The 109,814-nt window shown below is 42.0% G+C and overlaps 3 protein-coding genes, 1 non-coding gene and 6 pseudogenes across 8 annotated transcripts; 8 read left to right on the top strand and 2 right to left on the bottom strand.

Moving 5' to 3' along the window:
• LOC148417593 (5S ribosomal RNA) overlaps positions 1 to 78 on the top strand; it is a 119-nt pseudogene extending 41 nt beyond the window's left edge.
• Positions 79 to 191: 113 nt separating this feature from the next.
• On the top strand, positions 192 to 310 carry LOC148417592 (5S ribosomal RNA; annotated as a pseudogene).
• A 214-nt stretch (positions 311 to 524) lies between these two features.
• On the top strand, positions 525 to 643 carry LOC148417591 (5S ribosomal RNA; annotated as a pseudogene).
• A 113-nt stretch (positions 644 to 756) lies between these two features.
• Positions 757 to 875, top strand: LOC148417590 (5S ribosomal RNA; annotated as a pseudogene).
• An 82-nt stretch (positions 876 to 957) lies between these two features.
• LOC148417589 (5S ribosomal RNA) lies at positions 958 to 1,076 on the top strand (annotated as a pseudogene).
• A 113-nt stretch (positions 1,077 to 1,189) lies between these two features.
• Positions 1,190 to 1,308, top strand: LOC148417588 (5S ribosomal RNA; annotated as a pseudogene).
• A 113-nt stretch (positions 1,309 to 1,421) lies between these two features.
• LOC148417587 (5S ribosomal RNA) lies at positions 1,422 to 1,540 on the top strand. The gene has a single exon (XR_015866831.1). It is a non-coding gene; the product is annotated as a 5S ribosomal RNA (ribosomal RNA).
• A 38,057-nt stretch (positions 1,541 to 39,597) lies between these two features.
• Positions 39,598 to 57,076, bottom strand: ephx1 (epoxide hydrolase 1, microsomal (xenobiotic)). Of its 4 annotated transcripts, none has more exons than XM_088423534.1 (9): positions 56,953 to 57,076; positions 55,398 to 55,585; positions 55,112 to 55,292; positions 54,802 to 55,020; positions 53,828 to 53,957; positions 51,481 to 51,695; positions 51,203 to 51,311; positions 49,584 to 49,703; positions 39,598 to 40,686 (listed from the first exon to the last, which is right to left on the bottom strand). In XM_088423534.1, exons 2-9 carry the CDS (start codon positions 55,578 to 55,580, stop codon positions 40,476 to 40,478), a joined length of 1,368 nt encoding a protein of 455 aa, XP_088279660.1. In that variant the 5' UTR covers positions 55,581 to 55,585; positions 56,953 to 57,076; the 3' UTR covers positions 39,598 to 40,475. The 4 variants fall into 4 exon arrangements, with proteins under 4 accessions (XP_088279660.1, XP_088279661.1, XP_088279663.1 ...); XM_088423536.1 differs by lacking the exon at positions 39,598 to 40,686 and adding an exon at positions 40,693 to 43,288; XM_088423535.1 differs by lacking the exon at positions 49,584 to 49,703.
• Positions 57,077 to 59,499: 2,423 nt separating this feature from the next.
• On the top strand, positions 59,500 to 72,816 carry LOC148417585 (uncharacterized). Its single transcript, XM_088422532.1, is given in 4 exon segments — positions 59,500 to 59,642; positions 62,431 to 63,619; positions 69,694 to 71,424; positions 71,427 to 72,816. Coding segments are annotated over 2 exon segments (2,040 nt in total). The 5' UTR covers positions 59,500 to 59,642; positions 62,431 to 63,619; positions 69,694 to 70,001; the 3' UTR covers positions 72,044 to 72,816.
• Positions 72,817 to 102,378: 29,562 nt separating this feature from the next.
• On the bottom strand, positions 102,379 to 106,919 carry elf3 (E74-like factor 3 (ets domain transcription factor, epithelial-specific)). 2 transcript variants are annotated; one of them, XM_088424440.1, is made up of 9 exons: positions 106,796 to 106,919; positions 106,510 to 106,655; positions 105,728 to 105,961; positions 105,490 to 105,615; positions 105,252 to 105,395; positions 105,088 to 105,174; positions 104,881 to 104,997; positions 104,556 to 104,751; positions 102,379 to 104,354 (listed from the first exon to the last, which is right to left on the bottom strand). In XM_088424440.1, the coding sequence occupies exons 2-9, from the start codon at positions 106,643 to 106,645 to the stop codon at positions 104,243 to 104,245; spliced, it is 1,152 nt and encodes a 383-aa protein (XP_088280566.1). In that variant the 5' UTR covers positions 106,646 to 106,655; positions 106,796 to 106,919; the 3' UTR covers positions 102,379 to 104,242. The 2 variants fall into 2 exon arrangements, with proteins under 2 accessions (XP_088280566.1, XP_088280567.1); XM_088424441.1 differs by lacking the exon at positions 106,796 to 106,919 and having other exon boundaries at positions 106,510 to 106,673.
• Positions 106,920 to 109,814: the final 2,895 nt, after the last annotated feature.

Here is a 109,814-nt window from a genome sequence, read left to right as displayed (position 1 = left end):
ATCATGGAAGCTTAATAAGGTCGGCCCTGGTTAGTACTTGGATGGGAGACCGCCTGGGAATACCAGGTGCTGTAAGCTTTTACACATTTTCCAATTAGGACCTGAGATATCTCTTACAAATTGGTTTGTTTTAAATGGTTCACACCCTTCTTTTGCCTCTTATAAAGCATGCATTTTTAGCTTTTAAAAGCGCTTACGGCCATACTAACCTGAGAACGCCCGATCTCGTCCGATCTCGGAAGCTTAGCAAGTTCCGGCCTGATTAGTACTTGGATGGGAGACCGCCTGGGAATACCAGGTGCTGTAAGCTTTTACACATTTTCCAACTAGGACCAGAGATATCCAATTAGCACGATCTCTCCTGATTTCGGAAGCTTAGCAAGGTCTGGCCTGGTTAGTACTTGGATGGGAGACCGCCTGGGAATACCAGGTGCTGTAAGCTTTTACACATTTTCCAATTAGGACCAGAGATGTCTCTTACAAATTTGTTTGTTTTAAATGGTTCACACCCTTGTTTTATAACCGCTTACGGCCATACTACCCTGAGAACGCCCGATCTCGTCTGATCTCGGAAGCCTAGCAACGTCGGGCCTGGTTAGTACTTGGATGGGAGACCGCCTGGGAATACCAGGTGCTGTAAGCATTTACATATTTTCCAATTAGGACCTGAGATATCTCTTACAAATTGGTTTGTTTTAAATGGTTCACACCATTCTTTTGCCTCTTATAAAGCATGCATTTTTAGCTTTTGAAAGCGCTTACGGCCATACTAACCTGAGAACGCCCAATCTCGTCCGATCTTGGAAGCTTAGCAAGTTCCGGCCTGATTAGTACTTGGATGGGAGACCGCCTGGGAATACCAGGTGCTGTAAGCTTTTACACATTTTCCAATTAGGACCAGAGATGTCTCTTACAAATTTGTTTGTTTTAAATGGTTCACACCCTTGTTTTATAACCGCTTACGGCCATACTACCCTGAGAACGCCCGATCTCGTCTGATCTTGGAAGCCTAGCAACGTCGGGCCTGGTTAGTACTTGGATGGGAGCCCGCCTGGGAATACCAGGTGCTGTAAGCATTTACATATTTTCCAATTAGGACCTGAGATATCTCTTACAAATTGGTTTGTTTTAAATGGTTCACACCATTCTTTTGCCTCTTATAAAGCATGCATTTTTAGCTTTTGAAAGAGCTTACGGCCATACTAACCTGAGAACGCCCGATCTCGTCCGATCTCGGAAGCTTAGCAAGTTCCGGCCTGATTAGTACTTGGATGGGAGACCGCCTGGGAATACCAGGTGCTGTAAGCTTTTACACATTTTCGAATTAGGACCAGAGATATCTCTTACAAATTGGTTTGTTTTAAATGGTTCACACCCTTCTTTTGCCTCTTATAAAGCATGAATTTTTAGTTTCTGTAACAGCTTACGGCCATACTACCCTGAGAACGCCCGATCTCGTCTGATCTCGGAAGCTTAGCAAGGTTGGGCCTGGTTAGTACTTGGATGGCAGACCGCCTGGGAATACCAGGTGCTGTAAGCTTTTACACATTTTCGAATTAGGACCAGAGATATCTCTTACAAATTGGTTTGTTTTAAATGGTTCACACCCTTTTTTGCCTCTTATAAAGCAAGACTTTTTAGTTTTTGTGACAGCTTACGGCCATACTACCTTGAGAACGCCCGATGTCGACTGATCTCGGAAGCTTAGCAAGGTCTGGCCTGTTTAGTACTTGAATGGGCGGGATTGTGATGGTCAAAAACCAGGTTGTCGGTCGGATCTAGAGTGGGCATAACGTGAAGGAGCGGCATCACGTGGTCCAAGGACGCGTCCGTTATCTCGGCTAGAGCGGCCATTATTTCTGGGTTGGTGTGGATCCTTCTCTCGTCCATATGCAGCACACGGAGCCCTCGTAGAGACGTCACTCGGCTCAGGGCGACGTACGCCATGCCGTGCTCAAAGATGCCTTCCAGTGACACCACCGCTTCGGATGTGGTCATTCCTTGGACTTTGTGGATCGTGCAGGCGAACACGAGCTTAATGGGGAACTGCAAACGCACCACTCCTGGCCGTTTTAACTTCTCCTCTTGCCTGGCGATGTAAACGGTGTTATCAGCAGCACCAACATTTTTCGCAGCTTCAAGCTCCAGCCCAAGTTTCTGAACGCGTGCACCGTCGGCATAATGCACCAATTTGACAACTCTCGCAAAGGAACCGTTGCACAAACCCGCCTGCACATCGATATTGCGGGTTACCATAACCCGGGCGCCGACGGCCACCTTTATCGAGTCCGGCAACTCGTTCTTTGCCCCTTGGACGGGGGCGGCTTGTCTCGCCATTCTGCCAGTCCTTTGGTCTTTCTTGTAGTCGTCTGCGTCGATGGTCACAATTTCCTCGTGAAGCAGATTCAGCATCTGACTGTTATGTTCATTGACCTGCTTGTTGGTGGCGAAAACATGCAGAACATCCTTCGGGCAGTTCTCCAGAGCAGCGTAGGTCGTAGCCAGCAAAGCTCTGTCCACTTCCGACAGCTCGTGGGACTTCTACTTGACGCGAAGTCGGTTCAACAGTTCGGCGAACGGAACGTCATCCTTCTGCCTCATGATTTCGGTCAGCATTATCATTTCGAAGCTGTCGCGCCAAAGGTCCAGCCTGGTGGGATCGTAAACACACAAAGGTTTGGGCTGTCTCACCGGAGGGAGCTGATAGAAATCCCCGACGGCGATAACGGACATGCCGCCAAATGGTAAATTGATTCCTTTGATTTGCTTCAACCTGGCGTCGACATACGCAAAGAGGTCTTTCGACACCATGGAGATCTCGTCGATGATGAGGATTTCGGCGAGCGATAGCTCCGCTCTCACTTCGTCCAGTTTGTTGCCCAGGCCGCGATACGGGGGTTTGAGGCTTCTCGGCAGTTTCAGTAGGCAGTGCAAAGTCGTACCTGAAATATTGAAGGCCGCGGTGCCGGTGAAGGCTGCGAGAATTACCATCTGTTTGGAAATGTCCGCTTCCTCAGCAAGGCGCGGCAGTCTGCGCAGTATTTTTGTAGCCTCTGCGTGAATGCATTTAATTAAATGTGACTTCCCCGTTCCGGCGCCGCCGTTGACGTAATAGAAGAACTGACGCGGTTTTAAGCCAGAAACGCATCGTATGCACCAATCTCTGACCAGGTAGAAGGCACACGCTTGCTTCCGGTTAAGGTTCCGATACATGTCTCGCAATACGGCCGGATCGATGAGAGCGGCTTCCATCGCGATGGACATTTCCGGTACCTTGGACCTGACGTTGTAGTCTGGTACGTTTTCTTCCACAGCGTCGCCGGGATCATCTCTTGCGGCGAGTTCCTCGATGCACTCGAGTCTTTGCAGTTCGCTTTCCGGCGCTAGCTGACACCACTCGTTCAAGATGATGCCGCCTTCCTCCACCTCTCGGATGGCGTTGTCAACATCTCTGCTGTGCTTCTCATACTTCTCTCTGTTCCGGTCGACAATTTGCACAACGGCCTCTGGGTGCTCAGCGGCCGGCAACTGTACAAAGGCATGGTCGTGAAACAACTTGTACGTGGGATAGTGGCTAGACTTCAACTGGCAGTCGGCACGATGGGGCAGGTAGAGCTTGAGCAATGTGCAGTAAAATTCCTCTGGATTTTTTTCCTGTGAGAATTTACAGTATTTGATGACGGCGTGTTTACCTATCCTTTTTTGGACAATACCCCATGTCGTTCAGCAGGGGGAAAACATTTGTGCCTTTCGCTTGTTTGCCGTACACGATTCTGCAGGTCGAGGCAAAATCGGCCAAGCACATTGCTTCGAATTCCTCCGTTTGAGGTCTGCATTTATACTTTTCCGGCAAGCCGGTCATCCACACTTCGACGGACTCATGCGTTTTGCCCTCGAGGTATGAGAGGGGATAACTCATTTTCAGCGCATTGTCACTGGTTTGTACAAAAATCACACTGCGGGACGCTTGCTTCATGTGTAGGGCGCATACGCGCGTGACGCACTCTTGCGCGCTCACCTCTCTTTTCTTGGAGTACGCTTGCATGATTTGTTTCATCTTGTCGCTCTCGTTGACATTTTCGTAGCGGGAGTTCTCGATCACCGATTTCAGGTACTGGCTCAGGCCGTGTTCAGCTTTGCTGATGTAGCTGCAGATGTAGGTAACACAGGAATAAGCGTTCAGAATGTACGGAATGTCCATATTCGCGTCCCAAGCAAGAAGCAGATGTCGATTGTAGTTGTTTACCCAGCAGTCTTTGGGCTCTCGCTTGAGCACGACAGAGGTCTTTGCGGCAATCGAGTACAAACCTTCCATGTACTCGTCATCGGTGAGCTGGCACTTAGCCAGTAGCTGCGGCAAAGTCAGAGAGGCCGTTTCCGGTTCGTTCAGCAAATTTTGCAAATCTGCAAGCTTGGGGTTTGGCGCCGACCGCTTCTCCTTCTCTGGATTTTCTCCATCGCACTCTTCACGTCTCATGATCATGGTTCTCTCGCACGGCAGCTTGGGGAAACCGAAACGGCACTGCGCGCCGGGTGCTTTGACGCACGTCTTTGAATGAGACTTACTGTGCATCTGAACCTCTGTGACTTTCCGATGGAGTTCGGGTTCCTTTTCTGGATCGGGCAGCTCGGAGGAAATGTAGCGCGACACGAAATCGCAGATCTCTTGGTCTGAGGCCTCCTCAAAAACGGGGGCGCCTTCAACCCAAATGAGGCAATGGATGTGCGGACTTCCAATGTGCTGAAACTCCAATCTGTAAAAGTAATCGACCACTTTTCCGACAGGTCGCGCCGGAGAAAGGAGCAAGTCTCTAAACAGAGCTTCCACACGTTTGTCAAACATGCGCATCGTCGTCACCGGATTGCTTTGCGGCCCAGTCGAGGTCGGCGAAAATCACCCGTTCACCTTGTTGCGCTTTGATGGCGGTGATGACTTCTTCCCAACGCATTTCGGCAGCCGAAAACGTGCAGAATAGTGCAGAAAAAGTGGGTGTGCCTAGCTGCTGAATAATGGCAAAAAGGTCCTTGAGACATTTCTCCCAATAGGCCGGGGTGCCCCTTAACGGCACCATGAAGCAGACGACGTCTTTGCTGTGTATCAATTTTTCAACTTCCCGTTTATCCTGCAACATAGCATTGTTTATTCGTCGACCGTCTCTTGTAAAAGGTTTACCTTTGCGTAGCTGTATTCTTATCCTGGTGGATTTCAGTCACAAACTGAGCAAAGAACAAGTAGTTAGCATCTCTGGCAAAACGTTCATCCACGCAGGACAGTCGGGCTTTGAAATACTTGCTCGGCGTGAGTTTAATCTCCCTCTCTTCATCGAGAGTGTTTTCCCCGGTAGGGAACTGGACCGGAAAAGCCATGGCCTCAAGTTTGGGAGTCTTGAAAAAGCTTACCGGGCTATTTCTTTCTGCGGGAGCAACGGAGTAAATTCCCTCAGTGAAACTCATAATTTCCTCCGATACATCGTTAGGTTGGAGACATGATTAAAATATTACGCCACCACTGGGTTCATCTCCTTCTTGGACATTTTGGGCACGCTGCTGCGGTTCGTCACACTCACCATTGTCTTTGTCATCGTTTGTTTTGCGGAGAGCATCACTCTCAAATTTGATTATCTGGACAAGATCTTCCTCATCAAAGTCACTCGTATTCATTCCGTCTTCAGAAGAGCTAGTTTCATCGTCGGTGAGCGTCGGGTCACAAAAGTCTGGGTCGTCGCGAATGATTATGTCGCGGTACTATGGATGGACCTGCTTCAGTTTAATCAGAGCATGTATTAGGTTAGGCCAAGTGACAGTTTGAAATACCTGGTGACCTTTGTAGCAAAGCCGTCGCTTCAGCTTCACTCGCAAAACTTGGGATTCTCTCCTGGGTCGTGGCAAGACGTTGACTGTCTCTTGTACTTCCGATGGAACACACACAACATTTCCACGAATGGCTCGTTGCTGACCTTTTGGAAGAGGAAAACTCTTGGCGAAAACTACATATTTTGATATGAGCTGCCTCTCCAATATGTTCAACCCGCAAAGTTCATTCGGAATATCTGCCAGTTGGAGATTGTTAGCGACTGCTAGCACTGGCATTTTGCCACTTTTGAGATGTGTGAAGCAAGTGTGACAAATCCACTCTTGTTTTCTTTCCTCTGGTACTTTGCACGATGGATCACATTCACGGTGACAAATATGAACAAATTTTCCTGTGAGGCAGCTTTCAACAACATGTTTGTTTTTCTCAAAAGAGCGACGCCGACAAATTCACCGGCTAATTCACCGGACTCGCCTGCTACCCCTCCCCCGGAAAGGAGGCGTCGGAAGCGGTGCGCCAGGTTGAGGAAGCGGGGCAAGCGCGGAGGTATTCGAGCTAGGCTAGAGGTTAACCCAACTCGCCCGGCCATACCATCTATCCTTTTGGCGAACGTTCGTTCACTGGACAACAAAATGGACGATATCCGACTTCTGAGATCAGCAAACCGAAAAGTGAGTGACTGTTGTGTATTAGTTTTCACGGAAACCTGGCTAAATAGTAACATTCCGGACTCCGCTATACATCTAGAGCAGCTAACATGCTACAGATCCGACAGGGCTCTTGCAGAGGGAGGGAAGTCGCACGGTGGCGGCGTGTGTGTTTACATCCGCGAAGCGTGGTGCCGGGATGCCACTGTAGTATACAAACACTGCTCACCTCTGGCGGAATTCATGATCGTGAAGTGTCGCCCCTTCTACTTGCCAAGGGAGATAAGTTCAATACTGCTGGTCGCTACTTATATCACCCCAACTAACAACAGCAACAGAAGTGCGGCGCTGAATGAACTGTACCAGGCCATCAGTGAACAACAAACAGCGCAACCAGACGGCTTCATCATCCTCGCAGGGGATTTCAACCATGCTGATCTCAAAACTGTTCTCCCGATGTTTCATCAACAAATCCACTTTGCAACAAGAGGACATAACATTTTGGACTGTGTTTACACTCAGCACAAAGGAGCATACAAAGCCACCCCCCTCCCCCACATCGGCGCCTCTGACCACCTCACTATTATGCTAATGCCGGCATACAGACCAAGAGTGAAAGCCATCAAACCTGCACTGAAAGAAGTAAGGGTGTGGCCACAGGAGGCGACCTCAGCCCTACAGGACTGCTTTGAGTCAACAGACTGGGAAATTTTTAAGGAAGCAGCCACCTACAACGGCATCACAGACATTGAGGAGTACACAGACACGGTGACCTCCTACATCACCAAATGCATGGACGACGTGACCCACATCAAGAGGATCACCACACGGGCCAACCAGAAGCCATGGCTAACAGGAGATGTCCACAGGCTGTTGAGGGCCAGAGACAAGGCCTTCAAAGCTGGGGAGAAATCAGCCCTGAGAACAGCGAGAGCCAACCTGTCCCGTGGCATCAGGAAAGCCAAACAAGAATACACAAACAAGATAACTTCTCACTTCAAGGACAGCAAGAATGCACACAGCCTATGGCAGGGCATTCAGGCTATCACAGACTACAAACCTGCACCACAAAGCTGTGAGAGCGACATCACTCTGCTCAACAACCTAAACAGTTTCTTTGCACGCTTTGAGGAACAGAACATCACCTTCCCACAGAAAACACCACCACCTTCGCACGACCAGCCTCTGTGCCTGTCTGCTGCCAGCGTGAGGAGGACACTCTCCGCCATCAACACCCGGAAAGCAGCAGGTCCAGACAACATCCCTGGCAGGGTGCTGAAAGACTGTGCAGAGGAGCTGAAAGATGTTTTTACAGACATCTTTAACACCTCCCTGAGGCAAGCCATTGTGCCATCAGGCTTCAAAGCTGCCACCATCATACCTGTGCCAAAGAAATCCTCCCCATGACTGAACGACTTTGAACGACTAGTTCTGTCACACATAAAATCCATCCTGCCCCCCAGCCTGGACCCGTATCAGTTCGCCTACAGGGCAAAGCGGTCCACAGACGACGCAATCTGCTCTGCCCTCCACCCGGCACTCACCCACCTGGACAAAAAAAGACTCATATGTGAGAATGCTGTTCATAGACTTCAGCTCAGCGTTCAACACCATAATACCCCAACAGCTCACCTGCAAACTGGACAAACTGGGCCTCAGCACCTCACTCTGCAACTGGCTGCTGGATTTCCTCAGCCAGAGGCCTCAGGCGGTGCGAGTTGGCAACAACATCTCAGGCAGGATCACCCTGAGCACGGGGGCCCCACAAGGCTGTGTGCTCAGCCCCCTCCTCTTCACCCTACTAACACACGACTGCACAGCAACCCACAGCTCCAACCACCTCGTGAAGTTTGCTGACGACACAACACTGGTGGGTCTCATCTCCAACGGCGACGAGACCCACTACAGGAAAGAAGTGGAGCTTCTGACCGGATGGTGTAAAGACAACAACCTCCTGCTAAACATCAGCAAGACCAAAGAGATGGTCGTCAGCTTCCAGAGAGGCCGCACCCAACACCCCCCGTTGACCATCGATGGTGCTGCAGTGGAGAGGGTGAGCAGCACCAAGGACCTGGGGGTGCACATCAGCGATGACCTCTCCTGGACCACCAACACTGCATCTCTGGCCAAGAAAGCACAGCGGCGTCTCTACTTCCTGCGCAAACTGAAGCGGGCAAGTGCCGCGCCGCCCATCGTGACCACATTCTACAGAGGAACCATCGAAAGCATCCTCACCAGCTGCATCACTGTGTGGGGCGGGAGCTGCACCGACTACAACAGGAAGGCTCTACAACGCATCGTGAGGACAGCTGAGAGGATTATTGGTACTCCGCTCCCCTCCCTGCAAGACCTGTACACCACCCACCTTGGCCGCAAAGCCGTCACGATTGTCACCGATACAAGCCACCCTGCACACAGTCTCTTCAGCCTCCTGCCCTCCGGAAAGAGGTACAGGAGCCTCCGCTCCCGCACCACCCGACTCAGGAACAGCTTCATCCACCAGGCCGTGAGACTGCTGAACTCCCCCCCTCCCCCCCTCCCATCCGTGAAACTGCTGAACTCTCTCTCTCTCTCTCTCTCTCCACTCCTCTCTCTCACATTCAGCCCCAGCCAGAAGAAACACCTAGCTGCCCCCCCCCCCCCCCGCCTAAACTCAAACTTTACTCATGCACTTGCAAAATTTGCACAGACTTGATGCTGCCATGTTTATTTATAATTATACTTCTATTGCACTAGCGATTACACTTAGAACTATAACAACTACCTCAAATGCACACAACTGGGACAACCACAGCCGGAGTTGTCCTGCTTTGTCTCGTACTGTTGGATTGTCCTGTCATATGCTGCTACTTATGTCTTGTCTTGGGATACTCTTGCCATACCTGTTTTTTTGTATTCAGTTTTCAGTTTTAGTTGTTAGTTGTTTAGTAGTTTAGCAACACTAGGCAAAGTAGATCAAACATACTGCACTTTACATTACGATAGATAAGTATCTAGTTTTTAGGTTTGTCTCATCTTGCGCACCTGCACTTTGTTATTGTACATGTAAAACGCAGAGGATAGTGAGAAACGCTATTTCGATTCCTTTGTATGATAAGCACATGTGAAGAAATTGACAATAAACTTGACTTGACTTGACTTGAAAATGCGCACTTGGTTCGCAAATAATGCTCGGTGACAAACAGTGCAGACAAAAGTGGGTCCAAATGTAATTTGCGTTTTGAAGAGTTCCACAGCTTTAGTGATTTCACAATTGATTCTGTCATTTGATAGTTGCTTTAACACTTTGTATTTTTTCAAAATTTTAATTGCGCAACGCAACACATTTGTTCTCGATGAGTCGTACTTTGTTTTCATTGCCCATCTCATGATTTCCTTATGTTTGGATCTGAATCCAGGATCATTTCGGTAACGGTTTGTGATGTAGAAGCACTGTCGGGCTTTAAAGCCGATGTCGTTCCGACACCTTTGCTTAATGTAAAAGCGCTGTCTAGCTCAAAACTTGAGGTCACCCCGATACTTTTTTGCAATGTAAGAGCGCTGTCGGTCTCGAAACTCGAGGTCATCCCGATACTTTTTTGCAATGTAAAAGCGCTGTCGATCTCGAATCTCGAGGTCATCCCGATACTTTTTTGCAACGTAAGAGCGCTGTTGGTCTCGAAACTTTGTTTTCTTTGTTTGACATAAGAGCGCTGCCGAGCTTGAAACTCTGGATTCCCTCGATATCTTCGTTTCACGTAAAAGCGCTGTTTATCCTGAAAAGCAAAATCATTCTATCGCTTTGTCATGTAGGAGCGCTGTCTCAACTTAAAGCTATCATCTGTCTTGTAGAGATGTGATAAACGGGAAAGGGTTTTCCTCTTAAAGCCCTCACCGACCAAGTAACGATTTATAACATAGGACCTTTGTTTCAAACGAAAACCTATGTCTTGTCTGTAACGAGTAGTTATATAGTACGTTTTTGCGTATTCGCTTCAGTTCCTTTTTGCTGGGTTTGTCTCCGGAATCAACGGCCATCTTTTCTTGTGCCTGCATCCGTCTTTTAAATTTTCTTCTTCTCGCTTTGCTCATTTTTGACAAGTCTGGCAGAGGTTTAGACATTGGGAAAATCAACCCATCAGTGTTATCCGTCAGATCATGATGGCGTTTTGCGACGTGTGGCACAGATTCGTTTGAACGTGAACTTGTCGTGGACTCAGCAACCGCTCGGCTTGTGTCGACGCGTTCAAACTGCAACGTCAATGGAGGACGCTCTGCACATGGCACCATCTCATGGTCATCAGCAGTAACATCTACAGATGCAAAGCTAAGGGGTATCATCTCATACTGAGAATCACAATTGGCGTTCGACATAGTGAAAGATTTAATCAATGTATTTGTCAGGTCATTCAAGCATGTAAAAAGCAATACAACGGCTGTGCCGTTTTGAACAGGTAGTCCGTCACGTCCTCGGCTGTGAGGATCAAAAAACCCAAATCTGCCATCACGGTATCGAAAAACAGCTATGCACAGTGATTGCATAATCAAAAGAGCAAAGTTTACACCTGAAGTCAAGCACTGAAGTCTATCTCGAACATTCAGATAATACACTTCACCAAGGAAAGAGGTCAACATACCACACGAAGGAAGACCCTTTATCAACATGTGCTGCTTTGCAAACCCGCTTACAATGCCTGGAACCTCATCAATTGTCAGGAAACGGTGAACAAAGCGCCCTTCTGCTTGCAACGTAGTTATAATACTTACATATAGTTCATGGCCTTGTTTGAGAACAAGATCAAGCTGAAAGCTGGTCAGGTGATCTAACTCCTGCAGGAATGCCAGAAATATAACAGAGTTGGTCACACACTGGCTGTTTTTCCATTTGCCATATCTCCAATGCGCTTGGCTGTGAGAAGCCAACACATACGTTACCATATGTTGCACGGGAGCCATTCCGCCACCACGCTCACCGTGTGCTTCATCGGCACAGTGGTCATCAATCTTGAACACGGGTGCCTCAGTCGGGCATGTTGCCATCTCTGATATGGGTGCCTCATTTGGGCAGATGACAATCTCTGATATGGGTGACACACCCAGGCATGTATCAATCTCTGAAATTGCCTCTTTCAGGCAGGTATTGATCTCTGATATGGGTGACACACCCAGGCATGTATCAATCTCTGAAATGGGTGAAACACCCAGGCATGAATCAATCTCTGATATTGGTGCCTCATTAGAACAAAAATCATCAGAGCGTGCAAGAGTTGCTTGGGAGCCACGGTGTCGCTGCCAGCAAGACTTTGCCGCCAAAGATTTTTTGTTCTTCCTCGGCATGCTTTTAAACTGACGGGATTAGGTAGAAAATAGGAAGAGACAAAAAGGTAGATCAGCAAAAAAGAGGGGTGTTTGGGGTGAGGTAAAGAAGGTCTTCTGAAAATAAAATACACATGTTTTAATAATATTGAAGGCAAGTTTATGTGCATAGTGCATTTCATTTACGAGACAATTTAAAGTGCCGGAATAATGAAACCCAAACAACTAGGTAAAACATTCAAAGTGAAGCGTTCTAAATCAGGCGTGGACTTTTATTCCAGGCCGCCAAACTTTAAGAAATTAACAGTCAGGAGATGGATGAGTTTAATATCCTGAAAGATGGCAGAACTATCAGAACATTAAAACAGTAACAGTCAGATTTACAAAAATAAAAAATAATGACAAAACTTTATCTTGTTCATTTGTCAATTCTCGTGATTTAAATAAACAGTTAAGTGCATGGGACTTGGATAACGGTTGTAACTATTTTTGTTGAATTTTCTATTGAAATATCCCACATTTTTTTTCTTGTAGTCATGTTTTTCAATTATATACTATTGCTATTATTTCTTTGTATATTTATTTTCTATTATTTGTATTACTATTACGTTTGCTTCAAAAATGTATTAAACTATTTGGGTTGCATTTACAAAATCAGACACTGCCAGAGACCATGCGATCTTCTTCACGATTGGCAGCAGGCGAAAGAGGCTTTGGGAAAGGTAGGAGGGGAAGGGCAATACCCCCTAACGGGGAACCCCCCCCCCATCCTAACATCTTCGGGTGAGACGTGTGTTGTGGATGTCCAGAGAGAGAGACACACACACACATCGATGATCCCTTCAGCCGTTTTCACAATGCGCTGCAGAGTGTGACAACAGGACATAAGGCAGGCACCGAACCACACGGTGATGCAGCTGATAATAGTAGCGCTAGTAGGCATGGGCCAAACACCATGTTGACAGGTTTACTGCGGTGTTAAAAAGTTGAGGTTTCAATAATGGCAAATGCAATCTATTACCAATAATTAGCGTTGGTTTATTTTTACCCAAACAGTGCAGTATACGATTGGCTTTTTGCAGAGTTGTCTCAACACGTCGCCTTTGATGGCAATCAACAGTTTTTGTTTGACCTTGTTTACAAGCACTGAAGATAACGAAGAAACAAACAGCACGTTGGAGGTCATGGCACATTTCGTGTGTAATCAAAAAATATGCTGAATTTTGAACTTTTACGCAATTTAGGTAGTTTGGGCGTCTTATTCAGATGCCTCCCAAACTCAAACAGAAATGATCACATTTGATCCAAACCACAAATTTATGATCAAGACAATAAAACAAAATGGCATTCTGTATAATTTGAAGTGTTATAGGTAACAACAAATTTTTTGGGAAAACAAATCTCATTTTACGGATTGATTTTTTAACTAGTGTGCCTTCGAGTGGACATTAATGGCAGTGTGGTGCAACTTACCGTTGATGGGAAACTGTGAACAAACACAACTATGTTAAAATGTTTATGCATTTATTTTTGTGTATTAAACATGGTACACATTTCTCAATGTACTGAATATACAATACACTTTTGGGAAAATCAAATACGATTGGCATACAATGGAAAACTTACAGCCGTAATTTCGATACTGTGATATTTTTGCGCAAGGTTATCAAAGACTCATAGAGATTTTAATTGTCTCATGTATACATACCCTCAGAATCTATTGTCAGCACGTGCTGGGCACAAACTCATTGGTGGGATATTAATATGCATTGTTTCAAGTGTCCAACACTCATGAGGATAAGAAGCTACAGAAATGGATAGAAGTTTCAAGTGTGTGAACACTGATTGTTATTGCAAGGCATTTGAACAGTGAATAAAGTGGAGTAATAGAATTGCACTTTCTACACCAAATGTTGCTCATTCCAAACTATGTTCAGTGAGTACATTCATAACTCTCATTTGAGATGACCAATGTCTTTTTTGAATACCGCTGGTCCTTTTTATGGCACGTCACCATAGTTACCACAATTCTTCCAAATGACATGCGCCTATTTTGAAAATGTGTAAGTAATTTTCACACACCTCAAGTTTGTAGAGATGCGGGATTCAACAACAGGATCTGTAGGCACAAAAAGCAACAGCAAAATTAAGTGAACATTTCAACTCAAAACCCAAATGTAAATTTTTTTACTCGGGTCTAGGAGTGAAAAATATATGTCACAATGTCCTCAATGCATACAGTTTCATATGTACAATTGTATGCTTTTATTATCATGAAAACATTAAACTAGGCAGCTAACAACAAATAACAAAATGTACACGTTGATATAGTTTTTTGCCGGTAATTTGTATCCTGTAAAATGTGAGGGGGAGTTGGGAGCTACGGTATTGCTCAAGCATGCTTCATCATAATCACCATGATAAGGAAACACTGCGCCGTTCCACCCTCTAATTGATCTTGTCCAAATAAAGATGATGCATGATGCACCAAACTTTCAAACCATGCTTGGCTTCCTATTTCTCCAATAGTTTTATATGTACTCCAGGATTACATGAAGGATGAGAGTTAAAAAAAAAATTGAAAGTGGCAGTACATATACATATATATACATACAGTGGTACCTCGGTACTCGACCGCCTCTATACTCGACCAAATCGGTGCTCGACCAAAAAATTCAAGTAGGTAATGCATCGGACCTCGAACAGATTTTCGGTTCTCGACTAGTCGAGCCGAGCCGAGCCGACCCGAACGCGCTCCTCGGCCCTTCTCGGCCAGCGGGTAAGCGCCAGTTCAACTCAGACCGCCAGCGGAGTAAGACGTTTGTTCGAGTATTTCTTCCCGGATTTAAACTTTTTCGTGTTGCTCTAGCCCTTAATAATGGGTCCAAAGAAAGACAGTGATAAGGGGAAGGCAAAGAGGAAAACAATGAGGACCACTATTGAACCGAAGAAGGAAATTATAGCAAAATATGAACGTGGTGTACGAGTGTCCGACCTCGCGTCGCAGTTAGCTAGCGTCATCATGGAAGGAGTAACTACCTCCCGTCCTCTCCACATCCATTCCTGTATGCCATCAACCACTCTCCAAAACGTAAGTAAATTATACAAAATGGTTTATAATGCTTTATTTATCTTTATCTTTATCATGTACTGCTTGTGCACATTTACTTGTGCACACATACTTTCCATTATTTCTTATGGGAAAATTGGTTTCGGTGTTCGAACAAATCGGTGCTCGACCACCACCTCAGAACGGATTATGGTCGAGTACCGAGGTACCACTGTATATATATATATATATATATATATATATATATATATATATATATATATATATATGTACATACATACATACATACATACATACATACATACATACATATATATACATACATACATACATATATGTACATATATATATATGTATGTACATATATATATATATAATGTACATACATATATATATATATATATATATATATATATATATATATGTATATGTACACACACACACGTATATATATATATATATATATATATATATATATATATATATATATATATATATATACAGTCGGCCCCCGGCTTACGAGCACCCTGATTTACGAACAATTCGCCTTACGAGCGTGGATCAGGTTCTCGCTTAACTGCGTCAACAAATTCAGCAGTTGCGTCATTTTAAATCATTAGTACATACTTGTGGCGGTAACGTAAACGCTATTGCTCTTACAATGTCACACTGACTGTCTCACTCACGGTGTCTAAATATATTACCATTTAAGTGTAGTGTTTGTACAGCTAAAGGGAAAAACAGCTGACATGAAATTAAATGTGCCGATTGCAGGACAAAGAATTGTCATTGGTTTAAATGTGTGTTTTTTTTTAATTAATTGTCAATACATTCCAACCGTTTAAAAAAAAGTGCGAATAATTATCAGTCAGTCAAGGAGACGCCAATATGCTATTGGTCGAGTAAGGTCACCCGGTCTCACTCACGGAGATGCTATTGGCCGGCGTCACACGTCAATCACAGAAATGCCGATATGCTATTGGCCGAACGCCTTTATCTAGCTTGATGGGACAGGATGGAAGGAAGTAGAGAAAAACGGAATGTTTTGAAGACTTTGCTAACTTTATCTGTTAGACATAGCTTCTAAAATTACTAGCAGCGGTAAAGGAAGAAATAAGAGGATGATGTTTTAGTATCTCCGTGATTTGCACCCTGACTGAAAGAGTTACTGTAACACTGTAAGACCAATAGCCTATTTACGTTGCCGTGTTGGCATTGAGCGTTAATCTCTGCATCCTTTTACGGGTGGAACATCACTGCTGTTTAATGGTCGTTCTACATAACTGCATGTCATGTTAGACGGCAACCTCCTGACATGCTTTGGGACAGCGCCCTTGTTGCAATACTGTGAGTTGAAACCAAGAGTGAACTAATGTTTGAATAAGCTATAAGTATGGTGCCTAATTAATACAACACACACAACCTCCCCTCCGCCTCCACCCGGCTCAATTCACGTCGGGAAAAACAGCTGACATGAAATTAAATGTGCCGATTGCAGGACAAAGAATCGTCACAGGTTTAAATGTGTTTTAATCAATTAGATGTCAATACATTCCAACCGTTTAAAAAAACGTGCCAATAAGTATCAGTCAGTATCAGTCAGACGCCAATATGCTATTGGTCAATTAAGGTCACCTGGTCTCACTCACGGAGATGCTATTGGCCGGCATCACACGTCAATCACAGAAGTGCCGATATGCTATTGGCCGAACGCCTTTATCTAGCTTGATGGCACAGCTGGTTGGGATGGAAGGAAGTAGAGAAAACCCTGACTGAAAAAGTTACTGTGACACTGTAAGACCAATAGCATGTCTGGTTTATAGTGTTGACTTCTGCTTATCTCAGCTCAAGTCACATCTTACCAAAGGAAAAAGTTGTTATCCCTTTGTATTTGTTATATAATGAAACTGTACAGTAGATTATGTGACTCAATATTAATATATGTATACAGCGTGATGTTCTCACCTAAGGCTTCTGCGCGCGTTGCACGCATTCACGAATTAACATGACGAGCAATCCGAGATACGAGAGCAATCCGAGATACGAGCGTAGCCGCTGAACGGATTAAGTTCGTAACCCGGGGGCCCACTGTATATATATATACATGAAGGTTTCACCTTCACACAATAATCCTGTGGTTTATTTGAACTTTAGATTTTGTAAAACATCCATCCATCCGACTTTCATTTCCGGGAGTTGGCTAATGCTGGAAGCCTAAACTTTCTTCTCCTTAGCCACTTGGTTCAACTCCAACTCCAAGTGTCAAAGGATGCCCAATGCACCTTATCTGGCTCCTCTCGGAGGAGCATCCGAGCTTCAGGTTAGGGTGTCAAGGGCACCTGGTTTGCCACATCATTTTATGTGGACCTTGAAAGCAAATCATGTCAGTTCCCTTCATCCCTATCGCAGATTCGCCACATCACAGATTTTTTTCTCCACTACGCGACTTATAGTAGATGATTTTTATTTTCATTACGTATGGATAAGAAAAATATTTTGCTTCAGAGATCCGTAGCTGTGGCTGTGGCCCACCATTTGGGAGTGAACGAATCCACTGTTAGCTACATTAAGAAGGACGAATCTTTTATAACAGTTTAACTCCATCCATTTTCTATAGCCACTTATCCTCACAAGGGTCACATGCGCCTCACATGCCTCTCAGCAGGCTTCAGGCAGTATGCAGGGGACACCCTAAACTGGTTGCCTGCCAATTGCAGGGCACAGAGATGAACAGCCTTTCACACACCCAATCACACTTAAGGACAATTAAGTATGTCCAATTCACCTGCCATGCATGTTTTTGGAATGTGGGAGTCGCTAGAGAGAACCCACGCGGAAGGCCCGAGTCAGGTGGATTTGAACCAGGTCCTTTTGAACTGTGAGGCAGACGTGCTATTCACTGCGCCACAGAGCTGCCCAAAATTTTAACTCATTTATAGTAAATAATAAACGGCGATTCCGCAATATGTTTTAGTTAGTTTTGTTACAGTAACCTCAACAATAAATCAACACACTCTCATCCTTTTCAAAACTACTTAGTCAGGGGTGTCAAACTATTATCATCGGCCACGTCATAGTTTCTGTCAGAGGGCTGTTGCGACTGATGTCAAATATATGTAAGTATAATTGTCACACATTTACACATTTAGAAATTTGATGCTGCTAAAAACTTCAAAAGTGATAAAAGTGTTTTTTTTTTACTTGAGAAGTCTTCATTATCATCCTTAAATCTGTAATGATTACACCTTATTCACTGTACAGTAAGTGAACCATTACCCTTTTCCTTTGAAGTCTCGCACAGTTGGGGTCATATTAGCAGCAGCCCGAATTAAATTCTAATCTGTACATGATCATGATCTGTACATTGGAGAGTATTGTAATCAAATTTGATCATGTACTGATTAGACTTTAATTCAACGTCCGGGCCGCTACTAATATGACCAAAGCTGCGCAAGACTTCAAAGGAAAGGGGTTGACTATGTTCTCCTTACAGCAGTCAGCAATCTAGATTGCTAAAGCAGTCAGCAATCCAGATTGCTATAGCACCTTCCATACGGACGATTGTTTTATTATGAGCCGTAACAACTGGCTTCGCTGAATTGCCAAAGGTGATGGCAGCTGTCTTCCTAATGTTCGCTTCGTCCTTCTTAATGTAGCTAATGGTGGATTCGTTCACTCCCAAATGGTGGGCCACAGCCACAGCTTCGGATCGCTGAAGCGAAATATTTTTCCTATACATACGTAATGAAAATAAAAATCATCTAAGTCGCGTAGTGGAGAGAAAAAATCTGATGTGGCGAATCTGCGATAGTGGAATCACGAAGTAGCGAGGGTTCACTGACAGTAATCCCTCACTGTATCGCGGTTCATCTTTCAAAGGTTCGCTGCTTCATGGATTTTTTACAGTGTGAATATTCTTTACAGCGCATTGTGCTTTGAATCCTGATTGACTCAGGGGCTTTATTGTTGTCTCGAAATAAAATATTGACGCTGTACTCTTTTGGTTTTTCACTTGTCAATTTATATCAAAAGGCAAGAGGATCCAAAAGCTTGCTTTCGTCTCTCCTGTGTCCTGTGGGCTCAGCTCAGTACACAGGTTGCAAACGTGCTAGTAAGCACATTGATTGACAACTTGGTCTTTGGGAGCCGATCACGTGACTCGTAGGCGTGCCGAGAGCAAACACACACACCCGGTCTGTGTGCCTAAATAGAGAGCAACGGAGAAATGCAGAGCTTTGGAAATCTGACTTTTACCTAGGTTTATTTTGTAGTAAATTGAAATTTCAAGTGTATTGTTATGATATAAGAGGCTTTACTTAAATTCGATGTCCGGGCATATCTGTTTATAAAAATCTTCTTGCTCAGAAAAAGAAAGAGGTACAAGACTTCTCATAACAATATGCGGGTTCAGGACGAAGAGGCACACCTGGGACTGTGAAATGCGCGAGTGACAGTTTCCAACTTTGTACTACTGTATTAAAATGATTGTCTTAAACGAATTTGGGGCGTTAAAACAGGTTTTGATTTTTGGTTTTATTCTATAGTTTAGTATTGCATTGTAAAATAATAAAGAAAAATAAAGCTAGCTACTTCACGGATTTCACTTTGCGCGTGTTATTTTTGGAACTTAACCCCCACGATAAACGAGGGAGTTTATTGCGGGGGTTAAACTACCCCGTTTATATATATATATATATATATATATATATATATATAGTGAACCCCCTGTTACAAAGTCCCTGATTTACATTATTTTCATGTTGCGATGTGGAATACTGTGTTTTTTCATCCCTTCTTTATGACATTTTCCCCGTTGTGCAACTGTCATGACCCTAGGGGCTTGCCTGTATTTGTGTTGTTTCGTCTCCATCTGCAGGCGTTTTTAGGTAATTACACTTATTTTCAGTTGCTGTCCCTGCAACCTGCAACCTGCACTACAATTCTGCTATTGGTCGGCGTCTCCTCACGGAGATGGCGGTCTGCTATTAGTTGGCCTCACTCTTTCAAAATGGCAGAACGGTAAAGCTTTGTTCGATTGTGAGTGGTTACAAAAACATATTTATAGTGCATTTTACTGCTTAATTTAAAGTTGAAAGGGTTAGCCATGGGTCCCAAGATTACCAGTGATGTTAAAGAGAAAAGTAAGAAGATGATTTATATGGATTCCCTTATTCCCTTATTAGGGAATATGGGCATAACAAGCGGCACTCAAAGGTAAATAAATCCTTTATATAATTTTAATTCATGATATTTTCTGATTGTATACACATAGCGTTTACTAAACTACTTTGGTACCAATTTTTAAAATGTATGTACAATGTAGATGTTTTTACTTGGGGTTCGAAACACATTAGCTATTTAACATAGGTTTGGATTGCTTATCATACGGCGAATTCGCCTTATGACTCCAACCGCGGAACGGATTAATGTCGTAACACGGGGTCCACTGTGTGTGTGTATATACAGTGGGCCCCCGGGTTACGAACTTAATCCGTTCAGCGGCTACGCTCGTATCTCGAATTGCTCGTATAGCGGGCAATCCAAACCCATGTTAATTCGTGAATGCGTGCAACGCGCGCCGAGGCCTTAGGTAAAAACGACACACTGTATACATATATTAAAATTGAGTGACATAATCTGCTGTACACTTGCATTATATAATAAATACAATGGATAAATAGCTTTTACCTTTGAAACGACGAGACTCGAGCTGGGTGTAAGCAGAGGGAGGCAGAGTCCAACGCTCAAAATTAACACGGCGATAGATATGCTATTGGTCTTACAGTGTTACAGTAACTCTTTCAGTCAGGGTGCAAATCACGCAGATACTAAAACATCATCCTCTTATTTCTTTCTTTACCGCTGCTAGTAATTTTAGAAGCTATGTCTAACAGATAAAGTTTGCAAAGTCTTCACAACATTCCGTTTTTCACTAATTTTCTCTCCTTCCTTCCATCCTGTCCCATCAAGCTAGATAAAGGCGTTCGGCCAATAGCATATCGGCATTTCTGTGATTGACGTGTGACGCCGGCCAATAGCATCTCCGTGAGTGAGACCGGGTGACCTTAATCGACCAATAGCATATTGGCATCTCCGTGACTGACTGATAATTATTCACACTTTTTTTTTTAAACGGTTGGAATGTATTGACAATTAATTTTAAAAAAAACACACATTTAAACCAATGACAATTCTTTGTCCTGCAATCGGCACATTTAATTTCATGTCAGCTGTTTTTCCCTTTAGCTGTACAAACACTACACTTAAATGGTAATATATTTACACACCGTGAGTGAGACAGTCAGTGTGACGTTGTAAGACCAATAGCGTTCACGTTACTGCCACAAGTATCTACTGATGATTAATGATGTCGCTACTGTTGATTTTATTGACGCAGTTAAACGAGAACATTTCTACATACTCAATGGCCGGCATGTCGAATTGCTCGTGAGGCGAGAGGTTTGTTCGTAAGCGGAGGACAAAAATCTCCCTGATCCACGCTCGTAAGGCGAATTGTTCGTAAATCAGGGTGCTCGTAAGCCGGGGGCCGACTGTATATATATATATATATATATATATATATATATATATATATATAAGAACCACAATCAATGCTAATAAAGAAACAACGATGCTACAGCAGGGGGGAGCCAGGATGACAGGTCAGCGGGGCGGATCATCATCATCATCCTCCCCACAATCAGAGAGATTGGGTACCAAGCCCCAACAGCCTCAACACAAGAGCTGCTGACCTGAGAAGGAAGATCGTGACCCAACTGGAAACCTGGAGCCATCGACGGATACCGAAGCTGAGAAGCCAAGTGCCTTCAGAAGATCTACTATTGGATGTGAGTGCTGCTCTGAACACAATCTCCCCAAGAACCATCACTGAGACCAACAAGCTGATACAGTAACAGTCATCAACAGTAATCGTGGGGATGCTTGGATACAAGGTGGGCTTGGAACATAACAACCAAGGACATAACCCACCATAGAAGAGACGATTAGAGACCAAGATAGAAGCAGCACAGAGAGAAGTGAGCCAGCTAGCTGACCTGAACCTGGTGAATGGATACTGGAAATGTTTAAGACCTCTAGAGGCCTAATAACTCTAGAGCAGTGTTTTTCAACCACTTATTATCCAATTTGTGTGCTTGTGTGGTTTAGCGCCTGGTAGCGTACTCATGTAGTACTCTTCCGTACCATGGACAGCAAGCTCGCTCTACTGTGAAGGGAATCATATATTAGGTTGTTATTATTATGTGCTTAGTTCATTGTTACCCATTTATGCAATCCTAGTTCATCTTGAACCTGTCCTTAGATAGAGCTGTTGACGCACGAAAGTGTGAGCCGGGACCTTGGCCCAGCTGCCGGTGGCGCCCGGCTGGCTCTTTTGTTGTGTCTTGTAATCTGCTATGCTTTTGCTCAATAAAAGCCAGGGGGGGACGGCAGGGCAGTGAAACTAGCGTTGGACGACCCACGAGTTACATTTGCCCAAGCTTTTTTCCCTATGCCCGGCATAGAAAAGTCAATCTTGGCTGGTCTGTTACTCTTTTTGCTGTTTAAGCAGCTAGGCTTGTCCTAGTCTTCTTTTCTGAGATTTTTCTGACATCTACTGCCCTGCCCTCTCCTTGCGCGATTAAAAAAAAATGGACAAAAACGCTCCGCAGTCTAACTTTAAGGCGTTGACCGTGCCGCGGTGATCAGAAGGTTGGGAAACATTTCTCTAGAGGCCAGTTCAAAGCCTATTGTCACATCAAGCTGTATGCCAGGGATACAAGGATATTAAAGACAGCTACAAGTATGGCATCCCACAGACTAATGGGAACCATGAAGAGGACACAAGCAAGTCAACTACAGCCAAATACCTCCAGAGTAAGGCAGGTCCTGAAAATCCAGTTAAATTGTAAGTACAATGTCCAAGCCATCAACATGTAAGCACTACCAGTCATCGGATTCCCGGCTAGCATCATAATCTGGTCAAAGGAGGGGATAGAAGCCACAGATATCAAGACAAGAAAGCTCCTCACCATGCATGGAGGGTTCCGCCCCAAGTCCAGCACCCTGAGATTATACTCTAAGCAGAAAGAAGGAGGCCGAGGACTAGTGAGTATCAAGGCCCCGTTCCAGGATGAAACGTTGAAAATACAAAAGAACATCAGAAAGATGGCCCTGAAGGATGAACTGCAAAGTACGTGTATCAGGCAGCAGAATCCTGAAGAGGGAGCAGAGGAGGAGGAACAGGCAACATGGAGGAACAAACCCCACATGGCATCTACTACCATCAGACAGAGGAAGTGGCTGATATCAAGAAATCCTACTAGTGGCTGGATAATGCAGGACTGACAGACAGCACAGAGGATATTGTTACTAATCATAGCAGCACAAGAACAGGCCATAAGCACAAGAGTCATAGAGGCCAGGATCTACCAAAGTAGGCCAGACCCAAGATGCAGACTGTATAAAGAAGCCCCTGAGACAGTCCAGCACATAGTAGCAGGGTGTAAGATGCTCACTGGATCAGCTTACATGGAGAGGCACAACCATGTGGCTGGGATAGTACACAAGAACATCTGCAACCAGTATGGAATAGAAGTACCTAAATCCCAATCATACCACAGAAGGTGGCTGAGAACAAGAAGGCCAAGGTGCTGTGGGACTTCAGGTTCCAGACTGATAAACAGGTCCTAGCTAACCAACCAGACATAGTGGTGGTGTACAAAGAGCAGAATAGGGTAGTGGTGCTAAAATGGTAAAATGGCAAATGGACTTTCACTTATACTGTACAGTGATTCCTTGTTTATCGCGGGGGTTGCATTCAAAAAATAACACGCACAAAGTGAAATCCATGTAGTCAGCTTTATTTTTCTAAATATTTTACAATACTGAACTATAGAATAAAACCAAAAATCAAAACCAGATTTAAAGCCCAAAATTTGTTTAAAACAATAATTTAAATATACAGGGTTGGAAATATTGTCACTTGCGTATTTCACAGTCCCCGCTGTGCCTCTTCGTCCTGACTCCGCTCGGCGTTCGTGTCTGTTTCTACTGAAGGCGCAGGAGTCTTTCTCAGAGAGAAGAAAATTGTTTTGGGTAGTTGTTGGTGCTCTTTCTTTTTTTGAGCAAGAAGATTTTTATTAACGGATATGCCCGGACATCGAATTAAAGTGAAGCCTCTGGTATTGTAACAATATATTTGAAATTTCAATTCATTACAAAAGAAATTAGGTAAAAGTCAGGTTTCCAAAGCTGTGCACACAGACGTGTGAGTTTGCTCTCGGCATGCATACAAGTCACGTGATCGGCTCCCAGAGACAAAGTTCTCAATCAATGTGCTTACTAGCACATCTGTAACCTGTGCGTGTGTGCTGAGCAGTGTACACGGTTGGTTACAGGAGAGACACAGGAGAGATGAAAGCAAGCTTTTGGCTCCTCTTGCCTTTTTGCAATAAATTGACAAGTGAAAAACCAAAATAGTAAAGCGTCAATATTTTATTTCTAGACAACAGTAAAGCCCCTGAGCCAATCAGGATTCAGAGCACAACGCACTGTAAAAAATATTCACGCTGTAAAAAATCCGTGAAGCAGCGAAGCCGTGAATATAGCGAGGGATCACTGTATAGCACTTTTCTCAAAGCGCTTAACACTAACAAGTCATTTACCTACTGATGACGCAGCATCAGGAGCAACTGGGGGTTGATTGTCTTGCTCTGTGGCGATCCCAGCTGACGGCAACTTCAGAAAGAAGGAACATGAAAAACCAGAGAAGTATTAAGGGTTGATCAGCTGAAACAGATGTGGAAGGTCAAGGGTTGCGTGATCCCTGTGGTAGTGGGGGCACCTGGGCTAGTAACTCTCAAACTGGGTGGCACCAGCAAATTAACATCTAAAGCCTCAGTCCAGAAGAGTGCAGTCTTACGAACATCAAAGATACTGCGCAGAACCCTCAAACTGCCACCAGGCCTCTGGTAGCCACCAGGCCTCTGGTAGAGAACCCGAGCTCGAGGATGACACAGATACAACCCTGCCCCACCTCTCTCTCTCTAGAGAGAGTTATTTTTACAACATATAGTTAGTTACATTTTGTCTCAGGACAATTTGAAAATGACCTATATTCCCAGAACAAGCAACTTAGCATTTTTCAATGATATTCTAATGTTAAGCATCCAGCGATCCATTTCCAATATACTTGACAGGTACAATACAAAACAATGGGGGAGGTAATTTTATTAATTATATTCCAGATAAACATTCATATCATTTTAGTCTAAGTGATAAATTTTCTTATTTGTTGAGTTCCATTTTTTTTAATATGAATGTACAACCTTTGCAAATACTCAATATATACACCAACTCTCAAATCAGGCAAACAAGCATTGGGTAAAAAAAAAAAAAAAATACAGTACATCAAAAATAAATAAGCTCTTTGAAAAGATGAGCTTGAATCTACAAATTTACTAGTTAAAAGTCGCCGTAGTTCAGTTAAAAGCTTGAAAGGTGACAATGTCAGTATAATATGTTCTGAATGGCAATTATTAGTTGCGCGACATGTGATGCTTATGAGCCTAATGGGATATCAGTTGGAGGAATGCCTTGTGCCTTCTCTATGCTATCAACACAATAACACAAAGTGCCTGCTGACCTTCCATCTGCAGCTGCCGGCCCACAAGACTGATGGGAGGCGCAGAGGAAGGTAGAAACCATAAACACCAGCAGGGGGATAATAAACACATGCTGGACCTTTTCACTTTCCAGCCATTAAAATTCATTCACATAGAATTTTGTCATAAGGGGTTAACACAAAATATTGCTCTGTGAAGCACAGTGCAAAAAGTTGGAAGTTGAGTTTTGTTTGCCACTGTGTGGTTTATCTCAGTAAACCCTGGCATCAGTGTGAAGTTAAGGGATATTTTGCCAAGTCAAACAATGTAAAGCAAACTGAACCAAATTGATGGAAATTGTGGGTAGTATATTTTTTAACAGTGTTGGGAGTAATGCATTACAAATGTAATGTAATTACTGTAATGCATTACTTTTTACTGTAACGCAGTAATGTAATATTTTACACAGAAAAAAAGAGTAATATTGTACTCATTACAAATGAGAGTAAAGTAATGCATTACAATACCTTTTTAGCCTGAAAGTGGTGTTTTCACCCCCCCAAATTCGCCGAAAACCACCGCGAGATCAGAGGAGAAAAGTTTAAGGCTAAATGTTTACTTGTTGATCTATTACAGCTGAGATGAAATGGCAGGTTGAATATGGACAATATGTACAATACAAGATGGACATCCGGCCATTACTTTCAGTTCGTCAGAGATAAAGACAAGAAGAATATCATCGTTAGGTGAACTTTGGGCACACATAAAAAGCTGTCCACGTCATGAAATAGCACCAGTAATTTCTTAAACCATTTAGAGCATAGTCACATGAAGTTAGCAAAAGAAAACTTATGGAGGATTGCACTCTGACATTGCATTCCGGAGAGATGACACGTCGACATCAAGCGGTTAGAAGATTCATAAGCTACCTTTTCAGCACGTTCCCTGTCGCAACTAGCAAGAAATGACTTCACATCATTGCATCAATCTCTGATCTTTTGCATTCAATTTTTGTGTGTTACATTTTCAGTGTTTTCTGTGTTCATTTCTCACTTTTTTAGAAATACAAGTTTCTAATCCAAATATTGCATAAATTTGCAACCAAGGCTATAATGTAAAATATCTATTCTAAAATAATTACATGGTCTATGATATAGGACTAGATGTTGATATCCCTCTATCTAATAAGGCATCGATGGGACTGTGGGATTCAGGTGAGCGATGGCATCCTTCGGGTTTTCAAGTGATCGCCCTCTTTCACTGGTGTTCGCTCTTTAGCCCACAACACCTCCAGAGGGTTCAGCAGTGAAAACCAGTGCCCCAGGTTCACTCCCTAGATGCCACCGCTTCACCTGAATACCCAGATTTGATCTTTTCTCTTCACCCCCAGGCATTGGCTCCCCTAAATTATTAGACTGTCTGCTTTGATCACATCCATCTCATTGCTTTCAAATACTTGGTAAGCATGAAAATGTTCAATGATATGGTCCACCACAAGCTTGCTCACAAGAAAATAAACAATGCTATTGTCAAACAGTATTTTATTTATCCTGCAAAACACAGGTATTTCATATTCAATTACTGCAAATGGCTAATCTTGTCCTTTATTAGAAAACCAAGAATTGTAGCGAATATATTGTACTATGAAAGGGGGGGGGGGGGGGGGGGGGGCTGATATGTGTGGTTATTGTGGGGTCTCTAAACCAACTCCAGAGCTATTGATCAATATATTGGTAATTATTGTTCAATAAGCATAAAAAATCCTTAATATTAGGCGAGGGGATTTATTAGAAAACCAGTGGTTGTAGCATGAAGGGAGGGATGTGCCAGATATGTGTGGTGACTTTGGGATGTCTAACTCAACCAACCACAGAGCTACTCATAAATATATTCATAAATTATGATCAATTGGCATTAGAAAATCCCCCAATTTTAGGCAAAGGTATTCATTAGAGAACCAGAGGTTGTAGCATGAAGGGGGGGATGGGACTGATGTGTGTTGTGATATTAAGGTATCTAACAATCAACCTCCGAGTTATTGATCAATATATTGGTAATTGTTGATCAATGAGCATATAATCATCATTAATATTAGGCAAAGTGATTTTTTTTTTATAAAACCAGAAATTGTAGAAATGGGGGGATGTGAATGATGCTTGTAGCGATTTTTGGGGTATCCAAGCCAATCAACATTTAAGCTATTGATCAATGTATATGTAAATATTGATCAAAAACCATTAAATAAATCATTAAAATTAGGAAAACTATTTATGAGAAAAATAGAGGTTGTAGCATGATATGGAGCTTGGGATTTATGTGTGTAGTTATTTTGGAGTCTCTTACCCAACCAGCAGCTGAGCTATTGATTAATTATAATAATGATAAATAATCATTAATACTATATCAAAAATATGCAATGTGAATCATTATTAAACCAGCTGCTTTTGCATGATTGAGCTGTGACTGATGTGTTTTTTTCGAGTTTTTATACTTCACAACAGTCGAGTTACAGTAATACATTTTGTACAGCCAATGCCTTTAAGCTGGACAGCAGGGCAACTGGGTAAACGGTTTGTTAGGACGCGTGCGTCGATCAAATAATTTCAATAGTCTTTTGCGTTGCGTTGGATATGCCGATCCGTTTATTTCGTCAACATTCCTTTCAATCAATATCTTGATCAAACAATAATTCGGGTTACAAACCAAACTGAAAATCTACCTTAAAGACCATGCACGTTCGCAGGTCGAAAACTGTTTGCATCTTGCCCTGTCGCACCTGCGTGCAATCACCAACCAGCACGTATTTATGTAACCATGGCAACCATGGTTCCACCCACCATAATAGATTGGCATGTCTTCAGGCAATTCGTTTAATTCTCTTAATATAAACAAATTAGAATACACAAAAAGCTTTTTGGCTCCAACACACCGGCCCCTAATTGAGAACGGCAGGAGACCGTGAACAATTCAAACCAATATTAACATAAATGGACTCAACAAGTCATGTAAACGAAAACAAAACAAACCTCTTAGAAGCTTAAGTGTCTGCTTCTTGAATCAAGCAAAGCTTGGTTATTGGTCTGTCCAGTGTGCTGGTTTTTGTTTTAACTCGTGCAGAACGCACTAGTCCCTTCTTGTCAGCATAGATCTCTAAGACCCTTCCCAGCAGCCAGGATCCACATGGGGCTGTTGCATCCGCGATCAATACAATGTCCCCTGGGACAAGACTTCTCCTCTCCTTGTTCCACCTCTGCCGCTCCTGTAGCAAAGGCAGGTACACCCGAAGCCACCATTTCCAGAAAAGGTCGGAGATGTACTGGACCTGTTTCCATCTCCTTTGGAGGTAGAGGTCAGACTTCTCAAATAGTCCAGGTGGTAGAATTGGCGTTCTTTTCATGGTTAGAATGTGGTTGGGAGTGAGAGCTTCCAGATGCCAATACAGCCAATTCTTCTGGGAACCTTTGCTGTTGAGTGAAGCGAATGATGGCAGATTCAGCTGTAGAAAGATCGTCTGGTGTTAGATACTGGTTTCCTAGTGCAGCTTTAAGGTGTTTCATTTCCTGTGCAACTTTTTCTCTATTTTCCTGTCTTAGCTGGTTTCTTTTTTGACTCAATTCCAATAGAGTCATCCTTAATTTCAGGATCCAAGCAACTGACCTCTTCAGTTTTCTTCAGTCGGAAAAGTAGGTGATTAATTGGTCTGTAGAACTCGGGGCATCGATCATTAACGAATTGCTGGTGAGCTCCTTCTTGATCTCAGGGTCATCAGCAGCAATGTTATACTGCAAGGTACAATCTGCATCTAGCTGCTCATCCTCTGGTTTCCATAGAAACTCTGGGCCTTCAAGCCAGCCTCTACCCGTCAGCAAATCGGCAACCTTGACTCCTCTTGAGGCTTTGTCTGCAGGATTCTGGCTGGTATGAATGTACTTCCACTGCGTGAGATCCGATATTCTTCGAATGGCAGAAATCCTGTTCGCCACAAAGGTGTGAAATCTCTTGTCTTCATTTCTGATGTATTTTATAACTGAAGTGCTGTCAGTCCAGAAACAAGATTTCTTAAGGCATAGCTGAATTTCTGCTCTCAACATAGTGTCAACACGAACTGCAAGAACAGCTGCAGTGAGTTCTAAGCGTGGAATGGTGACTTGCTTTAGGGGTACCACTCTGGCTTTGCCGAGTATGAAGGAGACATGAGACCTATTGTTGTTGTTCCATATCTTCAGATAGGTTACACAGCCATATCCACGTTCACTGGCATCAGAAAAGTGATGAAATTGGCCACAGGTGGTTTTTCCGAAGGCTGCAGGCTTGAGGCACCTTCCAACTTCAAATGCCCTCACCCTTTCCAGTTCCCCCAACCACTTTGTCCACTGCTGCTGGAAAATTGGGTGAATTTCATCATCCCATCCATACTTTCTCCTGCACATATCTTGCAGCATGAGCTTGGCGGGAAGAGTGAGTGGGGCAAGGAAACCCAATGGGTCGTAGATGGAGCTGACCATAGATAAAATCCCACGCCGAGTAGGAGGCTGTTTTTTGAGGGCTAATTTGAATTTGAAAGTGTCTGTCTCAACACACCAATGAAGTCCAAGGGCCCTCTCAACTGGTAGTTGGGCTCTGTCAAGGTCCAATTCATACAAATTCTTGGATCTATCTTCCTCTGGACTGGATAGTAGCACTCCACGGTGGTTGCTAATCCATGTTGTCAAATGGAAGCCTCCTTTTTGACAAAGATCCATCAAGTTCCTGACCATTTTAACAGCCTCTTTCTCTGATGGAAAGCTCTTGAGACAGTCATCCATGTAGAAATTTCTGTTGACCGTGTCCATTACATCTGCAGGGAAACTGTGCACAGCTAGGAGATGACACTGCCCCGAAAAAATGCACAGTCATCCTATATTCTATTAGTTCTTTGGACACATTGCCGTCAGGCCACCACAAGAACCGAAGAAAGTTTCTGTCCTTCTGTGCCACATTAACTTGATGGAACATTGCCTTGACATCAGTCATTAAAGCTACAGGTTCTTGCCGGAATCGGGTGAGGACTCCTAATAAATTGCTGGTGAGGTATGGACCTTGTAGAAGCTCTTTGTTCAGAGACTTTCCTCTGTACTCTGCTCCACAGTGAAATACCACACGCAGATTTCCTTTCTTGAGATGGTACACTCCATGGTTTGGAATGTACCACACCTTTCCATCTAAACATTCCAATTCGTGTTCAGCAACACGTTTGGCATATCCTTTGCTGATTACATCATTCATAAAGTTTGTGTATTCTCTGTGGAACTTCTCATCTCTCCCAAACCTCCTCTTCAATCCAAATGTGCGTTGCCTAGCAACACACTGATTGTTTGGCAGACTGACTTCCTTTTTTCTGAAATGGAGTTCCAGGGTGTAATGTCCATCTTGAAGCTTACAAGAATCAGTCATGATTTTCATGAACTTCTTATCATCCTGTGACATTTCCTCTTTGTCCTCCGATGTTGTTTCATTAAAATCATGGTTATACTGATTGTGCAGCAATTCCTCCAAATGTGTTATGGAGGTCCAGTTGACAGTAACGCACTCAGCCTGCTCGCTGTAGCCGAAAAGGGGACCATTAACAACCCACCCCAATAGGGTCTTAATGGCATATGGCCCATTACCACGACTGTTCACAACTTCCCACGGTTCAAGTAGTTTCGAGGCATTGGTACCAATCAATAGCTCAACATCAGCTTGAATGTGTGGAAGAACAACCCCATTTAAATATGGCCACTTAGCCAGCTCCTCTTCTTTAATGATGTTACTGGTTGTAGCAGGCATTTTCTTTTGAGTGTAGACCTTGGGCAGGTCAAAGAACTCTTCTCCAGTGAGGCTTGAGATTTCTAAATCTGTCAACATGTAACTGGATACAGATGCCTTTGGGCCCATGGTCAGAAGGCTGATTTTGGCTTTTCTTCCATTCAAATTCAACTTCCTCATGAGGGCTTCTGAACAAAAGGTATCTGTGCTGCCGGGATCGGGGAATGCATAGGTTTTAATTACTTTATGTCCCTTGCTGGACTTCACCTGCACAGGTAGGATTGACAAAACGCCATTACTGTCACCGGCCCCTGTTTGTCCACAAGTTTGCAAGGAGACCTGTGCGTTGCTCACTGAAGGCTTATTTGGCTGACTTGCGTTGCCTGACCTCTGCCTTTGGTCAAAGTAAATATGAAGAATACTGGGATGCTTTTTATTGCACACCTTGCAAATCAAACGGTCAGCACAATATTTGCTTAAATGGCCTTTGCGAAGGCAGCCAAAACAGACTCCATTTTGTTTTATAAAAGCAAGTTTGTCTCTGTGTGACTTCTTCTCCATTGTTGGACACTGATCCAGAGTGTGGTCTTTAGAACAGCATATACAAGAGGCGGTGTTGTGAGCAGTATTACTTTGCTTGGGACTAGGTGGAAATCTTGCTTGCTCTTCTTCAGGCGGAGGGGTTTCGATAGTAGTTGCAAAGCTGTCTCCTATAAACCTGGGTTTGCCTTGGGACTTCAATTTGTTCATTGGCTTTCCTGTGCCCGGTGTGTTATTCTGAATGTCACCAAAGACTGGATCTGATATTATCTTTACCTGGCGCTCTATAAAGGTGACGATGTCTGTGAACTGGGGTCTGCGGTGGTGTCTTTCCATTATGCCGCATGCAGAGACTCTCCAAATCTCTCTTAGCTTATATGGAAGCTTTGAAATGACGACTTTCATGTTGGCTGACATGTCAAGTTCTCTCATATACTGTACCGTTTCCATGGCATTACAACACTGACGAAGGAAGAGTCAATATGCTCGAAGGGATTTTGGATCCTCAGATTTCAGCAGCGGCCAGTTGTGCACCTTCTCCATATATGCTGGTGTAATTTTATATTCATCTCCAAAGTTTTGGTCAAGAAGATATTTTGCCATGTCATACCCTCTGTCTGGTGCCATGTGTTGACAGCTCTGTACAAGCTCGTTCGGCTGACCCTTGGTGTACCTTTCCAGATAGTACAGACAATCCCCTTTGTTGCTTGCGTTTCTCTCAACGCAGTGTACAAAGGCTCTAACAAAGGTTCTATATTGTAGAGGATCCACATCAAAACATGGTATCTCCCTGGGTGGCAGTAAATGAGAGGTTTGCTGTTCCATTAGCATGGCTGTGATTTCATTTTGTTTTTGGAGCAAGTTGCACACCGTTGAAGTGTCATTGAATTGAGAAGCATTCTGTTCCACAGGGGGGTTTCTGTGGGTAGTATGGCCATTGTCCCATGCTGCATTCATAGGTATGTGTGATTGTGAAAAGGGTGGTGGTTTTGTTTGAATATACGTTTGCTGCTGTGGTGGTTGTGGTCCTCCATCTCCTCAAGCGCATGCTTCTCCTTTAATGCTGCTGCACGAATTACAAGGGCAGCTCTGTCTGCCTCTACCTGCTTGCGAGCTCGCAACGAAGAGGTGCTGGACCTACTCGCTTCACTCCAGGTGTGACCTTTAGTGGATTTTGTGCTTTCAACATTAGAGATGCTGTTGTTGGGATTGATTTCATTTTCCACATCATCATCGCCACTTTGCACAGCTTGGGTCCTTTTTGTCCAATCATTAACCTCCTCAATAAATTGATCGATATTGATCATTTTGGCCTTGAACCAAATGTCATGTTTGTATTGTTCTTCTTGAGGTATTAGTGGTAGAAGAGCACACTGTGCCTCTCTGGCATCTTTGCATAGGTCAAGATATTTCACAAGTGCACTTTGCACCTACTGTTTGCATCCTCCATTTTCCATTAATTCTCCAATTGTTTTCTGCATGTTGGATGCCCTTTTTAATTTAGAATTTCTCTCCTTTTGCAATGAATCAATTTTCTCCATTAAGGCCCTTGGTGTTAGTTTCACCTTGCGTTTGGAGCCAACCTGTGACCCAACTTGAGATTTAACCTGTGAAATTTCACTGCGAGCACTTTGACCTGTGGTGGTCACATTAGACCGTTTTTCACCCTCTGAAGGTTCATCCATTATTTGCATTGCATCACCATTTGAGCGCATAACATGCGCAACACCTTTACCTGAATCCATTTTTGCAATACAAAACCCAACCAGCAGTGTGAAATGTAAAACAGTACCTTGTTATTTCAGTCAAACCCCACAGAAATTCATCACATTACAATCAAGACCTTGTAAAACGTAACGGAGATGAAACCATAAAACCACCAATGCATTGGATTTTACCAGAGCGCTTGTATTGACACCTTTTTTTTTTTCCTCAAAGTCCCCTTTGTGTGCACACAGTATTTTAAATGGCCATATATTGTTAACCAACTGGTAGCGCACTACATACCTTTATGTGCACAGTGTACCTGTCCAATTCAAGTTTGGAAAAGTGCCCCAATGCCAAGTTCAAGCACCGGGCCGTTGTCCTGGTCGATGTGATGCGACACGATGCGAGGTGGCTGAGCAGCGCGGCCGTCCGCTCACCGTGGATGTTCTGGCTGGCTGCCTTGCTGGTCCCAACGTTCGTGGTGCCTCCGCTGACCGTGGATGTTCTGGCTGGCTGCCTTGCTGGTCCCAACGTTCGCGGTGCCTCCGCTGAGCCAAGCCAATGGCCCGCACGCCGTGTCTCCCCTGGCGTAGTCTTGTGGTCCATCCAAGCTTCGCAACAACACAGCGAAACAGCGCTTATTTGTCCTTTCATGCAACGATCGGATGCCATCCAAACCGAGCAGCCGTCACGTTGCGTTTCCTCTCAGTTTCCAATATACTTTAAACTGGTAGTCCGTCTCAAACTAAGACTACAGTTTTCGACATTGTACAGCCTTTGCCTTTAAGCTGGACAGCAGGGCAACTGGGTAAGGGTTTGTTAGGACGCGTGCGTCGATCAAATAATTTCAATAGTCTTTTGCGTTGCGTTGGATATGCCGATCCGTTTATTTCGTCAACATTCCTTTCAATCAATATCTTGATAAAACAATAATTCGGGTTACAAACCAAACTGAAAATCTACCTTAAAGACCACGCACGTTCGCACGGTCGAAAACTGTTTGCGTCTTGCCCTGTCGCACCTGCGTGCAATCACCAACCAGCACGTATTTATGTAACCATGGCAACCATGGTTCCACCCATCATAATAGATTGGCATGTCTTCAGGCAATTCGTTTAATTCTCTTAATATAAACAAATTAGAATACACATAAAGCTTTTTGGCTCCAACACATTTTTTTTTTCTTTTCAGCGCTTTGCACTTTGTTGACGGTCCCTGCGCATTCGCTCCGTTGCCGCCTGGCCAAGCGATCAACATTATCCGTCTCGCTCGAAGGGCGGCTTGTTTTTAATATTTATCAATATTTTTGCCATTGTAGCTAGTACTCCGTGTTATGATAGAGGCACAAAGGCATCTTCGGTGTTTATACAACGTTTTGGCTGAGAGGTATTGATCGCGAAAGTCTGAATCTGCTAATGTCTTGCCAACTTTATTTAACTTGGCAATATAACTAAATGTCACCTCTATGCATAGTGAAATAAGTTGAGAGGAGGAAGGAACAGGACCCAAAAAAATGCAGGAAAACTGAAATATTTGTGGCTCAAAAAGGACGTTTTACCAAGGAAATGAGGCAGGACCGAACGAGTGCAAAACTAGATGGACAAAGTGTAAGCACTAGATAGGAGGGTGATGTCGGGGAGTGATGACGTCAGAGAGGAGGCGACAAGGGAGAGTTTTTGGAGGGAAGAGTAAAATAAAGGAGGGCGATTCTTCCGCTCCGGAAGGAGTATCTTGTTCTGCGTTTTCTCTTCCCGACATCACCCTCCTATCTAGCGGTTACAAAAGTATCATCAGACAGGTGGATCAAATCAAGCTGATAAGAACGCAGACAACAAAGGCAGACGCGAGTGGAACAGAAACATGAACAAAACCTCACAACAACAAAAGCCAAGCCAACATGACAGTTGAATATAGCAGGGGTGTCAAATTCATTTTTATCGTGGGCCGCATTGTGGCTATAGTTCTATGGAAGGGCCGTTTTGACGAAGAAGTTAAAAATTTTCAGTAGAATATGATCTTTGAACATTTACCAAATCAGAGGCCAGAGAAAAACTATTGGTTGTTGGGGTGGGTGGGTTATATTTTTTAGGTTTTTTTTTTTAATCATTTTTTTTCTGTATGTTTTTTTATTGTAATTTATATATTATTAATGTTTTTTATTTATTTTATCATGTTTATTTTTTATTTCACCTTTAAAATTTTGGCAAATTTGGTATTTTAGCCAGAAACTTGAAGTCGTCATTAGTGTTTTGCGGGCCACATTAAATGATGTACTCTGGCCCCCGGGCCTTGAGTTTGACACCTGTGGAATATAGGGTTTTCACGGCGCATCATCAGCCGCGTCATAAACCCGGAAGCCAACTGCATGGGCACTACGTATAACTGCAATATTGTCAAGAAAAATGGTCAATTATTGCCGTGTTTCGGGTTGTACAAATTGGGCAGACGGAGAAAAACATTTGGACTAGGCATGTCCAAAGTCCAGCCCGGGGGCCAAATGCGGCCCGTGGTCAATTCCCATCCGGCCCGCAGCCTCCGTCATAAAATCAATAACGTCTGGCCCGCATGGAGAATGAATACATGTGTCTGTTTGCTCTGTGCCTAGGCAGTGTTCAATTGTGCCACGAGGGGGCGGGGTCACCAGCCTTGCACACCTGTTCCCCATCACCCATCAGGGTCTTTTTAAGGCTGGTCTCTACAGGAGAGCGACGATGGGTTATTCCTTCGCCATACTCCCTGCGCCCAGTGAACTCTCCTGCCTCGCGTCCTTCTCGCTTGCGATCTTTTTGTTAATACTTTTCCCTGGTCATATTTTTGCTCGCTTAATGTTTTCTGTTGTTACTTTGTTCCTAGTCGTTCTCCTGTAGCCTCCGCCCCCTCGTTACCTTACTCCTCAGTTGGACTGATCCCACCTAGACGTTCTCGTCTCTCCCTTATTTCGTACTTTGTGACTTTTGTTTGTTCTTTTCCGTTCCCCTTTTTGGACACCCTTATTTTCCACGCCTGACGTGCGCCTTCTGTTGTAATAAACTCTTTGAACCCAATCCCTCGGTTGTCGGTCGTATCCTGTTCGGGCATGGAGAATGAATACATTGGGCAGCAGCGCTGTCACATGCGTGTGCTAATTGCTGCTATCTATTGGCTCAATTAGGAACAGCAAATTAGTATATGAGTAATTGACTGTATTGACTGTACTTTCTAAAATGGTGAAAATCAACATGAGGAACGTGGACTGCAAGGGCCGATGGTTCAAGGATGAGTGGAAATGGGACAATTTCTTCACTGAAATACGTAACACCTGTGTCTGCTTCATTTGTAAAGAGACAGTGGCTGTTTTTAAAGAGTTCAATGTGAAGCGACATTACCAAACAAAATATGCTGAAGTATATGGCAAGGTCACATGTAATGAACACAGTGAGAAATTGAAACATCTTGAAGCTAGTTCAATCTAACAGCAGCAATAGAGTATTTTACAACTTTTACCGACAGCTGGATGAGGACAAGTTCAGAGAGATTCGAGCATTTGGTAAGAAAATGCTAAGCTTGTTCGGGTCAACGTATTTGTGTGAGAAGACATTTCGGTTATGAACTTGAATAAGAGCAATGTGAGGACACGGCTATCGGACTCTCACTCACAAAACATCTTGCGCATCCATACTCCTACCATAGAGCCACACCTGGCCTTTGTCCTGCACCCCAGATCTCAGTTTCACCCATCACACTAATTTGGACAAGTTACAGTATTTTTTATTTACGTTAAGTCTGAAATTGTTTTTTTTCTTTTTTTTTCTTTTAAGTTTTCACTCCAGAATAATAACCTTTTAAAAATCCAATCAACATTTATAGTTACCAATGTCATAATTTGTCACGGGGGTGCGCGGCGGGTAGGAGTGCTGGCGTGGTTGCGGAGGAGGAGGACCCAAAAGCAGGAGGGCGTCGAGACAGGGGCTTCATGAAATCCATATTTATTAACAACGAACGGGAACAAAAACTCGAACTAAGGGCGCAGGCAGGCTGACAGAACAGAAAACAAACACTACGGGCAGGCTGTCAGGAAAACACGGAGCTGAGGGACGATGAGCAAGACGGGACTACAATACGACTACGAAAATGCGAGACAATGACAATGATCCGACACGAGCTGAAACAAAAACTCTGCTTAAAAACACAAACTAATCAGACTAACGCACGGCAGCTGGGCAGGGAACAATAGGCTAAGGGAGTGGATTGGAGGACACACGAGGGGCAGGTAACATGGACAGGTGGACTAAATCAAAACTAACGCAGGGAGACACGAGAGGAGCAGGAGCACATATGAAAACAGAAAGGAACAGAACCCCTCAAAATAAACCCACAACCCCAAATCCAACAAACCATGACATATTATAAATGAGCCCTGCACTTGTTGATATGACTATTACTTGTTCATTTCTCTGTTATTGTGTTTATTTTTTTTTTATAAATATTAAACTGCCATGGTGAGATATTTTTTTATGTTTCAAATGTAATTTGCACCCAAGAGTACAATTTACTTTTAAAGTGTTAAAATACAGTGAAGTGAATATTCAATATTTAATATCAATTCAATTTTGATATGCATGTTTCAAATTAACCAAAACACATGCTTAAGATAGCTGAAATTAAAATAAAAGAGCAAATGTGAAACACAGAACGGCTCACTGAAATGTATTTAAATTAATTGCTGTTATATGCAATTAGCACACGCATGTAACAGCGCTGCTGCCCAATGTATTTATTCTCCATGCGGGCCAGACGTTATTGATTTTATGTTCGCTAATCGCTACCAAGCACCTAGTTTGGTAGCTAGCTAGCTAGCAGATTCAAACCTAATAAAGTTTACTCTGTAGGTGTGCTAGCAAGCACATTGTTTCAGTTAGCTTGCAGGTTCAACACGAGCGAAACTCGTAGGTTTAATGTTGTACATGCCTTTTCTGCGTAAACTCATTTAAAATAATGACAATTCAAATCTACATGCTTTCATACACCTTGACCTTAACCTTGTAAAACTGAAGAATTCAAACAGGCTGCGGGGTTTCCTACCTTTCGGTAGAAGTCCGAGGAAAAAGCGTGAGACTATAACACAGGGAGAAAAGAGCCCGGATGTACAATACAACTCAGAAGGGAATGAATGTGAATGACTCGCTGAATTAGCACCACCCCTAGAGCTTTTTGTGTACTGCAAATAACGACAGTCAGGTGCACAGTACACATTTCAGCAGACGCTGCACCGATAAGCCTGTCGATCTCACGTTCCATCGAACCCTCACGCGTGAACAAGACCCCAAGATACTTAAACTCCTCCACTTGAACCATGGTCTCAGATTTGGAGGCGCTGTTCTTCATCACAACTGCTTCACACTCGGTTGCGAACCATTCCAGTGAGAGTTGGAGGTCACGATCTGAGAAAGCCAACAGCACCACATTGTCTGCAAATAGCAGAGATGCATTGCTGAGACTCCCAAACCGGACCCCCTAATGCTTCGGCTGCGCCTAGAAATTCTGTTTATAAAGGTAATGAACAGAATCTGTTATAAAGGGCAGCCTTGCCGAAGACCAACCCTCACTGGAAACTGATTCGACATAATGCCGGCAATGCGGAGCAAACTCTGACATCAGTGGTACAGGCTTTCGGTACCCCGCACTCCTGAAGCACCCCACACAGAACTCCTAGGGGGACACTGTCGAATGCCTTCTGCAAGTCCACAAAACACATGTAGACTGGATGGGCGAACTCCCATGCACCCAGGAGGATCCTGCAAAGGGTGTAGAGCTGGTCCACCGTTCCTCCCAATCACACCCCTCCAGTCACACTGTCACTGCCTACGTAAGCAATGAAGTCCCCCAACAGAACGAGGGTGGGTAAAGGGTGAGTACTTTGAACTGGACCCGTCCCCCCACCTGAAGGCAGAGGGAGGCTATCCTCTCGTCCACTGGGGTAAACTCCAATATACAGGCACTGAGCTTGGGGGCAATAAGTATGCCCACACCTGCTCTGCGCCTCTCACCACAGGGAACTCCAGAGTGGAAGAGAGTCCAACCCCTCTCGAGAGGAATGGTACCAGAGCCCAAGCTGTGTGTGGAGGCGAGCACAACAAGAAATAAATGAACAATAAATCATATGAAAATCTTTATTTGTTGTTAATTAACCTTTATTTCATAATAAGATTCCACTTCAGGGTTCCTGAGAGCAGTTCAAAGGACAGGGTTTTTCCCAAATCGACTGTAGTGCATGTTTGTGCCAGTAGCGATCAGCAGTTGTTACAGAAGATTCCCAACATGATGCCATTTTCCAATAAATTGGCCCTAAATGGCCACAAAAGCAGCATTTGAGCATTAGTAAAAATGTGCATACATCATCCTTAAAATTGAAGCCTGGGTATCTATAGTAAGCTTTTGTTTGGCGTTCAGTTTGCGTTCAATTTGGCCATTTTTTCTGCTTTACGCATGCGCGGCACAAATGATACACAGATTGACTGACGTTGCCTGGTAGCTTGGTATGACGTCATCTTAATTTGCATATCCAGATGCACGAATGCAAAGGATCAGTGCCATGAACCCAAAGGAGAGATTGGCGAATCCAAAGGAGATATTCATGCAATGACATGAAGTGGTGTCTCGTGAGTTGTACTCATACGAATGGTGAATCACACATGCGTATTTTTTACATCAATGTTACTCCATAGAATACAACACAATCTGAAATTGCACCGATAGTTAGGGTTTAGCATTTTGCCTTTTTACACCACCACAATGGATTAAAACACACACACACACACACAAAACACAAAGTGTAGGAAGATATAAAATTTCTGAAAATTTAGATCAAATTTCTGTACTCTGTAATTATCTTTTTTTTGTGAAAGAAAGCAAAGTTGAGAATCTACATTCTAATTGTATACAGTATGGTATTACCAAAGTATTGTGAAAGTGTAATAAGATAAAAAAATACAACCATAAAATCCTTCATGTTGACCTCATTGTTAGAGTAACGTCTAGTGTGCTTTCATCTTCTCCACTTTCTTGATGAAGTTGTTTATGTCCTCAACCATCAGCTGAGGTTCTTCCATTGCTGCAAAATGACCCCCACGAGCCATGTGTGTGTATGTGAGGAGATTATGAAATTTCTGTTGGAGCCACAGCTTTGGGGTGTGCATCAGCTCGTTGGGAAAGCATGCAAATCCAGTGGGCACCGTCACTGGTATCCTGGGCAGAATGGATCATGGGTTACACCAGCAGTTATATTCCAAATGGACGAGCTTCACAAGGCACCAGTATGTAGTCGGCTTCAGATTTTTCATTGGTTTGCACTCAGCAATTAAGTTAGCAGAGTTGCCCTGTGTGCAAAGTTTTTGCCATAATTATTATTGACTTAATTTTAGTTTATTATTATCATTTTTCAGTATCAAATATTGAAACTATGTTTATATATACTGCTTGTTTTAAAAAAGTGCAATAAATAGACATGTTTGACCAAACATGATGAATAATCGTGATTAATAATCGTGATTGCAATATTGACCAAAATAATAGTGATTATTATTTTGGCCAAAATTGTGCAGCCCTAATCCATGGACTATGATGTTTGCAGATGACACTGTGATCTGTAGTTAGAGTAGATAACAGGTGAAGGAGTAGCAAGAGTGGTGGAGGTTGGCCCTGGAAAAGAGAGGAGTGAAGGTTAGCTGCAGCAAGACATGTATATGTGTGTGAATGAGTGGAAGTGAATGAGTGAAGATACAAGGAGAAGAGCTAAAGAAGGTGGAGGATTTTAGGTAAAGAGATGAAGAAGGGTGGCCAGCTAGGCTGAAACGGGTGGAAAAAATGTCAGGTGTAATGTGTGATAGAAGAGTTTCAGATAAAAAGAAAGATGTACAAAACTATGAGCCAGCAATGTTATTTGGCCTGGAGACAGTGCCGTTGAGGAAAAGACAGGAAGCAGAGCTGGAGGCAGCAGAGATGAAGATGCTGAGGTTCTCTCTGGGTGTGATCAAGATGGATAGGGTCAGGAATCAATTTATCAGAAGGACAACCATGTTAGAGTTTGGAGAGATAAAGCCAGAGAGGCCAGACTGAGATGGATTGAACATGTCCAGGTACGAGATAGTGAATATATAGGCAGAAGGATCCTGCATTTTGAAAGAGAGTGTTTATAGATGTAATCAAATAGGACATGAAAGTAGGGGCGCAGGAGACATGCTTAGATGGAGGCAGTTGATTTGCTGTGGCAACCCCTGAAAACAAAAGTCGAAAGGAGAAGAAGATTTTCTGTTTGAACTAGATTAATCCTTGATGTATCAGTTGTCAGACAGTTGCTCGGGTAATTTAGTTTCCTTTATCATATCAATCAAGCTTGAACTCTGAAAGTGCTTGGTTCTCAGTGACATGTCAGAACATCAAGTCATGCTTTCAAATTGTTATGTCAAGCTGTCTTTCTTGTCTGGTTGTCCATGTCCACAATTTTAAGTCTAGATCCAAGTCTAGTTTCCGAGTCTAATTCTAATTTCTGCTGCTCACTCTGGTTATGTTGGATTTTTGTGTATAAAGACTTCACTTCCATGTCCTTCTGGTTCCAAATGTTCACGTACCGTATTTTCAGCACTATAAGGTGCATCTAAAAGCCTTAATTTTTTTAAAAAGCTGATGGTGCACCTTATAATCAGGTCCACCTTATATATGGATCAATATTGAGATTGGGATTCGTAGATGGGGAATGAACTGATAAAGTAAGCTTTACCTGTTTCTTTTGTGTGTTTACAGTTGAACAAGGTTGGTCATATTGACATTGAGTTATTATGCTATTGAAAGTTTAGGGTTATTATTGTTATTATTTTTAGTATTACTGTATTGTGATTAAAATAGTTTTAAACTATGTAATTGATTGAAGGTGCACCTTATAATCCGGTGCGCCTTATATAGGGAAAAGTTTTAAAATGTCATTAATTGAGGGTGCGCCTTATGGAAAATACGATAATAAGTGTAATAAGTAATAGGTGTAAAGTGTAATCATGCATTGATTTATGTTATGTGTGTTATGTGTGAAAGCAAAAGCCTTCACACGTTGTTCCTCTTTTTTATACCTAACCCTGTTATAAATGACCTCAGAACCTGAGCGGATTCAGCCAGCCCCATGGGGAAGTGGATTGACAATGAGAGTGAATTAACTGAAAACACACGCCAGGCAAGGAAACAAAAACAGTCCCAAAAGGTATAGTATCAAATCAAAATCACAAAGTACAAACCCAAAGTGTCTCGACAAAGAAGAGAGCCGGATGAGAAAACAAGAGACAACAACAGTACCCCCCCCAAACGGAAGCTCCTTGGCGGACCACAAGGCTTATCAGGGTGAGCCCAATGAAAATCGACCAACAACCCCGGATCCAAGCCCCATGACCGCAGGACCCACAAGCGCTCTTCCAGTCCATACCAGACAATCGGCATGCCCGGATCCGACCGCCTGCTGGACTCGTTCCGCAAGCTCCCACCGGAGGGCCCCAACAATTTGCTTGCCTGAAATGATGGTCTCTGGGAGTTCTCACCGGTTTCGTCCTTGTATACCCGAGACAGAGCATCTGGTTTGCCATTCTTGGAGTCTGGTCTGAAAGTGATGGCATTGTTGAACAGAGTGAGGAACAAAGCCCAACTGGCTTGTCGTGGATTTAGATGGCGTGATGTTCAGAGGTAGGCGAGATTCTTGTGGTCTGAGTAGATGGTGAAGGGTTGCAGTGTGCCCTCTAGCCAGTGCCTACATTCCTCCAACGCCAAGACGACGCCAGGAGTTCAGGGTTGCCCACATCATAGTTTCGTTCTGCAGACGGGAGACAACGTGAGAAGAATGAACATGGATATAACTTGCCATCCTCGGGCGATGGCTGGGACAAAATCATGCCAACTCCCGAGTCGGACGCGTCAACCGTGACCGAAAGTTTAGGATTCCGGTGCAAGAGAACAGGAGAGCTCGTGAATCTAGTCTTAAGGTGACGAAAAGTGTCCTCGGCCCTGGAGCCCCACGTGAAGGGTACTTTGCTTGAAGTTAGTTTTGTCAGTGGTTCAGCCAGCATACTATAGTTGCGAATGAAGCACCTATAGAAATTGGCAAACCCCAGGAATCTTTGGAGTTGTTTCCTTGATGTAGGAGAAGGCCATTCAACCGCAGCGTGGATTTTGGCCGGATCGGCTCACAGCTGTCCCTTCTCCACAATAAAACCAAGGAACGGGACCGAGGACAAACAACCGATTCTCATTGCTGCCGATGATCTGCCGATGGTTTTGGAGAAGGTCATTATGTCGTCTAAATACACGAAGCAGAACAGGTTGATCATGTTGCGCAAGATGCCGTTAACCATGTTGCGTTGGTGACTCCGAACAGCATGACTCGAAGTGCCTGAGTGGTGTGTTGAACGCGGTTTTCCACTCATCTCCCTCTCTGATGCGAGCAAGGTGGTAAGTGCTGCGAAAGTTCAATTTGGTGAATATGTGGGCCTGATGCAGTCCCGAGAACGCATTGTGAAGCAAGGGCAGTGGATACTTGTTTTTTACTGTAATCTCATTGAGAGAGAGTTTTGTCCTTGTCGGTAAAAAAGAACCCTGCTCCGAACAGTGAGGTAGAGGGATGCATATGCCCAGCGGATAGTGAGGTGGAAATGTAATTGCGGCGCGACTCCTGCTTTAGCGCCAGGTAGGTGGAACCCGGCACGATATCGATGGTGCAGTCATATGGACGGTGTGGTAGGAAGAGTGTCTGGTCTTTACTAAAAAACTTCCCATAAATCATGGTAATTGTCTGGCACCCGTTCCAAATTGATTTCCTCACATTTTGGAACGGCGCACGGGACACTGGCAAACTCCGCGGCAGTTCTCATGACAGAACCGACTCAAACCAATGATAACCGGCTTGATCCAATTGATACTCAGGTTATGTAACACTAACCACGGTAAGCCAAGAACGACTGACACGCAGCGGGTGACGAACAGCTTAATTAGCTCGAAACTGAACCCGTCTGATGGGTCACTACTGACAGCGGGCGCCCATATAGGTCATTAACCTGTTTAGGACTATCTAGTGGTCAGGAAACACCCTAAAGCTTTAGCCTACAGTACAGTCAATGAAGTTGTCATCAGCCCCCGAGCCAACCAAGGCAGTGATTGTTTGCCGATTGTTAGCGTATACCACCTCCCTGACCAGCTGCAACCCCCAACGTGGTGTATTGTCCGCTATGCCGCTGACCAATTCACCATCTTTGTTATGCTCATAGTTCTCGGATGTAGCCCAGTGTGCAGGCGGGGATCACGTGACCAGGTTTACCACAATAGAGGCAAAGGCGTGAGCGCATCCGATGCTCCCTCTCACTGGGAGTTAGACGACCCCCTCCAATTTGCATGGATTTGCTGAAGTCCACTCCGGAGCCGCCGCAGGAGCGGTGGCAGTCAGTTCTCGTTCCTTCACCCCTTCCTGGGAAGGCGCAGTGAAAGGCACCTGTTCGGCGTGTCTCTCGCTCTGCCGCATTCTCGTAGTAGATTGTCGAGCTGAATGGCCAGCGCAATTAGCTCTTCCAAGGTGATGGTTTCATCTCGAGTAGCGAGCTCATCCTTTAACTTAGGGTGGACCCCCTGCGAAAGATTCCATGTAGCGCTGTCTCATCGAAGCCGCTCTCCGCGCCTAAGATGCGGAACTTTACTGAATAGTCAGCCACGCTGCTGTTGCCTTGTCTAGTAGCTAATCTCCGGCCTCGCGACCCCATACTAGGGGGTCAAACATGTTCCGACATTCTTGTGTGAACGTTGCCAGAGAGTCTCTAAGTGCGGGATTTGCTGCACTTGCGGCCATAGCCCAGGCGGCTGCCTTGTCAGTGAGGAGACTCAGTATAAATGCAGTCTTGGACTGGTCGTTTCGGTAAGTCAACGGTTGCTGGTCAAACACAAGGGAACATTGATGGATGAATTGACCACAGGTGCTCGCCATGTCTCTTGTTTTCTCATCCCGTGCTCGTCTTCGTTGAGACACTTTGGTTGATTCAATACTTTACCTTTTGGAACTGTTTTTGTTTCCATGCCTGGCGTGCGTTTTCAGTTAATAAACTCTCATAGTCAATCCATTTCCTCGTGTAGTTGACTGGGGTTCTGAATCAGCTCAGGTTCCGAGGTAGTTCATAACAGAATAACATGGCAACAAGCTCTCCTGCGCCGGCCAATTATATAGCCTTCGTGGCGGCCTATGAAGTGAGCCTACACAAAATGCACAACTTATAAGCAGAAAACACAACACAGAAAACACAACTCATTCCCACACAACAAATTCCCAGTTCATCCGATTCACACTATTCCAATTTCATTTTGTTCCAATTATTGTGCAGTGACTGCTTCCATTTTTCTCAATCCAAATATTTACAAATTTCCCACAATTCCGTTTTCCAAGCCAAAAATCCCATTGACTTAACATTAGGTTATTTTACATTTCATATTGATAGCTTTCACATTTCATATTTTCAATATTTAGCTCAATCATCTCACCTAAAGGATCATTGCCATCATTCCAGTAATTCATATATTCCAATATTTTCCCATAATTCCTATTTTTCACCCTTTAGTATTTCACAATTCATTTTCAATGGGAGGATTCCCCATTCATTCCCAATGGGAGATTTAACATTTCACTTTCATAATATTTAACTCTTTCATCTCACCCCCATGGATCATTCCCTTCATTCCAGTAATTCATACGTTTTAAAATTTAACGTAATTGAGTATTTTCACATCACTATTCCAATATTCATATCTAATGGGAGATTTAACATTTCACATTTTGAGCTTTCCCATTACACATTAACAACATTTAACTCATTCATTTGCCTTAAGGACCATTTCCATCATTCCAATAATTTATAAATATTAATACTTTCTATAATAATTCCAATTTCATTCCCAATGGCATATTTAACATTTCACATTTGAAGTTTCCCCATTTCACATATACTTCATTCAATTAATTCCTTTTACATTTTCATCATTACAAATACTCACACATTCCAATCATTCATAACTAATTTAATATTATAACCATAATTCCTCATTCATTCCCACTGATCTCACCAAAACTTTGTAACCTTCCTTCTTTGCCATTACTCATCCGATTTACACCATTCCAACTTTAATCAGTTCCCAATGATTAAATCCATTTTCCTCTTCCCACAATTCAAAATTTTACCACAATTCCACTTTTTACAGTTTTTCCCTTGTATCTTCGACGTTATTTGGCCTATTCAAACCGTTCCAACTTTGTAATATTCAGAGTACTTCACAGATTCAAGCCATTCAAACATTCCACATCATTCTACCATTCAATGCCTCTCCCTTCAGCCTTTTCGCTTTCACACACAATTTCTGCAAGAATTGCATATTTTCCGTATTTTCCACACTATAAGACGCACCGGATTATAAGGCGCACCATCAATGAATGGCCGAGTTTCTTAAAAAATGTCATATATAAGGCGCACCGGATTATAAGGCGCACATAGAGTTGAAACCAAAGTACTGGCTGGGCGTACATTATGCATCCACTAGATAGAGTTGCGTGCAGCCACTAAAGGGACTAAGTACTAATGCCACTTAACTGCTTCACTAAAGGGATTGTATTAAAAACAATCCGCAAAGTCATCAAACTTTATTAATAGAATATAAACTTTATTCATACGATATAAGCATTGTATGGATATTATACGACGAAAATATTTGTTATAATTTGTTATTGTTATTTAAAAAAAAATCAGATAAAACAGAGAATGAGTTATTGGTAATTGCTATTTAACTACTAAACAGGAGCTGCAGAGTGCAGAATAGATCCAGATCAAGCCATGCACTAGTGAACGCGCGGTGCCGCAATCCTTTTGATTTTCTCCTCGGCATGCATTATACAGTATATTTTTGAACAGCACAAAGAAGTTATGAATAAATGAAAGTCAAAGAAATTTCAACGAGAAACATGCAACGATATGAGTGAGGAGCCAAGTGCAGGTGAAGGCGTGGCGTCGCCCTTTTTTCATTTTTTCCTTGGCATGTATTATGTATTTTTGACCAGCTATTTAGATATGGAGCACAAAGAAGTTATGAATAATTGAATGTCAGGTAAATTTAAACGACAAACATGCAACGTTATGAGTGTGGTGCCGTTGTCTTTCTAATTTTTTCCTCGGCATGCATGATATATTTTAACCCGCTATTTCGTTACGGAGCACAAAGAAGTTACGAATAAACGAAAGTCAGGGAAATTTAAACGAGAAACATGCAAGGTATGAGTGAGGAGCCAAGCACGGGTTAAGGCGTGGCGCTGTTGTCTTTTTAAATTTTTCCTCGGCATGCATTATATATTTTTGACTCGCTATTTCGATATGGAGCACAAAGAAGTTATGAATAAAAGAAAGTCAGGGAAATTTAAATGACAAACATGAGTGTGGTGCCACACCCTCTTAAATCCTCTTAAATCCCTCTTAAGTCCCTCTTAAATCTCTCTTAATCTGGTTGGGCCTGCAAATTAAGTTAATTAATCGCGCTGGGCCAAGCCAGCTTTAACACCCTCGGGCCAGGTCGGTTTGAACTGGATTTTTTAAGGATAAACTATAGTTTATGCCAGGCGTGTCCAAACTTTTTGCAAAGGAGGCCAGATTTGGTGTGTTAAAAATGTATGGGGGCCAACCTTGGCGGGCATTCTTTACATATAACAGCAATTAATTTAAATACATTTCAGCAAGCTGTTCTGTGTTTCACATTTTCTTTTTTATTTTAATTTCAGCTATCTTAAGCATGTGTTCTGGTTGATTTGAAACGTGCATATCAAAATTGAATTGACATTAAATATTGAAATTGAATATTCACTTCACTTTTTTTAACACTAACTTTTTTGTAACCGTTGAACAGAAGTAATTGTACTCTTGGGTGCAAATTACATTTGAAACATCAAAAAATATCTCACCATGGGAGTTTAATATTTATAAAAAATGTAAACACAATAACAGAGAAATGAACAAGTAATAGTCATATCATCAAGTGCAGGGCTCATTTAAATTATGACAGTAACTATAAATGTTGATTTGATTTTTAAATGGTTATTATTCTGGAGTGAAAAGTTAAAAAAAAATGTTTTCAAACTGATCGTAAATGAAAAATGACTTGTCCGCATGAGTGTGATGGGTGAAACTGAGATCTGGAGAGCAGGACAAAGGCCAGGTGTGGCTCTATGGCAGTAGTATGGATGCGCAAGATGTCTGGTGGGTGAGAGTCTGATAGCCGTGTCCTCACACTGCTCTTATTCAAGTTCATAACGGAGAATGTCTTCACACACAAATACGTCGACCCGAACAAGCTTAGCATTTTCTTACCAAATGCTCGAATCTCTCGGACTTGTCCTTATCCAGCTGTCGGTAAAAGTTGTAAAATATTGCTGCCATGGGATTAAATTAGCTTCAAGATGTTTCAGTTTCTCGCTGTGTTCATTAACTGTGATCTTGCCATATACATCAGCATGTTTTGTTTGGTAATGTCGCTTCACATTGAACTCTTTAAAAACAGCCACTGTCTCTTTACAAATGAAGCAGGCACAGTTGTTCCGTATTTCAGTGAAAAAATAGTCCAATTTCCACTCATCCTTGAACCGTCGGCCCTCGCAGTCAACTTCCCTCCTTTTGTCATTAAACTAATTTGCTGTTCCTAATTGAGCCTATAGATGGCAGCAATTAGCACACTCACATAACAGCGCTGCTGCCCAATGTATTCATTCTCCATGCGGGTCAGACGTTATTGATTTTATGACAGAGGCTGCGGGCCGGATGGAAATCGACCACAGGCTGCATTTGGCCCCCGGGCCGGATTTTGGACATGCCTGGTTTATGAAGTCAGCACATGATATGATCCATATATAAGGCGCACCGGATTATAAGGCGCACCGTCAGCTTTTTAAAAAAAATCTGGCTTTTGGGTGCGCCTTATTTGTGCGGAAAATACGGTATCTATATTAATTAACAAATGTGATTATACTGACAGAAGCCATAGTACCGTATATTGCAATAGCATAAACAGGAAGCTTGCATTAATTATAACATGACTTAACTCACTCGACGTGGGGTGAGTTGAGGCAGGAAAGGTTTTCCTTATAAAACCTCATCGAAGGAATGATGCACCCGGACGTCCAGTAAATCATTACGTTAGTCAGCAGATCGTCCAGAGAGAACTTCCTTCAAGACACACAAACACACATCAGCAACCAAATTTCCAGACGTAGTGGTCTCTGACAGGAGACACTGTATCTTGGGTGCAGCGTGCAGTTGAAGAAAAAAACACTTTTTTTTTAAAAATGAAAATAAAAAGTTATTGTTAGTAGCTTTACTATGAAGGAAATTCATATTTGCCAATTTCAATATCAGTAAAATAGTGTGTACATTGGACTGTGTTATTCTAATAAAGATTGAGACAATGGAATGTCAGTATAAAGCAGATACGATCCTGGCCCAAGGGGAGTAAAGACAAGTCGGCACCTCCAACAAGAACAGAGGGCATCCCCCGAGACAACACTCCTCCAGGAACAAAAGGCCAGGTGTGATCTTCAGGAGAAGATACCAGCCGGGGTTTATGGTGGTCAGACCCCCTCCCGCGTCAAAAGAACAAAGACCTTTGATCCCCACACAAACAGGCCCCCACGCTCGCACGCACCAACCTGCCCACACACACCCATACACTCACACACACGCCCACACTCACGTGCACGCACACGCCCATACACACACACACACCCACACTCACGTGCACGCACACGCACACACACACACACCCACCCTCACGCGCACGCACACACCCCCCCACACACACACACACTCTGGGACTCCTCATCGAACCCCCACCACCTAAAGTGTATAAGAACAGGATGCAAAGAATGATAAGTTTGTCACTGTTGCAGCTACACGTGGTTGGCGACAGTGGTCCGGGATATCTCGTGTACTTTTCCACTCTCTGTCTGGATTAAATCAGTTGTTTCACTATGCTGTGGTATGTGCGATCTTTCAACAAAAACGAGCACGCTAGGAACTAGTTTAAGCCAAGAAGCTTTTTTCTAGATTCCTTCAACTATGAGATTTGTCTCTGGAGGGACTTATGCCAAACTAACACATTTAGTGTAAAAACATTTTATGAATCTGATAAACTATCATAATATACTTATATAATAATAAAGATTGAAATACACACAGTATCCTGAATTGATATGATACGATATATACTGAAGATATTATTATAATACATTTGGGAATATACTGTCTCATTTAAGTATATATAGTTATATTTTGAGTTTGAATGATGAGGATTAAGGAGCCGATCAGCAAGTCTAAAAAATACAGGCGTTAACTGATCACCTATCTGATTTAAAAAAAAATATGGAGCAATCTATGCAATCCATTTTACAAAATGGTTTATTTCTGTCCAGTCGAATCCCAAGATTCATTGGTAATTGTGCCTGGCCAACAAGTCGCTGAACTTTGTGTATAATTGATGTCCAATAAAATGTATAGGAGAAGAAATAACAACCAAACTTTATACCTTTTCATCAAAACTCTGATAAACAGTAAATGAATGTAATGGGGGGAAAATGTAATAAATATGTAGTTGAATAAAGAAGCACCCATGTCACAATATGAGGAAATATGCAGCAGTATATCAATAATGGCATCATCTGAGTACAGACCTGGTAAGTCCTCCGTCCTCCAGCTTTCTAAAGTCTTGACTTGTCCATGTGGAGAATTTTTCCAGAATATAGGCAGCCAAACCGACTGGTGAATCATTCAGCCCTCGACCTGACATAGAAACAACAAAAACATAAGTAGACAAACCGAAAATGGAAAGAATTTTCAATGGAAAGAACAAGCCTGCCTGTCTCTCACACACACACACACACACACACACATGCACACAGACACAAAATATAGCAATCTGGGTCACTTGGTAGTTGCTCTTGGTTCTCACCTGCAGTGTCAGGTTTGGTGGCCTGAATGTGCATGTAGCCAGTCTCCTTGATGGACTCCACAAACAGGTTTTTCATACAGGGGTAAAGACGCTCAAGGTCGATGCTGGTGAAGCCAAACAGTTTGGGGAAGTAACGGCCGAGCAGGATCGATAAAATTATGGTGAGCCCAGGCTTGGAAGGTGGGGCAAAGTTCACATGTAAACCCATGACAATCCTAAGAAATGCCACAATAGATTAGAATAATAGTGACGTGCTTGGGTTTTCTCCAGGTAATTTGTCTTTCTTCACATTCCTAAAAAAAAAAAAAAAAAATCAATGTTGGGTTAATTGGTGCTTAAAAGGGTGTGTGCAAATAAATGTGTTCTAAAGGTTACTATCCCGTTTAGTCTTATTTTGTTTGCATGAATGTGTGTTTTCAATTCTTGGTCTTGTTCTCTCTGCCCTTGGGGTGCGGCACAGTGAGCATTCTGTCGGAGAGTCATATTTGAGCTATACTGCCTCCCAACAAATGGCCACACAAACGTTTGGTGGAACAAAACGGAATAAAAATAAGCACATTAACATCCCCTTCTGAGGGGAGCCCGATGATTATCCATGGTAGTACATCATTGACATCTGGTGGGCAGATTTGTATGCTGCATTACAATATGATGAATTAGTGATGTGTCGTTCGCGAACGAACCGGCTTTTAGAGACCTTTTAGGCTTTTAGTGAACGAAAAGGAGCCGGCTCTTAATAGGGAGCCGCTCCTAACAGGAGACGACTTTTTTTCTCCTTGCGTGGGCACCTGAAATAATTATGTTTTGGAACTTATTTAGGTTAATAGTTCATTCACTTGTGCTTTGTTGGGTTTGATCTTTGTTTTTTTCCGCCGCTGCTGGTCGATGATGATAATGTAGCGGGCACTAGGACCATGTCTCTCACCCAGTAGGCATGTTGGATTGAACCTTTGATGCTTTGAATCTTGTGGCTTCGTCTTTGATGTTTTGGGCAATGTTGTACAATTTTGTGAAGGCATGCAAAGAGTAAAGACGTACACTAACACAGCAACATGCGGTCCTGGGAGGTGTATGTGAAACCAGGGGGCCCAGGTGCAACAGGCGTAAGGGTTTGACACTCAGACAGCGTGAAAACCACGAGGTGGCGTTGCCAAATGGATGTTCTGAGGTTCTGCAGGAGCCGGAGCGGCAGCGCTGACCTGGAATGCTGGCAGGCAGTGGGTTTCTGAGGGACCAGCCTGTGGCTGGGCCAGAACCTGTTGCAGCACCACCACCAACTGACCCGCTCCGATGTATACCAGGACCATACCTGCGGGCATGGTGAATCCGAGGGGCAACTGGATGATGCTGGCTTGAGGCCTACTACTGAGGCCGACTGGACTCCGGTGGTGGATGAGGCCTATCTCTAATGCTGCGCGCACACCTAACGCGAACGAGGTGAAAAAGCGGACAGTTTTGTTTTGTAGTCAATATAGTTGGCACGATGGCGCGTCGGGCGACGCGATGGACGTGAACGAAATTTCGCCATTTGCGTGAAGTTAATTTTTTTTTACTTTTTCGCGTTTTGCGTTGCGACAGCCAATCAACTTCGGGAACATTCAACGTCTCAAGCAGGCGGCAGGAATGAATCATGGCGGCTGCTTTGTGGTCACCGGGAGCTATCCAACACGGCCAGCTGAGCTTTCAATACAAAATGGAGCCAAGCAAGAGCACTCACCTGGCTTGTAGAAAGGCGGAAGCAAAAACTTGTGACAACTGGTATGTGCAGAGTTTGCTTCCTTTTTTAACAGCTATTGAACCGTAGTTACTGTGCTAAGCTATTGATAGTGCAGCATTGTCAGCTCAGTATTTAGCACGGTATCGGCCACTTGATTGCGACATTGAAACTTATTGTTTTTGGCAGACGAGTATTGCCGTAAAGCGAGGGACACGCCGTGTAAAAAAAAGAAGAAGAAAGGTGCTGTTGGTGAAAATATTGGCTCTGCCACATCCCAGAAAAGTGAAAGTTCTCAGCAATGCTCTTCTTTCCGGGTCTACTGTAAAGTGCACAGCAAGTTCGCTCCACTCCCCTCTCCTCTCTTCGCGTGACAAAAAAGTGAACAAAAAGTACAACAGCGACAGAATGCCCCGCGAATGAGCGTAGCAACGCGAATTTTCGTGTTTGGTGTGCACGCAGCATAACATTGCAAATATGTACGTTCGTCAAACGCCACCATCTTACTTGTTTATTGTCAAAACGGAGGCTCTGAGGTTCATTTTTTCGGCTGACTGACACATTGAGTATTTTATTCTTTCATATTAAAAATGAGAGTGCACAATTGGTGGGTGTTGGGATGCTGTGTCTTACTTGGGTTCCAATTGAGCCATGTTGCTGGTGACAAGCCAGCCCCAGTCTCCCCCATGAGCATAGAACTGTTGAAAGCCCAGGCGTCTCATCAGTTTGTGGAAGAGGCGAGCAGCACACACTGAATTGAAACCTGTTCAAATGCACAGACTGAGGAACTGTCCAATGGCAACTGTTCAATGTCAAAAAGAGCAAAAGATCAATTCAAGGCAATACCTCAATTCTATGTTCAGCAATGAGAATTTTACCTCTGGGAGAAATTTTGAGCCAACTTGGGCTCTTAGATGTTTTTGATGTGTGATATCAAAGGAAAAGCAAACAAAATACACTTGGAGACTAAAATCCATTCATCTATTTTTCTAGAGCTGCTTATCCTCACAAGGGTCGCAGGCTTGCTGGTGCCTATGCCAGCTGGCTTCGGGCAGTAGTCATTGAAAACCAAATGTTTTATCATACATTTCACACGATTTTTGCATGAATCCTTTCAAAGGCAACTGACGAACAGGGTGCTATATAAATCTTTGTGTTGAGATACAGAGGTGCAAACAGAAAACTCTTGACATTTGCAAGCCTTTCAATGACTTCATTGTGTGGTTTAGCCTGACTCCCATAATACAAAGTTTTTGCTATGCATTGTGGGGCTTGTAATTGACAAAAGGCTTTTATCTAAGAACTAAATGTTGCAAGAAAGCTTTTATTTTGCTGCAGTGAAGCGTTTTATTTCATGCAACGTCTAACACATCTGCATTTTTCCGTCTGTGAAATCTGCAGCGTTGAATGGATAGGGCTGATGCCAATGAACGTTTTGAGGGGTTGAATGTAAAAATATATTTATACATGATAATATTTGACCCTTTCAAAGTCAGCCCAAGTTGGTTGATAATAAATCCAGGTGAGTGAAAAATCCCTGGGCACCCAGGAGTTTACATTTCCCCAATAATAAAGTTAGGAGTTGTGTTGTAGTTTCCCAAACACACCTTTTTTATGTGGCGCTTCTGAGTAGCCATATCCGGGTATGGATGGGCACACCACCTCAAACACACTGGCCTGGGGGTCTGTTGGCTCTGTTAGCAGTGGGATTGTCCCATAAAATTCATAGAAGGAACCAGGCCAGCCATGAACCATTATGAGAGGAATAGCTCTAGTCCCTTCTGGCACTCGTTTGGGTTTCACATGCACATAGTGAACATCAATGCCTAGATGGGAATTGGTGGGGGGGATCAGGAGTTAATGCCAACACAATAAGCCAACAAGACAAGCAAGTGTGTGTCACCGGCGGACACAAACCTTCAATATTGGTTTTAAAGTGAAGATACTGGTTAAGTTTGTCAACTTGTCTCCTCCAGTCAAAATCACTCCTCCAGTAAGAGATGACCTTCCCCAGGTACTCTGAGTTGAAACCATAATGGAATTGGCTGTCCTCAAGTGAAGGAACTGAGCGAGTTTGATCGATTCGTCTGCATAGGTCCTGAAAGAAAATAACATGTAACAAATAACATTCCTACATAAAAAAAAAAGCTCAACATTTTAGTGATTGTTATGATGATGATGAGATTTGATAGAGGGACAGTACCTCCAGCTCTGAATCGCTGGTGGTCACTTTAAAAGGGTGGATGGTCGTGTCCTCCTCGCCATCAGGAACTGGACCAACCCCCCACCAGCCATCCTCTGTCTTTAAAACATGGCTGCTTCTTCTAAGCACCAGCAGGAAGATGACTCCTCCAACCACCACACCAACCAGAGTCTCAATCAACATCTTTCCTGAGCAGGAAAAAGGGATGAATGGAGAAACTGGTGAGGAGAGTTTAAATACATTTAAGTAAAACAATTTGAATATACCTTTTTATGTCGTTTTTTTGTATTATTAGAGTTTTGTTATCCCCTCTATGTTATTTTTCAATTCATCCTTACATGCAATTTAAGTTCATGAGCGTTTAAATTAAAAAGTCACATATCTATTCTCATACAAAAGTGTCTATATTTTCATTTTTAGTTAAAAATTGTTGATAGTTCACATTTGCAATACGCGTCCATGTCTTTCGGTCGCCCCACCAGAAGTCCCGTGTGGATCATTTTAAAGGTATTACAATATTAAATCTTTCATATGACCAGATTTGCTGGTTTCTCAAAATGTATTGCTGCTTTCTGTAAATATACAGTATTTCAGTAAAATATATCCATATAAAAAAAAATAAAGACAATGTAAAATAACTTTCTTTTTGGTCCCCAATAGCTATACAGTATATTCTAATATAACATTTTTCCTTAAATTGCTAAAATGAATGGATATTTTACATGTTTTTTCATAAAATATGATGCTACTGTGGGATTTCATCATAACGTATTCATTACTTAACAATGCCCTGAATACAGAAGTTGTTGAGTTTGGCACGGCCCCATCGTGAGGGATGGCTATAATATTTTAATGTTGTCAAATAAGGTAATTAGCAAAATATTAGACGCCTTTCCCAAAACGTGACAGTGCTTGGACAACTAAAATCAAATATTTTAAATAAAGAGAAAGCGCATATTGTTTTGCACAGTGAAAGTATTGAAAAGGGGGACAAGGAAGTTTGTGTGCTACAATCGAATGCTGGGCTTACAATGAATGCACTTTGAATCTGTTGCTTAACACGCAGGTCACGAGCCAAGAGTTAGAAAATCGTGGGAGCAGTTAGGCATTGAACAGTGCATGAGCCACTGATGTCACTGCGCTCAAGACTGACACAACTGTACAGTTAACTGTATTCATAAAACACGTATAAATCAGGCAAAAGAGGGCTAAAGTTTAGAGCACGCCAAAAGTGCTCACTTGCCATTCAACACGAGTTATGCGACTGTTCTGACAACTTGTGGAAAACAGGCAATTCTATGACATTCTTATGATAACTATTGCATAGTATTCGACAAAACTTAAATAACATAATTGCGAATGCGTATCGAACACGTTAAATTTGACCATATAAAAGTTTACACCTTGCAAGTTTATCCAATTAATACGTCTTGTATATTGCGTTTAATTATTTGGAGATTACACGTTTACTATACGTTCTATACCATACGTTTTGTACTATACGATAAAGTGTTAGTGAAGCTGAAATAGTTTTATTTTATTTTTATTTTTTTACCTGTGCTTGCGCTGTTGCAGTACGCGTATCGTGGTGACCGCAGTTTTGTTCTCGCAATGGACGCGAATACTTTCTCTCTCGAAACTAAAGGACCTCCCTGTTTTGCTTCACGAAATTTAATGAACCTTTAAAACCTCTGCGTCTATAATCCAGAAGTGCATTATGGGAAAAGTAGTTCTCTAATATCAGTAAAATTAAGACCCGTTCAAAATGTAAAATCAAAGCAAGAAAAGAACTGTGAAAATACTAAAAGCCAGGTTGAAAGTCCCACCTACATTATTTTTCTAACAAGGCATTCAGCAGTGACGTAGGGAAAAAAGAAAATAATATTTAAAATCAATTGAATAGCTTTGCATGGGTAATGCAGAAGCACCACGTGCCATAATGAGTCAGCTCTTGAAATCAAATGTTCTTTTCAATGTTAAAACATTATTGTGTGAGCGTGAAACCTTCACACATATGTTATTCCTTGACTTTATTATTATTATTATTATTAGGGCCCGAGCAGCTACCGCTGCGAGAGCCCTCTTGTTTTTCTCCGGATTATTATTATTATTATTATTATTATTATTATTATTAGGGCTCGAGCAGTGACCACTGCGAGTTCCCTATTGTTCCTCCCCAGAATATTATTATTAGGGCCCGAGTAGCGACCGCTGCGAGGTCCCTATTGTTCCTCTCCGGATTATTATTAGGGCCCGAGTAGCGACCGCTGCGAGGTCCGTATTGTTCCTCCCCAGATTATTATTATTAGGGCACGAGCAGTGACCACTGCGAGGTCCCTATTGTTCCTCCCCAGATTATTATTATTATTATTATTATTATTATTATTATTCTTATTCTTATTCTTATTCTTATTATTATTATTATTATTATGTTATTATTATTATTATTGTTGTTATTATTATTATTGTTCTTGTTATTATTACTATTATTTGGGCCCGAGCAGTGACCACTGCGAGGTCCCTATTGTTCCTCCCCAGATTATTGTGTGAAGGTGAAACCTTCACACATATGTTATTCCTTGACTTTATTGTGTGAAGGTGAAACCATTCCAAGGTATCCATTTTCTTCTTCTCAGAATTCAAAATTTTCCCACAATTCCACTTTTTCAGTTTTTCCCTTACAGTATATCCTTGCCATTCTTCATCCGATTCCGACTGTTATAACTTTAATTGATTCCCCCAAATCCCGCCATTCCACATCATTCAACACCTCTCCCTTCAGGTGTTTTACCTTCACACGCAATCTCTTCAGGAATTGCACATTTTCTAGTTACTATTGTGTGAAGGTGAAACCTTCACACTTATGTTTTTCTCCACCTTTATTATTATTGTGTGAAGGTGAAACCTTTTTCTTCAGAAATTGCACATTTTCTAGTTATTGTGTGAAGGTGAAACCAGTTCATCTAATTCATGCCGTTCAAACTTCATATCATTCTACATATTCATGTTTAGTGCGGGTCTATTTTTCAAGTTTCAACTTTTCATCGTTTTCCTACAATTTAAGTTTTTGTACCGTAAAAATGGCCTAATCTTAAGTGAATGGGCTGGTCTTCGTGCTTTATTTTTAAACATGGGATTTGTGTACCGCATTCGCACTTCATGTTCGTGGGTTCAATCCCAGGCTGCGTCACTTTTTAGTTGTGTGAGTCTTTTTTAGTTAGTGCGGGTCTATTTTTCAAGTTTCAACTTTTCATCGTTTTCCTACAATTTAAGTTTTTGTACCGTAAAAACGGCCTAATGTTAAGTGATTGGAGCGTTCTTCCTACTTCCTTTTAAAGCGTTCACGGTTTCGTCATTTCCCGTGGCTCAGACGTTCTGTTGACGTATATCTACTACATGTTCGTGCGTTCGATCCCCGCTGTGTCTTTTCACACATTCAGTGTTTTTTTTCAGTTAATTCAGTATTTTCTTTTGGTTTCAACTCCTTCCCAGTTCATCCAATTCATGCCGTTCGAACTTCATATCATTCCACATATTCACGTGAAGTGCTTTTTTATTTATCAAGGTTCAACTATTCATCGTTTTCCTACAATTTACGTTTTTTATACTATTCATATTTAAAGAATTTAGCCTTTTCAAACTGTTCTTACTTTCATTTCATCTTACTTTTCATTCCACAGTTGAACTTTTTTCAGTTTTTTAACTTTGTATTATTCGTAGTTCTTCATAGATTCACGTTCAAAAATACTTCATTCCCTATATTTCAAGCTTTTACAGTGTGGTCTTACACTGCCCCCCAGTGGCCCAGTGGTAGAGTTGTCATCTTCAACATGTCCGTGTCCCGGTTCGGGCAAATCGCGTTTCACGTTTACAGTTCAACTTTCAGCTACAATTCAAGTTTTTGTACCGTAAAAATTGTCTAATGTTAAGTGAATGGTGTTGTTAAGAAGTTTCTGATTATACTTAACGATTTCGTGTTTGAATCGTTCTGTTATTACTATTTACGTCTGGACATGTTTCTCCTGTGGTCATGTGATCTTCCTAGCAACCGCCTAGCAACTAATCACAAGTTGTGTTTCATTCCTGCACTACCAATCAGGACTCTGTTTACACTATCATAGGTTGTTTTGCTCTTTCACCGGTAGTCGGCAGGTATCGTTGTAACGGACAGTCATTTTTTCTGCTTTCAATCATTCTGTGGATTATCTCATTCCTTTCATTATTATTCCGTGCGTCCATGAGAATGTAAGTACAGTTTGAATATGTTGTCCGTTCGTGGTTTTGGATACATGTTTACGTTTGCACTGCTTCACTTTGTCCATTAATGTCTAAGTTGTTATTGCACCTAAGTTTGGTATAATTGCTAAAGGCAGATATACCGTACTTTTCATACTTCACTTTTAGTATTCACGTTAAAGTTTCATCCACAAAATGTGCGTATTTGTCGCATGTTTGCCGTGTGTGCCAATGTAATCCTTACTCCGTAAGGGAGTGACGTCACCGCCCACTCAAATCTATTCGGCTCTATTAACCCTTTCCTACATAACGCACATTTTGGAACGATTGGGTTGAATTCATTCTTCCTATCATTGTACGGTATGTTTGCCTGTGTTGTTTATGTTATTCTAAGCTAATATAGAGTCATGTGAGCATATGATGTAACATATTGTACAATGTTAGTTATGTTAGTTATCAATGTTTAGTGAATGTTCTCTGCTCTCCTTTGCAGAGACCACACACCCACAATCAAACATAGAACACACACACAGAACACACACAGAACACACAAACACAGAAACACACACACACCAACCCAGATAAATAAATAGAACATTATATACAAATAAAGAGTGGCATGAGAGTGTGCATCGTCTTTATGTTCTGGCCGGACAACCTGATAAGATTGAGGATCCTCTGAATCAGTCAAGTACAGTCCTTTCAAGGAGGTCACAAGTTTGGACGCTACTCCGACACCTCCATTACAGGTGTGATTCAAAAACATGCAGGATACAAGCCCTCGAGGACTGGAGTTTGACACCTATAGTTTAGTTACACAAAGTAATCCATTTCCCATGTTGCCATCGGGCGGCCATCTTAGACCACTGAAGACTCCAACTCCAATCTGCCCTCATGGGCGGCCATCTTGGACATTTTATTAGACGTCTCATTACCTCTCACTACTGCTTCCACCTAGTACAGCATCTGGCTTGGTTAACTCAGCTTGATTCATACGTTTTAGTTTTTTTCAGTTTTTCAACTCTGTATTATTCACATTTCTTCACTGTTTCACATCAATCCACAATCCACCTCATTCAATCCACCTCATTCAAATGATAAGCTCATTAACAGGAGTTTAAAACTCCAGTCCTCGAGGGCTGATATCCTGCATGTTTTTGAATCACATCATTCACTTAACATTAGGCCTAATGTCACAGATTCACACTATTCCAGTTCAACTTTTCTCAGTTTTTCAACTTTGTAGGATTCATAATTTTTCACAGATTCACATCATTCTCCAGTTCAACTTTTTCAGTTTTTCATTCATCTTCAAATTCCACAGTTCAACTTTTTTACAGTTTTTCAACTTTGTATTCATATTTCTTCACAGATTCACACCATTCAATCGTTCCACATCATTCCACTTTTCAACTCCCAAACCTTCAACGGTTTCACCTTCACACGCAATTTCTTCAGAAATTGCACTTTTTCTAGTTGTGTGAAGGTGAAACCTTCACACTTATGTTTTTCTCCACCTTTATTGTGTGAAGGTGAAACCTTCACACTTATGTTTTTCTCCACCTTTATTATTATTATTTTTATTTTTTTTATTCCGACCGTTTTTTAGGTACGTTTCAACTCATTCCCAGTTCATCCAATTCATGCCGTTCAAACTTCATATCATTCCACATATTCATGTTTAGTGCGGGTCTATTTTTCAAGTTTCAACTTTTCATCGTTTTCCTACAATTTAAGTTTTTGTACCGTAAAAATGGCCTAATGTTAAGTGAATGGGGTGGTCTTCGTACTTTATTTTTAAACTTTAACGGTTTCCGCGTTTCCTATGTCCCAATGGCTCATGGGATTTTTGTACCGCATTCGCACTTCATGTTCGTGGGTTCAATCCCAGGCTGCGTCATTTTTTAGTTGTGTGAGTCTTTTTTAGTTAGTGCGGGTCTATTTTTCAAGTTTCAACTTTTCATCGTTTTCCTACAATTTAAGTTTTTGTACCGTAAAAACGGCCTAATGTTAAGTGATTGGAGCGTTCTTCCGACTTCCTTTTAAAGCGTTCACGGTTTCGTCATTTCCCGTGGCTCAGACGTTCTGTTGACGTATATCTACTACATGTTCGTGCGTTCGATCCCCGCTGTGTCTTTTCACACATTCAGTGTTTTTTTTCAGTTAATTCAGTATTTTTTTTTTTTGGTTTCAATTCCTTCCCAGTTCATCCAATTCATGCCGTTCGAACTTCATATCATTCCACATATTCACGTGAAGTGCTTTTTTATTTTTCAAGGTTCAACTATTCATCGTTTTCCTACAATTTACGTTTTTTATACTATTCATATTTAAAGAATTTAGCCTTTTCAAACTGTTCTTACTTTCATTTCATCTTTTCATTCCACAGTTGAACTTTTTTCAGTTTTTTAACTTTGTATTATTCGTAGTTCTTCATAGATTCACGTTCAAAAATACTTCATTCCCTATATTTCAAGCTTTCCCAGTGTGGTCTTACACTGCCCCCCCAGTGGCCCAGTGGTAGAGTTGTCATCTTCAACATGTCCGTGTCCCGGTTCGGGCAAATCGCGTTTCACGTTTACAGTTCAACTTTCAACTACAATTCAAGTTTTTGTACCGTAAAAATTGTCTAATGTTAAGTGAATGGTGTTGTTAAGAAGTTTCTGATTATACTTAACGATTTCGTGTTTGAATCGTTCTGTTATTACTATTTACGTCTGGACATGTGTTGGAGAAATTGCATTCGCGCATCGCTTGGCCGACTTATCTCAACTGCTATTGCCCCGACTAAAACCAGGTTGGATGAGGTGTACCCGTTAATTCTCCAACCCGGTCCGGACCCGGATCTCGGGGTCCGCACTCCTCCTCAAGGTAGCGAGTGGGACTACGACTTCGCACCTCCTCATCTGTATGAGGAAATGTGCCCTGTCTTCCCGGAGCTGACCCCACGTGATGATGCAGCTGAATAAAGCCAAGTGGAGGTTCTGCTGTTGATGCTTTGTGGTGTTGGCAAATGTAGAATCAAGAGGAGGGAATTGTTGGAGAAATTTAGGAATCCTTTACATATATATTGTATACTTAATCAATGTTTTTAATCAGATGTGTCAATCAAATAGGACCATGTCGATTTAGGTCCTTAATGTAGCAATCAGTAATACTCAGGGAAGTAGAGCACATGTACTAATCACCCATGTGTTAAATGTTATGTTGATTAGATGTTATGTTGATTTATTAAGTGATTTATTGATGTTTTGATTCAATGTGATTATACATTTGACACCCTGTCCTTATCATTAGGATAGCAACATGTTCCACTCATGACAAGAGTGCTCGAGGCCGTGTGCTGGTGGTTGTTGAAGTTTTTCTCAGACAGGGCCTGTCAAGCAACAATTGAACAACATCCTGGACCAGGGTCACCTGGAAGGCTCCCCAAGAAAGAAGAAGTCGGGTGGAGAAATGCGGTGGACCCGAGCACCCTTCTTACTGGAACGTGTTGCTGCATACTGCATTGAGCCACACACCTACACGCGCGCGCTTAAGCTGTCACAAGATGTATTACAAGAATTTGGGTTCCGGTCACATACATCGCTCCCCCATGCATCTCTACCCTTTAGGGCCGGAACCTACATGTAACCTAGGGACCTCTAAATAATAAAACTAGGGAGAACGAGGAAGTTCCTCAGAGCGCGGCAGCACTGCAGCCTTTGTGGTCCTGTCTCGTTCTCCTCATGCATGAGCATAACCGTTGCCTTCTCTCTTTCTTTTAGACAATCGATCGGGTTGACAGTAATTGGCTTGGTGAACCTGACATTTTTCTTGGTCCTTCGTGTGCCGGATTGCAATACACCTGAGGTTTCCAGAGGCCGAGTCGACTTCCAGGAAGACCGTGCGCACGGCAGCAAGGACCCTGTTGGGGGGCTGGCTCTCGGCTCCGCGTCTGGGGACCAAGGGTTGACGCAAAGCCAAAGGGGTGAAGGCATCGTCCGGTGAGTGAGTCGACGTCTCACTGTTGGTGTATGATTTGTGTGAATGCAATCGCGTGTTAGACAAAGCGGTCTTAAACACTGGTAAAGACAGAGTAGTCTATAAAACTGGTAAAGACAGAGTAGTCTATAAAACTGGTAAAGGGCGGCGGTGTCCTGTACGTACTTAAACTCCGTGTGTGCATGTGTGTGTGATTGTGCCGGGGGTGTGAAAGGAGACGGGGGTCTCATATAAAAATAAACAAGTGGGATTGTAAGTGACAACTCGTGGTGGAAGCAAAGGCAAGAATACTCCGCCCTTCATTGGGGTAGAAGCTTGAGTATTACCACCCGAGGGTTTTTGTCACCCCTCTTGAACAGGTATCTCAGTCCATAGGCAACCCCAGGTTCACGGACTGAGCCAAATTTACATCAAAATGGGGAACCGGTTTAGTAGAAAGCAGTCCGTATACGACCCGAAACAACAGCTTGCAAGCAAAGATTGGAAGTTCGTCGAACATCAAAACCCCGATAGAATAAAGCACTTAAACCTATGGATAACAAAATATAATTTTGCTGGCCAGCTTAATACCCAAAAAATCGCAGATCTCCGGGATAGAATAAAAACAAAAAGAAGAGGAGACGTAAAGAAAATGTATAAAGATGGTTATGGTGATACAGTGTATTGGATGGTGGCGGCGCAACAGCGGAAGGCGGGAAAAAAGAGGAAAGGTGTGGATTCAGTAGTGAATGTTAAGCTTGAAGGGAGCGAGGTCTTGTTTCATAGAGAGGAAGACGATGAGACTGGGCCTGTGGGCATTGATCCTTGTGATGTTTCTGGTGATGTTTCTGGTGAAGCAGCTAAGCGTGCAGTAAAGCGTGGCGTTAAAAGTGTGAAATGGGAAAGTGAGGAGAGGGACTGTGGTGCCGGAGCAGGGGAGTTCAGCGTAGCCTCCCTGTATCCACCGCTCCCTCCTTCTCCTTTCCCATCGTCGCCTCCGTTGCCGGAGGAAGACGCTCTTCCTCTTCCTCCTCCGCTTCCTTGCGCGCCTTTGCCGCCCGAGTACAGCCGGGGCGGCCACCCTATGACAACTAGGGTGAAAGGGGATTTAGGAGTAAAATTCTCCAAAACATGGGGGCAGCTTTTTTCCCCGGCCTCTTCTGCTCCTCAGGCGACATGTGGAAGTGCACCCACATGTTCTCCAGAGGAGTACGAGACGTACCCCATGATAGAGGTTGCAAATCCAAATGTCTCTGATGATTCCCCCACTATTTTAGTATATAGAACCTGGACGCAAAACGATGTGAAAAAGGCCGTAGAAGGCATCACATCCCATAAAGTAAATGTAGAAGAGTTCTTACAGCAAATAGAGGACCTTAGAGGGGCCTATCATTTAAATGGCATAGAGGTTCAACAGGTTTGGATGGCTGCTCTTGGAGGTGATTGGCTCGGTGTTAGAGGTGATTGGGAACCAAAACAGTGTGGTGTTACTTTAGAGCATGATGCTAGGGAGCTCACAAATCGTGTGGGACGCTTAGTTGAGCGCACAAGAGAGCGGTTTAAGCAGAGAGCTAATTTTACTGCCATTGGGAGAGCAGCACAAAAAGAAAATGAAACCTTTGAGGAGTACAAAACTAGAATGGTCGAGTGTTTTAAGGCAAATAGTGGCATTCCTGAAGAGCATAGTCCGGGATGTCTTTATGAGGAGCAGTTAAAAAATGCCCTCCATGCCCACTCACATCACACGATTCGGCAGTGGGTGGATAAACATTGGGTAGACAAAGTTACGGGAACACTCGAACAATACATTAATCAAGCGATCCATGCGGAGAGAGTGTTGCAATCTAAAAAGAAGAAGGCTGACGCTTTTGTGGTGCGTGTCGAGGGAGGCGAGATTTATTTTCAGGACAGAGGTCGTGGTTTTGGCCGTGGTGGCAGGAGCAGAGGACGCGGAAGAGGTCGTAAAGAAGGGACTGGTAGGGAGTCAGCTGGATCCTGGGGGGAACGTGGGGGTCCAAGGTTTTCAAAGGAAGTCACATGTTGGTGTTGTGGTGAGAAAGGTCATATTTCTCGTTATTGTCCAGACAATAAGGATGTCCAATGACTAGCGGAACCATCCTCCCAGCAGGGCAACCGGCAACTAAAATGTTTCGATACCGACAAACAGCAACTAATTGATTTCAACATTGGCGACTCTCATATCGTTGATTATGAGCAGATCACAGAGGAAGACATAGAATTGAACTTACAACAACTTTTAGCCTTCGATACGTCCAAACCAGAGATTGAACTGATTCTAAACGGTAAGAAAATGACCTTCCTCTGTGACACAGGTGCGTGTAAAACTGCCTGTCGAGAAAACATTCCGGGGGCGGTAATAACCCCCCGGAAAGTGTTTGTGAGAACTGCACAGGGGCATCTCTCTGCAGTGTCAGAAACACAACCCGTGTGGGTGAGAGACCCACTAGGGAAAACATGCAAATTGCCGGTTCTAATAGTGCCCGACTGTCCGGTCAACCTGCTGGGAAGGGATGGGTTGTGTAGAATGGGACTAGCAATAGTACCGACGACCGAAGGATGCATGATGGTAAAGAGACAGGCCGAATTGACGCGTGCGGATTTGTGTGTGTTGCGCGGTTACGGAGAACCGCTCCTGTACTATGCCCTTGACGTAAGCGACAAGCCTCCACATTGCGCGGGGAAAGCATTACTGGAGGAAGCACTGCTCCTCACGCCTGACAAACAAAGCAAAATGACCGCGGACACTTTACATGTAACCTTGTGGTATAAAACAACTCCAGGGCCAGACCTAGAGTATGAATCTAAATTGCAAAAGCACACTCCTGCAAAAATTGTTGTTGATTATCTCTACTTTGACGGTTGCGCCACTGCTGTAGCGGGAGTGAGGCTCCCTCCAAGGTTGCGCGAGTTGTGCAGGCGGGTGCCGCATGTGTCGTTGTGCAAGTCGCATGAGGAAAAGTGGGAACAGCTAGAGAGTCTTGTTTGGAGAGGTGAAAACGCAACTGATTGGCAACCGGACAAAATCAAGCCCGAGACAGAGTGGAGTGAGAGTGCTGGAGTTGCGCGAAAGGCATTGTTTTGGAATTTGCATGTTGATGCTGAACGCCACTTTCACCCGTCGATGTGAAACATTACAGATTCCTGTCTCCTGGGAGAGGAGGAGGAAATGCTTCTTGCAAAAGTGCCAAAGAAATTGTGGTCAACGGGTCCCTCTGATGTCGGTTTGGTTAAAAGCGCGCAGCCGGTACAAATTAGGCCAATAACAGAGTACAGACCATGTGTAAAACAATATCCCTTGAATCCGGACGCTCGTGAGGGAATTAGGCCAGTAATAAAAGCATTGTTTGAGGCTGGTGTGATAATTGAATGTCCTGACTCGCCTTGCAACACACCTATCTTTCCAGTGAAAAAAGCGCCACCCTCCGTAGGCTGGAGGATGGTTCAGGACTTACAGGCAGTAAATGCCGCTGTCTTCCAGCGGGCGCCCTGTGTCCCAGATCCGCATACCTTACTCAATTCATTAAGGCCAGACGCAAAATTATTTACTGTGGTAGACATCAGCAATGCATTTTTTTCTGTCCCAGTAGACAAAGAGAGTCAGTTCTGGTTTGCTTTCACTTTCGAGGGGAAAAAGTACACGTACACTCGGTTGCCTCAGGGGTATTGCGAAAGTCCAACAATATATTCCCAGGTTATGTCGGCCAGCATGTCCACCTTTGTGCCTCCAGGTGGCAGTCAAGTGTTGCTCTATGTTGATGACGTGTTGCTTGCCTCACCAGATGAAGGAACTTGCAAAATAGACACAGTTGCTCTCTTGATTCATTTGGCAAATGAGGGCCACAAAGTAAGCAAAAATAAACTGCAGCTTTGTAGGGAGCAGGTTAAATACCTAGGACACAATTTAAGTGGTGGGGGCAGGGCAATATTAGAGGATAGAAAAACAACCGTTTTGCAGGCCCCCAAACCCCTAACAAAGAAGCAAATGATGTCTTTTTTGGGCTTGACAAATTACTGCAGAGCATGGATCCCGAATTATGCTGAGATCACTACTCCTCTCTCCAAATTGATGTATGAAGAAAACATGACAATGTCCTCACCAGTAAAGTGGACACCTGAGGCTGAGAAGGCTTTTTGTGAGGTCAAACAAGCACTAGTTTCAAGCACAGCCTTGGCGATCCCAAACTATTCCAAACCTTTTGTTCAGATGGTAGATTGTAAAGGTAATTATATGACATCTGTGTTAGTGCAAAGTTACGGGGATAAAATGAGGCCTGTTTCATATTATTCCTCCAAACTAGACAGTGTGGCTTGTGCACTTCCTCATTGTGTGAGGGCTGTGGTGGCGGCCTCTATGGCCGTGGAGTGTAGTGCATCGATCGTGCTTTTCCATCCTCTCACTTTAAGAGTTCCACACGCAGTCGCCGCACTGCTCCTTCAGACAAACATGGTTTTCCTGTCTCCAGCAAGGCACTTGTCTTGCATGGCGATATTATTATCGCAGCCGCACCTCACGTTGGAGAGGTGCACAGTTTTGAACCCAGCCACTCTCTTGCCACTTCCTGAAGATGGCGACAAACACGATTGTCAGGCGCTAGCCGAAAGTACAACAAAATGTAGGCCCGATCTAAAAGATCAACCATTGCAAACGGGACATGTGCTTTTTGTGGATGGCTCCTCGAAAAAGAACGGCTTAGGGAAAACGCAAACTGGCTATGCCGTGGTTACAACAGAGGTTGTGTTGAAAGCGGAGCCGCTTCCGGCTCACTTCTCGGCTCAGGCGGCTGAGCTCATAGCACTCACACAGGCTTGCATTATTATGAAAGATGAAACAGTGACGATCTATACCGACAGCCAATATGCCTTTTCCACTTGTCATGTGTTTGCGCAGTATTGGAGAAACCGGGGAATGATAACCTCCACAGGGAAGGCCGTAACACACGCTGACCTATTAAGTCAATTGCTTAACGCAGTGCAGCTACCTAAACAAATCGCAATATGTAAGTGTGCGGCACACACCACTGAAACGGATCAGGTCTCGCGAGGCAACGCTTTCGCCGACAAAATTGCAAAACAGGCGGCTGAGAAGCCCTTCATCGGGATGGCCGATGAAACGCAATTACCTCAAAGCGCTATCTTACAAGACGATGTCCTAATCGACATGCAACAACAAAGTCCTGCCCAGGAACAAAAACAATGGGTCGCGAAGGGGGCTACACTAAAAAATGGGGTTTATATCGGTTTAGATAACAAACCCGTTCTTCCAAAAAATCTCTATAGGTGGGCAGCCATATTAAGTCACGGAAAAACACATGTTTCAACCGCAAGAATGGTTGGAATTGTCAACCAACATTTCTCGACTTATGGGTTCAGTCTATATTCAAAACAATTCTGTAGAGCTTGTACGATCTGTGCACGACATAACCCCCAGGGGAACGTTCGACCAAAACGGGGTCAATACCCCCCCGCATCCTACCCATTCCAACGAATTCACATGGACTACATAGAACTAAGCAAAAGTGAAGGGAAAAAATACTGTCTTGTAATTATAGATGCGTTTTCAAAATGGGTTGAGATTTTTCCAACAAAACAGCCCGATGCGCTAACTGTAGCCAAAGCGTTGTGTAAAGACATCATACCTAGATATGGTATCCCTGAAACCATCTATAGCGACAATGGAACACATTTTGTGAATAAAGTGATTGATAAAATTGGCCAAATGTTTCACATCGCGTTAAAGCACCACTGTTCTTATCATCCGCAAAGTGCGGGATTAGTGGAGAGAATGAACGGCACAATCAAAAACAGGCTGAAGAAATGCATGGATGAAACAAATCGGCCTTGGACACAGTGCGTAGACCTAGTCAAATTATACATTAACATCACCAGTGCTTCAGGGCTTACACCCTATGAGACTCTTTTCGGCAGGCCATACAAACTTCCGCTTTTTTCCACACATTGGGAATTGGACGACGAAGCAAATTTAGCTGACTATATGCGAAAAACCCTGGAAAAAAGGTCTGAACAATCATCAGTAAGCGATTGCATACCGGGAAGCAATTGTGTTTCCTCCCCACAGGACAACCAGGTCGTTCCAGGTGATTGGATCTTGGTGCGGAGCATCAAACGGAAGCATTGGCACTCGCCACGGTGGGAAGGACCGCATCAAGTGCTGCTGACCACGCCAACGGCCGTGAAGATCGCGGAACGACAAACGTGGATACATCTCACGCATTGTAAAAAGGTGATCTCGTTCGATTTACCCAAAAAGGAGGGGTGAGCAAAGTCTGACCAACCGGTGGGTGCAGACTTGTAGTGTCTGAAAACATTGACGGTCAGTGAAGAATTTAAAAGACACCCTTCCTGTTTAGGGGTACGTCGAGCGACATGGCCACACCTACTTGGGCAAAAGTTCTTACTGTGTCTTACATTGGTGTGATGCTGATAATAGGTGCATTCCTCTATGGAGTGCAAGTGGGGGGCGTTCAAAATTGGAGGGTAGTAAGATATGGTAAACCAGATGTTAAAACTATCGGCAATACTACCATTGAAACCAATTCCACCGACTTGCCTAACCGTGAAAAACGCGAAATAAAACCGAAATCAACACGTATCGAGTACCCCACACGTAGAAATTTCTCATCCTGTGATCGGTTTGATGTGGGTCCTGTGACAAATACCATGATCTGCCTTCTTGAAAACAGCATCTCAACAATCTTTCTGCCATGGTCTTACATAAAACTCCAAGGATTTGGTGGCGGCGGTAAAACATACTTGCGCAATGGTCAGGAGTATGGGAAAAATTATGACTGGTATCTAACTGCAAAAGTTACCAGGTGGAGTGCTTTGATTGCGGAAACAGGTGCCAATTGGAAAAGATGGACAACCGACGCCTGTGCCAAACTCCTCCGTCCACAGGTTTCTCTCTCCAAAGTTGTGGCAGGCCTCCAAATCATTGTGAACACCTCAATTCAATTTTGCACTCCTGACCCTTGTGTAGAGCTTGTTTTGTTTCCGTACACACACGGCATGCCTCCACACCATGTGATTTCGATTTGTGTGTCAAACGCGCTGAAGGAGCCACAGGTGGCTACGCACGTGCACCGGGACTTGGCCACAGTGACTGACGCGTCAAAGGTAATAGTGAAATCAAACAAAAAAATGACTGTTGATGAAAAGTTTTTAACCGTCACTGGAGTCACGCAGCAAGGTAACAACTGGCTGTTCCTGATGGAAACGGCTGCCAAAACAGTGAATTATAGCTGCGTTTTCTGCATGGAGGCCAGGCCGTTGCTGCGTGTGATCCCTGCTTCCATTCCACCCAATTGCCTCATAGAGGTGATGACCAGAATACGGCCGAGAGGTGAGTGTGCAAATTGGAATGCTGTCTACCCCGTAACTAAGGCAACAAAAGACAAACCGATTTTTTCCACTGAAGTCGCTGCGGCCAACTTTTCCTGCCTGCGTTTGGGAGACGGAGTAAATTGGGTAGGGGAACTAAATTCCACTTGGTGCAATACTACCGTTGACCAGACAGGGCCGCTAATACCGCGTAGCGACGTGTGGTGGTGGTGTGGCGACAACAAACTCTATGACACATTGAGAAATGCCAAAGGCACTTGTGCTCTTATATCTCTGCTGTTGCCTGTGACAATCCTCCCCTCCACGGCAGAAGAAATCCAAGCGGCCGCTTCACAGGTCACTCCGCGCCCTCTTCCACCGAAAGTGAGGCTTTTCAGGAGAAGACATGCCGCCTGGAATGCTGGGGGACCCACCTACATTGACGCAATCGGTGTGCCTCGCGGAGTACCAGTGTGCAGAAGCTGGGCAACTATACAGAGGAGGGGCTCCTCGCTATAAAAGAACAACTCGCGGCAACCTCACTCATGGCATTCCAGACTCGCATCGCAGTGGACATGCTCCTGGCAAAGGAGGGCGGCGTGTGCGCCATGTTCGGAAACCAGTGTTGCACCTGGATTCCCGACAACACCGCCCCTGACGGGGCGCTGACCAAAGCCATCGATGGCTTGCGCACTCTGAATAGGAAAATGCGAGAGCACTCTGGAATAAACACCGTCCCGTGGTCTGAGTGGTGGGACAAAATGTTTGGCAAGTACAAAAATCTGGTGGTCACCTTCATGCTGTCAGTTGCCATTTTCACTTCTGTGCTCACATTGTGTGGCTGTTGTTGCATTCCCTGCATTCGCGCATCGCTTGGCCGACTTATCTCAACTGCTATTGCCCCGACTAAAACCAGGTTGGATGAGGTGTACCCGTTAATTCTCCAACCCGGTCCGGACCCGGATCTCGGGGTCCGCACTCCTCCTCAAGGTAGCGAGTGGGACTACGACTTCGCACCTCCTCATCTGTATGAGGAAATGTGCCCTGTCTTCCCGGAGCTGACCCCACGTGATGATGCAGCTGAATAAAGCCAAGTGGAGGTTCTGCTGTTGATGCTTTGTGGTGTTGGCAAATGTAGAATCAAGAGGAGGGAATTGTTGGAGAAATTTAGGAATCCTTTACATATATATTGTATACTTAATCAATGTTTTTAATCAGATGTGTCAATCAAATAGAACCATGTCGATTTAGGTCCTTAATGTAGCAATCAGTAATACTCAGGGAAGTAGAGCACATGTACTAATCACCCATGTGTTAAATGTTATGTTGATTAGATGTTATGTTGATTTATTAAGTGATTTATTGATGTTTTGATTCAATGTGATTATACATTTGACACCCTGTCCTTATCATTAGGATAGCAACATGTTCCACTCATGACAAGAGTGCTCGAGGCCGTGTGCTGGTGGTTGTTGAAGTTTTTCTCAGACAGGGCCTGTCAAGCAACAATTGAACAACATCCTGGACCAGGGTCACCTGGAAGGCTCCCCAAGAAAGAAGAAGTCGGGTGGAGAAATGCGGTGGACCCGAGCACCCTTCTTACTGGAACGTGTTGCTGCATACTGCATTGAGCCACACACCTACACGCGCGCGCTTAAGCTGTCACAAGATGTATTACAAGAATTTGGGTTCCGGTCACATACATCGCTCCCCCATGCATCTCTACCCTTTAGGGCCGGAACCTACATGTAACCTAGGGACCTCTAAATAATAAAACTAGGGAGAACGAGGAAGTTCCTCAGAGCGCGGCAGCACTGCAGCCTTTGTGGTCCTGTCTCGTTCTCCTCATGCATGAGCATAACCGTTGCCTTCTCTCTTTCTTTTAGACAATCGATCGGGTTGACAGTAATTGGCTTGGTGAACCTGACAACATGTTTCTCCTGTGGTCATGTGATCTTCCTAGCAACCGCCTAGCAACTAATCACAAGTTGTGTTTCTTTCCTCCACTACCAATCAGGACTCTGTTTACACTATCATAGGTTGTTTTGCTCTTTCACCGGTAGTCGGCAGGTATCGTTGTAACGGACAGTCATTTTTTCTGCTTTCAATCATTCTGTGGATTATCTCATTCCTTTCATTATTATTCCGTGCGTCCATGAGAATGTAAGTACAGTTTGAATATGTTGTCCGTTCGTGGTATTGGATACATGTTTACGTTTGCACTGCTTCACTTTGTCCATTAATGTCTAAGTTGTTATTGCACCTAAGTTTGGTATAATTGCTAAAGGCAGATATACCGTACTTTTCATACTTCACTTTTAGTATTCACGTTAAAGTTTCATCCACAAAATGTGCATATTTGTCGCTTGTTTGCCGTGTGTGCCAATGTGATCTTTCCGCCATAAGGGAGTGACGTCACCGCCCACTCAAATCTATTCGGCTCCATTAACTCTTTCCTACCTAACGCACATTTTGGAACGATTGGGTTGAATTCATTCTTCCTATCATTGTACGGTATGTTTGCCTGTGTTGTTTATGTTATTCTAAGCTAATATAGAGTCATGTGAGCATATGATGTAACATATTGTACAATGTTAGTTATGTTAGTTATCAATGTTTAGTGAATGTTCTCTGCTCTCCTTTGCAGAGACCACACACCCACAATCAAACATAGAACACACACAGAACACACAAACACAGAAACACACACACACCAACCCAGATAAATAAATAGAACATTATATACAAATAAAGAGTGGCATGAGAGTGTGCATCGTCTTTATGTTCTGGCCGGACAACCTGATAAGATTGAGGATCCTCTGAATCAGTCAAGTACAGTCCTTTCAAGGAGGTCACAAGTTTGGACGCTACTCCGACACCTCCATTACAGGTGTGATTCAAAAACATGCAGGATACAAGCCCTCGAAGACTGGAGTTTGACACCTATAGTTTAGTTACACAAAGTAATCCATTTCCCATGTTGCCATCGGGCGGCCATCTTAGACCACTGAAGACTCCAACTCCAATCTGCCCTCATGGGCGGCCATCTTGGATATTTTATTAGCCGTCTCATTACCTCTCACTAGTGCTTCCACCTAGTACAGCATCTGGCTTGGTTAACTCAGCTTGATTCATACGTTTTAGTTTTTTTCAGTTTTTCAACTCTGTATTATTCACATTTCTTCACTGTTTCACATCAATCCACAATCCACCTCATTCAATCCACCTCATTCAAATGATAAGCTCATTAACAGGAGTTTAAAACTCCAGTCCTCGAGGGCTGATATCCTGCATGTTTTTGAATCACATCATTCACTTAACATTAGGCCTAATGTCACAGATTCACACTATTCCAGTTCAACTTTTCTCAGTTTTTCAACTTTGTAGGATTCATAATTTTTCACAGATTCACATCATTCTCCAGTTCAACTTTTTCAGTTTTTCATTCATCTTCAAATTCCACAGTTCAACTTTTTTTACAGTTTTTCAACTTTGTATTCATATTTCTTCACAGATTCACACCATTCAATCGTTCCACATCATTCCACTTTTCAACTCCCAAACCTTCAACGGTTTCACCTTCACACGCAATTTCTTCAGAAATTGCACTTTTTCTAGTTATTATTTTTTTTATTCCGACCGTTTTTTAGGTACGTTTCAATTCATTCCCAGTTCATCCAATTCATGCCGTTCAAACTTCATATCATTCTACATATTCATGTTTAGTGCGGGTCTATTTTTCAAGTTTCAACTTTTCATCGTTTTCCTACAATTTAAGTTTTTGTACCGTAAAAATGGCCTAATGTTAAGTGAATGGGCTGGTCTTCGTGCTTTATTTTTAAACTTTAACGTTTTCGATATTTCCTATGTCTCGGTGGCGCATGGGATTTGTGTACGGCATTCGCACTTCATGTTCGTGGGTTCAATCCCAGGCTGCGTCATTTTTTAGTTGTGTGAGTCTTTTTTAGTTAGTGCGGGTCTATTTTTCAAGTTTCAACTTTTAATCGTTTTCCTACAATTTAAGTTTTTGTACCGTAAAAACGGCCTAATGTTAAGTGATTGGAGCGTTCTTCCTACTTCCTTTTAAAGCGTTCACGGTTTCGTCATTTCCCGTGGCTCAGACGTTCTGTTGACGTATATCTACTACATGTTCGTGCGTTCGATCCCCGCTGTGTCTTTTCACACATTCAGTGTTTTTTTCAGTTAATTCAGTATTTTTTTTTTGGTTTCAATTCCTTCCCAGTTCATCCAATTCATGCCGTTCGAACTTCATATCATTCCACATATTCACGTGAAGTGCTTTTTTATTTTTCAAGGTTCAACTATTCATCGTTTTCCTACAATTTACGTTTTTTATACTATTCATATTTAAAGAATTTAGCCTTTTCAAACTGTTCTTACTTTCATTTCATCTTTTCATTCCACAGTTGAACTTTTTTCAGTTTTTTAACTTTGTATTATTCGTAGTTCTTCATAGATTCACGTTCAAAAATACTTCATTCCCTAGTGTGGTCTTACACTGCCCCCCAGTGGCCCAGTGGTAGAGTTGTCATCTTCAACATGTCCGTGTCCCGGTTCGGGCAAATCGCGTTTCACGTTTACAGTTCAACTTTCAGCTATAATTCAAGTTTTTGTACCGTAAACATTGTCTAATGTTAAGTGAATGGTGTTGTTAAGAAGTTTCTGATTATACTTAACGATTTCGTGTTTGAATCGTTCTGTTATTACTATTTACGTCTGGACATGTTTCTCCTGTGGTCATGTGATCTTCCTAGCAACCGCCTAGCAACTAATCACAAGTTGTGTTTCTTTCCTCCACTACCAATCAGGACTCTGTTTACACTATCATAGGTTGTTTTGCTCTTTCACCGGTAGTCGGCAGGTATCGTTGTAACGGACAGTCATTTTTTCTGCTTTCAATCATTCTGTGGATTATCTCATTCCTTTCATTATTATTCCGTGCGTCCATGAGAATGTAAGTACAGTTTGAATATGTTGTCCGTTCGTGGTATTGGATACATGTTTACGTTTGCACTGCTTCACTTTGTCCATTAATGTCTAAGTTGTTATTGCACCTAAGTTTGGTATAATTGCTAAAGGCAGATATACCGTACTTTTCATACTTCACTTTTAGTATTCACGTTAAAGTTTCATCCACAAAATGTGCGTATTTGTCGCTTGTTTGCCGTGTGTGCCAATGTGATCTTTCCGCCATAAGGGAGTGACGTCACCGCCCACTCAAATCTATTCGGCTCCATTAACTCTTTCCTACCTAACGCACATTTTGGAACGATTGGGTTGAATTCATTCTTCCTATCATTGTACGGTATGTTTGCCTGTGTTGTTTATGTTATTCTAAGCTAATATAGAGTCATGTGAGCATATGATGTAACATATTGTACAATGTTAGTTATGTTAGTTATCAATGTTTAGTGAATGTTCTCTGCTCTCCTTTGCAGAGACCACACACCCACAATCAAACATAGAACACACACAGAACACACAAACACAGAAACACACACACACCAACCCAGATAAATAAATAGAACATTATATACAAATAAAGAGTGGCATGAGAGTGTGCATCGTCTTTATGTTCTGGCCGGACAACCTGATAAGATTGAGGATCCTCTGAATCAGTCAAGTACAGTCCTTTCAAGGAGGTCACAAGTTTGGACGCTACTCCGACACCTCCATTACAGGTGTGATTCAAAAACATGCAGGATACAAGCCCTCGAAGACTGGAGTTTGACACCTATAGTTTAGTTACACAAAGTAATCCATTTCCCATGTTGCCATCGGGCGGCCATCTTAGACCACTGAAGACTCCAACTCCAATCTGCCCTCATGGGCGGCCATCTTGGATATTTTATTAGCCGTCTCATTACCTCTCACTAGTGCTTCCACCTAGTACAGCATCTGGCTTGGTTAACTCAGCTTGATTCATACGTTTTAGTTTTTTTCAGTTTTTCAACTCTGTATTATTCACATTTCTTCACTGTTTCACATCAATCCACAATCCACCTCATTCAATCCACCTCATTCAAATGATAAGCTCATTAACAGGAGTTTAAAACTCCAGTCCTCGAGGGCTGATATCCTGCATGTTTTTGAATCACATCATTCACTTAACATTAGGCCTAATGTCACAGATTCACACTATTCCAGTTCAACTTTTCTCAGTTTTTCAACTTTGTAGGATTCATAATTTTTCACAGATTCACATCATTCTCCAGTTCAACTTTTTCAGTTTTTCATTCATCTTCAAATTCCACAGTTCAACTTTTTTACAGTTTTTCAACTTTGTATTCATATTTCTTCACAGATTCACACCATTCAATCGTTCCACATCATTCCACTTTTCAACTCCCAAACCTTCAACGGTTTCACCTTCACACGCAATTTCTTCAGAAATTGCACTTTTTCTAGTTATTATTATTATTATTATTCTGCCGTTTTTTGGGACATTTCATCTCTTTCCCAGTTTATCCGATTCACGCCGTTCCAATTTCATCTTATTCCAATTATTCCCATTCGGTGCGCGTGTATTTTTATAATTCCAATTATTCATAGATTTCCCACAATTCCCTGTTTTCCGAGCCAAAAGTGCCATTGACTTACATTGGGTGATTTTTCATTTCAATATTACATCTTGTACGTTTCATATTTTCAAAATTTAACTCATTCAGCTTGCCTTAGGGATCATTCTCATCATTCCAGTAATACATAGTTTCCAATAATTTCCCATAATTCCATATTTTTCCCACCTTTAATATTTCATAATGCATTTCCAATGGGAGGGCTTCCCATTCATTCTCAATGGGACAATTAACATTTCATATTTTGATGTTTCCCATTTCATATTCATAACATTGAACTTATTCATTCCACCCTATGGCTCATTCCCAACAATTCAATAAATCAAAATTATTAATAATTTCCCATAATTCCATATTTTTCACCTTTAACAATTTGTTATTCATTCCCAAAGGCAGATTTTACTTTTCCTATTTGAAGCTTCCTCATTTTGCATTCAATTCATTCAGCCAATTCATTTCACATTGTCATCATTACACATATTCACACAAACCAGTAATTCATAACAATATTAATAAATTTACCCATAATTCCTCATTCCCATTTTCCTCACCAAAACTTTGTAACCTTCTATCTTGGCCATTCCTACTCCGATTCCCACCGTTCCAACTTTGATGGATTCCCCCAAATCCCGGCATTCCAAAGGGGTAGCTTCCCAGAACTCAAAATTTTACCCACAATTCCTCATTCTGTAGTCACAAAGAATCCATTCATTTTCTATGGGGTCATTCATTCTGTGAGCATGTGACCTTCTTGGACTACTGTTCAGGTACACGTTGTACTCTATTTACCATGGTACCCCCACCCAGCGGCCGTCTTGGATGAGCTCTGACCTACATCAAATACTACAGCTCCCATACACCCCTGTAAGGCGGCCATCTTGGACATTTGACAAGCTCTCGCCGCAGCCCATTCACTTTGAATGGGGAAAAGTGGAAAAAAGTGGGAAAAAAAAGTTTTTTTGGAAACCCTCACGTGGAAATGAGCGGAACCACCTAACTCATGGACCATCGTTGTGGATTTTTAATGATAACGCCGCGACGCTCCGACATTCCGATAAGCGAATAGAGCCGATTTTCCGAAGTTCGATAATGGCCGCCCGCTTAACCTGTATAATATAAGCTATTTTAGATTACCTCTTGCGTTTTCTCCATTTGCGTTAGACCTATACTGGTCGTTCCAACTTTAGGTGTTTCCCGTAATTGTTCTTCGACACTTGCCCACATACACTGAGACTCCATTTCCCATCAACCCTCAGCGGCGGCCATCTTGGATATCTGATCAGACATCTAATGAGCGCTCAGCCCATCTTCCACCCAGGATGGTGGCCATCTTGGTTAACTCAGAACAATAAAAACAACACTCTCCTAATGTTGAACATCCAAACTATTAAATATAATCCTCCAAAATTCAGAATTTGAACTTTAAGTGTACTTTTTTCTCACTTTTTGAAATTTTGTGATATTTTACAAAATTCAAAAAAATGTTGTTTTTTTCACTTTAATGACTACAGGTATTTGTCCGATTCAGGCCGATTTAGCGTTTAACCGTTCATCTTGACCCTGCCTATGACCTCAGAGTGTCATTTACCCTTAATGCATCTAATTTGCATAAGTAATAGCCCCCTAAAACTCGCGAAAAATCAGATTTTTGATGTTTCCTCTTGTGATATCTCCATTTGCGTCCGACCTAAACTTATCGTTCCAACTTTAGGTGTTTCCCATTATGGGTTAGATTGCCAAGAACACCCTCGCACGAAACATTTCAAGTTTTCCCCATTTTGTACCCATAATTCCTCAGTTAACTGTTCTCGCCAAAACATTGTAACCTTCTGTCTTCGCCATTCTTCATCCGATTCCCACCGTTCCAACTTTAATCGATTCCATTCATCCCCGCCAATTCATTGGTGTATTCATTTACCTCTTACCAGAATTCAAAGTTTTAACACAATTCCACACACTGTACCTTTAATGAACCAATTCATTTTCAATGAGGTCATTCATTGTGTGGGCGTTTGGCCTTTGGTGACTAATGTTCAGGTCGACAAAGTACTCCATTTCCCATGGGGTCGTCAAGCGGCCATCCTGGACACTTGCCCACATACACTGAGACTCCATTTCCCATCAACCCTCAGGGGCGGCCATCTTGGATATCTGATCAGACATCTCATTCAGTTTTTCCCTTCTATCTTTGCCTGTCTTAGTCCATTTCCGACTGTTCCAATTTTAATCGATTCCCCAGATGCCCGCCATTCCATTTTTACCCACAAATCAAAAATTACCCACAATTCCACTTATTCAGTTTTTCCCTTCTATCTTTGCCATTCTTCATCCGATTCCTACCGTTCCAACTTTAAACGATTCTTCTAAGTTCTGCCATTTCATGGTGATATCCATTTTCTTCTTCCCAGAATTAAAAAATTACCCACAATTCCACTTTTTCTGTTTTTCCTCTATATCTTTGCCATTCTTCATCCGATTCCTACCGTTCCCACTTTAAACGATTCCCTCAAGTCCTGCCATTTCTAGGTTATATCCATTTACTTCTTCCCAGTATTAAAAAATTACCCACAATTCCACTTTTTTAGTTTTTCACTTATATCTTTTCCATTCTTCATCCGATTCCAACCGTTCCAACTTAAATCGATTCCCCCAAGTCCCGCCATTCCATGGTGGTATCCGCTTTTTTCCCCCAGATTTTAAAATTTACCCACAATTCCACTTTTTCAGTTTTTCCCTTATATCTTTGCCATTCTTCATCCGATTTCGACCGTTCCTACTTTAATCAATTGCCCCAATTCCTTCCATTCCACATCATTCAACACCTATCCTTTCAGGTGTTTCACCTTCACACGCAATTTCTTCAGGAATTGCACATATTCTAGTTATTATTATTCTGCCGTTTTTTGGGACATTTCATCTCTTTCCCAGTTTATCCGATTCACGCCGTTCCAATTTCATCTTATTCCACTTATTCCCATTCGGGGCGCGTGTATTTTTATAATTCCAATTATTCATAGATTTCCCACAATTCCCTGTTTTCCGCGCCAAAAAACCCATTGACTTACATTGGGTGATTTTTCATTTCATTATTACATCTTTCACATTTTATATTTTCAAAATTTAACTCATTCAGCTTGCCTTAGGGATCATTCCCATCATTCCAGTAGTTCATAGTTTCCAATAATTTCCCATAATTCCATATTTTTCCCACCTTCAATAATTCATAATTCATTTCCAATGGGAGGGCTTCCCATTCATTCTTAAAGGGACAATTAACATTTCACATTTTGATGTTTCCCATTTCATATTCATAACATTTAACTCATTCATTCCACTTCATGGCTCATTCCCAACAATTCAATAAATCACATTTATTAATATATTCCCATAATTCCATATTTTTCACCTATAACAATTTGTTATTCATTCCCAAAGGCAGATTTTACTTTTCCTATTTGAAGCTTCCTCATTTTGCATTCAAATCATTCAGCTAATTCATTTTACATTGTCATAATTACACATATTCACACATACCAGTAATTCATAACAATATTAAAATTTTTTCCCATGATTCCCCATTCCCATTTTCCTCACCAAAACTTTGTAACCTTCTATCTTGGCCATTCCTGCTCCGATTCCCACCGTTCCAACTTTAATCGATTCCCCCAATTTCCGCCATTCCATGGTGGTATCCATTTTTCTTTTCCCAGGAATCAAAAATTACCCACAATTCCACTTTTTCACTATTTCCCTTATATCTTGGCCATTCCTGCTCCGATTCCCACCGTTTCAACTTTAATCGATTCCCCTGATGCCCGCCATTTTCCTCTTCCCAGAGTTTAAAGTTTTCCCACAACTCCACATACTGTACCTTCAATGAACCAATTCATTTTCAATTAGGTCATTAATTGTGTGGGCGTTTGGCCTTCGTGGACTATTGTTTAGGTAGACAAAGGACGCCATTTCCCATGGGGTCGTCAGGTGGCCATCTTGGACACTTGACTACATACACTGAGACTCCATTTCCCATCAACCCTCAGGGGCGGCCATCTTGGATATCATATCAGATCAGACAGCTCATGAGGGTTCAGCTCAACTTCCACCCAGGATGGCGGCCATCTTGGTTAACTCAGAACAATAAAATCAACACTCTCCAAATGTTGAACATCCAAACTATTAAATATAATCCCCCAAAATTTAGAATATGTTGTTTGAGTGTACTTTTTTCTTATTTTTTTAAATTTTGTGATATTTTACAAAATTCAAAAAATTGTTAGTTTTTTCACTTTAATTACTACAGGTGTTTGTCCCATTCAGTCTGATTCAGCCTTTAACCATTCAGGTTGACCCTGCCTATGACCTCAGAGTGTCATTTCCCCACAATGCATCTGTTTTGCATAAGTAATAGCCCCCTAAAACTCGTGAAAAATCTGATTTTTTATGTTTCCTCTTGTGATATCTCCATTTGCGTCCAACCTATTCTTATCGTTTCAACTTTAAGTGTTTCCCATTATGGGTTGGATATCCAAGAACACCCTTGCCCCAAAAATTTCAAGTTTTCCCTGTTTTTTTTTTTACCCATAATTCCTCAGTTAATTGTTCTCGCCAAAACATTGTAACCTTCTGTCTTCGCCATTCTTCATCCGATTCCCACCATTCCAACTTTAATCGATTCCATTCATCCCCGCCAATTCATTGGTGTATTCATTTACCTTTTACCAGGAATAAAAATTTTCCCACAATTCCACACACTGTGCCTATAATGAACCAATTCATTTTCAATGAGGTCATTCATTGTGTGGGCCTTTGGCCTTCGTGGACTACTGTTTAGGTAGACAAAGTACTCCGTTTCCTATGGGGTCTTCACTTGGCCATCTTGGACACTTGACTACCGAAGGAATCTAGAAAAAGCTTCTTGCCTTAAACTAGTTCCTAGCGTGTTCGTTTTTGTTGAAAGATCGCCCATCCCACAACATAATGAAACAATTGATTTAATCCAGACAGAGTGGGAAAGTACATGAGGCCTCGGGCCAGTCCTGCCATGGGTCGGAGCAGAAAATGGCAACGTTTCACCTTCAACATTCAGTTCTTATACCCTTTTGGGGCATCTAGTCCCACTGTGGAATGCAAGTGTGTGTGTGTGTGTGTGCGTGCACGTGCGTGCGTGCGTGTCGGTGTGTGCGTGCGTGGGGGTCTGTTTGCGTGGGGATGGTGTCTTCAAAAGTCTTTGTTCTGCCGGCCATTCTTTGAAGCGGGAGGAAGTCTGAGCACCATAAACTCTGACTGATATCTTCTCTTGAAGGCCCCACCTTGCCTTTTTCCCATGATGGAATGTTGGTCGGGGGATGTCATCTGTTCCTTTTGGAGGTGCCGACTTGTCTTTATTTCTCCTGGGCCAAGAGTATATCTGCTTTATACTGACATTACGTCGTCTCAATCTTTATTTGAATTACTCAGTTCCATGTACACACTATTTTACTGATATATTGAATTTGAAAAATATGAATTTCCTTCACAACATACCCTGAGACTCCCTTTCTCATCAACCCTCAGGGGTGGCCATCTTGGATATCTGATCAGACATCTCATTCAGTTCTTTCCTTCTATCTTTGCCAGTCTTCATCCGATTCCGACCGTTCCAATTTTAATCGATTCCCCCGATGCCCGCTATTCCATTTTTACCCACAAATCAAAAATTACCCACAATTCCACTTTATCAGTTTTTCCCTTATGTCTTTGTCATCCTTCATCCGATTCCTACCGTTCCAAATTTACTTGATTCCCCCAAGTCCCGCCATTCCATGATGGTATCCACTTTCTCCTTCCCAGAATTAAAAAATTACCCACAATTAAATTTTTTCAGTTTTTCCCTTATATCTTTGCTTCCTTGTCCAATTACCACCGTTCCAACTTTAATCGATTCCCCCGATAACTGCCATTCCATTTTTACTCACAAATAAAACATTACCCACAATTCCACTTTTTCAGTGTTTCCCTTATATCTTTGCCATCCTTCATCCGATTCCTACCGTTCCAACTTTAATCGATTCCCCCAAGTCCCGGCATTCCATGGTGGTATCCATTTTCTTCCCAGAATTCAAAATTTTCCCACAATTTCACTTTTTCATTTTTTAACTGAAATTTTATAAAAATTTTTGAAATAATTTTAACAATTAACTGAGGAATTATGGGTAAAAAAAATTGGAAAAACTTGAAATTGTTGGTGTGAGGGTGTTCTTGGCAATCTAACTCATAATGGGAAACACCTAAAGTTGGAACGATAAGTTTAGGTCGGACGCAAATGGAGATATCACAAGAGGAAACATAAAAAATCTGATTTTTCGCGAGTTTTAGGGGGCTATTACTTATGCAAAAAAGATGCTTTATGGGTAAATGACACCCGGAGGTCATTGGCAGGGTCAAGATGAACGGTTAAAAGCTGAATCGGACTCAATCGGACAAACACCTGTAGTCATTAAGTGAAAAAAACAACAATTCTTTGAATTTTATAGAATATCACAAAATTTCAAAAAGGAAGAAAAAAAGTGCACTCAAACAACAAATTCTGAAATTTGGGGGATTATATTTAATAGATTGGATGTTCAACATTTGGAGAGTGTTGATTTTATTGTTCTGAGTTAACCAAGATGGCTGCCATCCTGGGTGGAAGTTGAGCTGAACCCTCAAGAGCTTTCTGATCAGATATCCAAGATGGCCGCCCCTGAGGGTTGATGGGAAATGGAGTCTCAGTGTATGTAGCCAAGTGTCCAAGATGGCCACCTGACGACCCCATGGGAAATGGAGTACTTTGTCTACCTAAACAGTAGTCCACGAAGGCCAAACGCCAACACAATGAATGACCTCATTGAAAATGAATTGGTTCATTAAAGGTACAGTGTGTGAAATTGTGGGAATATTTTGAATTCTGGGAAGAGGAAAATGGATACACGAATGGAATGGCGGGCATCAGGGGAATCGATTAAAGTTGGAATGGTGGAAATCGGAGAAGGAATGGCAAAGATATAAGGGAAAAACTGAAAAAGTGGAATTGTGGGTAATTTTTTATTTCTGGGAAAAGGAAAATGGATACCACCATGGAATGGCAGGATTTGGGGGAATCGATTAAAGTTAGAATGGTGAGAATCGGAGCAAGAATGGGCAAGATAGAAGGTTACAAAAATTTTGGTGAGGAAAATGTGAATGAGGAATTATGGGTAAATTTATTAATATTGTTATGAATTAGTGGTACGTGTGAATATGTGTAATGAAGACAATGTGAAATGAAATAGCTCAATGATTTGAATGCAAAATAAGGAAGCTTCAAAGAGGAAAAGAAAAATCTGCCTTTGGGAATGAATAACAAATTGTAATAGTTGAAAAATATGGAATTATGGGAATTATTAATAATTGTGAATTATTGGATCGATGGGAATGAGCCATAAGGGGGAATGAAAGAGTTAAATGTTATGAATATGAAATGGGAAACATGAAAATGTGAAATGTTAATTGTCCCATTGAGAATGAATGGGAAGCCCTCCCATTGGAAATGCATTATGAAATATTGAAGGTGGGAAAAATATGGAATTATGGGAAATTATTGGAAACTATGAATTACTGGAATGATGGGAATGATCCCTAAGGCAAGCTGAATGAGTTAAATTTTGAAAATATGAAATGTGAAAGATGTAATAATGAAATGAAAAATCACCCAATGTAAGTCAATGGGTTTTTTGGCGCGGAAAACAGGGAATTGTGGGAAATCTATGAATAATTGGAATTATAAAAATACACGCGCACCGAATGGGAATAAGTGGAATAAGATGAAATTGGAACGGCGTGAATCGGATAAACTGGGAAAGAGATGAAATGTACAATGTAAGTAAGTCAATGGCATTTTTGGCGCGGAAAACAGGGAATTGTGGGAAATCTATGAATAATTGGGGAAATGGAGTAAGAGGTGCAATAATCTGACGAAGGCTACAGAGGGACGGTGGCTTAAAAACATGAAAAGTAATTTCATAAAACACACTACAACTGGACAGGGACAGGAGGCAGGGGAACCGGATTGGCTAACACGTGAAGAGCAGGGACACACGGACAACAGGTGGAGGAGATAAAACTAACGAGACTGAGAAAAAGGCAGACGCAGGGAAACCAACACGAATTAGCCAGACGAAATTAACCACTAACTACTTAAACTACATCCAAAAACCCGAAAAACCCAGACAGAACGTGACAGACTCTGATGATTCATCGGCATGTCCATTGTTCAAGTGCTGGAGTGCCCATTGCAGAAACTGGACATTCCTAAAAGGGTCAATGATCTTGACGGGCGTCCCTGGCAGTGGTGAAGCACCAGACTTGTATGGTTTCTCTACGTGTGTCTGAGAATCACAGGGACCTTATTCAGCTATTCGCCCTGCCTTCGCGATGCGCTCCCGTGGTCCTAGGGTTACCATGGCTGGAACTGCACAATCCAGATATTAATTGGACCGAATCCGTCATTAGCAGCTGAAGCCCATTTTTCCACGTGCAGTGCCTTCGAGCAGCGGAATATTACATCTCATGTTCCGAGGTTAATTCACCACAAAAGGGATTTATTTGCAAACCAAAGAATGTAGCATGAAGGGAGGAATGTCACTGATGTGTTTGGGGATTTTGGAGTCTCTAACTCAACCAACAGCAGAGCTATTGATCAATATATGGGTAAATATTGATCAATAATCATAAATAAAATCCTTAAAATTAGGCAGAGGGATTTATTTGAAAACCAGAGGATGTAGCATACGATGAGGGATGTCACTGATGTGTGTGGTGATGTTGGAGTCTCTAACCCAACCAACAGCAAAGCTATTGATCAATATATGGGTAAATATTGATCAATAATGATAAAAAATTCCTTAAAATTAGGCAAAGGGATTTATTTGAAAACCAGAGAAAGTAGTATGAAGGGAAGGACGTCGCTGATGTGTGTGGTGATTTTGGAGACTTTAACCCAACAAACAGCCGAGCTATTGATCAATATATGTGTAAATATTGATCAATAATCATGAAAAAAACCCTTAAAATTAGGCAGAGGGAATAATTTGAAAACCAGAGAATGCAGCCTAAGGGGAGGTATGCCACTTTTGTGTGTGGTGATTTTGGAGTCTCTAACTCAACCAACAGCAGAGCTATTGATCAATATATTGGTAAATTATGGTCAATATGCATTTAAAAAAAATCCTTAAAATTAGATAAAGGAATTTATTAGAAAACCAGCAGTTGTAGCATAATTGGGAGTACTTCATTGATGGTTGTAGTTGTCAAGTTCTGTCTGGGGTTTTCGGGTTTAGTTTAAGTAGTTCCTGGTTCATTTCGTCATTCATTCGTGTTGTTTTTTCCTGCGTCTGCCCTTTTCTCAGTCTCGTTAGTTTTATCTCGTCCATCTGTTGTCCGTGTGCCCCTGCTGCTCTCGTTTTAGCCTATCCGGTTCCCCTGCCTCCTGTCCCCGTCCAGCTGTAGTGTGTTTTCAGTAATTAGTCTTCATGTATTTAATCCACCGTCCCTCTGTTGCTTTTGTCGGATTATTGTAACTATCGTCGATTCGTGTTCCTTGTCCCGCTGTGCTCGCCCTCCACTCTTCCCCATCGTCCGAGTTAGTCTCGTGAGTTATTCCGTTCCGCATTTATTTTGCTACTTTGTCTAGTTTTTGTCTTCTGCTTTTCCTGCCTTGTTTTATTATTAAAAGTGCATTTTTGTTTAAGCACACCCTCTCCGTCCTCCTGCGTTTTTTGAGTCCCTTTCCCTCCTCCGCCTCACGTCACCATGCCCCGACGTGACAGTAGTGATTTAGGAGTGTTTACCCCAACTCAAAAAGGGGAGCCAGTGATTCATTTTGAGGGTATAAATGATTAACAAGCATTTAAAATAAATCCCCAAAATTTATCAAAATAATTTATTTAAAAAACGAGTGTTGTAGTGTGATCATGAAAATGTCATGAATGTGCCCAGTGATTTTGGACTCCTTATATTAAACAATTTTGGAGCTATAGATGAATATTCAGTTTATTAATGATTTTTAAGAACAAAACTTGTCCAAAATTAAACAAACGCTTTTTTTTTATCCAAAAGCACTGTCCCAATATGATTATGTTAATGTCTTTGATGTGTTCATATTTAAAAATGGAATTCATATTTACAAATTGTGGCGTTATTGTGTTTTTTTTTCCCTCCTTGTCTAGTAATTTGCAGACGGTTCCTTGCGCCAGCCTCTGCTGCTCATAGAGATCAATTGCGTCTTTTCACCGAAAGAAACGGTTTAAATATTTTACAAATGTCTTTTTTTGACATTGTAGCTGGTAGTCCGTGTTATGAAGGAGGGATAATATGGCGTTGTTTTTGTGCCACTATTACGAGCGCGCGAAAAAAAAATTTGAACGGAGAAAATCAAACTGAGCGAGCGAAAACAGATTTTGAGAGCAAGAAAAAAACTATTGAGCGCGTAATGATAAGAGTTTGAGCGCGTGCCGAAGGAGTTTGAACACAGAAAAAGAAATTGCTCGCTCAAAATTCCTTTTTGCTCGCTCGGGATAGCCCTCTCTCGCTCAACATCTCGCTCTCGCTCGCGATACTCCTCCCTCCCTCGCTCAACATCGCGTTTGCTCAACATCGAGCTCTCGCTCGCTCAAGTCGTCCTCTGCGCTCGCTCAATTCTGCCCACGCGTTACGTTTGTGCCACAAAACCAGCCAATCAGAGCTTGTAAAAGTACATCGATTGACAGCTTGATATCCAATGAGATTGCTTGGACACTATCCGTTGACGCACTCTCTTTTGCCCTGTGTTCACCTGAAAAGGGCAAACGAGAGTGCGTCAATACGGACTTGGGCTGGAGAATTACTTTTAATATTATTATTATTACTGTTTCCTTGTTCCGAGTGAACACAACAAGCAATCTAATTGGATACCTAGCTGTCAATCTATGTGCTTTTACAAGCTCTGATTGGCTGGTTTTGTGGCACAAACGTAACGCGTGAGCAGAACTGAGCGAGCGCAGAGGACGACTCGAGCGAGCGAGAGCTCGATGTTGAGCAAACGCGATGTTGAGCGAGGGAGGGAGGAGTATCGCGAACGAGAGCGAGATGTTGAGCGCGAGAATGCTATTGCGAGCGAGCAAAAAGGAATTTGGAGCCAGAAACTTTTTTTCTGCGCTCAAAATCTGTTTTCGCTCGCTCAGTTTTATTTTCAATGCTCAAAATTTTTTTCCACACAAATATAACGCCATAGGATAAAGGCAACGTTTGCGTTTCGACGACGTTTTGTCTGAGAGGTATTGATCGCGAAAGTCCGAATCTGCCAATATCTTGCCAACTTTACTTAAGTGATGTCTCACTGGATCCAATGGAACAGCTAGTGACGTCACCCTTACGAATAAATGCTCAAAAGGCTTGCCATAGCCGTGCGCTCGCGGCAACAAGTGTCTCGATACGTTGTTCTGATCCCGTGCCCCATTTGGTGGAAAAATCACATGCCCGCGGAAATGAAGCGTGGTGACATCCTTTTTTTGTTTTGTTTTTATTGAATAATATAATCATACAAAGAGTCTGCACAATACAACATCACTGAACGAACATTGTACAAAGAGTATAAAAAAGTATAGAAAAGTAAAGAATAAAAAGAATAAAATAAGAAAATTATAAACGCTAGGGGGGGATAAAAAAAATAATAAAAATGTTTAATACAGAGCAAGCAGTTACAGTTTTAATTGCTTTTCGTTTCAAGGAGCGCTGAATAGAATAATGAGTAAACTCTTTCTTAAAAACAATAAAGCATGGCTCTTTGCCTGTAAATTTACATTTATGAATTTGAAACTTAGCCAAAATAATAATGAGATTAATTATATGTATATGAATGCTTTTCTGTGCAATATACTGCAAGAAACCAAATAAAACATTCGTCCAATACAAACAAAAGTCAATCATAACATTTTCAGTAATAAAAGAGCAGAGGTTTTGCCAGAAAATGTTCACAAATGGACAGTGCCAAGATAAATGTACAACAGTTTCTGGGCATTCAGAACAGAAACTACAAGTAACATCTATGTCTCTTTTGAATCTTGTTTTGATATAATTTTTGGCAGGGTAAAATCTATGAAGGAGTTTGAATGATATTTCTTTTACTTTATTAGTCATCAAATAGTGATTAGGTAATAGTCAGCCCCTCTTCCATTCCAAAACACCCACCTATCGATTCCAGAATGAATTCACATATGGCAATGAAATAACATCTTTTTGGAATAAAGGTCTTATAGATCTGTTGTTATTACCAGAATGATTACAAAAACAGGCCTTGCCTATAAGAGTGTCTACTGGAGATAACAAGGGCAGATGTTGACCAATAAGTGTCACGTTCTGCCTGAGTTACATTCTGCTATGGGTTTTGTTGTCGAGATTTTGGGTTGTTTCTTTAGCCATTTAATGTGTGTAGTTTCTTCCCCGCGTCTGCCTCACCTCTCTGTCCATTAGTTTTATCTTGTCCACCTGTCGCCTGTGCGTTCCTGCCCTTGCGTGTCACCCAATCAGCTTCCCCTGCCTCTTGTCTCTCCCAGCTGTTTCGCGTTGTCTTGTAGTAGCCTCGTGTATTTAAGTTGCAGCCTTTTCAATGTTAGTCGTCGGATTATTGTACCTCTCGTCAATTCGTGTTCCCGGTGCCTCTGTACTCGCCCTCCATTCTTCCCCGTCGTCCCAATTTAGTATTGTGAGTTATATTTCGTTCCTCATTTATTTTGCTACTTTGTCAAGTTTTTGTCTACTGCTTTTCCTGCCTTGTTTTATTATTAAAAGAGCATTTTTGGTTGAGCAAACCCTCTCCGTCCTCCTGCGTTTTTGAGTCCCTTTCCCTCCACTGCCTCAGGTCGCCATGCCATGACGTGACATTAAGTCTTGGCTGAGATTTAAATAACATACAAATTCCAGAAGGTATAGCACCAAAGCCCTTTGCATAATCACCAGGAGTTACAGGGATGTTGTATACTGCCAGACATTCTTCTTAACGAAAAAGAAGACCATTCCTGTTAAATAGCTGGTCTACCCGTATAATGTTCAATCAAAATTCGATGAAGAGAGTTTTGTGTTTATATAAAATGTCCTTGTTATTCCAACTAAAATAGTTATAAGGTGAAAAATTGTGCTTGTAAATGAGGGAGCATGATAGAAAAGCTTGACGGTGAAAGGCAGACACTTTTACAGGAATTTTGTCAATATTAAAGTTACAAACAAAAAAAAAGTTTAGATTACCCATCTTAGACATTAAATGAAAAGGTATACTATCCCAAATGGAGGTTGGGTTTCTGAAAAATTGTTTCTGCCAATTTATATTAAAGGTGTTATTTAGAGTGCAAAACTCCAAACAATTATAAGCCCACCATTATAATAAGAGTTCAGCAGAACAGATTTCTTTACGTGGTGTATCTTATTTTTCCATATAAAACTGAACATCATTTTAGCAGCCTCCTTTATTAATTTGTTGTGAGATGGAGAGCCAAAGCCGCATAAGTCAGTCGGGATATACCCTCTGCCTTGGTGAGTAATACTCTTCCTCTTAATGAGAGGTCCCTTAGAAGTCAGATGTTCAATTTTGTTTTAGTTTTTTGTAGGATAGGACTAAAGTTAGTGAGAGTCTCCTTTGTTGATCTTTAGCGATAAATATTCCTTGATACAGAACTTCCTTTTTTATTGGAATACCATAAAGGGCAGATTCATGATTCAAATGGCCATGAGTTCACACTTTTTTACATTTAAATATAGACCAGAAGCCTTTGAAAACTCCTTAACTATTTAAAAGGCAGTAGGAATTTGATTTTCATCTTGCAAGAATAACGTGGTGGCATCAGCCAGCTGAGTTATGATCAGTTCTTTATGAATAATAGGAATACCTTTCAGAGTACTAGATTTAACATGATGCGCCAGAAGGTGAGCAACTAACAGGAAGACATACGCGGAGGTGGGGAAACCCTGCCTAATTCCTCCAGACAAATTAAATCTAGGGGATGTACCACCCATCAGTTTAATAGAACTGTTACCTGTATAAAGAGTTTTAAGCATGGTGACATCCCACGCGTGTCGGCCGTGACCATTGACGTGTCAATCAGGAGGGAAGGGGTTGAGTCAGTTAGTTTGGTTCAGTCAAACTCAGAATGCTTATAAAAAAGGGAAACATCCCTCAAAATGTTGTGGGTTGTGAGGAGGAGAGCTTTTGCACCCATTACGTCATATTTAGGAGAGTGAGGTTAAGTTAGAGCATATTACACTTTAGATCAATTGCAATGCAATTATAATAATCCACACACACACACACACACACACGCACGCACACACAAACATTTATATATACAGTATATTCATAACGACTCATACAAGTTAGTTTTTGTCCGTCAGTTTGTGTATTTGTTTGTTTGTGTGAGAGTAATAAGTGTTAGAGTGATTGTGTGGCTGTAGAGAGTGAGGCAAAATAGGGAGAGGATAGAGGGAAGGCCAACTAATAGAGCCAGGTCATATGTGTTGGAGCACTTTGACCTTATTGCACCAAAACTGATCAAGTGTCACATCTGTGCTCAAGAGTTGGCATTCACTAATAACACATCCTCAATGTTAAGGCACTTGTGCGCTAAACACTCTGAAACAACACCCAATCCAGCTGTTCCCGCTGCTTCTAGAGTAAGTACACAAGGTAGGCCTTTGGCAACTGTTTGTAACAACTATTTATAGTCAAAAGATAAGACAAAGCTTAAAATATTAAATATACATTTAAGAAGTTATGTGGAAATAACTATTTACATTTGGTCACATGCTTTAAAGGACGACAGGCTGAGCTGGATGAGGCCTTGGTGGATGTGATTTTGCAGGACTGCCAGCCATTTTCTGTGGTTGAGGATAAAGGGTTTAGAGCATTTGTACACAAGTTGGACCCAACATATGCTCTCCCCAAAGACAGGCACTGCGAGGCATAGTGGATCAAAAATATCAAGAGGCCAAAGACAAAACCAGAGCAGAACTGGAGAAAACTGTGGCAGTCACCTTGACTGCATACATGTGGACATCTGTCAACAAGGATGCCTCCCTTGGAATCACATGCCATTACAACGATGAAAAATAGCAACTGTAATCTATCCTGTTAGGTGTCACAAAATTCCCCCAATTACACACAGCAGAAAACCTAAAGAATGCCAAAGAACACCTAATTGATGAATGGGGACTAACTAACAAAATCCACTGTCTTGTCACTGACAACGCTGCAAATATGGTGGCTTGTGCTAAATTGCTTAAAGTATGCAACATTTAATGTTCTGCCCATAGTTTCAATATAGTGGCAAAGAAGGCACTTGAGGAAACACCGGAACTGTAGGAGATCCGCTTGAGAGCAAGAAAGGGCCAAAAAGAAACTAATTGAAGTCCAGTTACAATTAGACAGACCACACCATTAACTAATTCAAGAAGTTGACACAAGGTGGAATTCCACTTTTCATATGTTTCAACGATTACTTGAGCAGCGTGAGCCAGTGGGAGCAGCCCTGGCAGCCTTAACCACAAATGTGCTACCACTGAACTGTGCCGAGTACGAGGCAGTGGCAGAATGTCTTGAAGTTCTGGCATCACCTTCAGTGAAGAAGAGGGTGTCTGCTTCCAAAGTAATTCCATTAGTTAGAATGTTTCATCATAAAATTACTGAAAAATCGACGTCATTACACCACCCAAGTCCAAAACAGCTGAGCCAGAGCCTGCTGCAGTTTTTATTGGCTGGATGCAATGTAGAAATCTAGGTCCTGGCCGTGGCCGCTATTTTGGACCCAAGATTCAAAACCCTACCCTTTGGGAACCAGACAAAAGCACAAAAGGTTGTTTCTCTAAAACATTCTCTGAATGTGCAGGAGTTACCTTTAACACCAAAATATGAACAATTGATTGAATCTGTTTATGTCCTGGTGTCATGCAGGTGCAACACAGAGTGTCCATAACGTGACAGCTGACGCAACGGTCGAGGTGCAGCGGTAGAAGTCTGAGCCTTACCTCTCCAGAAGAGAGGACCCATTGAAATATTGGAACTCCAGGGCAGCCATTTATCCTAATCTTTCAGAGTTGTCAAAGATTCATTTGCATATGCCTGCCACCACAGTGCCATGTGAGAGAATATTCTCAAAAGCTGGAGGTCATAAGGAAGAAGAGGAACTGGTTAAAACCAAACGCTGCTGAAATGACTTTGTTTTTAAATAAAAATGTCTGAAACACCCAATTTCCCATCCCAGTATCACTAGCATTCTATACACCTACCATCATGAGGTCCCCAATTGCGCAAGAATTTCCGTTTTTCATTGAAAAGTAACACAAGAGCTCATTATTATTATTATTATTATTATTATTATTATTGGTGTTGTTTTTTTTTTTTTTATAAATCTGGGGGGAAATAAAACCCACATGTTGGACCAGGAGTTGTACCTGCAACTGCTTGTACTTTAGGCATGCTTGGTAACCACTGTACCATCCACAGGTTGAAGTGATTAGGTGACGCTTTGCCCTTTGTAAATGAAAATGTAATATATTTGATATAATAATGAAGTTTTACCCAAGCAAATTTTCCACAAATGACAGTTGATGATCCCCGCCCATGCATCGTTGGACTTCAAGTAATGTTAGGAATGTGTGATGCGCGCGGTACTGTATATTGAGGCGGATAGGGAACGCAAGCAGTGGGCGCGGGTGTGCGTCCGTCGTTGCGGATGCGCAACGGAGGGGAGCGTGACAGATGTTGTGGAATCGCCCTGTTAGTGTTATGAATAACCTTCGAACCCGAGCAAATTCAGGACCACAGCCAACCACATGAAGAAGTGGATTGACAATGAAAGTTTATTAACTGAAAACACGCCAGGCGTGGAAACAAACACAGTCCCACAAGGTAAAGTATCAAATCAAAGTCACAATGTACAAACCCAAAGATTCTCGACGAAGAAGAACACTGGATGAGAAAGCTGAAGATATGGCGAGGGTGCTTGGAGTGTGGCAAAGCAATAACCCCACAACAAGCTTTCCTGCGTCGGCCGGTTATAAAGCCTTCCTGGTGGACTGTGGAGTCAGCCTAAAAGGCATCCTTTATGACAAGAGGACTGAGAATTCATCCTCAACAAAAAGCACAACTTAAAAGCAGAAAACACAACAATCACAACTTAAAATCAGAAAACACAACAGTTAGAAGATAATGTAGTGTACACATTTCTTGCTGTTACTTTTTGCTTGAAAACTCTGCCCGAAAATTAGGTTGCAATCGGTTACTGTTATTATTCTTATGTTTTGAAATCATGCACGTCTGGACACCTTTTATTTCTGCACTACGACAATTCTAATAGATGTCAGCAATTGTCTCAATGACGGATGAAAGGAAATTTGAGGACGTTTGAATCTTGTTATAATATTTTATTTCCAGTTATTATCCCCATTCTAATCGAAATTTATTTCAGCTATGTATGTATGTATGTATTGTATGATGAATGTGACGTTTAATAGAAAGAAAATATTGAAGGTTAGGACGTGGAGAAAAACATGAAAAGTAAAAAATCAAATCAAATAAATAAATAAATAAATACATTTATTTGGCAATGTTGGGGGAAGTGATTTATAGTGGTTCACGTCACTCAGCCCAGCATAAACAAACAACTCATGTCGGCATTTTAATACAGTGCTTTTGGTTTAATTTATAATTTGAAGCGATAACCACCAAGGGGCGGTATACACACACAGTTGTTTTTCTTTTTCACCCTTGCAATCTGTACTTGGTTTTAGTATACATGTTTAGTGATTTTCAACATGCATGTAATTTTCTAACATGCACCCCCTATTTACTCATCTCTAGTCAGAATTCACTAATCTTTGCCAACAGTTTAATAGTATGTATAGGTATGAATTAAAATTGACGTGAATGCAAGACGATTGGGACCCTGTCAAATTGCTTCCCCAGCCATACTACAGCTCATATCAAAGATTGTACATAAATATAACGGTTGCTATCTTTTCAGTAGTTGACGAATGAAAAGTATTACAAGTATTACATTTGCGCAAGCAAATCTGTAGCAGAGGGTGGTCTAGTGCAGTGGTCCCCAACCACCGGTCCGTGGATCAACTGGTACCGGGCCGCGTGGGCTGCACACGAAATAATGTTTTGGAGATGATTTAGTTTAAAAGTTCATACGTGTGTGCTTGATCTTTGTTTTTGTTTTTTTTTTTGGTGCCGCCTCAGACCGCTGTTGATATTCCATACATAGTGAGAAGGATGATGTGTTTTTTAGAGCAGCCAGCAACCCCCCCCTCCCCCTCAGTCCGCAATATAAATCTAAGGCGTTGACCGGTTCGTGGTGATAAAGAGGTTGGGGACCACTGATCTAGTGAGTAACTTCAATGGTGGTGCGGCATTTATTAATTTGTCAGCTCTGGTTCAAATCCCGCTCGCAACTTTTATTTTTATTCGTTTTAGATTTTTACAATGCTTACATTTTCCTGCAAATAATTAGAAGTTGAAAAGGAATTGCTTTGTTTCATGTGTTTATTGATGAACAGCACAGTTAGACAGTTAATCAATCTTTTCTGTGGTGTAACTGCTGTCAAAAAGAAGTATGTGTGTTTCACCATTTGTATCCATTGCCGTCAAAAATACATATTCGTGTTTCACCGTTAGTACCCGTGTTTGAGTACGACTCTCGCAAGACATGACTTCACGTCTTTGTGTGAATCTCTCCTTTGGATTCACGAGTCTGATGCTTTGCATGGATGTATCTAAGCCTTTGGGTTTGAGTTGAATATGCAAATTGAAATGACTTCATGCCAAGTTACCAGGCAAAGTCAGTTGCGCCATCCACGCGTCAAGACGCATACATCTTTTTACAGCGATCTTACTCCATACATCAAAAGCTGATTCTTTGCAATGTGAATGTCCAAAATATTTGTAAATTATTTTTTGAAATTGGACTGACAGGCTGATGACCTGTGACTCCAAAACCATATATTGTTTGAAAATCATTAATATGAATTACAAATTGGATAGGTATTAATTGCCCAGTAACCACAACAATAAATAAATAAGTAAATAAATATTAAAAAAAACAACTTTATTTGTAATCAATTAATCTTTATTTCGTAAAAGGATTCCACTTCAGTGTTCATGTGTTCATCAAACACAAAAACGTCTTTTTGACGGTGGCGGTTGTGAATGGTGAAACACGCATACGTCTTTTTGACAGCTATGTTTCCCTGCCCAAGAATCTGCAACAGGACAACAATACATGGACAGTATGTTTTATATGTGCGTTGAATGTGTCCAATGTTGGCCGTAGCTGATCTGATTTGTATGTATCATTTCGACCGTGTGAACTGTTGGAGAAAAGTGCGACCACAGTAAACATCAGTGTGGGGAACCTTGTGTCTCTTGTGTTTGCGAACAACCCGGCATTCAAGATTCAAGAATTTTATTGTCATATGAATAGTAATACGACACAACAAACTCTTATTTTGTTCACTTCCCCGAGCAGACTACATTCCACAATTGAGCAAATCATAAAGTAAGCAATGAAACAGAAAAAACAAAACAGTAATAGAGCAATAACAGCAGTAATAATCAAGCACTGATAAATGAATAAACTTACATTCTGACCATATGAAAGAGTAGATGGAGTGGAAGAAACTGTATACTTATGAGGATGATAAAATATCATGTAGTGCAAAATATTATGTATTTAGCAACATTCCTGCACTGTGCAGCATTTGTAAAGTTCATGTGTGCATTTGGTAAAGTGACTGGTGATGAGGCAGATTAGTGCGTGAGGGATTTGTTCAGAATCCGGATGGTCACCTGTTTGCCAGCCTCGCAGTCCTGGCCTTCAGGCTCCTGAGGCTTAGCCTGTGTTGTACACAATTGGTGATGCAACGTCCAGTAATGTGTATGCGTGCTTCTCTATATGATTTTCCCAGCTATGGTCTCATAAATAATGGTTATTATGAGGGATATGTAAAACATCACTGAAGGCCTAAGTGTGAAATGCACGGTCCACCATTGTATTTAACACATACGTAAGGCAGATAGAATTATTGGGCGCTAGCTTAAAATATACGCTTGCATGCATGTACGCTAGCGTGTTTTTGAAAAGGCAGTGGGAGCAAAACTGAATCCAGTTGTACTTTATTGAAGTATTTAATGTGTTATTATATGTTCTTTTAATGTTATTTTTGTACTGCAAATTGATTAGAAGAATCTAGTGGCTTAAGCCAAACTGTGGCAGGGTTTTGACTCTGTACCTGGATTTCCTATCTCTGGCAGATAAAACTGTGCCGTTAAAAATGAAAAATGCTAGCTCGGATATTGGTGTGTGGATAGTGGAGGTGGATAGTGCAGCACACAAATAAAGGTTAAGATGGTTATTCTGTACATCCACATATTTGGGTTGGATAATGATTAACTCAGAGGTTTTATATGGATATGTAAGAAACAGAATATGATAATATATTGGAGATTTTGTGGGTCTGACCACTGTCATTTAGTTACATCATATGTTTATGAAACAAGCCCCATTAGGAGAGATATAGGCAGGGTGAGGATTTATTTCCTAACGCAACCAAGAATTACATGATCGGTAATATGCTTCATATTGATTGAAGTATGTTGCCAATCATATGCTGTATGTTCCATTCCCTTGACCATTGTGCTCCATGAATTTCTTTTGTAGTTTCAGTAGTCTGACCGCTGATAGTGCCTGATAGTTTTACCCTGTTTATTACACCAGAGACCACTCCCTGGACATAACCTACATTATCTTCGTTGTCAGGATTTTTTTTATAACATTTTCCCCTAACAATAAATGTTGTATTTGTTTTCATACTGTAAAGGCCACCCCTGACGTACATTCTACAGATCAATGATGTAAAATAGGTCAGTTGGTGGCAACTCATGTCCAGTACACATGAGAATACAGTTTGGCTGTAATTGGAATGAAACATTAATAAATAGTTAAAAAAAAAAGCCTTATGGAGGTGCATGTTTACAGTTTCAGTGGGAAGGTTTACTGGTTTTAAAGCGAAAGTATTATGTTGTAGCTTAATAAATAACTATGGGGAAGGGCACAGTGTGTCTCTTTGTGTTTATCTAGTGACAATGCAATGAGATCACAGCCGTAAAAATCCACCCCTCCCTTCCTTTCCTGTATTTCTCTGGCACGGACTATAACATTTCCCGTAAACTCAGTCCCTAGACAGGTATGGTGACCTTGAAGGTGGCATATGTTTGTGTGCGCATGTGTGCGGGGGAGTATACGTGTGTGTGAGCGTGTGTGTGTGTGTTCATTTGTGTGTGTGTTTGTGTGTATGTGTACAAGCATGTGAGTGTACATGTGCGTATGCAGGTTTTAGTTGGGAGTGCTCAACACAGCAAGTGGATTAACAGGTCTAACAGGGGCAGAATGTTAAATCTCTTTCTGGTGTTTCCATCAGCTTTGCACATCTTTTCTAAGCTATTTTTAATCATAAAAATCAACAAGTCTTGGTCTGAAAGAATTTGATCTAACATTCTTTTTCTTATTCATATCAATACAGATAGGTGACAATATCGAAGAAAATAATAAAAAATAATAAATCAATTGTTTGAAATGAAGGTTTATTCATTAATGTTTAATTGAACGCATTAATGTGTTCAAACAATGTTAATGCTCAGTACAAAAGTAAAAAAGGGCAGAAATCCTGCATCTTTTGTCAAGATCTTAACTTTGTCATCATTGTAAAATGTATAAGAAAGACCTTTCAATGTGCGTCAATGAATAGACAGTGACTTTGAAGGAACGAGCCAGAAAAAAATGCCCTCTGGGGGATCCAGACTGCGAAATTGGACACAACCGTAGTCTCCCCAGCATGTCCTAGGTCGTCCCTGGATCTTCTTCCGGTGGGACGTGCCTGGAAACACCTCACTTGGGAGAGGCGTTCAGATGGTATCCTAACTACATGCCTGAGCCACCTTAACCAGCTTCTCTCGACACAGAGGACTAGCAGCCCTGCAAAAGAAACACATTTTGGCCACTTGTATCAGGAAGCTCCCTCTGTCAGATTTGGAAGTGCTGATTTTCATTCCAACCGTTTCACACTCGGTTGCGAACCACTCCAGTGAGAGTTGAAGATCACGTCCTGAAGATGCCAACAGCATCACATAATCCATAAAAAGCAGTGAAGCAATGCTGAGACCCTAAAACCAGACCCCCTCAACACTTTGGCTGCGCCGAGAAATTCTGTCCATAAAGGTAATGAACAGAATCAGTGATAAAGGGCAGCCTTGGCTGAGTCCATCCCTCACTGGAAAAGAATTCAACTTAATGTAGGCAATGTGAACCAAACTGAAAACAGTGGTATCGGGACCACGGGGGTAGTTGTCCCCCTTTTTAAAAAGGTAAGGACTATTCAGGGGTACTGGAGAGTGGGGTTGCCAGTAAGTTAAACCTCAGATTCAGAAGGAGCAATGTGGTTTCCAAACAGTGGACTTGCCTTACACCCTCTGCAGGATCCTCGAGGGTGCATGGGAGTTTACCGAACCAGTCTACATGTTAATTGTGGACTTGGAGAAGTCACATACAAATATATAATAGTGATGAATTCTGTTTGTGTTTGAAGAATCAGGGTGGAAGGAGATCTTAAAAGTGATGTACCCAGCCACTACTACAGTAAACTGAATGTAAACAACCAAGTATCAATTGTGACAAAGGCTTCATGAAGGTATCGCTACAGTGGAACAGATCGTGCAAGACTGAATAAGATATAAAGTGATCCCTCACTACTTCGTGCTTCAATTTTCACGCCCTTGGTCTTTCACAGATTTTTAGGGGGGAAAAAAAGCTATACTGCATTGCGGCGACACACTGTGAGGGATTCTTGCATGCCAGACAGACGAGGTAACTATAAATGCACTTGCCATGGGCCCTCTTCAGACATGAAACTACCGGTCCGCGGACCATCTGGTACCGGGCCGCGTAGGCTGCAAATAATGTTTTGGAGATGATTTAGTTTAATGGTACGCGCACACCGAATGCGAACGAGGCGAAAAAGCGGAGCGTTTTGTATTGTAGTCAATGGAGTTCGCGTGACTGGGTGCGAATGCACGTTGGCCGACGCGATGGACACGAATGGAGTGAAGCGAATGGCCACACGCAGTCACGAGAAGTAAAATTTCGTGTTTCGCGTGAAGTAATTTTTTTTTTCCCCGCGTTTCGCGTCACCACAACCAATCAACTTCAGGAACATTCAACGGCTCACGCAGGGGAAATAATGGCGGCCGCTTTGCGGTCACCGGGAGCGATCCAACACGGCCAGCTGAGCTTTCAATACAAAACAGAGCCAAGCGAGAGCACTCACCTGGCTTGTAGAAAGGCGGAAGCGAGTACTTGGAACATCTAGTATGTTCAGCGTGTGCTTCACTTAACAGCTGTCGAACCGTAGTTACTGTGCTAAGCTAACGATAGCGCAGCATTGTCAGCCCAATATTTAGCACGGTCTCGGTCACTTGATTGCGACATTGAAAGTTTTATTTTTTGGCAGGTGAATATTGCCGCAAAGAATAAAGGTGCTGTCGGTGAAAATATTAGCTCTGTCACATCCCAGAAAAGTGAAACTTCTCAGCAATGCTCTTCTTTCCGGATCTACCGTAAAGTGCACAGCAAGCTCGCTCCACTCCCCTCCCCTCTCCTCGCGGGGCAAAAAAAGTGGACAAAAAGTACTACAGCGAAAGAAAGCCCCGCGATTCGGCGAATGATTCGGCGTTCGGTGTGCACGTAGATAACGGTTCATACGTTTGTGATGTAGTTTTTAGAGCACCCCCCCCACTCCCACTCCTCCGCCTGTCCGCAACATAAATCAATATAAATCTGAGGCGTAGTGAGTAGGATGATGTGGTTTTTAGAGCTGCCAGCAACTAGGGTGGGCATTCAGACCTGTTGTAGCCTGTCTATCAATACCGACATAATAGTCAGTGGGTTTGTCAACAAATGAATCCCCTTTTTGCTTGCTTGCAAAATGACGACTGACTGTAATTTTGACGGAATAAACCTGTATGAAAACGATTTGGGGCAGTCGCTGAAACCGCAATGAACTCGAAAAGCAAAAATTAACATCAGCTTGACAAAGAGGAACAGGAATAGTAGCAGTAATGGTATAAAAATTGATTTTTTTGTGTGTTTGTGTGGAAATCTGTCTTTCTGTCTGTCTGTACAGTGTGTGTGTGTGCGTGTGTGTCTGCGTGTGTGTGTGCCTGCGTGTGTGGGTGCGCACTTGCGTGTGTGTGTGTCTGTCTGTGTGCATGTGTGCCTTCGTATGTGGGTGCGCGCCAATGTACGTGCGTGTGTGGGTGTGCACTTGTGTGGGTGTTTGTGTGTGTAAATGAATACAATTGTGTGAAAAACAATTTTTAACTGATCGTCCTTAAACATTGGAGACATCTTAAATTTGAACAATTGAGGATGCGCAGCAAAAATAACGATAACAGACCGGAATAAGAGACAGACCGGAATGATCTGAAATAATGACGGACAGATAATGACAGACTTGTGCGTCCGCCACTGTCAAATATTGAATAAATACTGATACACCCACAAGTGAATTTTCTATTTCTGTTATTACTTACACTTACAATGCCATGTTTTTTATATTAAATTCATATGTTCTTTTGCAAAACCCTAATTGAAAGGCAACGCACCCGAGGTTTTTAATGCACCTCATTTCCAATTACTAATGGAAGGAATGCCACTTTTTGAGTTGTTAAGATTAACACACTGTCCAAACCAAAAGAGACAAAAGTTTTTATTTTTGAGTAAAACTCAACTCAACTTCAAAACTACAACTGCTGTGTACCAGTGCTGCTCACTGAGTAAATATTAGTCATTCAATAAGACACTCAAAGTTTTAATGACATTGAAATGGTAACAAGCCTAAAAAAATCAAACGAAAACAACAAAATCAATGGGTGTTTTAAAGTGAGTTTTTAAAAAGGCCTGAGAGGAGGTTTGTCAAAAATTTAGCAGGAGGTCAGGCCAAGGAGAGGAACGAGTCTCGATTCCCTCTGGTCCATTTCCTCTGTTTCGGCTTTAAATTCTAATATCACAAGCAACACTCACTAACAAGACAAAATACCACAATTCCTCAAATATAGGACTAATTTTAGACCAGGTCAAATTCTGACATTTTCTACTGTATGTTACCGTGTATAGGATGGACCAACAGTTAGGTGAAAATGAAAACACTTTAGCAAAACAGCTTTGTAATTTTTTTATATTTTCTTGCATTTATATTTGTAAATTATGGTATGTAAGTCAGTATGGTGCCAGCCTCCTATTGTGTGTGGGTTGCAGGTGAGTGAGTTGGTGATCATGAGAGAGGTTGTCGCCGTGCAATGGGAGTTGTTTGCTGAGCTATGTGCTCCGCTTTAAGTCGACATACGAAAGCCATTAGCACGTTAGCTAAAAATAAATAAATAAATAAAAATTGTCCGGCAACCAATTCGGGGTGTGGTCAGCCCGAAGAAAGATGGGATAGGCTCCAGCTCATCCGTGACCTCTGTGAGGATAAGCGATTAAGATGGATGGATGGATCTACTGTACTTTGTATAAAATATCTGTCTCCGCCACAGAATCACAAGTTCATCTTCAGACCATGTGTAGAAATTGATCCTGGATTAAGACATGGCATCAGATTTTATCTTGAAATGGTCATCACTATCTTTTATTACCAAACTCCAAAGTTATGAAATCAGGCAATCCTTTAATTCAAGCATTCATTGTTTTATTTCTTCAGCACATAAACAGCTTTAGAAATAAATCGAACAGAAAGTTTATTTATAGGTATACATAAAAAAATATATAAAAAAGAAATAAATACAACCCCCCCCCCCCGCCCCACATAGTGCACATACTATGATCCAGAATGGATAATAGTTTGATGGATGGTGTGACGTTATATCAACCATAAAAAAAAGGTACCACAGTTTGGTTTTTTTTTCTCTCGCAATTATCCATACATGAATGCATGATTTCACTTCAATGCACTCTGTCAAGCACTTCATCAAAAATTATACTAAAAATTATACTAAAAATTATACTAAAAACCGTAGTGGGCATTGCTACACCTATTCTATCCATTTCATATACCACTTGTCCTCATTAGGGTCACAGATGAGTTGTAATCTATTCCAGCTATGCATCGCAACAATATTATGTGAGTTTTTGTTTGTTTTCCTAGCACTCGTTACAACAGTAGGAAATTTAATAGAAAGCAGATTCTGTAGTTTTAAAGATTGAAAAACAGCAGGATTGTGCCAATGAATTCCCACTTGTCTGAGTCTGAATAAAAAAATATTAATGCATAGCTGTAAGACAATAGAACAATGCCCATTTCAGTTACTGCAAACAACTTTTGATACTATTAAGTCACACAACAACAATAAAAACAACATTACGCCACGTTAAAATTGGTTCACAAAACCTACTGGAGCCCAAAACACTGGCTTACATTTTCTGCAACACCTTCCTTCAAAAAGGAAGTTAGTGTCTTAACATTTGGGCAGCAAGATTTTCCCCTTAACAGGATACGCAGGTAATTCAAGTTCTGAACTACTTTTGCTTTTTCATTTCAACTGCCAAATTGAATGAGCCCTTACATGTCCATTCCAATCTCTTCAACTTTCCAGCCACTGGAGTTCTTTCCGAACTTGTATACCAGCCGCCGTCCATCAACCCGCTCAAGGATTTCTCGTTTATAGTAGTACCTGCAGATGGAAGACATCAGTTGGTCCATTTTTAATCCAGACATCTAAATGTTTTTCTTTTTTTAATGCAGAATTTGAATCAGGGTGTCATGTATGTTTCAGAAAAAATCTGAATGTAGTCAACTGGACTGTTCATGTGGGAGTAGAAATACTAACAGTAATTAAAGTACTTAAATTTGCAATTATCTTTCACATACTGACCTCATAGCACGACTGAGTTTCTCATATGTCATGCTGCTATTCTTCTTTTTCTGGCCCCACATTTGAGCCACAGCCTCAGACTTCAGGAACTTAAAAACTCCCTCACGGCGGTCTTCCCATTTCATCAGGCCCTGGTTCTTTTCTGGGTGGATCAGAATATCTCTGATGAACTCCCAAAGGTGAGTTCCCCGAGGTGCTGCAGACAAAACACAGGGCACTATGAGCTCAAAGTGGATGAAAGTGGATTTAACTTATGAAACATGGAAATCAAACAATAGGGATTGTTTATCTAAAAAAGCAGATTATTTCCAAATCATATTCTTACCGTGTTTATTTTTCTTTGACAGGTCAAAAATATTGCTGTGGTCTCTGCTGACTTTAGGAGGTCGTCCGCGAGGTCGTTTAATTTGTGATTCCGCTTTCTCTTTCTTAATCAGCGTCTCTGTTGACATAACAGTACATTTTCAGGTAGTTGCCAAAAATGAGTTACAATATGGAGGGATTTTAAAAGAATCATCAAATTTCTACTCACTTGAAATCACAGGGTAGGAGAACTCTGGGTCAGATTCTCCACTTCCAGACTCTGGTGAGTCAAAGTTTGAGAACCTAAATGTGCCACCTGATATATAACATAGGAATAGATCCTTAATAATCTATCCACAGATCTATGGACTAATAAAATAACGAACGACTGACTGTTAGATGAGGAGCTGCACTCGCTATCAGACTGGTTATCAGACAGATACTCATCCAGCACAGGTGTCATGGCCCCCATGGTCAGGCTGAACAGATCACAATTATTACCACTGTCAAACTCTGATTTGCTGATCGTCTCTTCACCTGTTAATGACAAGTATGGCAACTTTAGAATTTCGTTTACACTTTACGCATGGTGTTCAGTCAATGCTAAAATTTAATATTCAAACTTTTGTACCTTCACCAAATTTGACGGTGCTGATCAAAGGTAAGGTTAGGTTGTCTGGGATGTTTAGGTTGTGCAGGAACCTGTCCAGGAGTTGGCAAGTTTCATTTAGCTCTGATCCTGATAGGCTTGTCAATTCTGGGAGGTGAATGTGAGATTTTGAGTTGCAAAATGTGAATCTGTTTAATTTACATTAACTGCCTTTAATCATTGTGTTGCACACAATAAACCTTCAAGACTGCAGCTTTACCATATTTAGCTTTTTGTTCTTGCAGGTTTTGATAGAGGTGTGGGCCAAGCTGAGGGCCAAACACCATAATCATCTGGTCCAGGTTCATCTGGCAGAAGCTGTGGCCATCCATGGTACAGTAGGACAGAGTCAGAGTACTAGCATCAAACTTGGCGCTGTCAGCTTGGGCGCTGATCCACTCCATAACATTTTCAGCGGTCCAGAGGAGGGGATTCATCTGACCATACCACAGACCTGAATTGAGAGGTAACAGTTTTTTCAGTTGTGTATAACTGGTCCATTGAGGTCCGTTGCTCTGCACCTGCTGCATTCAGTATTCATTTGTACTGCCATGCATCATGAGAAAGACTTATGGAGATTTTTTTTTTTTTTTTTTAACATTATGTACTACCCAAAACCTCTGCAATGCAATGTCATCGTAGATACTGATTAACACCTGCCTGTGTCACTCCCTATTGGGGCTGTACTTCTCCAAGTTTAGAAGAACAAAGACTGAGCTGTTTTAGCAATGACATAGCACCGCTTGACGCTTAAGATGAGTTAAACATTGACTCTCTAGTAAATGATTAGCAACAGTGTCTAATTGAGGTCAAAGCAACGTTCTATGAAGTAATGGTCTGGCTACATGAATCATGAAACGAAGGGATGATTTTTTTTATATGAAGAAAGGCAGGTGAACACACCAAATTAACAACAGTCTCAGAACAAAGTTACACAAATGATTTTGCTTCTAATAAATACAAAAATAATAAATGTACATGAGCAGATAGTGTTTCTCTCACCAGCGTTGGAGCCATAGGCCAGGTTGCTGTTTTGATGAGTGTTGTTGGCTTGATGGAGCAGTATATCAGGAAGACCATTTTGGTACATTGTAAAGTTTGCATTTGTCAGTACACTGCTGAGGCACTGTGAACCCATGGTGAAAAAACTGGGAATAATGTAAACATATAAAATTAGTCAAAAATCTGAACATAATTCCATATTTAAATCCATTCAAATTGAAAATAAATAATTTCAGTCAGCACATAGACATATATTTAAATAAAACACGCCAAATGAAAGTATTACCTAGTGTACGCCACCTGGTGATTATAAAAGATCCAAGAAAACACGATAAATGTGTATTTGGTGTTTTTTTTCTTAATATCCTGTCTGTCTGATTTCCCTGTAACCTCGGCTTCTTTGGCAAAGATGCACCTGTTGCCTCTTTTAGCCTCCTCCAATTTATACTCAGGGGTGGGGGTGGTCTCAGGTGAGCTCAGGGGAATTCCAGATTAAGTTAGCCACACCTCCAAGCCTGCCCACCTCATCCTTGCAGACAGCGTGTTGAACAACAACCATGAACCTGCTTAAAAGAACAATTAGGATCATTAACATATTTTGTATCCAATTAAATAGAGGCTCTATACAGTTTGGAAGGAGTTTTACTCACAGCAGGTTTTTGGCTGACATTTGTCACATTTAAAGTATACACTTGTACGTTAAGGTATGAGTTACACTAGATTCTTACTCAGTGGTAGTCAAAGTGTGAGAATGGTTGTCTCTCTTTGTATGTGCCCTGTGACTGACTCTCAACCCACTGCACAAGTCAGCAGGAGTACACTCCAGCTTTCCATGACCTTGAACAGCATAAGTGGTAGATAGTAAACAGTATAGTAAATGGTTTGATGCATCATTTTTTTATTACTATTATACATACATGATGACTTTTGATGACAGGAATAGTTTTATCAGCACAATTTTAATTCTCATCGCTAAATTTAAAGTTTTTGATATTCACGGCATGCGATACATATACTTTTGTGTTGAAACAAATCAAAACAGACAGAGCATTTAATGATTATATTGATTGCCACACATCTCTGCAAACAAAAGTGACCTCTTCTGATTACTGATTTCTGATTACTTACTACTGTGTTCAGTGCTGTAATGTTGATCCTGGGGTTGTGATTTACAGTTTCTAATTGACTTCAACCAAGGTTTGAGATTGGTGCCAAGTTTAGTTGGAAAAGACAGAACAAGCAATACCGGTGCAGCTGCTTTTGGCTCAATAATCAGCTCAGTAAGATGCAAATAATGTATCAAGAAATACAGTATTACATGTGTTCAATATAATTTGTGGATGTATTTCTGAGAAGTAGGTTGATACCATTTACAAACACTGTGTTTGTTTATATGACAATGCTGATGGTATATGAAGCTGAATGAAGTTAAATTCAGGAACAGAGGGAGCAAACTAAGGGCAAGTAGAATGTCACTGCTACTTATTTTCTCTTAACACGGAGGCATATCAACATCTGGAGAGCAAACATACAACGAGGGGCAAAAAAATGAAACTTCAAAAGGCGTGTTTTGGTGTCACATTGTGCAGGTTTCTGGCAGAGTTCCATCTACTCTGGAAGTTAGCTTTGATATTGGTGTGCCTAGTTATGACTTATCAAATGCAAATACCTTCTCTAAGTCTTTTTCTACTCCTGAAATCAACATTTGGTGGATGATGCAGTTCCTCCTCCTCATCATCATCATATTTGTTATCATCATCTATTTTAGAGTTCACATTTTTCATTAAAGAACATGGCAGTATATCTAAAGAATGAGCTAAAAATACAATTGCCATGATTTTATAATGGATGGCTTGGTAGTATAGTGGTTAGCATATCCGTTTCACAGCTCAGAGTCCTGAGTTCATATCCAGGTCACTCCGGCCTTGGGATTGGAGTTTGCGTGTTCTCCCCGAGCCTGTATGGGTTCCCTCTGGGTACTTTGGCTTCCTCCCACTCTCCAAAAGGTGGATTGGAGTCTTTAAATTGTCATTAGGTGTGACTGGGTGCGTGAATGGCTGTTTGTCACTTGCCACAGGTTGCCAATCCCTGATTTATAACATGTAATGTGCAATGCAAGAAAAGGGGCACTTCACACTCATGCTGGTCTCTAGTTAACTGCAGACTGCAAAGTACGATCTGTGGTTGATAAGCTTTTGCGATCAACAATGAAAGGTATTGATCGCCCAATGAGCATCATGAAATTTCCCCATAAAACTCAGCCAATCACGGTCAATCGGAGTACCTCTAGTTCTGTGTGTACCCTGCCTAAGGCAACTGCAATAGGCTACAGATGATTTGGAAATGTAATAAAAACAAACAAAACAAAACAAACAAAACTGTAGTTGTGCTACTGAAATTTTGATTACAGCTGCATGGATGATGACAAAAGCCAGGGATGTCAAACTGTCAGAGGTTATGAATGTGAAGTCAATTCATTTTTAAGTGTGTTTGCCCCCCCCCCCCCCCCCCACCACCACCACCACCGCCACATACACACACACACACACACACACGCACACAAATGCAAACACGCACACACACACACACACATTATTTTTTAAGTTGAAGCGAACTTGCAAATCTGATATTTTTGGACAGAAACTTGAAGTCTCATCAGCATTTGAGGGCCACATAAAATGATGTGGTGGGCAGGTTCCAGCCCCCGGGCCTTGAGTTTGACACTTGTGATATTAGCAGTGCTACATATATTGTAGGCCTTTGGCACACCAGTCACCGGAAAAAGCGCTTCATGTTTTGTCCGAAATTTCACAACACCACACACCTTTTTTCCTCTGCATGTTGAGAAAAGCATTGTATGGAATGCAGCCCTGCAGGTTTTTGCTCTGTGATGAGGTGAAAGCTTTCATAGCCTGGGGGCATACAGGCACACAATTTCATCACCAGTCAGTTGTTATACTTTTCTACCTGGGTAATAATGACGGGGCTTTCCACAGGTACCAGTAGTGTATAGATGTAAAGAGTGAGCATGAAGAGCAACGTCATCAGAGAGGAAATTCAACAGCTGCAAAGAAGTTGTGCTGAAACTGAAAATAATGGATGGTAGTTTTGACAGATTATCTGTAATTTGAGGATACAAATAAAATCAAATTTGCATATCACAGGCATTAGGTGAATCCTCGTGACTTCCAAACCGTCACTTGTTGTAAAAATGACATGTGGACTGATCAACAGTATGTACATAATTCTGGGAAAAAAATAAAGCATGTGAAATTTACCAAACTGAGAACAAATTTCCAGTGTGA

This window comes from Hippichthys cyanospilos, chromosome 9, assembly GCF_059441005.1.
Source record: "Hippichthys cyanospilos isolate Australia breed blue-spotted pipefish chromosome 9, RoL_Hcya_1.0, whole genome shotgun sequence".
NCBI lineage: Eukaryota > Metazoa > Chordata > Actinopteri > Syngnathiformes > Syngnathidae > Hippichthys > Hippichthys cyanospilos.
The sequence above is the reverse complement of the archived record's forward strand: the minus strand, read 5'-3'. Positions and strand labels throughout refer to the sequence as shown.

Coding starts and splice junctions, on each gene's coding strand:
- ephx1 (XM_088423534.1), bottom strand. CDS start 55,580: ATGTTGATTGAGACTCTGGTTGGTGTGGTGGTTGGAGGAGTCATCTTC. Junction 53,958..54,801: donor AGAAGCGCCACATAAAAAAG/GTGTGTTTGGGA, acceptor GCATTTGAACAG/GTTTCAATTCAGTGTGTGCT. Junction 49,704..51,202: donor GAGGACGGAGGACTTACCAG/GTCTGTACTCAG, acceptor TGTGTCTTGAAG/GAAGTTCTCTCTGGACGATC.
- elf3 (XM_088424440.1), bottom strand. CDS start 106,645: ATGGGTTCACAGTGCCTCAGCAGTGTACTGACAAATGCAAACTTTACA. Junction 105,396..105,489: donor CACCGTCAAATTTGGTGAAG/GTACAAAAGTTT, acceptor TGTCATTAACAG/GTGAAGAGACGATCAGCAAA. Junction 105,175..105,251: donor GTGCAGCTCCTCATCTAACA/GTCAGTCGTTCG, acceptor GTTATATATCAG/GTGGCACATTTAGGTTCTCA.